The 113,345-nt window shown below is 45.4% G+C and overlaps 4 protein-coding genes, 1 long non-coding RNA gene, 6 other non-coding genes and 1 pseudogene across 13 annotated transcripts; 5 read left to right on the forward strand and 7 right to left on the reverse strand.

Annotated features, from left to right (window-relative positions):
* The first annotated feature begins 2,687 nt into the window (after window positions 1-2,687).
* LOC101603861 (tRNA selenocysteine 1 associated protein 1) lies at window positions 2,688-25,436 on the forward strand. Of its 2 annotated transcripts, XM_004671253.3 has the most exons (9): window positions 2,688-2,777; window positions 4,955-5,052; window positions 11,425-11,524; window positions 12,246-12,298; window positions 16,279-16,410; window positions 19,296-19,415; window positions 23,663-23,825; window positions 24,011-24,044; window positions 25,195-25,436. In XM_004671253.3, the coding sequence occupies exons 1-9, from the start codon at window positions 2,751-2,753 to the stop codon at window positions 25,329-25,331; spliced, it is 864 nt and encodes a 287-aa protein (XP_004671310.1). In that variant the 5' UTR covers window positions 2,688-2,750; the 3' UTR covers window positions 25,332-25,436. The 2 variants fall into 2 exon arrangements, with proteins under 2 accessions (XP_004671310.1, XP_045005591.1); XM_045149656.1 differs by lacking the exon at window positions 19,296-19,415.
* On the forward strand, window positions 13,437-13,540 carry LOC123461174. The gene has a single exon (XR_006637488.1). It is a non-coding gene; the product is annotated as a U6 spliceosomal RNA (small nuclear RNA).
* Window positions 17,359-17,459, forward strand: LOC123461179 (annotated as a pseudogene).
* Window positions 25,437-26,979: 1,543 nt separating the features above from the next.
* LOC123460749 lies at window positions 26,980-30,547 on the reverse strand. Its single transcript, XR_006637174.1, has 5 exons — window positions 30,222-30,547; window positions 28,181-28,254; window positions 27,817-27,867; window positions 27,489-27,542; window positions 26,980-27,101 (listed from the first exon to the last, which is right to left on the reverse strand). It is a non-coding gene; the product is annotated as an uncharacterized LOC123460749 (long non-coding RNA).
* Window positions 27,167-27,238, reverse strand: LOC123461369. The gene has a single exon (XR_006637651.1). It is a non-coding gene; the product is annotated as a small nucleolar RNA SNORD99 (small nucleolar RNA).
* Window positions 27,662-27,793, reverse strand: LOC123461314. The gene has a single exon (XR_006637603.1). It is a non-coding gene; the product is annotated as a small nucleolar RNA SNORA61 (small nucleolar RNA).
* On the reverse strand, window positions 27,999-28,129 carry LOC123461305. The gene has a single exon (XR_006637594.1). It is a non-coding gene; the product is annotated as a small nucleolar RNA SNORA44 (small nucleolar RNA).
* Window positions 28,641-28,774, reverse strand: LOC123461283. Its single transcript, XR_006637570.1, has one exon. It is a non-coding gene; the product is annotated as a small nucleolar RNA SNORA16B/SNORA16A family (small nucleolar RNA).
* A 13,470-nt stretch (window positions 30,548-44,017) lies between the features above and the next one.
* Window positions 44,018-47,072, reverse strand: LOC101609831 (2-oxoglutarate dehydrogenase-like, mitochondrial). Its single transcript, XM_045148614.1, is given in 3 exon segments — window positions 44,018-44,497; window positions 44,500-46,860; window positions 46,863-47,072. Coding segments are annotated over 3 exon segments (3,051 nt in total).
* Window positions 47,073-49,602: 2,530 nt separating this feature from the next.
* On the forward strand, window positions 49,603-51,095 carry Rab42 (RAB42, member RAS oncogene family). The gene is made up of 2 exons (XM_004671254.2): window positions 49,603-49,841; window positions 50,590-51,095. The coding sequence occupies exons 1-2, from the start codon at window positions 49,603-49,605 to the stop codon at window positions 51,011-51,013; spliced, it is 663 nt and encodes a 220-aa protein (XP_004671311.2). The 3' UTR covers window positions 51,014-51,095.
* A 5,994-nt stretch (window positions 51,096-57,089) lies between these two features.
* Window positions 57,090-84,496, reverse strand: Taf12 (TATA-box binding protein associated factor 12). Of its 2 annotated transcripts, none has more exons than XM_004671255.3 (6): window positions 84,394-84,496; window positions 70,729-70,971; window positions 66,836-66,913; window positions 63,372-63,486; window positions 58,494-58,582; window positions 57,090-57,562 (listed from the first exon to the last, which is right to left on the reverse strand). In XM_004671255.3, exons 2-6 carry the CDS (start codon window positions 70,894-70,896, stop codon window positions 57,527-57,529), a joined length of 486 nt encoding a protein of 161 aa, XP_004671312.1. In that variant the 5' UTR covers window positions 70,897-70,971; window positions 84,394-84,496; the 3' UTR covers window positions 57,090-57,526. The 2 variants fall into 2 exon arrangements, with proteins under 2 accessions (XP_004671312.1, XP_045004550.1); XM_045148615.1 differs by having other exon boundaries at window positions 84,323-84,459.
* A 2,938-nt stretch (window positions 84,497-87,434) lies between these two features.
* Window positions 87,435-87,568, forward strand: LOC123461349. Its single transcript, XR_006637635.1, has one exon. It is a non-coding gene; the product is annotated as a U11 spliceosomal RNA (small nuclear RNA).
* The last annotated feature ends 25,777 nt before the right edge of the window (window positions 87,569-113,345 follow it).

Below are 113,345 nucleotides of genomic sequence, written 5' to 3' on the forward strand. Positions count from 1 at the left end.
AGGGCCTAGTGGCATGAGCCTGTGGTCCCAGCACTGTGGAGGCAGATGCTTGGTAGATCCTGAGTTCCAGAATAGCCTGTCATCAAAAACTGACTCCAGGGGGGCTGGAGAGATGGTTTAGTGGTTAAGCACTTGCCTGTGAAGCCTAAGGACCCCAGTTCAAAGCTCGATTCCCCAGGACTCATGTAAGCCAGATGCACAAGGGGGCACATGCATCTGGAGTTCATTTGCAGTGGCTGGAGGCCCTGGCACGCCCATTCTCGCTCTTTCTTTCTGCCTCTGTCTCTCTGTAGCTCTCAAATAAATTTAAAAAAAAAAAATTTTTAATTTAAAAAGTAGGCTCCAGGGCTGGACAGATGGCTTAGTGGTTAAGGTGCTTGCCTGCAAAGCTAAAGGACCCCGATTCAATTCCCCAGGACCCATGTAAGCCAGATGCATGGGCACATGTATCTGGAATTTGTTTGTTGTGGCTAGAGGCCCCTGACATACCCTTTCTCTCCCCCAACCCAAATAAATAAAAACTGACTCCAGGGGCCTGGAGAGATGACTCAGCAGTTAAGTTGCTTGCCTGCAATGTCTAAAGATCTGGGTTCAATTCTCCAATACCCATGTAAAGTCAGATGCACAAAAAAGAGACAGGCATCACAAGTTCATTTGCAGTGGCCAGAGGCCCTGGTACGCCCATTCTCTCTGTTTTATCTCTCTGCTTGCAAATAAATAAAATATATTTAAAATTTTTTAAATCTGTCTTCAAAAGAAAACCCTCATAGTGACACAGGCCTATCTATAATCCCAGCCCTTGGAAATAAAGCCACGAGGATAAGGTGTTCGAGGCCACTACAAGCAAACTCCAGATGCACTTGCTACCTTGTGCATCTGGTTTATGTGTGTACTGGGGAATTGAACCTGGGTCCTTAGGCTTCACAGGCAAGTGACATGAGTTTTTAATCCCAGCAACACTTGGGAGGCAGAGGCAGGAGTATCATAGTGAGTTCAAGCCAGCCTGAGACTACATAGTGAATTCCCCATCAACGTGGGCTAGAGATAGACCCTACCTTGAAAAACCAAAATGAAAAATAAAAAAAAATAGACTAATTCAAACTAAATTCACTGAGGGCCTTTTCCTGCTGTGATACAGGGTAGTGCCCTGGGTTGTGGAGAAATGGGACTACAGAAAGTACAAGGAGCTGGGAGTGGTGGCTCACAACCATAATCCTAGACAAAAGGATTGCCATGAGTTCCAGCTCAACCTAGAGTGTGTTCCAGGCCAGCCTGAGCTATGCAATTAAAAAAGGACGCCAAGTGTGGTGGTGCATGCCTTTAATCCCAGCACTTGGAGGCAGAGGTAGAAGGATCACTGTGAGTTTGAGGCCACCTTGAGACTACAGAGTGAATTCCAGGTAAGCCTGGGCTAGAGCATGACACTATCATGAAGAAAAAAAAAAAAAAAAGGGTAGGACATGAAGACTGATGGATTGTGGAGAGAACAGTATTATTCTGGTTTACTAATTTTTTGTTTGTTGGTTGGTTTGTTTATTCCGAGGTTGGGATCTCACTCTAGCCTAGGCTGACCTCTGGAATTCACTATGGAGTCTCAGGGTGGCCTTGAACTCACAGTGATCCTCCTACCTCTGCCTCCTGAGTGTTGGGATTAAATGCGTGCGCCACCACGCCCAGCTGGTTTACTGATTTTTTTTTTATTTTTAGCAAAATACTTTAGTCTTCCTGCTTTCTTTATTTGAAGCTTCTATTTTCCTCCCTCCCTCCCTCCCTCCCTCCCTCCTTCTCTCTCCTTCCTTCCTTCCTTCCTTCCTTCCTTCCTTCCTTCCTTCCTCCCTCCCTCCTTCTCTCTCCTTCCTTCCTTCCTTCCTTCCTCCCTCCCTCCCTCCCTCCCTCCCTCCCTCCCTCCCTCCCTCCTTTCTTTCTTTCTTTCTTTCTTTCTTTCTTCAAGCAGAGAGAAAGGAGAGAGAATGGGTGGACCAGCGCCTCCAGCCACTGCAAACGAACTACACAGATGCATGCGCCCCTTGTGCAGCTGGCTTCCCTGGGTCCTGGGGAATCCAATCCGGGTCTTTGGTTTCGCAGGCAAACACCTTAACCGCTAAGCCATCTCTCCAGCCCTGGTTTACTGACTTAAATTTTCTCTCCACGACAGAGTTAGAAAATAAAGAATCTCATTACATCCTCAACAACAAAAAGCTCACATTTGGGGGGGCCTGGAGAGATGGACAAACAGTTAAAGGCATTTGCTTGAGATATGTTTGTGTGTGTGTGTATCGGTTTTGCTGAAGGTAGTGGCAAAAAAAAAAAAAAATCTCTTTTCGAGGCAGGGTCTCGCTCTAGCTCAGGCTGACCTGGAATTCACTGTGTAGTGAGGACAATCCTACCTCTGCGAACTAGAGTGCTGGGATTACAGGCGTGCGCCACCACGCCTGTCTTAAAAAAAAAAAAGAAGAAAGGAAAACTCACATTTTGGGACGTGGGGAAGGCGCGGCGAGGGTTTGGCGTGCTCAGAAGGGCAGGCGCGGCGGGGACCCAGTTACAACCTCGCGCGGGGGCAGCGCGCGGACCCCGCCGCGCAGGCGCGGGCTCCGGCAGGTTCCCGGGAAAACCCGGAGCGGAGCGCGGAGCGGTCGGGGCCGCCGCGCTCGGCGCGTGCGCAGGAGGCCTCGCGGGCGCAGGCTCTGCCGCCTCCACCGCGCGGACGGGCGCTTCGCGGGCCCGCCAGGTCCCCGCGCGGCGCACCCGCGATGGCAGCCAGCCTGTGGATGGGAGACGTGAGTGAGGGCGCGGCCCCCGGGCGCGGAGGAGGCGGAGGAGGAGGAGGAGGGGGAGGAGGGACCTCGGTGCCGCGAGCGAGGACGGGTGTGAGCGGGAGCGGACCGCAGCGCTGACGGGTGGGGGCGAATGGGAGGAGTCTCGTGGTGACTTTGGCGTGGCGAGGCCGGGCGGCGTGGCGCACGTCGGTCTCTCGGGTTCCGCGGAGGTCCGGGCGGAGGGGCTCGGCCGCCACCGGGTGGTGCGGCTACGCGGCCAGCCTCTGGCCCGAGCCCCAGGCCCCCGTACGGAAGAGGCCGCCTCCCAGCCCGTGAGGGGCCCCGGGACCCGGCCTGCGTGCGTGGATGGCGTGGCCGGGCTGGTTCCTGGGCCCACGGGGAGACCACGGGGCACGTTCGAAGTGAAGGAGTTGGGGCCCCTGCCCTCCGCCCTCTAGCCCAGCGGAACCACCCGGACCGAGTGCGGAGGGGACTCCGCCCAGGGCGAGGCCACTCGCGGGCCTGAGCCGCCTCGCTCTTGTCTTGGTTTGGTGGTGCTGAGAATTATTGAGCCCCTCGGGCATGCTGGAAAGCACTCTGCACCGAGCTACGCGTCCATCGCCTCTGCCCTTTTTTTAAAAAAAAAACTTATTTATTTGACAGAGAAAGACGGAGGGAAAAGAAAATGGGCGTGCCAGGGCCTCCAGCCACTGTAAACAAACTCCAGATGCCTGCGCCTCCTTGTGCATCTGGCTTAACGTGGGTCCTGGGGAATCGAACCTGGGTCCTTTGGCTTTGCAGGCAAACACCTTAACAGCTAAGCCATCCCTCCAGCCCTCTTTTCAAACTTAATTTTATTTTTTTTAAAATATTTATTTATTTATTTATTTGAGAGCGACAGACACAGAGAGAAAGACAGATAGAGGGAGAGAGAGAGAATGGGCGCGCCAGGTCTTCCAGCCTCTGCAAACGAACTCCAGACGCGTGCGCCCCCTTTTGCATCTGGCTAACGTGGGACCTGGGGAACCGAGCCTCGAACCGGGGTCCTTAGGCTTCACAGGCAAGCGCTTAACCGCTAAGACATCTCTCCAGCCCTCAAACTTAATTTTATTATATATTTATTTGAGAAAGGGAGAGAATGGGCCCCAAAGGGCCTCTGGCCACTGCAAAGGAATCTCACCTTAACCACTAAGCCATCTCTCCAGCCTGCTCATTTAAATTTTTTTTATTTTTCAAATTTTTTTATTTTTATTCATTTGAGAGAGAGAAAGAGAGAGAGAATGGGTGCTGCAGGGCCTCTAGCCACTGCAAATGAACTCCAGACGCTTGCAACACTATGTGCATCTGGCATATGTGGGTACTGCACAATCGAACCTGGGTCCTCAGGCTTCACCGGCCAGCACCTTAAAGGCTAAGCTATCTCTCTAGCCCCCTGCTCATTTTTTTTAAATTCTGTTTTTGTTTGCTTGCTTGTTTTGTTTTTCGAGGTAGGGTCTCGCTCTAGTCCAGGCTGACCTGGAATGCACTGTGTAGTCTCAAGGTGGCCTCCAACTGATGGCGATCCTCCTACCTCTGCCTCCCAAGTGCTGGGATTAAAGGCGTGCGCCACCACGCCTAGCATATTCTTTTTCTTTTTAATAAAAATATAGCCAGGTGGTGGTGAAGACCCTACCTTGAAAAAAAACAATATACATACATACATACATATTTCCTGATACTTTTTATTAACAAGAATTCTGATGTATTTTGTTTTATTTGCTTGAGAGAGAAAGAGCACGCCTGAGAGAGAATGGGTGTGTCAAGGCCTCCAGCCACTGCAAAAAACTTCAGATGAGTGGGTCATCTTGTTCATCTGGCTTACATGGGTCCTGGGGAATCAAACCTGGGTCCATAAGCTTTGCAGGCAATCACCTTCACTGCTAAGCCAGCCATTATTTATTTATCCAGCCTTTATTTATTTTGCTTTATATTTATTTGATTTTTTTTTTAATTTATCTGTTTGAAAGAGAAAGAGGTAGATAGAGAATGGGCAATGTCAGGGCCTCTAGTTGCTGCAAATGAACTCCACATGCATGTGCTTCCTTGTGCATCTGGCTTACATCGGTATTGGGGAATTGAACCTGGGTCCTTTGGTTTTGCAGGCAAGCGCCTTAACTGTTAAGCCATCTCTCCAGCCCCTGCTCTTGTTTTTAACACAGCTGGAACCTTACATGGATGAGAACTTCATCTCCAGAGCCTTTGCCACCATGGGGGAGACCGTGATGAGTGTCAAAATTATCCGAAATCGCCTCACCGGGTACATACCACGTTTTGTCTTTCCAGTTCTGGCTTAATAGATCATGCTGCAGCTGTCATTCAAAAGAATGTAAACATCATATGGACTCACTGCTCACTATCTCTAATAATAGCAATTACATGTTGTAAAAAGTAGCTTCTCGGGCATGGTGGCATGCACCTAATCCCAGCACTTGGGAGGCAGAGGTAGGATTGCTGTGAGTTTGAGGCCACGCTGAGACTACATAGTGAATTCAAGTTAGCCTGGACCAAAGTGAGACCATACCTTGAAAAACCAAACAAAAAAGGTAGCTTCTGCAGTCTGAGTTATAGCATATTGTTAAGGACAGGATGCTAGAGCCAGACCCAGTTTGGGAACTGTATTTGTGTGATTGGCGGTCTCACTTTTTTTTTTTTTTTTTTTTGAGGTAGCGTTTCACTTTAGTTCAGGCTGAGACTATGTAGTCTCAGGGTAGCCTTGAACTCACAGTGATCCTCCTACCTCTGCCTCTTGAGTGCTGGGATTAAAGGCATGCGCCACCTCACCTGGCTTCATTCACCACCCCCCCCCTTTAAAAAAATGTATTGATTCATTTATTAGAGCGAGAATGGGCATGCCAGGGCCTCTAGCCACTGCATATAGATTCCAGGCGCATGTGCCATCTTGTGCATCTTGCTTATGTAGATTCTGGGGCATTGAACCTGAGTACTTAGGCTTCACAGGTAAGCGTCTTAACCCCTCAAACTGCTTACTTAATTTTCATTTACGTATTTGTAAGCAGGAAGAGATAGAATTGAGAAAGAAAAAGAGAAAATGGACATTCGAGGACCTCCAGCTGCTGCAAATGAACTCCAGATGCATTCACTGCCTTGTGCATCCAGCTTTACATGGGTACTGGGGAATCAAACCCAAGTCTTAGGCTTTGTAGGCAAGCACCTTAACCACTGAGTCATCTTCCCAGCTACATTTTTTTTTTAAACTTTTTATCAACAACTTTCATACATATAGAAAATATAATCCGATGATAATATCCTCCCACCACCCTCCCGTTCCTTTTATCCCCCTTCCAAATCTTCCCTCCACTAAATCCCTTCCTTCCAACTGATCTCTCACTATGATGTCATCATTTTGCCCCTTCTATTATGCAGCCTCTGTGAGGTCATGAATATGACCACAGCCTCTTTGGTCTGGAAAACAGCTTTGCAAAACACTTCTCCCCTTCTTTCAGCTCTTACATTCTTTCCACTACCTCTTCTGCAATGGTCCGTGAGCCTTGGAGGGTGTGATGGAGATGTCTCACTTAGCGCCGAGCACTCCTCTGTCATTTCCTCTCTCCACTTTGGTGAGTTTGGAGTCTCCCTAGAGGTACTGCCAACTAAAAAGAGAAGTTTCTCTAGCCACAAATGAGAGTAGCATTAACATATGGACATAAACATAAATGTTTAGAGGGCAGTTTGGTGGACATATCCATTTAGGAGCCGGGTGGTGGTGGTGTACTCTTTAATCCCAGCACTCAGGAGGGGAGGCAGAGGTAGGAGGATTGCCATGAATTCAAGGCCACCCTGAGACTACATAGTGAATTCCAGGTCAGCCTGGCCTACAGTGAGACCTAACTCCAAAAAAAAAAAAAACAGGAAAAAAAAAATCTATTTAGGCCCAGGTGTGGTGTCCCCTGCCTTTAATCTTAACAGAGGGTAGAGGGTTGCTGTGATTTCAAGGCCAGGCTGGGACTACAATGTGAGTGGCCTACCTCAAAAGAAAAAAAAAAAAAACTATTTAGCCAGACTATAGTAGTAGTTTACCTACCCAGCCATACGCTTTTTAAAAAAATTTTTTAAAAATATTTTATTTATTTATTTGAGAGAGATACAGAAATAGGCAGAGAGAGAGAGAATGGGCCCACTAGGGCCTCTAGCCACTGCAAACGAACTCCAGATATGTGCGTCCCCTTGTGCTTCTGGTTTGCATGGGTCCTGGGGAATCGAACCTGGATCCTTTGACTTTTCAAGCAAGTGCCTTAACTGCTAAACCATCCCTCTCCAGCCCCATCCATAGGCTTTTGATTAAGATTTTAGTAACAGGGCTATACCTCCCGTGAAGCAGGTCTCAAGTTCAATCAGAGAGCAATTGGTTTCTCCCATAATAAACATGCTAGCATTGCACCAATTGGTATAGTTGGCCTGGCTTTCCAGCCATAAAGCTTGTAGAGAGCCAGGCATAGTGGCACACTCCTTCAATCCCAGCACTTGGGAGGCAGAGGTAGGAGGATCACTGTGAGTTCAAGGCCACCCTGAGACTACATAGTAAATTCCAGGTCAGCCTGGGCTAGAGTAAGACCACCTCTAAAAACAAAAACAAAACTTGTAGGATCCACTGCTGGGTAACACCACTGATGACTTTTCTCACAAACAAGGTATATAGCATTTCCAGCACCATGACAGCTAGTCAACTGAGAGGAGGCTTCCAGGTTAGCTCAAGCTTAATGTCTTAGTAAACTACAACCCAAGCATGTGACGTCTTCAGCAATGGGATCGTACTATCTAGTTCTGATTAGCAACCAAAAGCCTTGGCAATAGCCTATAATGATTTGAAGGTATCAGGGTCCTCCCTGACCAACAACTCACTGGAAGGTATACCATCCCTGGCTCTAAAATTTTCTCATAACAACCTAGGCACAGCATTATCCACCCCCACACGGTACTTCAGACTTTTTTAAAAATATATTTTATTTTTATTTATTTGACAGAGAAAGAGGGACAGGGAAAGAGAATAGGCATGACAGGGCCTCCTGCCACTGCAAACGAACTCCAGACATGTGTGCCCCTTGTGCATCTGGCTAATGTGGGTCCTGGGGAATTGAACCTGGGTCCTTTGGCTTTGCAGATAAGTGCCCTAACTGCTATGCCATCCCTCCAGCCCCAGACTTTTTTAAAAAATTATTTATTTATTATTTGAAAGCGACAGACACAGAGAGAAAGACAGAGGGAGAGAGAGAGAATGGGCGCGACAGGGCTTCCAGCCTCTGCAAACGAACTCCAGACACGTGCGCCCCCTTATGCATCTGGCTAACATGGGACCTGGGGAACCGAGCCTCGAACCGGAGTCCTTAGGCTTCACAGGCAAGCGTTTAACCACTAAGCCATCGCTCCAGCCCCAGACCTTTTTTTTTTTTTTTAACATATAATTGGCCAGCAAAGATGTAGGTTTCCAAGCTGGAGTGATGGCTTAGCGGTTGAGGTGTTTGCCTACAAAACCAAACGACCTCAGTTCTTTTCCCCAGGACCCATGTAAACCAGGTGCACACATGCATCTGGAGTTTTAGTGTTTAGTTTTCCTGTTTTTAGTGGCTGGAGGCCCTGGCATGCCTTTCTCTTTCTCTCTCCCTACCCTCTTTTTCTCTCACCTTTTCAAATAAATAATATTTTAAGAAAAGATGTGGGTTTCCATAGTTAACATCGTTAATTTTGATTAACCCTCTGCCCTCCCCCTCCTCTCCTCTGTTCCCTCCCTTGACCCCACTTAGACCATTTCACCCCCAGTATTCTGTCCTACTTACATAGCTACTCTGTCCTCCCCTGAAGCCCTCCCCTCTCCTTCCTCCTTTCCTCATGGGCTCTTTCTAGCTTGCTGGACTCTTACTGACTTTTTTAAAAAAAATATTTTAATTAATTAATTAATTTTGTTTTGTTTAGGTTTTTTGAGGGAGGGTCTCACTCTAGCTCAGGCTAACCTGGAATTCACTACGTAGTCTCAGGGGTAGTCTCAGGGTGGCCTTGAACTCAAGGCGATCCTCCTACCTCTGCCTCCCAAGTGCTGCAATTAAAGGCATGTGCCACCACACCCAGCTAATTAACTTATTTATTTGACAGAGAAAGAGGTAGAGAGAGAGAGAGAGAGAGAGAATGGGCACACCAGGGCCTCCAGCTACTGCAAATGAACTCCAGACATGTGCTAGGATTAAAAGTGTGCACCTTCTCTCTCCTGTCTCTAATAAGTAAATAAAAATAAAAGAACTGTGGAGCTGGTCGTGGTAGTACACGCCTTTAATTCCAGCACTCAAGAGGCAGAGGTAGAAGGATCACCATGAGTTTTGAGGCCACCTGAGACTACATAGTGAGTATCAGGTTAGCCTGGGCCAGAGTGAGACCCTTCCTTGAAAAACCAAAAAAATAAAACAAGGACTGGAGTGATGGCTTAGTGGTTAAGGCACTTGCCTCCGATGCCTAAGGACCCAGATTCGATTGTCCAGATTCCATATAAGCCAGATGCACATGATGGCGCATGCATCTAGAATTCATTTGCAGTGGTCAGAGGCCCTGGCACAACCATTCTCTCTCTCTCTCTCCTTCTCTCTCTAATAAGTAAATTAAATTAAATTAATTTTTTTTTAAAAAGTTGTGCACCAACACACCTGGCACCTTCTATTATGATGTTGTGTAGGTAGTGTCAGGTACTGCAAGGTCATGGCTAGTCAGGCCATTTTGTGTCTGGAAGAGTGCATTATAAGGAGTCCTACCCTTTTTTTTTTTGGCTAGACCAGGAGGTGTTACACCCCTAAGGCTCATGACCTTCCCTACCATAGGTTTATAGTACCAAGCATGTATTCCCTCCTGTGGAGTAGGCCTCCAGTCCAATTAGAGTGGTTGCTTTCCCCCATAACAGACATGCCACTATTCCACCCACTGACTCATTTGGCCAGGCTAGTCAAATTTAAGGCTTGCAATGTCCACTGTTATTTCTGTCCTCTCTCCTCCATGGAGCTGCAGTGTTGTTTTTTCCAGCTTTCTGTCAGGTGGTCTATAGGGAGGAGGTTTTCAGCTCAGCTCCAGCAGGATTTTTCAGTGACCTGCAGCCCAAGCATGTGGAGTCTGCAGCAATAGGGTCTTACCATCTTTTCCTGGTGGGAAACCAAGAGCCTCAGCAATGGTCTGTAATGTTTGGGGGGGCATCAGAGAACTCCCTGGCCAACAGCTCACTGGAAGGCATCCCATTCCTGACACTGAAAATTTTCTAGTAACACTATGGCTTCTGGGTGCACCATTGTCCAAAAAATCATTTCCCATAGGACCCCACATTTTTTTTTCAGTTTTTTTTCTTTTTTTAATTTCTTTAATTTTTATTAACATTTTCCATGATTATAAAAAAAATCCCATGGTAATACCCTCCCTCCCCCCACATCAATTTTTTTGTTTTATGTTTATTTATTTGAAAGTGACAGACTGACTGGAGCCTCGTTTGCAGAGGCTGGAAGCCCTGGCACGCCCATTCTCTCTCTCTCCCTCTATCTGTCTTTCTCTCTGTGTCTGTCGCTCTCAAATAAATAAATAAATAAATAAATAAATAAATAAATAAATAAATAAATAAATAAAAATGAAAGTGACAGACTGAGAAAGAGGCAGAGAGAGAGAGAGAATGGGCACCCCAGGGCCTCCAGCCACTGCAAATGAACTCCAGACACGTGTGCCTCCTTGTGTATATGGCTAACGTGGGTAGTGGGGAATCAAGCCTCAAACCGGGGTCCTTTAGGCTTCACAGGCAAGCGCTTAACCGCTAAGCCATCTCTCCAGCCCTAATTTTTTTTTTTTTTTTTTAAGGTAGGGTCTTGCTTTAGTCCAGGCTGACCTGTGCTTCTGGAGTACAGGAATAAAAGGCATGCACCAAGACTTTTTTTTTTAAGTTTTGGGTTTTTTTTAATTTTTGTTTGTTTGTTTGATTTTATTTATTTATTTGAGAGTGATAGACAGAAAGAGAGAAGGAGGTAGAGAGAGAGACAGACAGACAGACAGACAGAATGGGCATGCCAGGGCTTCCAGCCACTGCAAACGAACTCCAGATGCATGCGCCCCCTTGTGCATCTGGCTAACATGGGTCCTAGGGAATCGAGCCTCGAACCAGGGTCTTTAGGCTTCACAGGCAAGCACTTAACCACTAAGCCATCTCTCCAGCCCTTAAGTTTTATTTTTATCTGAGAGAGAGACAGAAGGAGAATGGGTGCGCCAGGGCACTCAGCCACTGCAAACGAACTCCAGACGCATATGTCACTTTATGCATCTGGCTTGCATGGATCTTGGGAAATCAAACCTGGGTTTATTGGCTTTGCAGCCAAGTGCCTTAACTGCTAAGCCATCTCTCCATCCCTATGCACCAAGAGGTCTTTTTTTAATATTTTAATTTTTATTTGACAGAGAGAGAGAATGGGCTCACCAGGGCCTCCAGCCACTGCGAACGAACTCCAGATGCTTGTGCCCCCTTGTACAGCTAACTAATGTGGGTCTTGGGAAATCGAACCTTGGTCCTTTGGCTTTGCATACAAACGCCTTAACCGCTAAGCCATCCCTCCAGCCCATGCCAAGAGTTTTTAACCATTTGTTTCTCTGTTTGCTTTCTTTCCAGAATTCCAGCTGGCTACTGTTTTGTAGAATTTGCAGATCTGGCCACAGCTGAGAAGTGTTTGCATAAAATTAATGGAAAACCCCTTCCAGGAGCCACACCTGTAAGGACATTTAGATACTGATAACCCCATCTTTATTGTCATTAATTACTACCTATCATCTACTGAAGTCCTCATAGACACTTATTATATCATTTTATTTAACCCTTAGCAACCTATACTGTAGGTAATGTTGTCTTTGACAGACCAGGAGACTGAAGGGAAGGAAAATAACTTGTTCTAGGCATTCCAGGTAGTAACTGGCAGAGCCAAGATTCATACAGAATAGCAGTTGCTTCCAGTACTCATGCCCTTTCCACTCCATGTCATTGCCTTCTATGACAGAAGACTTCAGACTCAGGCTGAGGATGTAGTTCAGTGGTAGGATTAGTGCATAGCATGCTCAAGGTCCTGGGTTCAGTCCCCAGCACCAAAAAGAAAAAAGGGAGAAATTTAAGTCTAGGTTTTTACCTGAATGAGAAACTAGAACAGGCTGGCAGCTGTGAGAACACATTTCAAGAGAGTTACATTCTGCTCTTCCCACAGTTACTTAGCTTACAGCTCTACCAGCTGGCACAACTGGGCTCATAGAACCATGGAGCTGGCAGTGCCCCTAACGGTCAACGGTGTAACCCCTTCATTTTATACAGGAGAAAAAGCTGAGGCTTAGAGAGGGGGAGATGTTTTGGCCAAGGTAATTTATTTCAGTTTTTTTTCAAATATTGTTTGAATCTTGAAACACCTTTCTTTGTCTTAATTTATTCATATGTTTGTAAATTTCCAGGCAAAACGTTTTAAACTGAATTATGCTACTTACGGGAAACAACCAGATAATAGGTAAGTGTGAGCAGCCCCAAAGTAGCTTCTAGCCCTGTAACGTGTGTAAACAGAGGCAAGAAATGTCGCTGTGCCGGTTACTGTTGAAAGGAAAATAGGGAAGCCAGGCATGGTGGCAGACGCCTTTAATCCTAGCACTCAGGAGGCAGGGGTAGGAGGAGCACCATGAATTCAAAGCCACCCTGAGACTACATAGTGAATTCCAGGTCAGCCTGGGCTAGAGACCCTACCTCAAAAAAAAAAAAAAAAAAAAGAGAGAAGAAGAAAGGAAGTTGAGTTTGTCCTGTCTGAAGGAAGATGCCCTCTCACTTCCTCATTGGTGGACCGACCTTCCTGGTTTACCTGTTGTAATGGACATTTTTTTTTACTATATTTGCTCCTTCCTTCAAATCATTCTCTTACTCTACGGGAATTATAAAGTTTTATTCTATGATATTCCTCCCAACTGGGGGCTGGAAAGATGGCTTGGTGGATAAAGGTGCTTGCTTGCAAAGCCTGATGGCCTGGGTTCTAATCCCCAGTGCCTACATAAAGCTATGTGCACAAAGTGGTGCATGCATCTGGAGTCTGTTTGCAGTGATGAGAGGCCCTGGCATGACCAAACTTACTTTCTGTCTGCTGCTTTCTGTCAGTCTCTCTTAAATACATAATTTTTTTTTTTTTTTAATTTTTCAAGGTAGGGTGTCACTCTAGTTCAGGCTGACCTGGAGCTCACAACTTAATATGTAGTCTCAAACTCACAGTGATTCTCCTACCTCTGCCTCCCGAGTGGGATTAAAGGCATGCACCACCATGCCTGGCTCTAGCCATAATTTTCTTAAAAAAGAATGCATCCGCTGGGCATGGTGGCCCATGCCTTTAATTCAGATTCAGCATTGAGCCAGGGTGGGAACAGAGATAAGAAGATCACTATGAATTCCAGGCCAGCCTGAGACTACGTAGTGAATTCCAGGTCAGCTTGGGCTAGAGACCCTACCTCAGAAAACAAAACAAAGAAAAGCTTGGTAACCACTGACCCTGTAATTCTACTTTTCAAAATTTATTCCTGCAAAGCGTAGCCTGACAAATGCTTATTGAAGTAATGTATACAATAGAAGCTTAGGAATTCCAAATAACCTAATAATAAAGACACAGTTGAGTGCTCATTTTCACAGCACGTGTACAAAAATTGGAATGATACAGAGATTAGCATTGTCCCTGCACAAGGATGACAACCAAATTCATGATGCAGTCCACATTAAAAAAAAAAAAAAAGAATGGGCGTGGTGGTGCATGCCTTTAATCCTAGCACTCTGGAGACTGAGGTAGGATGGCTGTGAGTTTGAGGCCACCCTGAGACTACATAGTGAATTCCAGGTCACCCTGCAATTTACTATGCGACCATGCCCGGCTTTGATATTTTTATTAATTGGAATGCTAAATATCTATTAGTAAGTCATGTTGGGGAGACTATAAAAGATGGCTCAGTGGTTAAGGGGCTTTGCTTTCAAAGCCTGCCAGCCTGTGTTCAATTCCCAAGCCACCAACATAATCTGGAGGCAAGAAGTAACATACACATGTAAATAAATAATAGTTGAAAAACAAGTCATGCTGCAGAATCCTGACATGTCAAGATACTGGCACTGTGGCTGTGTTATTCAGGCTAACCTTGAACCCTGCGCTCAAGCACTTCTCCAGCTTGAAGCCTCCTGCATGGTAGCTTGTTCTGGTGTGAGCACCGCACCCAGCTATTGGCAGTATATGAAAACTAGACACTGTAGCAACGACATATAGTGGGTCCTACCAAGTTTTGGTAAATTCAAAAATGACAGGGACTAGGAAAACAGTTCAATGGGTCAGAGCATTTGCCACCCAAGCATGATGGCTTGAGAGGGTCTGAGGCCTTCTGGTTCCAATCCCCTGACACATGTAAAAACTGAGTGTGCACCTTTAATCCCAGCACTCAGGAGGCAGAGGTAGGAAGATTGCTGTGAGTTTGAAGCCAGCCTGAGACTACATAGTGAATTCTAGGTCAGCCTGGGCTATAGCAAGTCCCTACATTGAAAAATTTAATTAATTAAAAAATTAGGTGTGGTCATACATGCCTGAACTCTAGTCCTGTGGAGAACAGAGACTGGAGTATCTCTGGGGCTTGCTGGCCAGCCAGTCTGAAAAGAAAAGGAGCCAGGTATGGTGGTGCTCACCTTTAATCCCAGCACTCAGGAGGCAGAGGTAGGAGGATCACCATAAGTTTCAGGCCACCCTGAGACTACATAGTGAATTCCAGGTCAGCCTGGGCTAGAGTGAGACCCTACCTTGAAAAGAGAGACGAGAGAGAGGGAGGAAGGAAGGAAGGGAAAAGAGAAGAAGGAAGGAAGGAAGAGGACAGCCCCCAGATAGAAAGAAAGAAGGAAAGGAAAAAAGAAGGAAAGACGACAACCCCCAGGTTCAGTGAGAGACTGTCTCAAGGGACACAAAAGCAGAAAAGTGACAGAGGGCATTCTCCTCTGCCCTTCACATAGTGCACCAGGTGTGCGCATCGGCACAGGCCCACATGCATACACTGCACAGGAAAAAAGAAAGACCTCATTAGCCTAGAGCTCACCACTTATTCAGACTGGATGCCCAGGGATTCTTCTTTCTCCCCCTACCAACTGCTGAGATTACAAGTTTGTGCTACCATGTCTAGCATTTGTACATTAGTTCTAAGCATTAAGTTGGGTCCTCATGTTTGCAAGATGTGTATTTTACTGACAAGTTATCTCCCTAACTCCTCTATATTTATTATTTGTTTATTTGCATATAAGTGTGTATATATGTATGTACGGTTGCTCCGGGGTCTCTTGCCACTGCAAATGAATGCCCATTCGGCTTTTTATATGGGTGGGAAATTGAACACAGGATGGCAAGCTTTTCAAGCCACTGCCTTTAACCACTGAGGCCTGTCCCCAAACCCTCTTGTGCTTTTTTTTTTTTTTTTTTTTTTTTTTTTAAGATTTTAGTTTTTGGAGGTAGGGTGATGCTGACCCAGGCTAACCTGGAATTCACTATGTAGTCTCAGGCTGGCAATCTTCCTACTGCTGCCTCCTGAGTGCTGGGATTAAAGGTGCATGCCACCATGCCCATACCTTTAATCCCAAAAGGAGGGATCACAAATTCTAGGTGAGAGCAGAAAAACAGGAGCTGGAGAGATGGCTGAGTGGTTAAGGCACTTGTCTGCAAAGCCTCAGCACCCAGGTTCAGTTCCCCAGGACCCACATATGCCAGATCCATAAGGTAGCACGTGTCTGGAGTTTGATTGCAGTGGCTAGAGATTTTGGTATATCCATTCTTTCATTCTTTCTCTCTCTCTCTTTCTCTCTCTGCCTTTCTCTCACAAATAAATAAATAACTAAAAAGAAAGAGGAAGAGAATAAAACTTGCCCCTCCCCCCTTCAAGGATGGATGGATGGATGGATGGACGGACGGACGGACGGACGGACGGACGGACAGACAGACAGACAGACAGACAGACAGACAGACAGACAGACAGACAGATAGATAGATAGATAGATAGATACTTAGTAAATATTTAGTTTTGTTTTCCAGGTAGGGTCTTGCCCTAGCACAGGCTGACCTGGAATTCACTATGTAGTCTCAGGCTGCCCTGGAACTCACATCAGTCCTCCTACCACTGCCTCCTGAGTGCTTGGGTTAAAGGCATGTGCCAACACACCTGGCTGAATAAGTATATATACATATTTTTTTTTAATCAGACTGGAACGGGGTGTGGTAATGCACACCTTTAATCCCAGCACTTGGGAGGCAAGGGGTAAGAGGATTGCCATGAGTTTGAGGCTACATAGTGAATTCCAGGTCAGCGTGGGCTAGAGCAAGACTCTAGTTCAAAAAATACAAAAACAAAAACAGAAAATCCTAAAAGATAAATGTGTCAGAAATGCTCGACACAGCAAATTTTGGGTGTTTGTTGCTTGTTGCTGACTCTTGTTTTCTCCTCTCAGCCCTGAGTACTCCCTCTTTGTGGGTGACCTGACCCCAGATGTGGATGATGGCATGCTGTATGAGTTCTTTGTCAAAGTCTACCCCTCCTGCCGGGGAGGCAAGGTGGTTTTGGACCAGACAGGCGTGTCTAAGTAAGGCCTCACCTTTTACTGATTTTACTCTTAACTTTGGCATTCTCCTCCCTCTGGGAGAAGTATGACAGAGATGCCAGGGAGGGTGGTGGCTCTAGATCCAAGCCACCAGGTTTGAGTCCCAGCTCCAGTACTAACAAGGCAGAATGCAACAGACAAGTTATGGAGCCTCCCTGGCTATGCATCTGGCAAACTAATTGTATCTTACATAGACTTGACATAACAAAAATAGCCCAGGTGTGGTGGTGCAGGCCTTTAATCCCAGCACTCAGAAGGCAGAGGTAGGAGGATTGCTGTGAGTTTGAGGCCAACCTGGAACTACAGAATTCCAAGTCAGCCTGGGACCAAAAAAATGAAAAGAAAAATAGGATATGTAAGTCACATAGAAAATGCTTTATAAGTGTTCACTGGTTTTTGTTGTCTTGTTACTGAGTCTTGCAGTATATTTGAAACTTTACCAACTAATCCTGGAGTGATGGCTTCAACTGTATTCCTAGCATTAGGAGGTGGAGACAGGATCAGAAGTTCAAGGTCATCCTCGGCTACCTAATGAACTCAAGGCCACTCTGGGCTAAATGAGACCCTGTCTCAACAAAAAGTTTTCCAGTTAAAATTCTCAAACTAGCATTTGGGAGGTAGAGGCCAATAATCTTGAGCCTTTAGCTCAAAGGCTAGCCTGTGCTTCATAAGACACTGTCTAAAGGCAAGCTGGGCATGGTGATGTGCCTTTAATCAGTTATTTGGCTGAGGCAGGAAGATTGCAAGTCCAGCATCTGCTTGCATAACATAGTGAGTTCAAGACCAACCTGGGCAATTTAAGGAGAGCCAGCTCAAAAAATAATAAAGTGATTAGGACGTAGCTCAGCAGTAGAGTGCTTATGTAGCAGGCCCAAGGCCTTGAGGTCAATAGTTCTATCTTTGACATAATTGCTAAAAAAAAGTTTTAGAGTGCTTACTGTGGCAGCACATGTACTAAAACTGGAACTGTACAGAGCAGATTAGCATGGCCCCTGGATGATATGCAAATTCATAAGGCACTCCATATTTTTTGTTTTTTATTTTATTTTTATTTTTACTTATTTATTAGAGACAGAGAGGTAGGAAAGAGAATGGGCCTCTAGCCATTGCAAACCAACTCAAGATGCATGTGCCACAATGTACATCTGGCTTACGTGGGATCTAGAGAATTTAATCTGGGTCCTTAGGCTTTGCAGGACAGCACCTTAACCACTAAGCCATCCCTCCTCTTTTTTTCTAAGGTAGGGTTTCACTCTAGCTCAGGCTGACCTGGAATTCACTATGTAGTCTCAGGGTAGCCTTGAACTCACAGCAGTCATCCTACCTCTGCCTCCTGAGTGCTGAGATTAAAAGGCATGCACTACCACACCCTGCCCTCCATTTTTTTATTTTAATTGTTTTAGAAAAAGGAAATGCTAGGGCTAGGGAGTTGGTTGAGCAGTAATAGTACTTGCTACTTGCTGTTTGAACATGAGGGCCTGAACTCAAACCCAGCATCCACCTTTTCGCCATTTGTTTGTTTGTTTTGGTGTGGTACTAGGGATTGAAGCCAGCAACCTAAACATGCTAAGCAAGCACCTCTAAGATAGCTATGTCCACCCCACCCCCGCTTCATTTTATTTTGTTTGTGAGATAAACTCACTGTGTAACCAAGGCTGGCCACACGCTTGAAATCCTCCTATCCCAGCCTCTCCTTCCTAGTGCTAGGATTATAAATTTGTGCCACCATTCCCAGCAAAAGGCTCATTCTGGTCAGCACAAATAATTGCAACCTTAAGCTTTGGGAGCCTGACAAATTGTAGAAGACAGCTTCAGGTTCACTGAGATGAACTTCCAGACCAGGCACCATTATGGAGAAAGGGATTTATTGAAGCTTACAGATCCAGGGGACATTCCATAATGGCAGAAGAAGCTGGTCTGCCTTCACAGGACCAAGCAGAAAGAGAGAGAGACAGAGAAGCACAGACCACAAGCCATATAGCACAAGTCCGGAACTCCAGGTAGGCACACTTTGCATATCTTTAGATTGAAATGACAAACCCACCACCACACCTTAAGATCTGCCCAGTGACACCACCTCCAGCCAGGGGGCTGCAGATACAAACAAACTAATAAAACACTAATAAAATATTGTGGGCCATCTATTCAAACTACCACACAAGTAGATTTTTGTTTGTTTGTTTGTTTTTCAAGGTAGGGTTCACTCTAGTTCAGGCTAACCTGGAATATACTATTTAGTCTCAAGCTGGCTTTGAACTCACAGTGATCCTCCTACCTCTGCCTCCCAAGTGCTGAGATTAAAGGCATGTGCCACCATGCCTGGCTTGACAAATATATTTTAATCCCTCTTCTACTGTGTGATAACTTTAGGTAAATTAGCAAACCTCTCTAAACCTTGGTTAACTCTTCTATTCAATGTGGATACTATCCTGATTTAACTATTGGATAGTGTGGTGTGACAACCCTGAGAAAATTTCAACATGGGGCCCAGAAAATATGTACTCAGAAAACTAGGAACTTGTGCTATTTTGACCAACAATTCATTACATGCCTATCACAGACATACAGGACAGACTCTGAAAATAATTATGGCTATATGAAGTAGTAATACCACTGTTCAGGAATGAGCTCCATCAGTGAAGCTATTGAGGAGACTTGTGAACTGAATGAGGGATTTGTCCCGTCATGGCTTTGAGGACACCTCCATTGATAGGACTCTCTTTCCATCCCATAGTTTAATGGCCTCACACTCCGTTTCCTTTGTGCATTTCTGTTCGCTTTCTCACCCTTCCCTTTTTCAGGCCTCCATTACTAGACTTTATCACACTTACAACCTAAATAGTGTGTTGGGTTTTTTTTTCCTGCAGGGGTTATGGTTTTGTGAAATTCACAGATGAATTGGAACAGAAGCGAGCCCTGACGGAGTGCCAGGGAGCAGTAGGACTGGGGTCTAAACCTGTGCGGCTGAGTGTGGCCATCCCTAAAGCGTGAGTCCTACAGAGAGGGTGGAGGCCCTGGGCCCTCCTTAATTGTTCACTGAGAATCAGGACATTCACATGCTGGATGCAAAGCTTCAGGGTGGTGGAGTTCAAGTTCACAAATGTGCCAGTTGCTGGGTGTGACTGATGAACTAGAGAAAACTCATTGCTGACAGCTTGTAGTTGGGAGACAGCCAGGATTAGAGGAGTCAGATGTTACTAATAGCAACACTGGAAAAGCTGTTTGGCTGTATATACCTAATGTTCCTACTCTTGTCCCCACCTTGTACATCTGGCTTACATGAGTCCTAAGGAATTGAACCTGTGTCCTTTGGTTTTGCAGACAAGCACCTTAACAGCCAAGCCATCTCTCTAGCCCCACACTCATTTCTTCTTTTTTCATCTTTATTTATTTGACAGAGAACAGGGGATGGGGGGGAGAATGGGCACACCAGGGACTCCAGCCACTGCAAACAAACTCCAGATGCATGTGCCCCCCTTTGCATCTGGCTAACATGGGTCCTGAGGAATCAAACCTTGGATCCTTTGGCTTTGCAGGCAAATGCCTTAACCACTAAGCCATCCCTTCAGCCCCTCACTCATCTCTTAATTGCATAAATAACTTTTTCTTCTGTTTACTCAGTAAACACTTCCACACAGTTGTACAATCAAACGTAATTCTTTTGGTGGGGGGGCATGTTGGGGATGAACCTCATAATTGCTAAGCATATACTCTAGTACTGAGCATACTCTGATCAGTGATTTTTTCTTTACAATAGAATATTATTTTTATTTTGTGTGTGTGTGTGCATTAGTGCATGCATGCTAGGGTCTCTTGCCACTGCAAACAACTGCCTGTCTAGCTTTACATGGGTAGTTGAGGAATTGAATCCAGGCCAGCAGGCTTTGCAAGCAAGCACCTTTAGCTGCTGAACCATCTCCCTAGTCCCTCTTTTATTTATTGATGTATTTATGGGAGAAAGAGGCAGATAGGAAGAGAGAGAGAATGGGCATGCCAGCACTTTTATCCACTGCAAAGGAACTCCAGATGCATGCACCATCTTGTGCATCTGACCTATATGGGTACTGAGAAATCAAACTCGGTCTTTAGTATTTGCAGGCAAGCACCTTAACTGCTAAGTATCTCTCCAGCCCAGTCCCCTATGTTTTAAATTTTTTTTTTTTTAATTTATTTGAGAGTGATAGAGAGAGAAAGAGGCAGAGAGAGAATGGGCATGCCAGGGCCTCCAGCCACTGCAAATGAACTCCAAACACATTCACCCTCTTGTGCATCTGGCTTGCGAGGGTCCTGGGGAATGGAGCCTCGAACCGGGTTTTTTGTTTGTTTGTTTTGAGAAAGAGGCAGAGTGAAAGGCAGAGAGGGAATGGGCATGCTAGGGCTTCCAGAAACTGCAAACGAACTCCAGATGCATGAGCCACCTTGTGCATCTGGCTTATTTGGGTACTGGGGAATCATACCGAGGTCCTTTGGCTTTGCAGGCAAGTGCCTTAACTGCTAGGCCATCTCTCGAGCCCTAGGATATTCTTTTATATATGTTCTGTCCAACAATTCCTGTTTTTATTCTTTTTGAGCTTCTTAGGCATTACTATCCTTGAAACTTTACAGATCCCTCCAGCTGTCCTCCTAGACTTTTATTTTATTTTTTATTTTTTTTATTTTTTTTATTTGAGAGCGACAGACAGAGAGAGAAAGACACACAGAGGGAGAGAGAGAGAATGGGCGCGCCAGGGCTTCCAGCCTCTGCAAACGAACTCCAGACGCGTGCGCCCCCTTGTGCATCTGGCTAACGTGGGTCCTGGGGAACCGAACCTCGAACCGGGGTCCTTAGGCTTCACAGGCAAGCGCTTAACCACTAAGCCATCTCTCCAGCCCCCTCCTAGACTTTTTTTTTTTAATTTTTTTAATTTATTTATTTGAGAGCGACAGACACAGAGAGAGACAGATAGAGGGAGAGGAGAGAATGGGCACGCCAGGGCTTCCAGCCTCTGCAAACGAACTCCAGACGCGTGCACCCCCTTGTGCATCTGGCTAACGTGGGGCCTGGGGAACCGAGCCTCGAACCGGGGTCCTTAGGCTTCACAGGCAAGCGCTTAACCGCTAAGCCATCTCTCCAGCCCCCTCCTAGACTTTTTGACACTGTATCTGTAAATGAGAAATAAAGGCACTTCTGCAAGGTTATAATCTGTTACTCTATTCCACATTAAATCTTGTCAGTAATGAGTGCCTGCCTCAGGGGAGGTGTCCTTAAGCCCAGGAGTGAGGAGAATTGCAGCAGCCCTGAGAACTGTCTGTTAACAGCTGTGTATGGAGAAACAATAAAAATGTGCATAGAGGGCTGGAGAGATTGCTTAGCAGTTAAGCGCTTGCCTGTGAAGCTGTGAAGAACCCTGGTTCGAGGCTCAATTCCTCAGGACCCACGTTAGTCAGATGCACAAGGGGCACACGCATCTGGAGTTCGTTTGCAGTGGTTGGAAGCCCCGGCACACCCATTCTGTCTATCTGCCTCTTTCTCTGTCACTCTCAACTAAATAAATAAGAAAATGAACAAAAAAAAAAAAATTTTTTTTTAATGTGCCTAGATGCCTGAAGGAAACAAAAATAGGTTCAAGCCAGAGAGACTATACTTCAGATACTGAATATGTTGAGGATGGGATATCCTTGGACTCATGAAAAGGAAGTCAGGAGCTGGGCGTGGTGGCGTATGCCTTTAATCCCAGCATTTAGGAGGCAGAGTTAGGAGGATTGCTGTGAGACTACATAGTAAATTTCAGGTCAGCCTGTGCTAGAGCAGACCCTACCTCAAAAGCAAAAAAAAAAAAAAAAGTGGAAGTCAGATGAACAGCCACTAGGCAGAAAGGAATCTGTCTGAACCAACCCGTTCTTGACAGCTGCAATCAAACGTTGAGTCCACCTAACCACTTCTTGCTTCCAAGCAGACATTGAACTCCAAAAGATTTTCAGAAGAGCTCACTCAGGTGTGGAACATTGGCAGTTTCTGGAATAGGAATTTATGTGTGGCTTTCATCTCCTGCTTTTGGCTTGGTTTCTGGCCTAACTTGAATGTACAGATCCAGTGCATTGGTCATGAGGGACAGAAATGTGCTATTCACTAGGACAATTATGGCCCTCTTAAGGCTTTGCCCACTTCTCTTACCTGTGTTCAGTGTCACAAGACACTCTTGAACTACTCAGAGGAGTGACCAGACATCACTGTGTCAGTTTGAGTTGGTGTTTTGTTTTTAATAAACAGGTTTTATTTATTTGAGAGCGAGAGAGAAAGAGGCAGGCAGAGAGAGAATGGGCACTCCAGGGCCTCCAGCCACTGCAAATGAACTCCAGACGCATGCGCCTCCTGTGCACCTGCCTAACGTGGGTCCTGGGGAATCAAGCCTCCAGAGGTCCTTAGGCTTCCAGGCAACTGCTTAACCACTAAGCCATCTCTCCAGCCCTTGTTTTTTGATGTACAGCCTTGTAGCCCAGGCTAACCTGGAATTCACTAGTCTCAAATTGGTCTGGAACTCCCAGTGATCCTCCTACCTCTGCCTGACAGGGATTGCTGTCGAATTCAGAACATTAAGGTAAATCACTGCACCCTTTAAGAGAAGTTTCTTCATTTGTATAATGATCATAACCACAGTATTGTAGACTTAAAAATAGGTGATGAAGCCAGGCACGGTGGCGCATGCCTTTAATCCCAGCAGCAGGCAGAGATAAGAGGATCACTGTGAGTTCAAGGCCACCCTGAAACTCCATGGTGAATTCCAGGCCAGCCTGGGCTAGAGTGAGACCCTATCTCAAACCCCCCCCCCCCAAAAAAAAAGGTGATGAAAAATGGCTCAGGGTTGGGAATGAAACTTAGTGGTGAAGCACTTGCCCAATGTGCACAAAGCCCTGGGTTGGATCTCCAGCACCACAAAACCAGTAAAATAGCACAAATCTAAATAGCTTCTCAAATAAAGGATAGCTATGGATAAAAGACCATAGCTCAGTGTTAGAGATTGTGTTTGTCATGTGCAAGGCCCTGGGTTCTGTCTCTACCAACAAATAAAATAACATCACTACAGCAACGTCAGTCTACTACAGTCTTTATTATTTAGTTTGCTTGAAAGAATGGGCATGCCAGGGCATCCACTCAGAAAAATTCCAGACACATGCCATCTTATACATCTGGCTTATGTGGGTCCTGGGGAATCAAACCTGGAATGTCTAATTTTTGTTTCTTTCTTTGTATAAGGAGCCGGGTCAAGCCAGTAGAATACAGTCAGATGTACAATTACAGCTATAACCAGTATTACCAGCAGTACCAAAACTATTATGCCCAGTGGGGCTATGACCAGAACACAGGCAGCTACAGCTACAGTTACCCCCAGTATGGCTATACCCAGAGCACCATGCAGGTAACTGATTTGGTAACTGTGTTCTCCTGGGTTGTGCTTCTCCCGTTGGGAGTCATTTTTTAACAATGGAATTGGCAACGGGTTTGGGCTTCAATAAGGGGGAGAAAGCTAGCAATCCAGTTTTCTGTCAAAAATAATCCAGGATTTGATCAGCCTCCTCACTTACCTCTCTGGTCTCTTGACAGACATATGAAGAAGTTGGGGATGATGCATTGGAAGGTAAGAGTTCATTCATTCCTTCCTGTCAGCTGTCCCCAACTGATGGTTTATGAGCCTTCAGCCAGATACTGAGAGTTGCAAAGGAAGTAAATTGTGCTTTGTAAGAAATTAGATGGGTTTTTTTGTTCTAGTTTTTCAATGTAGGGTCTTGCTCTAGCCCAGGCTGAAATTCACTCTGTAGTCTCAGGGTGGCCTCCAACTCATGGTGATCCTCCTACCTTGGCCTCCCAAGTGATAGGATTAAAAGTGTGCACCACCATGCCCAGTCAAAATTATCTTCAATTTTAAAGGGGTTTTTAGTTTTTTTTAGTGCTGGGGAATGGAACCCAGGGCCTCCTCACTTGTCATGTTTTGCTTTTATAATTATTTTTGGAGAGTACAGGCATTCCAAGGTCTCCTGCTGCTTCAATCAAACTCCAAATAAACGTGTTACTTTGTGCAGCTGGTTTAAGTACTGGGGAATCAAACTTAGGCCTGCAGGCTTTGCAAGCAAGTGCTTAACTGTTGAGCCATGTCTCTTGCCTTTTCATGGTCTCTGAAGAACTATTTCTAAATCAAAAAGTTAGCTCCCTGGCTGGAGGGATGGCTTAATGGTTAGGATGCTTACCTGCAAAGCCTAAGACCTAGGTTCTATTTTCCAGATCCCACATAAGCCAGATGCACATGATGGCATATGCATGCAAAATGCATTTGCAGTGGCTACAGGCCTTGGGCATGCCTATTTTCTCTGCTGTCTCTAATAAAAAACATAGCACTAAAAAACAAATTTAGGTCCCAGCATGGTGGCACATGCCTTTAATGGCAGCACTCAGGAGGTAAGATCACCATGAGTTCAAGGACACCCTGAAACACAAAGTGAATTCCAGGTCAGCCTGTGTTGATGCTAGAATTACAATGAGACCCTACCTTGGGGAGGAGGGCATGTTAAGAAGACAGGACTGGGGGCATCCATTACTTGTATTTGACAATGGTCCTTTTTGAAAAAAAAGCATACAATGAGTAAACAAAGGTGTGGATTTAAATAAATGGGGAAGGAGCATCAGCTGTAACATCCTGTTTCCATCCTCAAGTACTCTATTCTAGAAGCCTGAGAGGGGGAAACAATTTCTACTCATGTGGCTTTTTTTTACTCATGTGTTTTTTTCCTCAGATCCAACACCACAGCTGGATGTGACTGAGGCCAACAAAGAATTCATGGAGCAGAGCGAAGAACTATATGATGCGCTCATGGACTGTCACTGGCAGCCCTTGGACACAGTATCTTCAGAGATCCCTGCCATGCTGTAGCCAAGGACAACCAGGATGGACTATGCCAGAGAAATGAGACTCTTTCACTACTGTAAAGCTTTTATCTTTTTGGAAGTGATTTATAAATTTTATTGACTTCTGCAACACTGATGCCTTCCTTTGCTGATGAGGTTGTGAAAGAATCACATAGGTGTTTTTTTCCAGGTAGGGTTTCATTCTAGCCCAGGTTGGATTGAAATTCACTCCATTCTCAAGAGTGACCTTGAACTCATGGACACCCTCCTATCTTGGCCTCCCAAGTGCTGGGGTACACCTAGCTTTCTTTTCTGTATTTAATTTTTGAGAGAGAATGGGTACACCAGGGCCTCCTGCTGCTGCAAAGGAACTCCAGATGCACACACCCCCTCATGTGTATCTATCTGACTCCCTTGCTCCTTTGGCTTTGCATGCAAATGCCTTAACCATTAAGCCATTTCTCCAGCCCATGATTGTTTTTCTAGGTAGTTGCTCTAGCCCACATTGACCTCAAGCTCAATCATCCTGCCTCCTGTGTTGGGTTTAAATGGCATGTGCCACTAAAGGCACAGATAGAATGGGCACATCAGAGTCTTTCAGCCACTGAATTAAACTCCATCCACATGCTTGTGCACATGTGCAACATTCCACACGTGACACTTTTGCAATTATTATGGTTACTATGTGGGACCTAGAGATTTGATTTTTAGGCTTCCCAGGCAAATTTTTGAGTGTGAGAAATCTGAGTATTTTGGCTTTACAGACAAGCACCTTAACCACCTCTGCAGCCTGAAAAAAATTATGGGTACATTATGCAGGACTCCGGCCTCCTTGTGCATCTGGCTTTTCTCAGGTACCCTGGAAACTCAAGCCTCAATATTTTTCAGCCACATTCTCAAGCATGGTAATGCAAACCTGTATGTAATCCCAGAGGTGGAGACAGACTCAGTTCAAATGTGCAGCTCACATTGGCTGTCTGGGCAATATGGCTTGAGCCCCCTTCTGGAGCATGGTGGTTTTACCTGGGGTTACTCTGGGCATTACCAACTGTCTCCACATCCAACAGCTCAGTGCAAATGAACAGGCAGCTGGACCTAGAAAGGCTTAAGGAAGCCACCTGGGTGTGGTGGCACATGCCTTTTAAACACTGGGGGAGCCAATTCCAGGTCAGCCTGCAGAGAGACCCCTATCTCCAAGAAAAAAAAGCCTCAAGAAAAATAGCTGGCATGAGAATAGTGAATCCCAGGTCAGACTGGGCTACAGACCCAACAGTTAGAAAACAGAGGCAAAAAGGTGACTTAGTTGAGTCCAGTCTGAAACTACAAGGAAATGCACGTCAGGCTGAGACCCTAACTTGATTAAAAAAAAAATGTACTGGTGTATCATACAACAGACTGTTGCCGCTGCAAAGTAGCCAGATTTACGTGGGAGGCTAGGGCCACTAGCCCTTGCAAACAAGCAAATCCATCTAGGCAAAAAAATACTGTTGCAGTTATGAAGTCCATCTGTATGTGTGTACATATATTTGAGGTGGTACACACGTGGCAGTCAAGACAAATTTAAGGTGACCCTCACCTGTCCACCTCATTTGAGAAAATGTTTTGGCTCCAGTTCTGCTGTTCTTTGCTGGAATTGCAGAAATCCACCCTTTATAATGAAGAATGGCCAGTAATTTGAGAAAGATGTTGCCAATGCCTTTATTGATCCACCAACAGGTATAAATCAAATATACTGTTAGCTGAACATACATTTCTGCTGACAGCTGTCCTTTTGTGCTTTCTCTGAAGTTTCTTCCTGAAAAGTATAAACCTGCATGTCAGTTCTGCCCTCACTGATCCCCACCCTGACATTTCCCTAAAAACTGGTCTCAGTCCCATATCCGCAATTCTCATCCACTGATGTCCACAGATTAGGTTTCATCCTGGACCAGTAAGCCTAAACTATCTGCTTCTCTATCCCAGCTCATCCCCCCCTCTAGATGAGGTCCTCACTTTTATGAGCACCAGCCATGCCAGCATTTGCAGCTGCTGGAGATGCAGATCTGATATTACATCTCTGCAACAGTATGGCCATTAGGACGGGCAAGACATGCTATCAGCACCTGTCCATAAATTACTGAAGTGCTAATTCTTCCCCACCTTTTCTACTCTCAAGGGCAGGATTAATAGGGGTCAAACTTACCAAACTGTATGCTAATGATCAGATGAGGGCCACCACTTTACTGATTATACAGCTCTAAAAAAAAAAAAAAGAGACCCTCCTCTCAAAAACAATACCAACTGCTCAAGCCTGCACATTCCCTCTACAGACCCTCAGATTGCCCCATTTTTCAAGGGAGAAAAAACAGAATTTAGCCCTGTTTGAACCTAGCCCACATGCTATCTGCCACACTACATAGCTGTGAGGCCAGCTTCAGTGTCACTCTTCCTCCTTTACGACCACCAAGACCAGTGTCAAGGATCCGATGGGAAAGGGAACAGGAGGGCCAGGCTATCTTCACCAAATTTACCTTGGTCTAAAATCCGGGCTCTTCAGACTTGCCAAGAAACTTGCAGATAACCTGCAGAACAAAGCTTCTTAGTGTGAAAGCTCTTTAAACAAGGGTGGAATCCTGTATGCCCACCCCCTCCATTGTGGAAGCAACTGCTGTTTGCCTGCCTCAGGAGGCAGACTTCCAAACAAGTCCTGATGCTTTATAGGAAAGGCGAGTGGCAGCTGCAGGTACTGTGTTGACCTGAGCTGTCAAAGTCTCTCCAGGTTGCTCTAGCATGCAGTTGGAGATCCCATGGCCACAAACAGCCACAGCCCTTGGGAACATGCTGTTTATTTCCCCACCAGGTAGTTTCCCAAGCAGCTCTTCAGAAGACACTTACCAGGTCCTATTTTATCACTGTAATGTCCCGTCTCATTCACCGTACATTATCTTCAGAGTCTCCATTGGGCCCAGCTAAGATGAATTACAACACAATTATCCCTGGCCACATGGAGGTTTTTCCTGCTCTCCTAACACAAGGCAGTGACCCAAAGCATTGCCATGTGCCAACAGATGTTCACAGAATTTATAGATTATACATGTCCATGCTGGCTTTTGGGCTCGAAAGGTACTTTCAAATGCAGGCATGGGTAGGAGGATCACCATGACTTCAAGGCCACCCTGAGATTACATAGAGAATTTCAGATAAGCCTGAGCTAGATTAAGACCCTACCTCGAGAAAAAAAAAAAGCCTTGCCTGGTCACTTCTTATATGATGCCAATCATTTCTGTTGGCTTGTAGATCATGAGAATTTTAATGAAGACCTCTGGCTATACCTGAGAAATAGCAGGCATAGTGGAACTGTCTTTTCCCAAAATGTTGCAGAACGGTTACAGCAAACAGGACCGCGACCGTCAAGGAACAACTTACTTTGGGCTCCTTTTTGACCACAGCAGCTATGTGGAAGCCGCTATAGCTTCGATAGGAGCCATGGGCAGTAGATTTTTCACTCAGCTGCTCAGCTACCTCACTTCTTGCCCCATCATGCACGATTAATGATGCTGCTCTTTTGTGTGCATTACCTCAGACTACTAGAACCATCTTTAAAAGGTTTGAGGATTGGACAGATGGTTAGTGGTGTGGACAGGGTTAAGGCACTTGCTTTACAAAGGCCCTAGTTCAGTTCCCCAGTATACGTGTAAGATCAGATGCATAAAGTGGCAGGTGCATCTGAAGTTTCTTTGCAGTGTCCATACTGTCCCTCTTCTCTCTGCTTGCAAATAAGTAAAAAAAAAAACTTTAAAAACATTGGAGGTTCAACTATGGCTCCGTATTAGCCTGCTGAGCATGCTCAAGGCAGAGGGTTAACCTCACTCCAGCAATTAGCAAGATTCAACTCTTGCCTGGGAATAGGGCTGAGTTTTAGAGCATGAGGGCCCTGAGTTTCATCCGCTAAACACAAGGAGGTTCAGATCAGAAAAGAGCTGTAGCTCTGTAGTGTTTAACTAGAATGCATCACAACCTGGGCACGACCTCCCAAACTGCACTTCATAGGTTAAATTCAAGGTTATCTTTGGAATACAACAGTTCCAGAGGGGAAAAATAAAAAAAAAAACTATAGGCATGGTGGTGCAGGCCTTTAGTCCCAGCACTCGGGAAGCAGGGGTTAAGAGGATCGTTGAGAGTTCCAGGCCAGCCTGAGGCTGCATAAATTCCACAACAGCTTGGGCTAGCATTAGACCTTCCAACTTGGGGTGAGTGAAGACGGGTGTGTTGCCGCATGCCGTTAATCCCAACAGGTGGGAGGCTGAGGAACATAAACACAAGGTCACCCTGAGACTATCATTAATTCCAGGTCAGTCTGGGTTCGGGTGAGGCCCTAACTCGCAAAAAATAAAAATAAAAAAGCCAGGTGTGGTGGTACAGGCCTTTAACCCCACCACTCGGGAGGCAGTGGAAGGAGGATCGCCTGAGTTCAAGGCCACCCTGAGAGACTCCACAACACCAGGCAATCCGGCCTCAATTTCCAATGTACTAGGACTGCACAAGTGATCCAAATAACCAGCTCTTTAGGAAACAAAAAGAGTCGGACTACCATGAGAGTTCCGGGTCAGACTGTGCCAGATTTGAGAGCCTACCTCAAAAAAAAAAAAAAAAAGCTGGAACCCCAACGTGGCGGCGCATTTGGGTGGGAGGAAGAGGTAGGAATGGGAGGCCGAGGTAGGATTGCCGTGAGTTCAGGCCACCTTGAGACTGCATGCTGAATTCCAAGTCAGCCTGGGCCAGAGGGAGACCCTACGTCGGAAAACAAAAACAAAAAAATCACCACACTGAGACTACATAGTGAATTCCGACACCGTACCGGCGAAGAACCAAGAAAAGAAGTGGGAATATAGCCGCAAGCGTTAATATAGACCAGGGTGACCTTGTACCAACTTACCGAAGATCACTCAGCAGTAACACACAACCAAGAGAGGTCGTTTCTGGACAGAACACAACGTCCTACCGAGCCGCCGGCCCGCGTCACCTACCCGCCACAGGGTGCGGGCCCGCGGGCGTCTCCCTGCGCACGAGGCCTTCGTGGCCTTGGGAGCTCGGTCATGGTGGTGCGCTTGGCTCCTCCAGGCCGCGCTCCACATCCCGCAGCCTACGGACACAGCCAGTCGGTGCGAACCCTCCGCAGAGAACTAAATCGGGGGGAGGGGAAATGAGTGGAGAACACGCAGCACCGCACCATCGCAGCAGGAAGAAGAAAGGGTAGTTGAACCTCCGCCGCGGGCTTATATACGGCCGTCCCTGCAGCCGCGCCTGCGCACACTGCCCACCGCAAGGTGCTTCTGGGAGATGTAGTCCCCGCTCCCTCAGGTGGCGCGCACCGTCCCTGCAGGGAGCCAGACCGGTTGGCCTGAATATCCCTGTCTTACGTGATTTCTGCTGGGTGCGAAGAGGATCCTTCACCTAGGCCTAGCAAGTTCGGCTCATGCCTGAGGAGAAAAGGCCTTGGGAGGGCTTCTTAGGCGTTAGAGGGGGACATTGAAGACTGCTCCAGGCTTCAAAGAGAGAATTAGAGAGCCAGGGTCTCCAGCCCTAAAAACACACTCCAGACGTATGCACGCGCCGCCTTGTGCATCTGGTTGTACACGGGTACTGAGGACTTGAACCTGTGTCCTTTGGCTTCGCAGGCAAACGCCTTAACCGTTGAGCAATCTCTTCAGCCCTTCTTTTTCTCTTTTTTATTATTCTTTAGTTTTTCGTTTTGGTTTTTTATTTCTTTGTTTGTTTGTTTTTGTTTTTCGAGGTAGATTCTTACTCTAGCCCATGCTCACCTGGAATTTACTATGCAGTCTCAGGGTGGCCTTCTACTCAGTGACCCTCCTACCTCTGCCTCCCTGGTGCTGGGATTAAAGGCATGAGCCACCATGCCGGGATCAGTTTTGTTTTTTTTTCTCTTTTTTTTTTTTTTTGTACTGTTGGAAATGGAAACAGCGCCTTAGATAAAGCCTTCCTCACCCATAAACACTTTATTATTTTGTTTACTTATTTATTTTGAGAAAGGAGGGGCAGAGAGAAAGAGAATGGGTACTCCAGGGCCATCTCTCCAGCTCATAAACACTAAAAAGTAGGTAGGCCGGGTGTGGTGACACACGCCTTTAATCCCAGCACAGGGGAGGCAGAGGTAGGAGGATTGTCGAGAGTTTGAGGCCACCCTGAGACTATGTAGTGAATCCTAGGTCAGCCTGAGCTACAGCAAGACCCTACCTCAAAAAAAAAAAAAAAATTAAAAAAGTAGGATGCCAGGTGTGGTGGCACACGCCTTTAATTCCAGTACTTGCAAGCAGTGGTAGGAAGATTGCTCTGAGTTTGAGGCCATCCTGAGACTGACTACATAGTGAATTCCAGGTCAACCTGGTCTAGAGCAAAAAAAAAAAAAAAAAACCCTCTTCTTAAAACCAAAAAAATAAAAAAGCAGGTAGGAGCCATGTGTGAGTGATGACACACATTTAATCCCAACACTTAGGAGGCAGAGGTAGGAGGATCACTGTGACTGCAAGGCCAGCCTGGGACTACAGAGTGAGTATCAGGTCAGCCTGGACCAGTGCTAAAACCTACCTTGAAAAATAAAATAAAATTTAAAAAAAAAAACAAGCCAGGCGTGGTGGCGCACGTCTTTAATCTCAGCACTCGGGAGGCAGAGGTAGGAGGATCATGGTGAGTTTGAAGCCACCCTGAGACTCCATAGTGAATTGCAGGAGAGCCTGAGCTAGAGTGAAACCCTACCTCAAAAAAACAAAAAACAAAAGAAGTAGGTAGGTTTTGCTTAAGAGGGGAAATCATAAGATTCAGGAGGGCTGGAGAGATGGCTTAGCGGTTAAGCGCTTGCCTATGAAGCCTAAGCACCCCCAGGACCCACATTAGCCAGATGCACAAGGGGGTGCACGCATCTGGGGTTCGTTTGCAATGGCTGGAGGCCCTGGTGGGCCCATTCTCTCTCACTTTGTGCCTCTTTCTCTCTGTCTGTCGCTCTTAAATAAATATTAAAAAAAAAAAAAAAAAGATTCAGGAGATCAAGATCATCCTTAGTTACACAGTAAATTCAAGGCCAACATGGCTATATGAAACTGTAGAACCTGAGGACCCAGGTTGATTCCCCAGTACCCACTTAAAGCCAGATGCACAGAATGGCACATGCATCTGGAGTATGTCTGCATCAGCTTGAGGCCCTGGCATGCCCATTCTCTCGTTCTGTCTTCTACTCTCATTGGAAAAATAAATAAATAATAATTTTTAAATCTGGGCAGGGCTGGAGTTAAGGTGCATGCCTATGAAGCCTAAGGACACAGGTTTGATTCTCCAGGTCCCACATAAGCACATACATGTGGACCTCCCATGGGCTGTAATTTTTTTTGTCCCACAGTCTTGGCCCTTGGTACCTTTTGGGGAGAGGAGGCAGGGCCTATGTGATCATAATAGGTGTGGTACCAACCTCCATGCAAGTCAGGTTTTTCTCTCAGGGAATTCAGAAACGGTCAGAAATGGACCTTTCCTTGCAGTGCTTTGCCCAGCACCTATGTTGGTGCCCATATGGTACTCACTTTATTGTGAGACGATATGCATAGGTCTGAATCCTATGCAGCTCCTAAAGGAGGGGAGTCAAGGACATATTCTATAGTGCATAGCTTGGAACTCTGCATGAACATTCACAATAGATTTCATTAGACACTTGAAGAAAATAGGCAATAGGCATAAGAGAAGCAGAAGGCAAACTCCCACAGCTGCAAAGCTGCCTATCCAGGAACTTAGAGAGACCCAACCAGGCAATACAAACTTAATTGCAGCAAGTAAGTCATTAGCAGGCTTAGTGGCATCAAAATCAAGATGACTGTTTTGTATAGCTAAAAATTTTTTTTAATTTATTTATTTATTTATTTGAGAGCGACAGACACAGAGAGAAAGACAGATAGAGGGAGAGAGAGAGAGAATGGGCGCGCCAGGGCTTCCAGCCTCTACAAACGAACTCCAGACGCGTGCGCCCCCTTGTGCATCTGGCTAACATGGGACCTGGGGAACCGAGCCTCAAACCGGGGTCCTTAGGCTTCACAGGCAAGCACTTAACCGCTAAGCCATCTCTCCAGCCCAAGCTAAAATTTTTTAATGTAAATAAACCAAATCTAATGAAATGTTATCTTGGTGCCAAATTCTTTCCAACTGCATTTTGACCTTTACCCAATCTTCATAACTAGCATTGTAAGTTTTAGAGGTGTTATAGGTCCATTGATAATCTGCATGGCATTTCAACCAAGCTCTAATCTTCATTTCTTGAATTTGCTTTCCTAAATAGGTCACTACATCAAATAAAGCATCTACTTTTTCTTTTACCTTCTTGTCTATAGTAACTTGAGTTCCCAAAGCAACAGAAACATTTTTAAGTAGATTACTGACAAAGTGTGCAGTATGAACTTCTTGTGTAAGAGCAACAGCAGCAGTAGTAATAGAAGCTAATAATGTAATGAATGCAACAATCCCAATAATAACTAAACCTACAATTCTCTTTTGTCTACTTAAACAATTTTTAACCTCCTCTAGAATTTGAATACCCTTGTCAGAATACCAAGGCTTTGTAAGATTAACAGGAATCGTAACAAATGCAGGTGGTTTGAAAATCATTACAGCTCCAGAATCATGAGAAATACAATTGGACAGACTACAATTATCACAGGTAACATTAAACATGTCCTCAACCTGTGATACCAAGTAATATTTGCATTCCCTAACATCAGGGCATAAGGTGGTATAACACAGGCCAAAACAGTTCCCTTTGGAAGGCTATTTGAATCATTGCTGTCAGATGTAACCTTGATACCTCCCATAGCAGCAGCAATTTTCCACACATAAGTTTGCTGATGGCCATTGTCTGACCACCACAATCCTGAGGACAGTCCAGTAGCCCAGTAATTAACCCATTCAGTTTTACTCTCTATAGAACCTGCTGATCCTGACCAGTCCTTAACATATCTAGTAGATCCAGAAACATTATACCTGTTAAATTTTTTCCCTACACACTTGCTCCAATGTATAGATTTATTGAACCAAGGTATATTTCCTTCACAGGCAATAAAGTCCTCTGGTGGACTATCCCCTGTAACTTGATTTCCATAGGGAAGCCAAATAGAAATTCTGCTTGTTTGAACCTGCTTTATCTTTTTCATACCTTGTACATGCTTTACAGTAATGTTTCTTTCCTTTATTTCAAAACATCCCACTATGCTGGTCTTAGAAAAGCATAGTGGAACACCTAGACCATGCCCTGAATATGAACTCATAATTATTTGATGTAATTTTATATTTTTACTAGATGGCGTGCTTAGAAACCTAGTGTTATTGACTAGAACTATGATTTCTTTTTTCTCCCAAGTCACTGGATGTAATATAAGAGGATCAGGAACATAGGTCCAGTAAAGTTCACTGTAAGCAAGGTGTAGATGACTCCATATTATCATGATCAGCAGTGTCCTCTTGTTTGATCTCATGGCCTGCATGCCGCACCAAACGTTCTGGCAACCATCTGGCTCCATTTTCTTTCTGTGAAAAAATACAAACAGATCCTCGTCCCCATATTAATACAGGGTCGGGTCCTCTCCATTTGTTAGTCAATGGATCTTTCCACATTACTTTAAAATAATTAGTCTTGGTTTGTGCATGCCAAAAATGGTCAGCAGTAGAAGACCCTTTTGCATACAAAAGTAAAAAAATTTAAAATAAACAAACTATGATTTAACCATCTTGTTACTGATTCCTGTATCATTTTCCCTTTTTTGTTTTTTGTAATCATATTTCTGTCTTTTTCTTTCCAGCTAATAAAATATCATCCATATAATGAATAATATATAACTGAGGAAATTTGCTTCTTCTAGAAGCTAAAGCTTTAGCCACAAATTTCTGACATAAAGTTGGACTATTAGCCATACCTTGAGGGAGAACTTTCCAGGCACAGAGAGGATGGGAGTGGCCACTCAGCCTTAAGGGCTGTGCATTCTCTGGAAAAATGACCTGGTTGTTTGCGATTAAAACAAGTTTTGAGCTTGTCCCCCTGGTTAAAATCTTTAAGGGCCGCTCCTATGGCTAATCCAATGCTGCGGGATGCAGGGTCTACATCAGCACAGAATTTGATAAAGTCAGAAATATTTTTGCCACAGCGATGAGGGTGTATAGCTGCTTGGCAGGCTGAGTTAGCATTCTCAAAGGCAAGATGTCTAACAAATTCATTGTCTGTTTTCTCCTTTCCCATGAGGCATTCTGCAGCCTCTGTAAGGTGGCCAATAAAATCACTATAAGGCTCTTGTGGACCCTGTCTGAGTTTAGCAAGACAGGTGACAGCTGACCCTTTAGAGGGAAGGCTCTTCCAGGCTTTGAGAGCTGCATGTTGAATTTGTGTAAGTAATACTGGAGGAAATTTGGTTTGTTTTTCATTTGTATCATAGGGACAGTTACCAGAAGTTTATCTAGCATCCAGGATTTGGAGGAACCACCAGCAGCCAATTTACGGTGGGCAACATCCTGGCACCTCTCAGTGTAATCAGCTTTCCACAGAAGAAAGTCACCCCCAGTTAAAGTAGCTTTAGTTAACATCACCCAATCATGACAGTAAGTAAGTCTTCACTTAGAGATTCTAACAGCGAGATAGTGAAAGGAGCAATAGGACCATACAAAGTAACTGCATTTTTTAACTCTTTTATATGTTTAAATTGAAGGCAGTGATATCGCTGGCCTTTAATGAGTAAAGTTTTATCCCCTTCTTCATTCTCAGTGTTTTTTGACCCAGCAGTTTCCTTTGTTTCAGATTCTCCCTCCCCCTCTTCTGGGCTATCTGGATCCTGTGGCTCAGCCTCATTAGATTTTCCTTCAATAGGTTTAACTTGGGAGCGAGTTACAGGAAAGGCTTGGAGAGTTATACTTTTGATTTTAGTTTTCTGAACAGGGCGAGTGGAGGGGGAGCGTATTTCTAAATCAAGGTGGCATAATTGCTTGAGCAGGTGTGACTTTTCCTTTTTGGCTCAGAGGAGAGTCTTAAGAGCTTGTGCCTCCTGGGAAAGTTTAGTAATGGCTTGTCTAGTTATTTCTTCTAGATCAGTGGGATCGTCAAGCACCAGGGCAGAAGAAGGGGGTGCTATGTTATAGGGTGGTGGCCATCTACCCAAAAGTGCCTGGGGGGGGCCAATCAGGGTAATGATATTTAGTAGCTTCCTCCTGCAATTTAGCCTCTTCCTCAGGGGAAAACGAGTCATCATCAGGATTGGTGGTTTTTACGACAGACAGAACTGGATAGGTAGATTGCAGGAGAGGGTTACTAGGCAGGGGTGGGTTATTAGGTGGCAGATCATAAGCATTTTCTGGAATAGGAATGACAATAGAAGGATAATTAGAGCAGGTTGTTGGCCCGCAGCACTGCGCGGAGCAAGAGCCGGTGTGGGTGGGGTAGGGATTTTGTGGGACTTCATTCTTATGGAGGGAGGTCTGACTACCAGTGAATTTATTTTTAAGGAAATTCTCACTATCTGTAACTACTTTTGAAACATCAGGGTGATAGTGGCAGACCTATAATACATCATTTATGAGATTCCAATAAGAAAATGCCTGCACTGGAACCTTTTCAGGACCATAAGAGCGGTAGTAGTCATTTAGACAGTCACCAACACGGCGCCACCGCTTCTCATCTATAGTTCCTTCCTGGGGGAACCAGGGACAGACATCTGCTAAAAAGACAAAAGAATTTCACTAAATCCTTTTACTTAACCCATGTCCCTCATGTCTTGAGAGAAGTTTTAAGCCCTTCAACAAACAATTTGTGCTTACTTAATGCTTGTTCCATAATTGCGTTGCTTTTCTTACCTCTCCAGATCTGTATCACAGGCGGGCACTCCTGCATTGATCTGCGTGCGGATCTTCACTCACCAATGAAGTGGTGATGCAATGGGGGGACAGCTGTTCACTCGAGCGACATCCAGGTCACACTTTGTACCTCGAGCCCCACATTGGGCGCCACTTGCCCCAGCCAGCGGGGAGTTAAACAAGGACCCAAAGGGAAATTAACCTGGATGGGAGACAAGAGACACAAAGAAGGAGACCAAGTCTATGTTCTGATCAAGGTCTCAGATTTATTCAGGCAAGCACACACTTATATACAGAAATAAAACTTTCTAGACAGTGCCTACGTGCCAAAAGTCTGTTGCACAAATGCCTCTGTGTCTGAAGACTGTTTGCCAAGGCCATATGATAAGGCCTCTGTGCCCAGAGATCCAAAAACAGCTGCAGTTCTCATGGTCAAAGAGCAGCTACAGCTCCCAACAAAATATGAGGCTTACAGCGTCCACTGTTGAGTATCTTCACTGGTGATTTCTCTTTCTCCCATTGAATTGCATGCAGCATGGCTTCTTCCAGCTTTCTGTCAGCTGGTCTACATGGAGGAGGTTATCAGCTCAGTTTCAGCAGGATTTCTCAGTGGCCTTGCAGCCCACATATGTGGAATCTTCAGCAATAGGGTCTTACCATCTATTCCTGGTGGGAAACCAAGGGCCTCGGCAATGGCCTATAATGTTTTGGGGACATTGGACCTCCCTGGCCAACAACTCACTGGAAATTATTCCATCCTTGGCATTGAATATTTTGTAGCAACAATCTATGGCTCCTGAGTGTTCCATTGTCCAAAAAAGTAGGTTTCCATATGATTTATTTATATCTTCTTAGATTTTGATTAGCCCTCTCTCCACCTTTTCTTTACTCAGTCTCTTCCCCTGATCTCACTTGGGCCTTTTCACCCCCATTAATCTATTCTTCTTCTTACATATGTACAATACCATCCTATTAAGTAGCCCCCTTCCCTTCCTTTCTCTTCCCTTTATATCTCTTTTCTAGCTTACTGGCCTCTGCTACTGAGTTTTCTTCTTACACAGAATTTTTTAGGCTTTTCAAGATACGGTCTCACTCTAATCCACTACCACATTGGGCTCCTATTTTTTTTATTTAATTTTTTAGAAAAATATTTTAGCCAGGCCAGGCATGGTGGTGCACACCTTTAATCCCAGCACTTGGCAGGCAGAGGTAGGAGGATCGCCATTAGTTTGAGTCTACCCTAAGACTACATAAGGAAATCCAGGTTAGCCTGGGCTACAGAGACCCTACCTCAGAAAAAATAGTAATAATAATAATAAGGGGCTGGAGGGATAGCTTAGTAGTTAAGGGACTTGATTGCAGAGCCTAAGGAACCAGGCTGGATTCCCTAGTATAAGGTTCAGGAGTGATTAAGACCATGGAGACCACTCTGAGGCAAGGATGAAAGCTTTTATTAAAGGGGAAAAACATGAGCTGCTGGAACTAACTCTCAAGAGCAGAGCACAGTCACCTTTGAGATTACGGATAGTGGGCTATATAGAGCTCTTCAGCTGGGGGAAGGTGAGGAAGGGAAATAGCTAGGGTATGAGACCAGAACAGTGACCAGGTGGGAGATAAAGAGGCAGGAAACCTACACCTAACCATTGTTAGGCAAGGAAGGGATAATGGCTGGGTGGGTTATTTTTTTTTTTCTTTTTTAAATTTTTTTCTTTTCTTTTTTTTTTTTTTTTTTGAGGTAGGGTTTCGATATAGCCTCTCTTTTTTTTTTTTTAAAATTTTTTATTTATTTATTTGAAAGCAACAGACACAGAGAGAAAGACAGATAGAGGGAGAGAGAGAGAATGGGCGCGCCAGGGCTTCCAGCCTCTGCAAACGAACTCCAGACGCGTGCGCCCCCTTGTGCATCTGGCTAACGTGGGACCTGGGGAACCGAGCCTCGAACCGGGGTCCTGAGGCTTCACAGGCAAGCGCTTAACCGCTAAGCCATCTCTCCAGCCCAGCCTCTCTTTTTTTTTTATTAACAATTTCCATGATTATAAAAAAAATACCCCATGGTAATACCCTTCCTCCCCCCACTTGGGTGGGTTCTTGAGGAATGTGGATGACCACTTCCTTATCTCTCTGTGGCCTTCCTGCTGTAACTCCATTTTGTCCTGACCTAACACCTAGAAACCTTGGAAGCCAGATGCACAAGGTGGCACATGCACCTGGAGTTTGTTTGCAATGGCTAGAGGCCTTGGCATGCCCATTCTGTCTCTCTCTCTCTCTCTTTCTATTTTGTCATAAATAAATAAAAAAATAAGAACCTGGGCTGGGGAAATGGCTTAGCTGTTAAGGTGTTTGTCTGTTTGCCTAAGGACCATGGTTCAATTCCCCAGGACCCACATAAGCCAGATGCATAAGGTGATGCATACATTTGGAGTTTGTTTACAGTGGCTGGAGGCCCTGGCACACCCACTCTATCTCTCTCCTCTCTCTGTCTCTCTCTCGTCTTCTTTCTCTCTCTCAAATAAATAATACATTTATTAAAAAAAAATAATAATCTGGTATGGTGATGCATGCCTTTAATCCTGGCACTTGGGAGCAGAGGTAGAGGACCTCCAAGAGTTCCGAGGCCACCCTGAGACTACATAGTGAATTACAGGACAGCCTGAGCTAGGGTGAGACCCTACCTTGAAAAACAAAAACAAAACAACAACAAAAAGATTTAGAGGAATTGCTTAGTGGTTAAGGCACTTACCTACAAAGACAAAGGACTCAGGTTCAATTCCCCAGGACCCACATCAGCCAGATGCACAAGGTGGTGCATGTGTTTGGAGCTCATTTGCAGTGGCTAGAGGCCCTGGTGCACCCACTCTCTCTGCTTCTTTATCTCTGAACAATAAAATAAAATGAAAAAGCGTACGTGGTGGCACACACCTTTAATTCCAGCACTTGGGAAGCAGAGGTAGGAGAATCACCATAAGTTCAAGGCCACCCTGAGACTACATAGTGAATTCTAGGTCATCCTGGGTTAGAGCGAGACCCTACCTCAAAAAACTAACTAGCTGGGTGTGGTGGCACACGCCTTTAATCCCAGCACTTGGGAGGTAGTGGTAGGAGGATTGCCATGAGTTTGAGGCCACCCTGGGACTCCATAGTGAATTCTAGGTAAGCCTGGGCTAGAGTGAGACCCTACCTCGAAAAACAAAAACAAAACAAAACAAAAAAACTAACTAACTGAACTAAATGATAATAATAATAAATAAAAGAAAAAAAGAAGGATTAAAAAAACAAATATATTTTTTAATTTATTTGCAAGCAGATAGATGAGAGAGACAGACACAGAGGGAAAGGTTGCACCAGGGCCTTCATCTATTGCGAACTCCAGATGCATGACGCATGAGCCATTTTGTGCACCTGGTTTACATGAATACTGGGGAAACAACCAGGGTCCTTAGACTTTATATGCAAGCACCTTAACTACTGGGCCATCTCTTCAGCCCCATACTTTTTTTTTTCGAGGTAGGGTCTCACTCTAGCTCAGGCTGACCTGCAATTCACTATGTAGTCTCAGGGTGGCTTCGAACTCTTGGCGATCCTCCTACCTCTACCTCCCAAGTGCTGGGATTAAAGGCGTGGGCCAACACACCCAGCTTTTTTTTTTTTTTTATGGTTTTTCAAAGTAGCGTCTCACTCAGTCCCAGGCTGACCTGAAATTCACTAGGTTGTCTCAGGGTGCCCTTGAACTCACTCACCTCCTACCTCTGCCTGTTGAGTGCTGGGATTAAAGGCGTTTGCCACCACGCCTGGCTCCCCATAATTTTAATTTTTTGTTTGTTCTTTTGTTGTTGTTGTTCTTGTTTGTTTTAAGGTAGGTCTTGCTCTAGCCCAGGCTGACCTGGAATTCACTATGTAGTCTCAGGGTGACCTCGAACTCACAGTGATCCTCCTACCTCTGACTCTCAAGCGCTGGGATTAAAGGCGTGCACCACTGTGCCTGGCTTTTTCATTTAATTTTTTTGTTTTGAGAGAAAGAAGTAGAGAGAGAGAGAGTGGGTGCACCAGGGCCATTGTAAATGAACTCCAGACATATGTGCCACCTTGTGCATCTGGCTTATGTGGCTCCTGGGGAATCAAACCTGGGTCCTTAGGCTTCACAGGCAAGTGCCTTAACCACTAAACCATCTCTTCATCTCTACTTTTTTTTTTTCTTGGTTTTGCAACATAGGGTTTCACTCTAGTTGAGGCTGACCTGGAATTCATTATGTATTCTCATGGTGATATTCCTACCTCTGCCTCTGGAGTGTTGGGATGACCCTACTTCAAGAAAAAAAAAAAAAAAAAAAAAGGGGAAAAGATTTTGGGTCTTAGCCCAGCATGGTGGTGCATGCCTATAATCCCAACACTTCAGATGGAGAGGTAGGAAGATCACTGTGAGTTGGAAGTCATCCTGAGACTGCATAGTGAATTCCAGGTCAGCCTGGGCTAGAGTGAATCTTCACCTCGGGTATGGGGCGGGGAAGGTACAAGGAAGCAAAATAGCTTGCCCCTTGGGTCACCCACTGAATTTATGACAGAGGTCAGCTGACAGCTAGATTCTGGTGCCAGGTGCTATTGTAGAAATTCTCTGGAAAGATCATTCCAACACCAGTATGAATGAAAGTATAGTTTTTTTTTTTTACCCGGTGGCCAAAGAGCCTGTGGTAGCCCTCTAAAGAAGCTCTGACCCCAGCTGAGATTTAATTTCCATTTTATAGTTTTCATAGCCAAGGGGAGGCGTAAGTGAACAGACAAGATATGGCAATTGTATATCAATCATTTCTGTAGTCAGGCCACCCTAACAATGAACTCTAGTTTACTTTGTTTCAGCCTAAGTTATCTTTCCTTGTTATCATCCCTTTGGGCCTTTTCTGGACAGTTCCTTCTTAGGGATTTTCCCATCTGCTGACAAAGACAAGTTTTAGTTCCTCAACAATTAACTCTTATAGTAACCCAGTGAATCAGTTCAACTTTTAGCTTCTTTTCCACCACACTATCAGAGGCAGACACATGACTCCAGCCTCAGCAGAGGCATCAGACAGGAGCAAGTTCAAGAACCCAGTGCTGACACTACACTTTCTGTCCCTGGCTAACAAGAAAGACATCTGGGAGGCTTGAGTTTGAGTCAGGCTGTATCACCTTGCTGGCTGTTTCTCTGATAGGCTGCCCTAGCCAGCATTCCTTGGATATCGGATAAAATGGCTTTTGGCTGATTTGTGTGGAATCAATTAGAAGAAACCTGGGTGGCCCCAGATCTCTCACCTGTCCAGTGAGAAACAAAAATAGTAAACAAGAGCTGAGGATATGGCTCAGTAGTTAAAAGTGCTTGCCTGGGAAGTCTGGTGCCCGGGTTCAGTTCCCCAGTACACAAGTAAAGTCATATGCACAAAATGATGTATGTATCTGGGGTTCGTTTGCAGTGGCGGGAGGACCTGGTGTCTCTGTCTCGTTCTCCCCTTGCAAATAACTAAAATATTGTTATTTTTTTAATAAAAATAAAAAAAATGGTAAGCCGGGCGTGGTGGCGCATGCCTTTAATCCCAGCACTCGGGAGGCAGAGGTAGGAGGATTGCTGTGAATTCTAGGCCACCCTGAGACTCCATAGTGAATTCCAGGTCGGCCTGGGCTAGAGTGAGACCCTACCTCGAAAAATCAAAAAGAAAAAAAAAAAAAATGGTAAAGGAGTTGGGCATAGTGGCACATGCTTTTAATTCCAGCACTTGGAGGCAGAGGTAGGAGGATCACCATGAATTTGAAGCCACCCTAGTGAATTCCAGGTCAAGCTAGAGTGAAACCCTACCATAAAAAGCTAAAAAAAAACAAAGGTAAAGGAGGCAGACACAGTGGCACACGCCTTTAACCCCAGCACTTGGGAGACAGAGGTAGGAGGAATGCTGTGAGTTCGAGGCCACCCTGAGAGTACATAGTGAATTCTAGGTAAGCCTGGGCTAGAGGGAGACCCTACCCCCCCAAAAAAAAAAATGACTGTTTTTTTTTTTTATTGCTGTTGTTTTGTTTGTTTATCCAGGTGTAGTCTCAGGAGCTCACAGAGATCCCCCTACCTCTGCCTCCTGTTTTGAGACTAGTCAGAACTCTAGCCTTGGTACCCTGGGCCTTAACCATGCCATTAACACAAGTGGACCGGAGGACATGTGTCCCTATGAATCACCTGTGGCCCGACCAAGCCTTATCACATATCACATGACTTGACTTATGGCCTTTTTTTTTTTTTTCTTTGAAGCATGATTTTTATTTCTCTGGTATTTTGTGTCCTACTTTGGTTCACATGAGATTGCTGAATGTCCCCCAGAAGATGACATGGCTCAGAGGGCCCACCCTCTAAAACTGTGCATGCAAATCACCTGGAATGGATTTGCTTCACTGGCCTGTTATTGCTGAAATCTCCATTTCTAAGCACACACAAGAGGACATCGTTTAGAGTCTATAAATGAACAGGGATGGGGTGAGAGGCAGCTAGGTGTGCTGGAATGGGAGTGATGAGTGACATGGGGCTCCAGTGCCTGTCTAGAGACAAGACCAGCGCAGATGGAGGAGCCACACAAAAATTCCCCCAAAAAATGTTATATAGCACAGCGGGCAGAACTCTGCAGCCTAAGCCCCTTCCATCAGACTCCTCGGATACTTGGTGCTGACATATTCTGAAATAAGACACAGGCCAAACAAAGCTGCATAACAGGCAAGCAGGACGACTCTGGTCCCCACTGCTACGTGAGTGTGGCTCATCCTGGGCCCTTAGTAACCTCTCTCATATCCTCCCCAATCCTCAGTTAACCCTCTCGGCAAGACCTGAGCAGGCCCAAACCCACTCTAAAATGTTTTTCCTTCAAAGGCTTGGAGATGGAAGGCAGTATCCAGGAACTTCCTAAGAGTCACCAGATGAGTGTTCCTGTTTCCAGTGGCTGGTGCGGCTGCTGGGTCCCGGCCAATATACCAGATGGGCTGGGTATGGCCAAGGAGGGTCATGAAGTGTGGGCTGATGTAGTCATAGTAGCCCATATTTTTGTGTTCTTTCTGACACCACCCCAGTTCTGCGCCCGAGTACTTCTCTGCTTCCTGCTTGATCAAGTCGAAGGGGAATGGAGAGATCTGCTCCAAGCGTGTGATGGCCACCTGCTTCTCCAGGCCCTGGCTGCTGCACTCCTTCACCAGGTCGTAGTACACCTTTCCTGTGCAGAAGATGAGCCGCTGCACCTGCTCAGGAGACTGCGTTGCAGCCCCGTCTTCTGGAATCATCCGCTGGAAGCTGGTTCCAGACACCATCTGGTCAAAGCTGGACTTGGCATCTGGACTTGCCGCAGCAGAGATTTGGGTGTGAAGACAATCAGTGGCTTGCGGAAGGACAGCAGGATCGGCCGGCGCAGCATGTGGAAACAGCTGGCTGGGGTGGAGCAGTTCACCACGATCCAGTTGCAGTTGTAGAGCTGGCTCACCTCGAAGTCCTCGGTGAACACCGGGTAGGCGTCTGAGTCATCATTGCTCATATGCAGGAAACTCTCGGGCAGTGCTGAGGAGTGCTCTGGACCCATGCCTTCATGCCATGGGGCGGGGGGGGGGGGGTGCAGCAGGAGCACAATGCCGTTGTGCCGCACCCACTTGGCCCGGCCAGTGCTGATGAACTGGTCGATGATGCACTGGGCTGTGTTGTGGAAGTCAACAAACTGAGCCTCCCAGAGGACCAGGGCATTGGGGCTGGCCATGGCATAGCCCACCTCAAAGCCTAAGACTCCGTGTTCTGAAAGGGAGCTGTTGCACACGGTGTAGGAGGCTTGGTCGGGCTACAGGTGATTCATAGGGACACATGTCCTCCGGTCAACTTCTTGGTCATGGAGAACGTGGTGCTGGTGGCTGAAAGTGCCTCTCTCCACATCCTGGCCACTGAGCCGCACATGGATGCCCTCCTTCAGCAGTGAGCTAAAGGCCATGTAGTTGGCCAATGCCCAGTCCACCGTGCGGTTCTTAGTCATGTCTGCATGGCCACGCAGGATACGAGACAGGCCTGTGTGGTTCTTAAAGTCCTCCAGGGGCACAGAGCTGGCCACGTTGCCAATGTGGGTCAACATGTCCTCAGAGATGCCAGTGGCAGGGCACGTCATGCTCTTGGGCTCCCCGTCCACAGTGAAGAAGCCAGGCCAGGGGGAGTCCTGCCAGTGCTTGATATGCAGACTCTTCTTATCCTTGGACCTGCCATATGCCTCCTCACAGATCTGGTCATATTTGACAACTTCTTCCTCGAACTCCTGAAGGGTGACTGTGCCCTCGGCAATGAGCTTGTCCATGTACTTCTTCAGTACGGGCACTTGCTTGGGTATCTGCTTGTACATGAGAGGCTGTGTGAACAAAGGCTCATCCACCTCATTGTGGCTGCGTGGGCGGTAGCAGACCAGATCCACAACAACATCTTTGTTGAAGGTATTCCTCCACTCGGCCGCCACGCTACATACGTAGATCATGGCTTCTGGGTCATCTGCATTGACGTGGAAGATGGGTGTGTTGACTACACGGGCCACGTCAGTGGGGTAGGGTGAGGAGCGGGCCATCCGCCGGTCTGTGGTGAAGCCAATCTGGTTATTGACCACAACATGCACAGTCCCATTGGTGGCATAACAGGGTAGGTCACTCAGGTGGAAGATCTCATAGACCACACCTTGGCCAGCAAAGGCAGCATCCCCATGGACCAGGATTGACATGACCTTCTTGCCCTGGGCATCCCCACAGTGGAACTCCTCTGCCTTTGTCTTCCCCTGCACCACAGGATCCACTGCTTCCAGATGGGAGGGGTTAGCCACTAGTGACAGTGTGATACTCCTGTTGGTGACGTGGTTGATCCTCTCATGGTACATGTCCAGGTGGTATTTGACATCCCCAGAGCCCTTGTCCGCCGCCTCCAGCTTAGGGTCAAACTGGCAGAAGATCTGTTCCAGGTCCTTGCAGATCACATTGGCCAACACATTCAACCTGCCCCTGTGTGGCATCCCCATGATGACATTCTCAATCCCCATCTCACTGGACTTGTCAATGATGGTCTTGAGAGCAAGAATCATGACCTCAGAGCCCTCCAGGCCAAACCGTTTCTCTGAAGACCACTTCCGGGCCAGGAAGTCTTCAAACCTCATGGAGCGCACCAGCTGGGCCAGCAATGTCCGTTTCTCCTCGCTGGGGAATTGCATCACACCAGGTGTCTCAAATTTCTGCCGGATCCACTGGCACTGCTCCACGTCATTAATGAACACGAACTCCAGGCCAATGTGCTGGCAGTAGGTGTTCTCCAGGCGCCAAATGATCTCCCGCAGAGACAGTGTGCTTTCTGAGTCCCCAATGAATGCGGTGGTGGGCAGCTGGAACTCTGTATCCAGGTCAGCCTCCTGCAGGTCAGAGAATGCCAGCTTATCGATGATGGTGATGATCAAGTCCGAGGGCCCGAAAGAGTCCAAGTCTGCATCCAGGCTGCCCAAGGGGTCCCGCTGGGCCACGTGGTAGCCTCGGATCTGGTAGGCTTGGATCAAGGACTGCACAGCCAGGTGGTCCTCTACCAGCTTGTTGGTCTTGGTGCTACCTTGGACTGCTGACCTGCTTTCCTGGATGGCAGACAGGGGCTGTGGCTGAGCAAGGCCTACAGAAGCCTCCTTGCTTGCTTTCCGGAAGAAGCTGTCCCCCAGGACTTGTGAACACTTTGTGGGTTTTCCAACCAGGCGAAGTACATCTCTTCCATGTAACTGGTGCTGCTTCAGCCTTTACTGCTTGGGAAGGTGGTTGGGGGTACAGAGGTTCCACTGCGCTGGCTGAACACCTAGATGTCCTGTGTGGCCAGGAGTCTCATGGCCTGTGCCCCCAGCCTGGATGGCAGCAGCCTGAGCTGACTCATTCTGGACATGGGCAATGAGGGAGAGGCATAAATCACAGGACCCAGACAAGAGGATGTCCTGACAGATGAGCAGACTCTTCTTTCTTATGGCCTTTTTTGTGGCAATGGCTCAAGGCAGTCATGAAAGTTGAAGCCCTGACACAGTTTCCCTGTGTAACCCACTATGGTGGTTTGATTCAGGTGTCCCCCATAAACTTAGGTATTCTGAATGCTGGGTTCTCAGCTGATGGAAATTTGGGAATTAACGCCTCCTTGAGGCAGTGTATTGTTGGGGGCGGGTTTATGGGTGTTATAGCCATTGTCCCCTTGCCAGTGTTTGGCACATTCTCCTGTTGCTATTGTCCACCTTATGTTGGCCAGGGCGTGATTTCCACCCTTTGCTCATGCCATCGTTTTCCCCTGCCATCGTGGAGCTTCCTCTAGAGCCTGTAGGCCAAAAATAAACCTCTTTTCCCCACAAGCTGCTCTTGGCTGGGTGATTTCTCCAAGCAATGCAAACCTGACTGCAACACCCAAGAAGCACTTTTTGCCAGGTGTGGTGGTGCACACCTTTAATCCCAGCACTTGGGAGACAGAGGTAGGAGGAGCACTGTGAGTTCCAGGCCACCCTGAGACTACGTAGTGAGTGAATTCCAGGTCAGCCTGGGCTAGAGTGAAACCCTACCTCAAAACAAACAAACAAACAAACCAAGAAGCACTTTATGACCCAAGACCAGCCTTGGTGCTGAGGCCTGGATTTCTCAGCCCTATCAAAGTGTTACTGCATACAAAGCACAAAAAACTTGTCATCTGACCTCATTAATGTCATTGTCAAGTCCACAGGCCACCTGCACTCTTTAGGCTTGCACTTGGTATCTTGCCTCCTCTATCAAGAGTGTGTCCAAATACCTCCTGAGGCCCTGCTGTTGAGCACAGACATGTGGGAGCAGAGGGGCTGTTGAACATTGAACTTGAACCTTGAGCCAGAGGCTCCAGGCAGGACTAATGGCTGCCTAGTGAGGGTCCAGGTAAGAGACACCTGGGAGGAGATGATGCATTTGCAGAGGCCACAGCAGGGCTGCCTGGTTATTCCAGCACTTGGTCTCTTAGGCCAATGAGGCTATGTTAAGCCTCTGCCATCCCCTGTCCCCACCTTGTCTAGTTTTTTACTTTTTTTTGTTGTTGTTGTTTCTTTCTTTCTTTCTTTTGAGGTAGGGTTTCACTCTAGCCCAGGCTGACCTGGAATTCACTATGTAGTCTCAGGGTGGCCTGGACTCAGAGCAATTCTACCTCTGCCTCCCAAGTGCTGGGATTAAAGGTATGTGCCACTACGCCCAGCAAGAATTTACATTTGTGTGTGTGTGTGTGTGTGTGTGTGTGTGCACCTTGTCTAGTTTTTTTTTGTTTTTGTTTTTGTTTGGGGAGGGGCTCGAGGTAGGGTCTCACTCTAACCCAGGCTGACCTGGAATTCACTCTAGTCTCAGGCTAGCCTTGAACTCACCGCAATCCTACCTCTGCCTCCCAAGTGCTGGGATTAAAGGTGTGTGCCACCACACTGGGCATTTTTGTTTGTTTGTTTTTTCGAGGTAGGGTCTTACTCTAGCCCAGGCTGACCTGGAATTCACTATGTAGTCTCAGGATGGCCTCGAAGTCTCGGTGATCCTCCTATCTTTGCCTCCCAAGTGCTGGGATTAAAGGCATGTGCCACCATGCCCCGTTACAACACTGGGCATTTTTTATTTATATTTATTTCTTAGAAAAAAAAAAAAAGGTCTTGGCAGTTGTGGTAGTGCATGCCTTTGATCCCAGCACTCAGGAGGCAGATGTAGGAGGATTACCTTGAGTTCAAGGCCACTCTAAGAGTACATAGTGAATTCCAAGTCAGCCCGGACTAGGGAAAGCCCACCTTGAAAAAACAAAACAATAAAACAAACAAACAAAAAGTGGCCTCCGTATTTATCTGAGAGAGAGAGAGAGAGGCAGATAGAGAATGGGCACCCCGGACCACTGCAAAGGAACTCCAGACGCATGAGCCCCCTTATGCATCTGGTTTATGTGGGTCCTGGGAAATTGAACCTGGGTACCTGGGTACTTAGGCTTTGCACGCAAACACCTTATCCACTAAGCCATCTCTCCAGGTCCTATTTTGCGGTTTGTTTGTTTGCTTTTTACGCTAGTGTCTTGCTCTAGTCCAGGCTAACCTGGAATTCACTGTGTAGTCTAAGGCTGGCCTTGAACTCCTAGCGATCCTCCTACCTCTGCCTCCCTAGTGGGGAGTGCTGGGATTAAAGACGCGCGCCACCACACCCGGCTCAAGGACAACTTTAGTCTTTTATCCCTTTAACTTGTGAAGTAGAGGTTGTTTTGTCCCCATTTTAAAAAAGCTTTCCAACTCCCTCAGGGCCTGTCTCCCCCACCCCCTTTCCTGAACGGGTCCCAGGCTCTCCGGCCTGCTGACGGCGACTTTTTCGGTCCCTTCCAGGAACGGGGAGGGCCGGGGGCGGGGCCGCTCCCTCGGTGCGGGGACCGCGGGCCGGGCCAGGCGCCGGCCATGGAGCTCGGGGGCTGCTGCTACCAGTTCCGGATCGCGCTGCTGGGGGACTCGACGGTGGGCAAGACGTCGCTGCTGCGGCGCTACGTGTCCGGCGCCCCGGGCGCCGCGGAGGCCGAGCCCGGGCTCGAACCCGAGGCCACGGTGGGCGTGGAGTTCTACAGCCGCGCGCTGCAGCCGCCCGCCGGGCCCCGCGTCAAGCTGCAGCTCTGGGACACCGCGGGCCACGAGCGCTTCAGGTGCGGCAGCGGGGCCCTCTGCTCGGCGGGGGGGCTTCTCAGGTCCCCGCAGGCCAGCGCCCCCCTGCCGCCACTCACCCTACTCCTGGGTGGGTGGGCGTAGCCCCTTGGTTTACACTGCTGTGGAGCCTCCCACAGCCCTGCAGGAACAGCCCTGGGGGGAGCGAATTTCCACGGAGGCTTTGAGATTTGGAGGGATGAGTGACCTGGGTGCGAGACAGCCCACAGAATTCAGGAGACACCCCAAGAGGATGTGAAGCGAGGGAGATTTCATGGTTATCTTTAAGGATGGGTGGGAGTTCACCAAGCAGGGATTGGTGCCACAGAGCACTTACCAGTGTGTTGGATGGGTGGGTGGGTGGGGGGCAAGTTTGCAATTACTTGGGAGGTAGAGGCAGGAGGATCAAGGCTGTCAGCCACTTGAGATTGTTGCTCAAAGCGTAGTGGGGCACACCTTTAAGCCCAGCACTAGGTGGCAGAGGTAGGAGGATCTTAAAAAGGCCTTCATTCAGGGGATATGAGAAGGCCCTCAGAACTAAAGGGATGGTCCAAAGCTTGCATCTCACAGTAACTTTCTAGTTAGGTCACACCCTGAATCCATGTCTGGGGAGGGTCACAGATAGGGGCTGAAGCCAAGTAACAGACGGCTGTGTGAGATGAGCTGGAATGGGCTCTGTGGGTCTGGGAGTGGGTTGGCCTCTGTAGTGTCTTGAAGGCATAATCCTTTTCTAATTTACTCCTCCCTAAGGTGCATCACCAGGTCCTTCTACAGGAATGTAGTGGGTGTCATGTTGGTGTTTGATGTGACGAACAGGGCATCCTTTGAGCACATCCGAGACTGGCATCAGGAGGTCGTGTCCACTCAGGGCCCTGACAAGGTGATCTTCTTACTAGTTGGCCACAAGTGTGACCTGCAGAGTGCTCGCTGTGTCTCTACCCAGGAAGCAGAGGAGCTGGCCATGTCACTGGGCATGGCTTTCATGGAAACCTCAGTCAAGAGCAAGTGCAATGTGGACCAGGCCTTTGACACCATCACCAGTGCCATCCAGCAGGCCCTGAAGCAAGGGGACATCAAACTAGAAGAGGACTGGGGGGGTATCCGGTGCCTCTACAGGGCACCAAACCCCAGGTCCTCCGGCAGGAAGCAGGGCCCAGGCCCATGCCAATGTTGACTCTGGGACAGAAAGAGTTAAAAGCAGTTCCATGAGACGGCATGTATTACTGGAAAGTGAATGGCAGAGGGCTCATATCAGTAGTCTCATGTCTCCTAGGTTTTTTTTTTTTTTTTGACAAATTACAAACCTCTTTATTTTATTAGTATTTTTTTTTAAGTTTTAAATTTTTATTAACGTTTTCCATGATTATAAAAAAATATCCCATGGTAATTCCCTCTCTCCTAGGTTTTGTGGTGTTATTTTTCTGGGAGCTGGGAATTCATGCTAACCAAATCCTCTACCACTGAGCTACAGCCCTTTTTTGTAATTTCTTTATTTTTTTCGAGATAGGGGTCTCACTCTGGCCCAGGCGGAACTGGAATTCACTTGAGTTCAAGGCCAGTCTGAAACAACACAGTGCATTTGAGGTCAGACAGAGTGAGACCCTCCCTTGAAAAACAAAAAAATAAAACAAGCCAGGCATAGTGGCAAATGCCTTTATGCAGCACTCGGGAGGCAGAGGTAGGCAGATCACCATGAGTTTGAGGCCACCCTGAGACTACATAGTAATTCCAGGTCAGCTTGAGTTAGAGTGAGACTTTACCTGAAAAATCAAAATAATAAATAAATAAAAATGAAATATATAAAACAGACTGGAGAGATGGCTTATCAGTTAAGACATTTACCTACAAAGCCTAAGGACCCTAGTTCTATTCCCCAGTACCAACATAAAGTCAGATGCACAAGGTGGCTCATGTGTCTGAATTCTTTGGTAGTGGCTAAAAGCCCCAGCTGGCCCATTCTCTCCCTCTCTCAAATAAATAAATAAAATATTTGAGATAAAAAATCCAACTGCATAGGAGGTTGTGGCCCTGAGTGAGATCATGGACAGAATTTCTAGCTCAGAGTCTACAACACCAACAACCAATAAGAAAAGTTGTCCTTGAGCCGGGTGTGGTGGTGCAGCCTTTATAACCAGCACTTGGGAGGCAGAGGTAGGAGGATTGCTGTGAGTTCAAGGCCACCCTGATACTCCATAGTGAATTCCAGGTCAGCCTGGGCTAGAGTGAGACCCTATCTCGAAAAACAACAACAACAAAAAAGTTGTCCTATCTCCCGCTTTCTTTCTTGGCTGCGAAGTGACCATTTCTGGCAGCATTCCTGGTTCGGATGCTGAGCTTCTCAGCGTCTGGCCGCTGCTACTCTGGCAAGGACGAGTGGGGAATTCCAGCGTGAGCCTGCCTAGGAGCATCCCTAGGTCCTCAGGGGCCGCTGCTCAGGGTCCTCACCACATGCTGTGCTTAGCAGCTGGAGTTGGATTTGGGAGGCAGGGGAAACAGGAATGAACCACAAACATGTTGGGCACAGTGGACAACATGGTGAGCCACCAGGGACTGGCTGCTGGGAGTCCTGCTCTGAGATGGACCTGTGCTTGTAGCGTGCCCTGCAACTGGGCCACCTTCAGAATTCTCTTGGGGGCAGTGTTAAAGAACTTGCTCTCAGCCCTGCTCTGTACAACTCTGAAAGTCAAACCCAGCTTCATTGTTCTCCATAAGCTTCATGGAAGACATTACTGGGATAATGCCACAGACAAGCTCTTCCTGCCTTCTGCTATTTCCTAAACCAAGTCTAGATCTTAAGGCTGCCTTGGAGAACCTGACTTAGCAATGGGACTGCTAGAACAGGATGACTCTGGTGGCTATTGTGGGAGGCTTCCTGGCAGAGATGGTATCTGTGTTGGGCAGGATCTGTCATTTGTAGGGATATAACTGTGCCCGTGGATATGAGCTGGGCATGGGCAACTGCCAGAGCAAAAAAAAAAAAAGGCCCCATTTAACTCACATTGTGACATTGGACAAGTTATTCTCCCATGTTTTTCTTTCCTTCTTACTTTTTTTTTTTTTCAAGGTAGGGTTTTGCTCTAGCTAGGCTGACCTGGAATTTAACTCTATAGCCTCAGGTTCCAGAGTGCTGGGATGGGATTAAAGGCGTGCACTCCCAACCCAGCAGCCTCTTCAAATATTACCAAGCATTTGCCAACTAACTCTGTAACTCTATATTCCATTTTTTTTCAAGGTAGGGTCCTCACTCTAGCCCAGGCTGACCTGGAATTCACTGTGTAGTCTCAGGGTAGCCTCAAACTCATGCGATCCTCCTACTTCTGCCTCCTGAGTGCTGGGATTAAAGGCATGTGCCACCATGCTTGGCCCTTTTTTGGGGGGAGGGGTTTCGAGGTAGGGTCTTGCCAACTAACTATAACTCTATATTCCATTTTTAAAATTTTATTATTTATTTATTTGAGAGCGACAGACAGAGAGAAAGAGGCGGAGAGAGAGAGAGAATGGGCGTGCTAGGGCCGCCAGCCACTGCAAGTGAACTCCAGAGTGCGTCCCCTTGTACATCTGGCTAACGTGGGTCCTGGGAATCGAGCCTCGAACTGGGGTCCTTAGGCTACACAGGCAAGTGCTTAACCACTAAGCCATCTTTCCAGTCCTCTTTTTTTTTTTTTTTTTACGAAGTAGGGTCTCACTCTAGCCCAGGCTGACCTGGAATTCACTATGTAGTCTCAGGGTGGCTTTGAACTCACAATGATCCTCAATCTGCCTCCCAAGTGCTGAGAATAAGGTCATTCAGCAATGTGCCTAGCAAAAATACAAAAAAGAAACAAACAAAAAACAACAACAGCAAAAAAACCCCAACTTTTTAAAAAAAGAACTGGAGTTTTTTGACTACATTTCTCTCCATTATTTCCCCAATTCCCTAATTGCCATCTGTCCTCTGTGCAGGACTCTAGACTCTAGATTACTTTTGGACTTCTTAGCTAAGGTCAGTGGTCTGCTCCTAATATCAAAAATAAGTAGGGGCTGGAGCGATGGCTCAATGGTTAGGGCACTTTCCTTCAAAGCCAAAGGACCCACGTAAGCCAGATGCACAAGGTGGTACATGCGTCTGGGACTTGTTTGCTGCCGCTGAAGGCCCTGGTCTACCCATTCTATCTTCTCTCCCTCTTTCTATCTGTCTCAAATAAGTAAATGAATTTAAGCCAGGCTTGGTGGCACACGCCTTTAATCCCAGCACTCGGGAGGCAGAGGTAGGAGGATCGCTGTGAGTTTGAGGCTACCCTGAGACTCCATAGTGAATTCCAGGTAGTCCTGGGCTAGAGTGAAACCCTAACTCAAAAACATAAATAAATAAATAAGTAAATTTAAAGAAAAAGTAAGCTGGCACCTCTTGGTGTTTGTTACCACCAACAGAAAACCTTTGAGAGCATCTCCCAGCAGCAGCAGACTGACAAGAGAGCCAAAACCCTTAACTGTTGGGCATGGTGGTACACACCTTTAATCCCAGCACTTGGAGGCAGAGGTAGGAGGATGGTGGTGAATTCCAGGTCAGCCTGGGCTACACTGAGACCCTAACTCAAAAAATCAAAACAAAACAAAAAAGCCCTTCAACTTCCTCATGCTGGTGGCAGGCCACAAGACCTGGTGCCTGAGCATCAGGTAACATGGGGAAGCTGGCTGCCTCCTAGGTTGATACCTCAGCCAAGAGCAACAGTGACATGGGCATGGCCTTTGAACAGCTCACCCAGGAAACATTTGAGTGGTACCCATACTGGGCCAGGTCTTGGGAGGCAGGACAAAGACCAAAAGCAGATGTGCCTGTGCTGTGGTCCCGGGGGGTGGGGGGGAGGAGAGCAGCCACCTTCCTTGATGTCCATGGAACCCTTGCAATACAAAGACTATGCCAGGCATGGATGGGTCACAGGATGATGCTTTGGAAGGACATTCTGAGGTCTGAACAGGGCCTGGTTTCCTTTCCATCACAGCAAAATTCACAGGACCAACAACAGGCCTTTTTCCAAAGCTATTCCTATCCTTACTCAAGGCCAAGCATGAACACGACTTTCTACTGGAATTCCAAAAATGAATTCAGAATGGGCTCTTAAAAGCTGGTGTGTTGCCAGGCGTGGTGGCATATGCCTTTAATCTCAGCACTTGGGAGGCAGAGGTAGGAGGATAGCAATGAGTTCAAGGCCACCCTGAGACTACATAGTGAGTTTGAATTCCAGGTCAGCCTGAACTACAGTGAAACCCTACCTCAAAAAAACCCAAAAAATAAAATAAAATAAAAAAAAGCTGGTGTGTGGGCTGGAGGGGTGGCTTAGCAGTTAAGGTGTTTGCCTGCAAAGCCAAAGGACCCAGGTTCAATTCCCCAGGACCCACGTTAGCCAGATGCACGAGGGGGTGCATGTCTCTGGAGTTTGTCTGCAGTGGCTGGAGGCCCTGGTGCGCCCATTCTGTGTCAAATAAATAAATACAAGAAGTTATATATATTTTAAAAAGCTGGTGTGTCATGGGATACTTTCCAGTGAGTTGTTGGCCAGGGAGGTCCCTGATGCCCCCAAAACATTACAGGCCATTGCCAAGGCCCTTGGTTTCCCACCAGGAATAGAAGCTAAGACCCTATTGCTGAAGACTCCACATACTTGGGCTGTAAGGCCACTGAGAAATCCTGCTAGAACTGAGTTGATAACCTCCTCCATGTAGACCAGCTGACAGAAAGCTGGAAGAAGCCATGTTGCATGCAATTCAATGGGAGAAAGAGAAATCACTAGTGAAGATACTCAACAGTGGACACTGCAAATATTATTTGGCTAGCCAGGCCAAATGAGCCAACAAGTGCAATAGTGGCACATGTGTCATGGTGGAAACCAACTGCCATCTAATTGGACTGGAGGCCCACTCCAAGGGAGGGAATACATCTCTGATACTGAAAACTTAAAACAGGGGTAGTCATGAGCCTTACAGGTGTAACATCTGCTGCTGTCTGGCTAAATGTATATATTATGTTTATCAAACTGCCCAGTAAGTACTTCTCTTAATGTTCATACCCTTATATTAATACTACTCTCACTTTTGGTAGAGAATCTTCTCTTTTCACATGGCAGTGACCTTGGTATGACTCAGAAGGCATCATGGTGCTGGAAAGAAGTGACAGGAGTGCTCAGCACTGCAGTATCTCTATCACACCTTCCAAGGCTCAGGGTCTAATGCGGAAGGGGTGGCGGAAAGAATGTAAGAGCCAAAGGAAGGGTAGGACTCCTTACAATGTGCTCCCTCCAGACAAAAAATGGCCTCGATATCCATGACCTCATAGTGCCTGACACTACCTACACAAGACCATTATAAGAGGATGGAAAGATCATGACATCAAAATAAAAGACTTATTGAGATGGGGAGTGGATATGATGGAGAATGGAATTTCAAAGGGGAAAAGGGGGTAGGGAGGGTATTACCATGGGATATTTTTTAAAAATCATGGAAAATGTTTAAGAAAATTGAGAGAGGGCTGGAGAGATGGCTTAGCGGTTAAGCGCTTGCCTGTGAAGCCTAAGGACCCTGGTTCAAGGCTCGGTTCCCCAGGTCCCATGTTAGCCAGATGCACAAGGGGGCGCATGCGTCTGGAGTTCGTTTGCAGAGGCTGGAAGCCCTGGCGCGCCCATTCTCTCTCTCCCTCTATCTGTCTTTCTCTCTGTGTCTGTCGCTCTCAAATAAATAAATAAATAAAATTAAAAAAAAAAAAAAGAAAATTGAGAGAAAGAAAAGCTGGTGTGTGATGGCACATGCTTATCATCCCAACACTTGGAGATGGAGAAGGAGCTCAAGCCTAGCCTCAGCTACATAGTGATCTTAGGCAAAACCAGATGTCTATTCATTTCATGACTTAGAAAGCTTACCTTGTGTGATGGCAGCTTCAGCTCTTATTGCTGGATACCTTCTTTGAAGTAAAGTAATGGAAAATTTCTGAGTATTTCTCAAATGTAGAAATCAATGCCAGTGCTGCCACCTGCTGGCTAGAAAACTTAGTCCAAGTGGAGCACAGTGGCACATACCTTTAATTCCGGCACTTTGGTAGGCTGAGGGAGGGAGATCACTGTGAATTTGAGGCTAGCCTGGTGCTACAGAGTGAGTTCCAGGTGAGCCTGGGTACAGTGTGAGACTTAAGTGGGAAGGAAAACAAAACAAAACAGCCTTGTTTGTCTGCATGACTCCCTCTGACATTTAAAAGGCTGTAAGCCATAAACCCTGTGTCATTCGATTAATAATTTCTTTATTCTGGAAAAGCAAATCAAATTCATATTCATATAAACACTGACATTACAAAGTACAGGGAAAAGAGAAGGAAGGAGGAAACAAACCCTCTACAAATCCTGCTAATACTGTCTCACCCAACACGAGCATAATGCTTTGTCCTACATTCAATCACTTATATAATAAACCACAAATACAGTCTTCTCTGGAAGATGCACTGTTCCTCTTTGAGATGGCGGGGAAACGGGACCAGAGGTGAGGGTAGGAGGCTTTATTCTTTTGGCAGATCTCAGTCATTATAGATATTGCTGCACTGTTAATAAAAAATATATGCTTCTCTGTAAAGCATTTAAAAAAAAATTCCAAGGATGAGATGGCTGAGGTCTCAGCTCAAGTATCTCCAAATGCATTGTTGTCCATTCCCTGATCTTTCCCAGTGTTATTTCTTTGTTGTTTTCCGGATCAATGCCATTCTCTGAAAGGAGAAAGACATAGGCAGTTAGTATCGGTTTGAGTCAGGAATTTTCTAGAACATCCAGATACAGCTTGCAGGTAGCTTGGGGACCTGCCGTTGCAGGGCCACTCAGCAGGCTTTTTCTCACGTTTAAAGAAGCCAGTGTGTCCAGATCATGGAGCAGAAGAATTATTGTGCCTGTTGTGCTTGGAAACAGCTCACTTTTTCAAATCACAGTAGCCAGTTAACTTACAACAGAGAGGACAGCAGCCCTGTCAAAGGGAGGTCGATAGTACTGCTGGATTGGCCGAGCAAAGGGACAGCTTGCTCCACAGGAGAAGCGGTGTTCTTACACTGACCCTAGGTTTCCTGTCAAAATGGTAGCAGACAAAGACTAAACTGGGACACAGGCCAGAATTCCTGACAGAAGAGCCTGGGTACTATCTCTCTGTCTCTGACCTGCCCTGTATTCACAGGGCCAAATATGGCATTCACACTCGCAACAATAAGTAAGAAAGATTTCATTGAGGAGGTATGGAGCAGGTGAGTATCACCCACACTGGAAGAGCAAGAGTCAAGAAATATAAAGCTGGTCGTGGTTGTACACTCCTTTAATCCCACTGTGGAGGGTGAGGTAGGAGAACTACTGTGAGTTTAAGGCCAGCCTGGGTAGAGTGAATTCCGTAATAGCCTGGACTATAGTGAGACCTTGCCTCAGAAAAAAAAACAAGCAATCAAGAGCTTTAAAGTGATAACCATCAGTGCTGAGAGGAACTGCGAACCCACATGAGATGAGAGGACCAAGGGAAATTGACTTGCTGCTGCCTCTAACCCAATCTGGCCTCTGCTGCAGAGTGGAGCTGTAGGGGAGTGAGAGCCCGGGAAAGCAGCTACATGTACCTGCTCAGAGATGAAGTTCAGGGGGTCATCCCTGGCTGTCCCCAGGACTCACCTGTTTATGAGCTTCTGTCGTGCAAGCTTTTTTATAGGGTCGGATTTCTTCAGAGCCAAATCCTGGGATCCACATGTTCCACTGGCGCTCTGCAAGGAAGAAGCAAGCAGACAGAGAGGTACTGGAAAGCAGTGTTAGGAGGACGTGATACCCACAGACAAGCCCCAAGGAGGACAAATCTAGGCCCTGACTATACTGATTCTACTGAGCGATTCTGTGGAGTACAAATGAGGAAATGGCATGAAGTCTCCAAGATTTGTTACTGTGGTTCTGGGGACTGGACTCAGAGCTTTGCACAAGTGCTATGTCACTGAGATTCTGAGATATAGCCCCACTCCTTTTATTTTTTTTCTTTTCCTTTTCCTCTTTTTTTTTTAAATTTTTATTAACATTTTCCATGATTACAAAATATATCCCATGGTAATTCCCTCCCTTCCCACTCCCACACTTTCCCATTTGAAATTCCATTCTCCATCATATTACCTCCCCATTACAATCATTGTAATTACATATATACAATATCAACCTATTAAGTATCCTCCTCCCTTCCTTTCTCTACCCTTTATGTCCTCTTTTTTTTTAAAAAAATGATTTATTTATAGGGAGATAGAAGCAGATATATAGAGAGACAGAATGGGCACACTGCAAACAAACTCCAGGTGCATGTGCCACATTGTATACCAGCTTACGTGAGTCCTAGGGAATCAAACCTGGGTCCTTTGGCTTTATAGGCAAGTGCCTTAACCACTAAGCCATCTCTCCAGCTCACCCCCCCTTTTATAGTGAAAAAAAGTATATTTAGCACTAACTAGCTGAATTCAATTTATTATTTATTTTTTTAAAAGAATATGTATTTATTTATTTGAGAATGACAGAGAGAAAGAGGCAGATAGAGAGAGAGAATGGGCGTGCCAGGGCCTCTAGCCACTGCAAACGAACTTCAGATGCGTGCACTCCCTTATGCATTTGGCTAACGTGGGTCCTGGGGAATCAAGCCTTGAACCAGGGTCTTTAGGCTTCATAGGCAAGCTCTTAACCACTAAGCCATCTCTCCAGCCCAGCTGAATTCAATTTAGATGGTCCTAATTTTGTTGGTAACATGCAAAGCATTATAATCGGGAAGCAGCTGTAAAACATTTGCTGTCAGGCCTGATCAGGGTAGTGACTTTGGCCTCATCAATGTCATAAACTTTCCTCACAGCTTATTTGGAGCTGATGCTTCTTAGCCTTGATGTCCACAGTGAACACAAGTGTGTTGTTGTCTTCTACTTTATGGCTGACTCTGTGGTCAGGAGGAACTTGGTGATGGCTTAGTGATCCAGCTTGTTTTTCCTGGGGGCGCTCCTCCCAGGGAATGTAGGCTGCCTCCAGAGGCCAGGCTGAGGGGCACTGTCTTGGGCGGCTGGAAGGGCTTGTTGCTTCGGACGCCTCTCAGCACAGCCTTCTTGGCTTTCAAAGCTTTGCTTTGGGTCAGTTTTGGGAGGGGCAGGAGCTTTCTTCTTCACTTTCAGTGCCATCTTGGTGGAAAGTTTTTTTATTTTTCCAGGTAGGGTCTCATTGTAGTTTAGGCTGACCTGGAATTCACTCATGGCTATCCTCCTACCTCTGCCTCCCAAGTGCTGGGATTAAAGGCATGTGCAACCATACCCAGTTTTTATTTTTATTTTTATTTGTTTTTTGAGGTAGGGTTTTACTCTAGCTCAGGATCACCTGGAATTTACTATGTAGTCTCAAGGTGGCCTTGAATTCATGGCAATCCTCCTATCTCTGCCTCTGAAGTGCTGGGATTAAAGGTGTGTGCTACCACGCCCGGATTTTTTTTTCTTTTTTGGCAGCAAGGCCTTACTCTAACCTAGGCTGATCCGAAAAGTCTTTGTAGTCCAGCCTCCCAAGTACTGAAATTAAAGTAGTGCACTACCACACCAAGCTACTTTTTAAAATAGTTATTATTTATTTATTTGAGAGAAAGAGGTAGAAACAGAGAGAGAGAGAGAATGGACACACCAGGGCCTTCAGCTGCTGCAAATGTACTCTAGATGTGTGCAGCACCTTGTGCATATGGATTACATGGGTCCTGGGGAATTGAACCTGGGCCCTATGGTTTTACAGGCGAGCACCTTAAACGCTAACCCTGCTTTTTAAAGAAAGGGTTTCATGTATCCCATGATAACCTTGAACTTGGAATGTAGATAAGGTTGACTTTGAACTCCTGATCTTCCTGCCTTTACTTCCCAAATTCTGGGATTAGAATTGTGTACTATTATGTGCAGAACTCTGAGAGAAGATACATACATACATACATATATATATATTTTTTTTTGAGGTAGGGTCTCACCCTAGTCCAGGCTGACCCGGAATTTACTATATAGTCTCAGGACGGCCTTGAACTCACTGCGACCCTCCTACCTCTGCCTCCTGAGTGCTGGGATTAAAAGGCATGTGCCACCATGCCTGGTTTGAGAGAAATTTTAAAAATTTATTTATTTATTTATTTATTGGTAAGCAAACACACACTCTGGGTGCATCAGGGCTTCTAGCTACTGCAAATAAATTCCACATGAATGAGCCACTCTGTACATCCGGCTTTATATTGGATACTGGGGAACTGAACCCTGGTTGCTAGGCTTTGCAGGTAAGCACCTTAACTATTGAGCTATCTTTCCAGCCTGGCACCATTTTGTTATTGTTTTAAGCCACCTAGTTTGTGGATCTTTGTCACAGTAGCCCAAAGAAACAAAAATACCTTCCTTTAAAAAATTGGGGCTGGAGAGATGGCTTAGTGGTTAAGCGCTTGCCTGTGAAGCCTAAGGACCCCGGTTCAAGGCTCGATTCCGCAGGACCCATGTTAGCCAGATGCACAAGGGGGCGCACGCATCTGGAGTTCATTTGAACTGGCTGGAGGCCCTGGCGTGCCTGTTCTCTCTCTCTCTGTGCCTCTTTCTCTCTGTGTCTGTCGCTCTCAAATAAATAAATAAAATTAAACCAAAAAATTTTTTTAAATAAAATAATCATCTCAGGGGGCTGGAGGGATGGCTTAGTGGTTAAGGCGTTTGCCTACAAAGCTAAAAGACCGAGGCTTGATTCCCCAGGAACCATGTTAGCCAGATGCACAAGGGGGTACGTCTGGAGTTTGTTTGCAGTGGCTGAAGGCCCTGGAGTGCCCAATCTCTCTCTCTTCCTCTTTCTCTGTCAAATAAATAAATAAAATATTTTTTTAAATAAAATATTTTTAAAACATTAATCTCAGAGGCCAGGAGTGGTGGTGCACACCTTTAATCCCAGCACTGCAGAGGCAGAGGTAGGAGGATCGCCATGAGTTTGAGGCTACCCTGAGAATACAGAGTGAATTCCAGGTTAGCCTGAGCTAGAATGAGACCCTACTTCGAAAAACAACAACAACAACAACAAAAAAACACCCAAAACAAAACAAACAAACAAAAACACCCATGCTATCTTGCTACCTCAAGGTTCATAGAACATTGCAGAAGAGGGAGGCAGAAAGCCACAAGATGGGAAGGTGATTTCTGATGTACTGTCCCTACCCACAGAGACCAGCTGGAACATTCATGACCCCACAATGAGTACAGACAAATGCAATGTGGAAATGAGGAGGGTCCTCAATGGAACAGGGGTGAAGGAGAGGGAATATAAAAACATAGTCTGAGGGCTAGAAAGATGGCTTAGAGGTCAAGGAGTTTGCCTGCAAAGCCGAAAGATCCTTGTTTGACTCTCCAAAACCCATGTAAGCCAGATACACAAAGGGGTGCATGCATCTGGGGTTCATCTGCAGTGGCTGGAGGCCCTGGCATGCCCATTCTTTCCCTCTCTGTCTCAAATAAATCAATAAAATATATTTTTAAAAAAACACAGTCTGAGCTGGGCATGGTGATGCACATCTTTAACCCCAGTACTTGGCAGGCAGAGGTAGAAGGATTGCTGTGAGCATAAGACAACCCTAAGAGAACACACTGAATTCTAGGTCAGCTTGGGCTAGTGTGAGATACTACCTCAAAAAAAAAAAAAAAAAAAAAAAAAAAGTATAAACTGATGAGAACATGATCATTATGGAATATGTCCATAGAATAAACTAATAAGCCTGGTGTGGTGGCATACTCTCTCCTTGCAAATAAATAAATAAAAGATAATTGGGCTAGAGAGATGGTTCAGTGGTTAAGACACTTGCCTGTAAAGCCTAATGACTCAATAACCTGGGGTTGATTCCCTAGTACCCACATAAAGCCAGATACACAAGGTGGCTTGAGTCTGGAGTTCCTATGCAGTGGCTAGAGGCCCTGAGATGCCCATTCTTTTTCTCTATCCACCTCTCTTTCTCTCAAATAAATAAACAAAAAACCAAAGCAAAACAAACAAACAAACAAAAGCAAGCAAAATCAGCCAGATGTGGTGGCGCATGACTTTAATCCCAACATTGGGGGGGGGGGTAGGCAGTGGTAGGAGGATCACTGTGAGTTCAAGGACCCTGAGACGACATAGTGAATTTCAGGTCAGCCTGGACTAAAGAGAAACCCTCCTCAAAAAAACAAAACAAAAACAAAAAGCAAAACCTCTTAACAATAAATGATAAAATAAAGCAGGTAAAAAAGATCCCAGCCCTCAAGAGGCAGAGGTAGGAGGATCACCATGAGTTCGAGGCCACCCTGAGACTATATAGTGAATTCCAGGTCAGCCTGAGCTACAGTGAAACCCTACCTTGAAAAAACAAAACAAAACATCTTTAATCCCAGCACTGGGAGGAGGATCCCTGTGAGTTCAAGGCCACCTTTAGACTACATAGTGAATTCCAGGTTAGCCTGGGCTAGAGTGAGACCCTACATTGAAATGACAACAACAAAAAACCCCAAGCAAACAAACACATACCTAGATGTAACTGGACATCTTTCACCTCTAAGGTGCTGGACTTGCGATGTCGTGCAAGTTGGCAGGCAGCTGTCACCACACTCTCAATAAAGTCATCAGCAATCTGTAGCAGCATCTGGAGAAGCACAGTGAGGGAAATAACCATCACACTGGCAGGGTAGGCTCCTGTTGCCAGGACAACTGTTTTCTGTCCGCATCACATTATTCAGTCAGGCTTTCTATTAGGAGACTCGGACTCAGCGTTTGGGCCAATGTGGGGATGAGTAATGAGGAGGACAATAGAAACATGACTCAAGTGAAGTGCAACTCATGCCTTCTTGAAGATGTACTTTCTGTTCTTCCTGCTCATTAGATATCAACACAATCCCTACATTCTTCTGAATTAGGTGCAAAAACAAAAGGAGTCATCACAATTCCTCCCCCACAGCCACTTAAAACACTTGCATTGCCACACTTACTTAGTCCTTATAATACTTTTGTGAACAAAGTGGAACGGGAATTTTATCTTTTTATTTTTTAGGTAAGGTCTCATATAGCCCAGACTAGCTTCAAACTCCTGATCTTCCTGCCTCCATTTCTCAAGTGAGCCACTTCACCTGGTTTATCCTCAGGCTTTAGAGTACGATGCCAAGACTCATACCAATTTGCTCATGATCTATAACTAGAAAGCAGTGGAAACAGGATTCAGCCTTAAGGGTAAGTCCACATCCTAAGGTTTTTATTTATTTATTTTTTATTTTATTTGTGTGTGTATGTTTCAGGCAGGGTTTTAATCTAGCACAAGCTGACTTGGACCATGCTTTGTAGCCCAGGCTTGCCTTACACTCACGTCAATTCTCCTACCTCAGCTTCCCAAGTGCCACCATGCCTGGATTTTTTTGGGGGGAGGGGATATGATATGTGTGTTCATTTGTGTGTGAGCAAGTGTGTACCAAGAAGTGTATAGAGTGTAGACATGAGGGCTGGAGAGATGGCGTAGCGGTTAAGGCATTTGCCTACCAAGCCAAAGGATCCTGGTCCAACTCTCCAGGACTTACGTAAGCCAGATGCACAAGGGGATGCAAGCATCTGGAGTTTGTTTGCAGTAACTGGAGGCCCTGGCCATTTTTTCTGCCCCCCATACCTTTTCTATCTGAAATAAACAAGTAAGAGTCTCTTACTGTTTGTCAATCTACTTGCCAAGCTAGCTGGCCTGAGAGATTCTGACCAAGTCTCCTGTCCCTGACTGACTTCTTGCCACAGGCCCACTGATGCCTACCAGAGCAGAGTTTTTAGGTGGGTTCTAGGAATCCACTTGCACAGCAAGCACTTTATCCACTGAGCCATCTCCACAGCCCGATTTGATTGTTTGTTTTTTTTTTTCCCCCTGAGGTAGGGTTAGCCCAGGCCGGCCTGGAATTAACTAGGTAGTCTCAGGGTAGTATTGAACTCATGGTGATCCTCCTACCTCTGCTGGAATTAAAGGTGTGTGTCACCATGCCTAGCCTTTTGTTAATTTTTTTTTTGAAATAGTCTTACTCTATAGTCTAGGCTAACCTGGACCTCAAGGCAATCCTCCACTTCAACCTCCCCAGTGCTAGGATGTTTAAGCATGCATTAACAGGCATGGTTGTTTATCTGGACAGAAACTGATCCTAGATCTCATGTATCCTTAGCAGTGCTTTACACAGAGCTATATTCACAGCCTTTGTAGCTACTTATTTATGATTGCTGAGCTTTCTTTAATCTGTTCTCCCTACCTCATTCCCCAATTAAGTGCAATTTCTCTATTTTTTTTTCCTTTTGAAACACTATCTGGAGAATACCAGGCATGACTTTCTGAAGTGGCCTCATTATTTTCCAGTGGGAGGTGCCATGTGGAAAGGCAGAAGGTCTCATGGCTAAGGCTGGCCATATCTGTCCCTGGGCTTGTGTATGAATGCACATTCTAAGGGCAATGAAGAACTGGAGCAAGGGACGCTTATCCGCACTCCGTAACTTGAGACGTGAGCCAACACGCTGTGGGTGTGAAGCTGACATGCGTACAGTGAGATCATATCACCATGGTGTAATTCTTTTTTTTGTTTGTTTGTTTTTTTGCGAGGTAGGGTCTCATTGTAGCCCAGGCTGACCTGGAATTCACTATGTAGTCTCAGGGTGGCCTCGAACTCACAGTGATCCTCCTACCTCAGCCTCCCAAGTGCTGGGATTAAAGACATGCGCCACCACGCCCACTGTACTAATTCTTGAAATAAACTTGCATAATTTTTTTTTTTTTTTTTTTGAGTTAGGGTCTTTTTTCCAGCCTCAAAAACCTGATCTTGGGCTGGAGAGATGGCTTAGCAGGTAAGGCACTTGCACTTAAAGCCAAAGACCCAGATTTGATTCCCCAGGCTCCATGTAAGCCAGATGCACAAGGTGGCACATGCATCTGGAGTTTGTCTGCAGTGACTGAAGGCCCTGGCACACCCATTCTCTCTATCTATCTCTTGAACTGCTTCTTTCTCTCTCCCTCTCTCAAATTTAAAATATACATATAAATAAATAAACCTGATTCTTAGGGCTGGGCATGTTGGTGCACACCTTTAATCAGGAAGCCAAGATAGGAGGATTGCCATGAATTCAAGGGCAGCCTGAGAGTACAGAGTGAGTGCCAGGTCAGCCTGGGCTAAGGTAAGAACCTATCTCAAAACAAACAAACAAAAACAACAACAACAACAAAACAATGTGACAGCCCAGTATGGTGGTGTACACTGTTAGTCCCAGCACTTGGGAGGCTGAGATAGGAGAATCGTTATGTGTTTGATACCAGCTACAAAGTGAATTCTAAGTCAGCTTCAGTTAGAGTAAAACCCTGCCTCGAAAAGCAAATGAACAAAAAAGCAACATGAGGGCCAGAGAGATGGCCTAATGGCTAAAAGCACTACTGCACAAGCATGAAGGCTGAAGGAGGACTGAGGTGACTGAGTTTGATTCAGAACCCATGTAAATAGCTGGGCATGGACGCATACTCTGCAACCCTAGTCCTACCAGAAGCAGAGATGGGAGCATTGCTGGGGATCCTAAAACTGCCAATGTTCTGGACAGTGAAGAGAGTTCATCAGGAAATGAACTAATGTGCACTGGAGGGGTCATCAGATATTCTTCTGTGGCCTCTGTGTAGGGTGTCACATCTACAAACACACAGGCATACCCTACCCTACACATACCATACCACATCTACTCACACGTGCATGGGGAAAAAATCCTAGGAGAGGGCTGGGCAAATGGCTCAGTGGGTAAAACACTTGCTGTGCAAGTGTGAGGGCTGGAGTTTGGATCCTGACCCTCATGTAAATGCTGGGTGGGCATGGCACCTTCTAATCCCAGCACTCTAGAGATGGAGACATGATCCTTAGGACAAGCTGTATAGCCAGACTAGCCAAACTGGCAATGTCTGAGTTCAAGTGAAAGATCCTGCTTCTGTAGGACTCAAACCATCTTACCTCCTCTACATCTTCATCCAACTGCTCATTAGGATCCACTTCTCTTACTAAGTCCTGTAATTTCTTCTTGGTTAATACCTAAAGTGATTGGGGGAAAATGTTTCAGTGAGTATTAAGCAAGTAAAACAATTCATTAACCCACACTGAAAAAAGGCCGTCAAATGGTGAATTTTACTTCAAGTTTCCAGAGTTCACAGACAGCCTTCCCTGGAGGTACTGCTACAAAACTATTTTCAGGACAGAAGTAACTTAGCCTGCAAAGTTTAAGAACCCAGGTTCAATTCCCCAAAACCATGTAAAGTTAGATGTGCAAGGTGGCATATGCGTCTGGAGTTCATTTGCAGTGTCTAGAGGCACTGACACACTCATTCTCTCTCTTCCAAATAAATAAACACAATAAAAGCCAGGTGTGCTAGTGCACACCATTAATCCTAACACTAGGGAGGCAGAGGTAGGAGGACAGCCATGAGTTCGAGGCCACCTTGAGACTACATATGAGAATTCCAGATCAGCCCGAGCTAGAGTGAGATCCTATCTCAAAAAAACCAAACAAATAAATAAACAAAACATTTTTAAGGAGTAGAGAGATGGCTTAGCAATTAAGGCACTTGCTTGCAAAACCTAAGGATTGGACTACATTTCCCCAATACCCATGTAAAGCCAGATGCACCAAGTGGCACATGTATCTGGGTTTCATTTGCAATGGCTGAGGCCCTCCCTGGTGTGTCCATTCTCTCTGTGCATCTCCTATCTCTCTCTTTCTGCTTGCAACTAAATAAATAATTTTTTTGTTTTGGTTTTTGGTTTTTCGAGATAGGGTCTCACTCTAGCCCAGGCTGACTTGGAATTCACTCTGTAGTCTCAGGGTGGCCTTGAACTCTCAGTGGTCCTCCTACCTCTGCTTCCTGAGTGCTGGGATTAAAGGCATGTGCCACCACGCCCAGCTACAAATAAATAAATAATTAAAAAAAAATTTAAATAGCCAGAGCCGGACATGGCAGTGCACACCTTTAATGTACTTGGGAGGCAAAGGCAGGTAGATTACCATGAGTTCAAAGCCAGCCTGAGAGTATATACTGAATTCCAGGTCAGCCTAGGCAAGAGTAAGACCTTACCTCAAAACCTAAAAAAAAAGTAACCAAGGAAAAAACAGAAAGAATGGTTTAGAAGAGAGGTCAGTAGTCAGTATTCAAATGTAAACTTCATCTCTCTCCCTTTTTAGTATTTTATTTTATTTTATTTTATTTTATTTTATTTTATTTTACTTTACTTTACTTTACTTTACTTTACTTTACTTTACTTTACTTTACTTTACTTTACTTTACTTTATTTTATTTTATTTTATTTTATTTTATTTTATTTTATTTTATTTTATTTTATTTTTTTGAGAGAGAGAGAATAGGTACACCAGGGCCTCCAGCAACTGCAAACGAACTCGACACATGCACCTCCTTGAGCATCTGGCTTACATAGGTCCTAGGGAATTGAACCAGGGTGCACTAAGCAATCTCGCTCTCTCTTTTAAGCTGGGTATGGTGTGTACACCTTTTTATTTTTTATTTTTTTGAGAGAGCGAGAGAGAGAAAGAAGCAGAGAGAGATATAGAGAGAATAGGTGTACCAGGGCCTCCAGCCCCTGCAAATGAACTCCAGATGCATGTGCCCCCTTGTGCATCTGGCTTATGTGGGTCCTGGGGAATCAAACCGAGGACCTTTGGCTTTGCAGGCAAATGCTTTAACCACTAAGCCATCTCTCCAGCAGCCTCCCCCCCCCCCCCCTTTTTTAAAGATTTTATTTTTAGCTGGTCATGGTAGCACATACCTTTAATCCCAGCACACTCTGGAGCAGAGGTAGGAGGATCATCATTGGTTCCAGGCCACCCTGAGACTACATAGTAAATTTCAGGTCAGCCTGGACTAGAGTGAAACCCAACCTTGAATGGGCATGCCAGGGCCTACAGCCACTGCAAACAAACTCCAGACACATGTGCCCCCTTGTGCACCTGACTTACCTGAGTCCTGAGGAATCAAACTGGGGTCCTTAGGCTTCATAGGCAAATGACTTAATCGCTAAGCCATGTCCCCAGCCCTCAACTCTTTTTCTTATTGTGCCTCTTTGTTCTCTACAGAAAGCAATTCCCAATTCTTCAATTACCATAAACTACATTCTGGCTCACGTGGGACCTGGAGAATTGAACTTGGGTCCTTATGCTTCAAAGGCAAGTGCCTTAACCACTAAGCCATCTCTCCAGCCATATACTGTTTTTAAAATTCATTTATTTGGAAGCAGAGTGAGAGAATGGGCACACCAGGGCCTTCTGCCACTGGAAACAAAATCCACATGCATGAGCTACTTTGTTTGTGCATCTGGCTTTAAGTGGGAACTAGGGAATTGAACCTTGATTGTTAGGCTTTGCAAACAAGCACATTTAACAGCTGACCAATCTTCCCCAGCCCTAAACTATATCCTTCATTATCTGTGTTGCCTTCAGAAATACTCATCCTCACATCTTCCTTCATGCTCAGCTCACAAGGCTCCTTTCTGATGCCTTTCCAGTAAGTGTGGCTGTCATCCTTTTTTTTCTGAGGTAGGGTCTCACTCTAGCCCAGGCTGACCTGGAATTCACTATGGAGTCTCATGGTGATCCTCCTACCTTTGCCTCCCAAGTGCTGGGATTAAAGGCGTGTGCCACCACGCCCGGCTTGTCCTTGCTTTTTAGGTTGGTTGGGTCTCATTCTTGCCAGGCTGGCCTGAAACTCAGTAATCCTCCTACCTCAGCCTCTCCTGCTGGTATTATGGGTGTGAACTACCACACCCAACATCATCTTTCTTTTGTTAAGTATAACTGTTTTTTTTTTTTCTTTTCAAGGTAGGGTCTCACTCTAGCCAAGGCTGACATGGAATTCATTATGTAGATACAGGGTGGCCTTGAACTCATGGCGATCCACCTCTGCCTCCTGAGTGCTGGGATTAAATGCGTGCACCACCACACCTGGCTATAATAAGTGTTTTAATGTTAAACAGTACAAAATGATCAACGAGGGGCTGGGGAGGTGGCTCAGTGGGTTAAGGAGCTTGCCTGCAAAGATTAATGACCTAGGTTCAACTCGCCAGTACCCTACTTCGAAAAACCAAAAATAAATAAATAAATAATGTAAAAGGAGGATTGACCATAAATTTGAGGCTAGCTATGACTACATAATGAGTTCTAGGTCAGTGTGGGCAATACAGTGAGGTCCTGTCCACCAAAAGAAACAAACAACCATCTGTCATATGCAAGGGTTTGTGCTAGTATATGTGTCTATATGGGTACATACACATATGTATATGCATAAATATTGTACATGGTAATTCAAAAACAAATAATTTTTTTCAAGGCAGGGTCTCACTCTAGCATAGACTGACCTGGAATTCCCTATGTAGTCTCAGGGTGGCTTTGAACTTAGTATGATCCTCCTACCTCTGCCTCCTGATTCTGGGATTAAAGGCATGTGGCACCACACCCAGCTGATAATTCTTTTATTTATTTATTTTTTGTTTTGTTTTTTTGAGGTAGGGTCTTACTCTAGCTCAGGCTGACCTAGAATTCACTATGTAGTCTCAGGGTGGCCTTGAACTCAGGGCAATCCTCCTACCTCTGCTGTGCTGGCGTGCACCACCACTCCCAGCCTGATAATTCAATTTTTAAAATGTTAGAATCTCAGAGGGAAAAGACTTTTCTGTTTCAAAGGAGAGAAAGAGGGCACACCTGAGATAGCTATGTCTCACACCATTACAGGTCCAAATGACAGGAAGAGGTGCCCATGAGAAGGAAAGAAAAGGGAAGGGAAAGGAAGGGGAGGGGAGGGGAGGGAAGAGAAGGGAAGGGAAAGGGAGGGAAGGGAAGCCAATACCTGATTGTTTTCAGGGCTAAGACGACCTCCTGTCCCAGGAGTGCCTGGAATCTTTACCACAGTAGTGCTATTGGCCATGGAGCCTTGTGGAGGGGTGCTGGCTGGTTCCGGTTTTATGGATGAGAAATTGGAGAGGTTGATTAGAGCTGAGGGGCCAAACTGGTTCATAATCTGCCGAGCTTTGGACTTCAACTCATAGAGCTTATCTTTCTTTTTGGAGCTGTGAGGACCAAGGCCAATTAGCTGCAGAAGGAAAATAGAAGTGAGAATTAACTATAGAAACACTTGGAATAAACGATGTTTCGGAAGTAATGTATGAGATTTGTTAGACTTTGAGAGTCTGCAGTACATCTGATGGAGACCATTTGATACCTACACATTAAAATGTAGGGAATGAAGACTGTTCATTGATCTTACCTGGTTTTTATAAACCATCTCATCTCCACAAAAGCTAAGTTAAATGGTCCACAAAATTGAAATAAGGAACAAAGCATATGAAATGAGGAATTTTATTTACAAAAATAAACTAGAATAAGCAAGACATTTTTGAGGACTTTCATAGAAATGGGATACCAGGTTAAATACGACATGCATTACTTTTTATGTATCAAATAATGTTAAACTCAAATATGGCAAAAACAATCACATACTTAAAACTCAGTCACAAAACTCAGGAAAACAGGTTAGTTTATTTTCAAAATATGTTAAAGCATTCTAAAACATGCTCAAGTCTATGTCAGGGATCTGTTTGATAAAACACAATTTTTAGCCACTGTTAAAAGCTGCTCTGTATTATACATCCATGTTTTCCTCTGGGTTTTAGCAATCTTTAAGTACATGCAGAGACCCTAGCCTACAGCAGCCAAGATTCCTTAATCTTAGACCAACAAGGTTGACCCTGTGGGCATCAGCTTTGGTGTCACCAAGACCAGAAGCACATTCACCAAATCCTGCCCACAGTGGCCTCAAAGAGCTTACTTACAGCTATCTGAGTGTCTAGATCTTTAATTACGTCGGCAACAGCTGTGAGCCCGGTGAAGTGAGAGGCGGCCATTTTCAAAGGCTACCTGTAAATGAGCGACTTGAATCAAGTACTACCTCTGCCACAGAAGCATTCCAGGCTTATGACCTCTTGGCACGTCTTCACCAACCAGATTCCAGGAGAACTGGGTTCAGGGAAACTTGTCTCCTTGTTTCTACTGGATGCCAAGAAAATTACCCTTTGAGATAAGGACTCATATATACATCCCAGGCTGGTCACAAACTCACTTATGTACTTGAGAATCAATATGAATTTCTGATCCTCCAGCATCTTCCCCCTGAGCACTGGAATTATAGGAAAGTGCCACTTCACTTGGTTTATCTGGTGCTGGGGACTAAACAAAGGGCTTCATGCATACTAAGCAAGTGCACTATATTGAGCACTCCACTTTTATTTTATTTTATTTTATTTTTTGGTTTTTCAAAGTAGAGTCTTGCTCTAGCCCAGGCAGACCTGGTATTAGTATCAGGCTGTCTTTGAACTCACGGCGATCCTCCTACCTCTGCCTCCCAAGTGCTGGGATTAAAGATGTGTGCCACCATGCTTGGCCTCTGACTTTTCTGACTCAGGGTTTCATGTAGCCTAGGAAGCTATGTAACTGAAGGTAACTTTGAGCTCCTCTTCTGTCTTTACTTTTGAAGTGCTTGCAGACATGCCCCACCATGCCTGGTTTTCTTTTGATACGTGGTCTCATGACGTTGCCCAGGGTGGTCACATGAGCTTCCTGCCTGTCTCCTGAGTAGCTGTGACTATAGGCATGCTCCACCACACTCAGCTACCTATTCTACTGTTGCCCTGTTGTTGAGTTCTTTCTCAACACACTGATTACCTTTTCTTCTCTTTCTCTTTCTGTGTTATTTTGAGAGAGGGTCTCATGTATTCCAGGCTGGCCTTGAACTAGTTATACAGCTGAGAATGACCTTGGACTCCTGATCCTCCTGCCTCTACCTCCTGAGTGCTAGGATTGTAGGCATGTGCCACCTTGTCCAGCTTGGTAATAATTTCTCTAATGTCATAAAAGCAAGGCATTTTTCCAGAGTCACGTCTATACAAAAGCCCCATTAAAGTTTATTCAAGTTCCTTAGCTGCTGACAAGGTGCCCAGTTCTTCTGAGGAAGTTAAAGTTGCATTAGGATAAAGTTCTCGCTTTACCTGGAAAGTAGCAGCTTGAGCCCACACCTCAGCCTCAATCTCTAGCTCTACTCTGCCCTCATTCTACAAGATGAGGTCCTTCCTTCGAGGGTGGTGTAAATAGTGTACCTTTTTGGCCTGCTTATTTGCAAAGGCCCTAGGCAACATCAACACTAGGAGTCTGCAAAGTCGGGGCTGATGATCCTATTCCTGTAGTTGGGGCCTCAGCAGCAGGAGGTCCTGCCCCTCTCTGTTGCTCACCTAAGAAATGTAAGTAAAGAAAGAATCTAAGGAATATGAGATAAAGTGCCTTTCAGTGTTTTGGATTAACTTCTCTCTAACATGTTCAAATGAAAAACTGAGGCTGGGCGTGGTGGTGCACACCTTTGATCCCAGCACTCAGGAGGCAGAGGTAGGAGGATCACCGTGAATGTAAGGTCATCCTGAGACTACATAGTTAATTCTAGGTCAGCCTGGACCAGAGTGAGACCCTACCTTGAAAGAAAAGAAATAAAAACAAAAAAACCTGAATGTAGGGGCTGGAGAGAGGTAGGAGGACTGCTGTGAGTTTGAGGCCACCCTGAGACTACATAGTGAATTCCAGGTCAGCCTGGGCAGCAGCGAAACCCTACATGGGGGGTGGGGGACGACACTGAATGTGGGCTGGAGAGATGGCCTAGCAGTTAAGGTGCATGCATGTAAAGCCTAAAGAGCCAGGTTCTACTCTCCAGATCACAAGTTAGCCAGACGCGCTATTTTCATTCATTTATTTATTTGAGAGAGAGAGATACAGAAATAGGGAGTGAGAGAGAGAATGGGAGCATCAGGGCCACCGGCCACTGCAAATGAACTCCAGATGTGTGAACACCCTTGTGCATCTGGCCTACGTGGGTCCTGGGTAGTCGAACCTGGGTCCTTTGGCTTTGCAGGCAAGTGACTTAACTGCTCAGCTATTTCTTCAGCCCAAGTAAAAATATTTTTAAAAAGAAATTATCAAGTCATCTTTATTACTCTACTCTCACAGTTAACATATTATACCTCTCAACTGACATTTCCATAACCTAGTCAGGTATGGTGGTGCATACCTGCAATACTAGTACTTGAGAGGTGGAAGTAGGAATGTCCGAAGTTCAAGGTCATCCACAGTTACACAGTAAATTTCAGGGTGATCTGGGATACATGAAAATAGCTCGAAGTTTTAGGGGATTGGAGAGATGTCTCAGTGGTTATAAGCATTTGCTTACAATGCCTGACAACCAAGTTCCATACCCCAGTACCCACATAAAGTCAGATGCACATAGTGGTACATGCTTGCTTCTGGCAATTGGAGGCATTGGCACATCCATTATCTCTTTCTCCCTGTCTTAAATAAATACATAAATTTTTCAAAAAATTTTTAAAATGTCTTAATAAACTTAAACTACCATATCAGGCAAATATATATATATATATATATATATATATCGAACTCACGGCGATCCTTCTACCTCTGCCTCCCGAGTGCTGGGATTAAAGATGTGCACCACCACGCTGGGCTAACAATATACATTTTAATCTTTTTTAAAAATTATTTTTATTTATTTATTTGAGAGCGACAGAGAGAAAGAAGCAGAGAAAGACAGAGAGAGAGAGAGAGAGAGAGAATGGGCGCACCAGGGCCACCAGCCACTGCAAACAAACTCCAGACGCATGAGCCCCCTTGTGCATCTGGCTAACGTGGGTCCTGGGGAAATCGAGCCTTGAACTGGGGTTCTTAGGCTTCACAGGCAAGCGCTTAACCACTAAGCCACTTCTCCAGCCCAATAATATATATTTTAAAAGTAAGGAAAAAGGGCTGGAGGGTGGCTTAGTGGTTAAGGTGTTTGTCTGCAAAGCCAAAGGACTCAGGTTCGATTCCCCAGGATCCATGTTAGCCAGATGCACAAGGGGGCACACGCATTTGGAGTTCCTTCGCAGTGGCTGGAGGCCCTGGTGTACCCATTCTCTCTCTCTTTTCTGTCAAATAAATAAAAATAAAATATATTTTTTTAAACAGGTAAACAGCCAAGCTTAGTAGTGCACGCCTTTAATCTTAGTACTCAAAAGGAAGAGGTAGCTTGGTGTTGCACCAGGAATAGATGGTAAGCCACTATTGCTGAAGACTCCACATACTTGGGCTGCAAGGTTACTGAGAAATCCTGCTGGAACTGAGCTGATAACCTCCTCAATGTAGACCAGCTGACAGAAAGCTGGAAGAAGCCATTCTGCATGCAGTTCAATGGGAGAAAGAGAAATCACCAGTGAAAATACTCAACAGTGGACACTGCAAGCCTTATATTTGGCCAACCAGGCCAAATGAGCCAACAAGTGCAATAGTGGCACATCTGTCATAGCGGAAACCAACTTCCATCTAATTGGACTGGAGGCCCGTTCCATTGGAGGGAATAAATCCCTGATACTGAAAAGTTAAAACAGGGGTAGTCATGAGCCCTAGGGGTGTAATATCTGCTGCTGTCTGGCTAACTGTATATACTATGCTTATCAAACTGCCCAGTAAGCACTTCTCTTAATGTTCATATCCTTTATTAATGCTACTCTCACTTTTGGTAGAGAATCTTCTCTTTTCACGTGGCAGTGACCTTGGGATGACTCAGAAGGCATCATGGCACTGGAAAGAAGTAACAGGAGTGCTCAATAGAGCAATATCGCTATCACACCTTCCAAAGCTCAGGGTCCATTGCAGAAGAGGTGGCAGAAAGAATGTAAGAGCCAAAGGAAGGGCAGGACTCCTTACAATGTGCTCCCCCCAGACACAAAATGGCCTGGATATCCATGACCTCACAGTGCCTGACTCTACCTACACAAGACCATCATAATAGGAGGAAAAGATCATGGCATCAAAATAATAGAGAGATTGACTGAGATGGGGAGGTGATATGAAGGAGAATAGAGTTTCAAAGGGAAAAGTGGGGGAAGGGAGGGTATTACCATGGGATATTTTTGTAATCATGGAAGTTGTTAATAAAAATTTGAAAATAAAAATAAACAAATAAAGTGTGTTTTAAAAAAAAGGCAGAAGTAGGAGGACTGCTGTAACTTCAAGGCCACCCTGAGACTACATAGTGAATTCCACGTCAGCCTGAGCTAGAGTGAGACCCTACCTCGAAAAACAAAAACAAACAAGCAAACAAAGTAAAAGAAAACATTATAGCCTGATCAGAATGGTCAATGATTCCATGTCCAAATGACCTGTTCACTGACAACTTCCACCAAATACAACTGTGGATGACGCTGACCATGCTCAGTGGAATGAAGCGACTGTGAATAACTTGAATTCCGTTATGCCATATATTGTAGCTGCCTTTGGGCTACTTAATTTCTAACTCTCACTTCCCCAGGAAGCCAAGAAATAGGCATAACTGTGGGATGTTACCAAAAGTAAATCTAAAAAATATTTAATGGCATTTATTGTATGTGCTACAAGATTCATAGTACCTCTGGAAAATCTATGCCTCAGAGAGTTAAGTGAAAGTACTTAGGGTTGGGAATGTAGCTCAATAATAGAGAGTTTGCTTAGTGTATGTAAGGCCCTGGGTTTATATCTTCAGACCTTTAAAATAAGAAATTATTTCATCAAAACAAAATACTAAGGTCTGATCCACACCTGTAATGCTAGCACTTTAAACACTGAGGCAGGATGATCCTGTTGACCTCAAAACCAGCCTTGGGTACAGCATCAAGAGCTGTCTTCAGAAAAAAATAAATAAAATAAAATAAAAAATAATAATAATAAAAGGAGCTGTCTTCAGGGCTGGAGGGATGGCTTAGCGGTTAAGCATTTGCCTGCAAAGACAAAAGATCCCAGGTCGATTCTCCAGGATCCACATAAGCCAAATGCATGCATCTGGAGTTCATTTGCAGTGGCTGGAGGCCCTGGCATGCCCATTCTCTCCCTTTCCTGCTCTGGGAAAAAAATAAAATAAATAAATAAGTAAATAAATAAAATACATTAAGAGAAAAAAAAAAGCTATTTTCAGCCTAAGACTACTCCAGGTTAGCTTGGGCTAGAGAGACATTCTACCTTGAAAAAAATCCTAAAATAAATAAATAAAACCAGATGGGAATATTGGCTTATATCTATAATCCCAGCACTCAGGAGGGGATTAAAGGCATGCACCACTATGCCCAGTTTATTTCTACTTTTTTTTTTTCAAGGTAGGGCCTCATTCTAGTTCAGGCTGACCTGGAATTCACTATATAGTCTTGGGGTGGCAGAGGCAGAAGGCTCAGAGTTTGTAGCCTTTATTCCCAGCACCTGGGAGACTAAAGTAGGAGGCTAACCTTGAGGTCAAGGCCACCCTAAGACTATTCAAGATCAGCCTGGGCTAGAATGAGACCCTACCTCAAACGAAAGAAAGAAAGAGAGAGAGAGAGAGAGAGAGAAAGATAGAAAGAAAGAAGGAAGAACTAAACGAACAGATAAATAAATGGAATAGAGGACTGGAAATGGTAACAGCAAGGTTGGGGAGATGACTCAGATAAAGCACTTGCTGTGCAACTTTGAGTATTTGAGTTTAGATCCCCAGGAAAAGCCAGAAGCTATGGCATGCTCGTGGAATCCCAAATTATCTATACTAAGAAGAGAGGCTAAGTCAGGACAGCTACTCAGAAGCTCCTAGAACAGTGCACAAGAGACTCTGCCTCAAACAACCTTGAAGGCCAACCTGAAAGTTGTTCTCTGATCTGCATAGATATGCTTGAACTCAAATACACACATACACCAAATAAATAAATGTTAAAAAGAAGTGGTAGCTGGGTGTGGTGGCAAATACCCTTGACCCCAGCACTCGGGAGGCTGAGATAGGATTGCTGTGAGTTCAAGTCAGTCTGGGCTAGAGTGAGACCCTACCTTGAAAAAAAAAAAAGTAACAGGGCTGGAGAGATGGCTTAGCTGTTAAGTGCTTGCCTGTGAAGCCTAAGACCCTGATTTGAGGCTCGATTCCCCAGGACCCACGTTAGCCAGATGCACAAGGGAGCTCAGGCATCTGTAGTTCATTGCAGTGGCTGACGGCCCTGGCGCACCCATTCTCTCTTTCTCTATTTGCCTCTTTCTCTCTCTGTCGCTCTCAAATAAATAAAAAAAAAAAAAGTAACAAAGAAAGTTTTTTAAGAAAAAAAAGTAACAGTGGCCAGGCGTGGTGGTGCATACCTTTAATCCCAGCACTTGGGAGGCAGAAGTAGGAGGATGACTGTGAGTTCAAGACTACCTTGATACTACATAGTGAATTCCAGGTGAGTCTGGACTAGAGTGAGACCTTTGAAAAACAACAACAACAAAAGTAACTAGTGGGTCTGGAGAGATGGTTCAGTGGTTAAGGTGCGGGTGCATGCATCTGGAGTTTGTTTGCAGTGGTTGGAGGCCCTGGTGCACCCTCTCTATCTCTCTGCCTCTTTCTCTCTCTCTCAAATAAAAACATAATTTTAAAGTAAGCTGGGCATGGTGGCGTACACCTTTAATCCCAGCCCTTGGGAGGCAGAGGTAGGAGGATCACCTTGAGTTTGAGGCCTCCCTGAGACTACATAGAGAATTCCAGGTCAGTCTGGACCAGAGTGAGACTCTACCTCAAAAAACCAAAAAAAAAAAAAAAAAAAAGAGTAAAAGCAAGCGGTCTACAGGAGTTTGATGAGGTACTGTAGACCTTTGACAAGTTGGCTAGGGAACCTCTTTGACTAGAATTTCTAAATCTATTTTAGTGCCTGGACCAGACAAGTTCTAATGTCCCTTCCAGCTCTCACAATCACTATAAATTTTAGGTCCATATGTGAAGATTTCAAAGTTTGTACCAGGCGTGGTGGTGCACGCATTTAATGCCAGCACTTAAGAGGCAGAGATAGGAGGATCACTGTCAGTTTGAGGCTGTCCTGACACTACATGGTGAATTCCAGGTCAGCCTAGGCTAGAGTGAGACTCTTACCTCAAAAAAAGAAAAAACAAAACAAATGGTGAAGCTGAGTATATTTTGCAAGTGCAGATAAAGATGCTAACAGGAACAAATTATTAATTAAACTATCAAGCTGGGCACTGTAGTGCATGCCTGTAATAGCAGCACTTTAAGAGCTAAGGCAGGAATATCGACATGAGTTTGAGGCCAGCCTACCCAATATGGTGAAACCCTATCTCAAAAAGACCAAAACAGAGCTGAAGAGATGGCTCAGCATTTAAAGGTGCTTTCTGGGGCTGGAGAGATAGCTTATCAGTTAAGGCACTTGCCTACAAAGCCAAAGGACTCAGGTTCGATTCCCCAGGACAGACATAAACCAGATGCACAAGGTGGCACATGCTTCTGGAGTTCATTTGCAGCTGATGGAGGCCCTAGCATACCCATTCTCTCTCTTTCTCTCTCAAATAAATAAATAAAAATATTTTTTTTTCTGAAAATAGGGGAGGGGGAAAATTAATTTTAAAGGTGCTTTCTTGCAAAGCCTGACAGCCTAGGTTCAATTTTCCACTACCCATGTAAAGCCCCATGCACAAAATGGCACATGCATCTGCAGTTCTTTTGCAGGAGGGCCTAGCATGCCCTTTCTCTTTCTCCCTCTCAAAATAAGTAAATATTCTTTAAAAATCAGACCAAAATGCCGGGCGTGGTGGCGCATGCCTTTAATCCCAGCACTTGAGAGGCAGAGGTAGGAGGATTGCCATGAGTTCGAGGCCACCCTGAGACTCCAAAGTGAATTTCAGGTCAGCCTGGGCCAGAGTGAGACCCTATCTTAGGAGGAAAAAAAAAAAAAAAAAAGACCAAACTTTTTTTTTTTCAAGGTAGGGTCTCACTCTGGTCCAGGGTGACCTGGAATTCACTATGAAGTCTCAGGGTAGCCTCGAATTCACAGGGATTCTCTTACCTCTGTCTCCTCAGTGCTGGGATTAAAGGCATGTGCAACCATGCCTGGCTAAGACCAAACATTTTTAATTAAACTACCTATGAAATGGTGACATGGGCATGCTTTCTTTTATAATTTGGTATAAATATATTAAAAAAATTTCTTGGCTTATTTTTATTTATTTGAGAGCAACAGTCAGAGAGAGAAAGAGGCAGAGAGAGAGAGAAAATGGGCGTGCCAGGGCCTCTAGCCACTGCAAACGAACTCCAGATGCATGTGCCCCCTTGTGTATCTGGCTTACGTGGGTCCTGGGGAATCAAGCCTTGAACCGGGGTCCTTAAGCTTCACAGGCAAGCGCTTAACAGCTAAGTCATCTCTTCAGCCCCCCCCTTTTTTTTTTGAGGTAGGGTCTCACTCTAGCCTGGGTTGTCTGGAACTCACTATATAGCCCTTAAGCTGGCCTTGAACTCATAATGATCCTCCAACCTCAGCCTCCCAAGTGCTGAGACTAAAGATGTGCACCACCACGCCTGGTGTAAATAAGTTTTAATCAGTTGTACAGGGTCTTGAAAACAGTACAGGCCAAGACCTCAGAAAATCAAAACAAAACAAATTAACAGTAGTTTGGGGCTGAAGTGATGGCTTAGTGGTTAAGGCACTTGCCTGTGAAGCGTGAGTACCTAGGTTCGATTCTACAGTACCCATGTAGGCCAGATGCACAAGGTAGCACATGTGTCCGGAGTTCGCTTGAAGTGGCTAAAGGCTCTGGAGCACACATTCTTTCTCCCTCCCTTCCTCTCATTTTTTTTCTCTGCTTGAAAATACACACACACACACACACACACACACACACACACACACACAACAGTAGTTCAACTAACTTCACTATATAGTCTCAGGGTGGCCTTAAACTCAGGGTGATGCTCCTACCTCTGCCTCCCAAGTGGTAGAACTAAAGGTGTGCAGGGCCCAGCTTTCTCTCTCTCTCTCTTTTTTAAAGACTTTTATGTAGCCCAGGCTGGCACTGAACTCACTAGAAAGCCTTGAATGACCTCAATCTGAACCTCCAGCTTCCACCTCTAAAGTGCTGGGTTGATAGGAATGCTCCACTATGCCTGGCTAAATCAGCTCAGTTGTCTGCAACCCCTACTTCAAGATAAGAATTAACTGGAACATTAATCCAGTTTAAGCCCTAGTTCAAGTTGCTCTTTCTTGGTCTCCTAAATTTTAAATATATCTTAATCTACTGCAAGGAAAAGCTTTACACATGTTCCCTTTTTTCTATCTTGAATGTCTATGCTTCTGTGAAAACACAGAAATTTAGTTCTCAAACACTACACTACAACTACATAAGTACTCTAAAAAGAAACAGTCCTTGAATTAAAAGGCTTTAAGAAAGGGGGCTAGAGAGATGGTTCAGAGGTTAAGGTGTTTGCCTGCAAAGCCTAATGACCTGTGCTCGATTACCCAGTACCCATGTAAAGCCAGATGCACAAAGTTGAACATGCATCTGTATTTCCTTTGCAGTGGCTACTAGCCCTGGCATGCCCATTCTCATTCTCTCTGTGCCTGCAAATAAATAAAATGCTATTTAAAAAAAGTGGAGGCTAGAGAGATGGCTTACCAGTTAAGGCACTTGGCAGCAAAACCAAAGGACACAGGTTCGATTCCCCAGTACCCATGTAAAACCAGATGTACAAGGCAGTGCATGTGTTGGAGTTTGTTTCCAGTGGCTAGTGGTCCTGGCGTGCTCATTCTGTATCTCTCAAATAAATAAATAGTAAATAAACTAGTTTTTTTTTTTAAATTTTTTATTTATTTATTTATCTATTTATTTGAGAGTGACAGACACAGAGAGAAAGACAGAGAGGGAGAGAGAATGGGCGCGCCAGGGCTTCCAGCCTCTGCAAACGAACTCCAGACGCGTGCGCCCCCTTGTGCATCTGGCTAACGTGGGACCTGGGGAACTGAGCCTCGAACCGGGGTCCTTAGGCTTCACAGGCAAGCGCTTAACCGCCAAGCCATCTCTCCAGCCCTAAGTAAACTAGTTTTTAAAGGAGTGGATTGGTGCTTTCATTCAGGGACAAGTTTTGCATAATTATTATTTCTGTTTTGTTGATGGGAAAACAGATATGGAGCCAGGTGTGGTGGCACACGCTTTAATCCCAGCCCTTGGGAGGCAGAGGTAGGAGGATTGCTGAGAGTTTGAGGCCACAAAACCAAAAAAAAAAAAAAAAAAAAAGGAGAGGGATCCACTAAGAAAAATTTTTCTCTCTCTCTTTTGCTTTGGTTTTTCAAGGTATCTCTGCCTCAGGCTGACCTGGAATTCACTATGTAGTCTCAGGGTGTACTTGAACTCATGGCAATCCTCCTACCTCTTTGAGTGCTGGGATTAAATGTGTGTGCCACCATGCCCGGTTTTTGGTTTTTCTGTGTTTTTTGTTTGTTTTTATTTTGAGACACATGTTAAATAGGCCTGAATCACTCAGTACTACAGAATTTCAGACAAAGTACTAAATCTCTGAGCTTATTTTTCTGTATAATGGGATTTACAGTATCTATTTTGGGGCTGTGATAGAGGTGATACAACGCTTGAAAATGCTTAAACTGTGCCTTGTCTTGAGTAGGTTTTACTAAAAGAAATTATTATTGCCTGGTGTGGTGGTGCATGCCTTTAATCTCAGCACTCAGGAGGCAGAGAAGGATCACCTAGAGTTTGAGGGCACCCTGAGACTACATAGTGAATTCCAGGTCAGCCTGGGCTACAGCGAGACCCTACATCAAAAAAAAAAAAAAAAAAGGAAATTATTTTTTGAAGTAGGGTTTCACTCTAGCCCAGTCTGACCTGAAAGTCTCAGGGTAGCCTCAGACTTTCTGCACTCCTCCTACCTCTGCCTCTCAAATGCTGGGTGTGTGCCACTACACCAGGCAAAAGATTATTATTGATGGAGGGAAGTGACTGATCCAATTCATTTATCATCCAAAAGCAGTAAATGTTCCTGCTAAAAAATAAGCCACGACTTACTTGGGACTTTTTCAATAGCTTATTAAAAATAGTATTAGCCGGGAGTGGATGTACACGCCTTTAATCCCAGCACTCAGGAGGCAGAGGTAGGAGGATCGCTATGAGTTCAAGGCCACCCTGAGATTACATAGAGAATTCCAGGTTAGCCTGGACTAGAGTGAGAACCTACCTTGAAAAAAAAAATATTAAAGCTAGGTGTGGTGGCACACGCTTTTAATCCCAGCACTCTGGAGGCAGAGTTAGGAAGGATCGCTACAAGTTCTGAAGTCAGCCTGGGACCACAATATGAGTTTCTGGTCAGTCTGAGCTAGAGTGAAGACCCTACTTTGAAAAACCCTAACGCTAAAACTAAACAGGTTTCTTCACTGATGACGTTCACTGTAGCTATGTCAATGCTTATAACAGGACTCAAAAAGTATTAGACTCTGTAGAAATGTCCCACTTGAGTATGAAGGTGGAGGAGATTCTGGAAACATTTATTCAAGTAATTTTAACCAAACATCTCTTACTTGTTACACACAGCAGAGCAATGTAACAAACTTATGGCTTAACTCTTGTCAGTTGTGATCATAAACCTTCTTTGGACCTTACATGTAAAACCAGTTTAATATGATCTTTTCCCGTCCTTCCATCTTTGACATTCTATTTGAGATGCAGGTATCTGTGCTCAGTGGGATTGACTGGAAAGGGATTCAAACCATTGGCCAAGTAAATAACTGAGTTCAGACTGCTTCCAAAACTCCACATCCGATTTAGAATCATGAAGCATAAAAAAAAAAAAAAAAAAAAAAAAAACGAAGATTTTTTCGTGCGGGCTTTCTAGATTATGTGACAAGAAAGGCCAAGTAGGAAGCGAGGAGTCTCTTTCCCCTGAATACATCTTTTATCACTCTAGGTCCAGAGACACGAGATGAAGTGGGGGGAAAAATTGTTAAATCTTTTCCAAACCCCTCTTTTCACCGGAGGCTTGCTCTCCCCACGACCCCTTGGATGCACGGCTTCTAGAAGCTCGTGTGCCCGCAGCCCCGGTCCCCTCTGGAACTCCGAGTCTCAACGCCCCGATCTGGTCCTCCACCCGCTCTCCTGTGCCCGCCGCTAAGTCAAGTTTTCTCATTGCCTCTTCGCTGCCCCGTTTCTGAATCTCTGCGAGCCTGGCTCTCCGCTTGTCCCGCAAGGAGCCCCCAAGTCCCGGCGGCTCCACTTTTACCTCTCGGGAGACCGTGTCTCCAACGCCCCGTTTCTTTCCAAGCCTTCTCCCCCCCCCCCCCAAAAAAAAAGTATCGATCCTCGCCATCCTGTCCCTCTCAAGACCGCTCTCCCTCGGGTGGGTGCTGAACTCAGCGCCGTCCCCGCTCCCCTAAAGTCTCGCTGGGAGCCCAGGTCCCCCCGACAATCCGCTCTGCTTCTCGTCCGAGTCCCGAACCGTGCTCACCCCCCCCCCCAAGCCCCGCCATCAAGTCCCCGTCCCAAGAGCCTGATGATTCCTCACTGCCCTCCCCCGTCTCCTCCAACCTCCTAGTTGTGCCAACACTGACCCAACTGTGGTTCTGGGTCCTGACTCCCTCCTCCCGCTGCTCGTCCTCAACTGCCAGGGCCCAAGACTCACAGGCAGCAGCGTCTATCTCCCCATGATATGCGGAGACTGCCCCAGTGAAGCTTTCCTCTCAGCAGCCGGTCCGACTGCGCGGCCCTGCCCGAGTACTTCCGGCACCGCTCCCCCCCCCCGCGCCTCCCCCTCCCACCCCGCCTCCAACCCGGAAACGCCCGGCTCTTCCGGCCGGCGGGCGCGCGCCTGGTGGGAGCATGCGCACACGGCGGTCTCACACGTGGTCGTCGTGTTGTGTGTGTCGCTCGTGCCCGGGCCGTGACTGGTCGCGATTTTCCTCTCCCGTTTGTGGCTGGCTGATGGCGTGGGCGAGCTCGGGCGCCTTCTAAACCCTACTCTGGCTGTCTCCGACTCATCTTGTATCTTTTTTTTTTTCACGAGCGTGACCAGTAAGCGACGCCCTTGGAAGGCTTCCGAGCCGCCATGTTTGGTTGGTGCCTTGGCCGCGGTCTGCGGGTCGGGATGTTACCCGGGTGATAGACGACCCTGCTTGACTCCTAGAGGGGAGTTTGCGGGCACGAGAACCTGGGGACCTGACAGGCCGCCTGTGCCTGTGAATTTGCAATTTAGTAACAATGGATCGCGCAGTAGATCTGTCGGAAACTAGGTGGAAGCCTTTCATTTTGCAATATGTCGTGTAATCATTTGGAGTATGCCTATGAGAAATGTACCGAGGACCTGGCGTGGTGGCACACGCCTTTAATCCCAGTACTCGCGAGGCAGAGGTTGGGGTGATCGGTGTGAGTTCGAGGCCACCTTGAGACTACAGAGTGAATTCCAGGTCAGCCTGGGGTAAAGTGAGACACTACCTCGAAACCTCCCTTTTTGCCCCCCCACAGAAAAAAATGAAAACAAATTTACCAAGGTGCTAGCTGATAAGTGCAAGGCATCAACTTGAACTGACAATTGTGAGCCTGCCCTGAAACTATCAAGTTCTGCTCTGTGAAGTTTGTGTGTGTGTGTGGATTTTTTTCTTTTTTTTGTGTGTTTTTCGAGGTAGGGTCTCATTGTAGCCCAGGCTGACCTGGAATTTACTATGGAGTCTCAGGGTGGCCTCGAACTTACAGTGATCCTCCTACCTCTGCCTCCCAAGTGCTGGCATTACAGACATGGGCCACCACGCCCAGAGAGTTTTGTTTTGTTTTCTTTTGTTCATCCATCAAATATTTGATAATAACTGCTGTGTATATATGTATATATATTTACATACATACATACATACATACATACATACATACATATATATATATTTTTTTCAAGGTAGGGTCTCACTTTAATCCAGGCTGACCTGGAATTCACTATGTAGTCTCTATCCATCTGCCTCTTTTCTCTGTCTGTTGCTCTCAAGTAAAAAATAAATGGGTGCACCAGGGCTTCCGGCCAGTGCAAACAAACTCCAGATGCGTGTGCTACCTTGTGCATCTGACTTATGTGGGTACTGGGGAATCCAACCTGAGTCTTTAGGCTTTGTAGGCAAGTGCCTTACAGTCTAAACCATCTCTGCAGCCTCTGCAAGCAAGCACCTTTAGCCACTGAGTAATCTCACCACCCAGATAATTTTTTAATTTATTTGAGAGAGAGAGAGAGAAAGGGGACATCAGGGTCTCCAGCCACTACAAACGACCCATGCTTCACCTTGTGCATCTGGCCTTCGTAGGTACTGGGGAATCAAACCTGGGTCCCTAAGCTTTTGCTGCTGTGTGTATGTGTATGTGTATGTATGTATGTATGTATGTATGTATGTGTATGTATATATATATATATATATATATATATATATATATAATTATATATCGTTTTTCGGAGGGGGAAAGGGAGAGAATGGGCGCCCAGATGCATGAGCTGATAATTTTGTTAAGATAACACTGGTGGGAATTTTCACCACTTTTCTCCGGGCTTTTCACCAGTTTCAGCTACATATCTTCCTATTGCAGTGTAAGAACTGTTCATATATCTCTCCTTCCTCTACTGATTTTTTTGGCGGGGATTGAGGTCGGATCTCACTAGCAGGTACCTGGAATTCACTGCTAGGCTGGCCTCGAACTCAGCAATCCTACTACGTCTTTCTCCCGAGTACTGGGATTAAAGGTGTTTGTAACACCGCGCTCGGTCGATTTTTTTTTTTTTCGAGGTAGGGTCTCACTCTGGTCCAGGCTGACCTGGAATTAACTATGTAGTCTCTGGGTGTCCTCGAATTCCTACCTCTGCCTCCAGAGTTCTGGGATTAAAGACCTACGCCACCAGATCTCATGTAGCCCCAGCCTGACCTAGAACTTGCTATGATCCTCCTGCCTCAGCTTCTTAAATATTGGGTTTCCAGGCTTTAATGTACGCCCTCCTTGGGCTCAAGGTTTTATTTAACGCCAGGCTAGAACGTGGTGGGGCCAGAGCAAGGGGGAAGGGAATTCCGAACCTTTGTGTATACAATTCGCTCCATCAAAGTGCAGCACGCTGCAACCCACCCTATGGGCACTATCGCACGCTGTGCTTATCCCTTCGAATCATGTAGGCGGTCGGTTCGTTTCGTTTCCGAGCCTTCCCGACTTGTCGGTCCAGGGTGCACGGCTACGAGAGGCACAAATTCATTCACACATTGTCCGTTTGGACAGGCGGGGTAACACTTCCCCCAGCTAGATACCCACAACCAACCAGAACCGCGCTCCCGTGGCTGGTATTCCCACAGCGTGGTGGGCGGAGCAGTTAACCGCACGGGCCCGCCCAACGCGCGCCGCAGCCCGCGGCGGCTTCCCGGGAGAGTCCCCGCGGCCGCTCCAGCTTGGCCTCTCCTGGCCGCCAGCCAGCGCCTTCCCAGCAAGCTCTGCGCGGATTTGCATATTGACTCGCATCCTTGTCGGTGCTTCTGCACAAAAATCCAAGCAATGATTCCTATCAGTGAATGCATTCCTCTCAGAGTAGGCAGAATCGGGTATTTAGTCTTAACTTCAGGAGTAAGATAATGGGAATTGCTTGGTCTTCCATTTCACCCTTACCACAAGATGGTTTGAGTTGTCCTGCCTCGTTGTTTCTGGGCAAGCTCGGGCAAAAAGGGCTTCTGTCGTGAGTGGCACACGTAGGGCAATTCAGTTGCTCTGCGTGCGGAATCGACATCAAGAGATTTCGGAAGCATAATTTTTTGGCACGTGGGCAGCTGGTGATCGTTGGTCCTGGCGCCCCTGCTACGTTGGTTTAATGTAGAAGCGTTGGTCAGGCGTGTTCACGTTGCAGGTCAGTTATCTTTTAGAGAGGAAAATGACTGTTGAGTTAGTTGTCACCAGTGAGACGTAACCTGGTGTGGTGGCGCATGCCTTTAGACAGAGGTGAGAGAGAGGATCAGTGTCAGTTCAGGCCACCTGTGTGTATACGTAGATAGTGAATTCCTGGTCATCCTGGGCTGCAAGGAGATTTCAACTAGGAAAGACCGAAATAAATGTCAGGGTGGTGATGCAGTTCGCTTGGTAGAGTGCTTGCCTGGCATGCACCAAAGCCTTTGTTTGATCCCTATCCCCAAATAAATTTATCCTGTGTTGCAGTCAGGTTCGCATTGCTGCTAGTAGTCATCCAACCAAGAGTAGCTTCTGGGAAAATAGGTTTATTTTGGCTTACAGGCTCGAGGGGAGGCTCCACGATGACAGGGGTAAACGATGGCATGAGCAGAGGGTGGACAATAACAACAGGAGAGTGTGCCAAACACTGGCAAGGGGACACTGGCAGTAACACTCATAAGCCTGCTCCCAACAATACTCTCCCTCTAGGAGTTGTTAATTCCCAAATCTCCATCAACTGGGAACCTAGCATTCAGAACACCTGAGTTTATGGGGGACAAACTACCACATTCTGCCCCTGCCCCCCATAAACTGATATCCATACATGATCTAAAATACAATTCATTCAGAGCTGGGTGTAGTGGTGCACGCCTTTAATCCCAGCACTTGGGAGGCAGAGGTAGGAAAATCACCGTGAGTTCAAGGCCACCCTGAGACTACAAAATGAATTCCAAGTCAGCCTGGGCTACAGTGAGACCCTACCTCGAAAAAAATAAAAAATAAAATAAAATAAAATAAAATACAATGGGTATTATAGAGCTGGAAAGAAGTGACTGGAGTACTAAGTAGCATCTTGATCACACCTTCCAAGGTTCAGGGTCTAATGCGGAAGAGGTGGCGGAAAGAATGTAACAGCCAAAGGAAGGGTAGGACTCCTTACAACGTGCTCCCTCCAGACATAAAATGGCCTGGATATCCAGGACCTCATAGTGCCTGACACTACCTACACAAGACCATCATAAGAGGAGGAAAAGATCATGACATCAAAATAAAAGAGAGACTGATTGAGCCGGGCGTGGTGGCGCACGCCTTTAATCCCAGCATTTGGGAGGCAGAGGTAGGAGGATTGCCGTGAGTTTGAGGCCACCCTGAGACTACATAGTGAATTCCAGGTCAGCCTGGGCTAGAGTGAGACCCTACCTCAAAAAAAAAAAAAAAAAAAAAAGAGACTGATTGAGATGGGGAGGGGATATGATGGAGAATGGAATTTCAAAGGGGAAAGTGGGGGGAGGTATTACCATGGGATACTTTTTATAATCATGGAAAATGTTAATAAAAATTGAGAAAAAAATACAATGCATTCAGTACAACTTTGAGTCCCCATAGTTTTTACCAATTCCAATGATGTTTATACATCCCCATAGTCCAAGATCTTCGGAGTCATAATACCAAAATATCCCCCCAAAACCCATAATGGCACAGAATATGCATTCACAGTGTAAAAGATGGCATTGGGCATAGCAAATAAATACGCAAACAATACATGATTTAAACAGGGCAAACACCAAATTCTGTAGCTTCAAGTCCAACAACTCTAGTTAGTGACAAATCTTCCAGTCCAATAACTCTAAACAGCAACAAGTCTCTGGCATTCCAATTCCAACCCTCCAGCTAGGCTACTCACACTCCTGGAAAACTTCATCAGGGCCAGCAACTCCTTAGCAGCCATCTTGTGGTCCCGGCATCTCCACTGGGTCTCCACTGCAATCCATGGTTCATCCTCATGGCTCCATCGGGTCCCCATGCAGGCATCCAGAAGACCTGCTTCACACTGCCCATGGCCACTTCCAAAACACAAGACAGTGTTGCAAACCCAAGGACCCTCTCTTTCATGTATTTCTTTTTCTTTTTTTTCTTGTATTTTTTATCCTCCACAATACCAGGTAGGGTGCCAATTTGTTACTCCAGAGGGCAATAAAGCAGACTTGGAAGAACAGGACACTCCTTGAGTACTCAGCTCCCTTCAAAAGAGTCTACATTCTTCCTGTTGCCCCACTGCAGTTCAGCTGGTCCAATCTCAATGGTTGTAATCTCTCAAACAATTTGCAGGTGAATGGGCAGTAGTTTAGGCCCAAAGATTTCATTTTTTCTGTGCCAAATCCCTCTGCTCACACCAGTTCATTTCTATGCAAAGCAACCCTGCACAACTTCTCAGGACCCAGGCATAACAGCAAGCTTCCCACACAAACTGCTAGCCCAGTCCAGGCAAAAGCTCTTTCTCACCCTCATAAGCCAAACCTCACAGTCCATAGTTCTTACTGCATTCAGGCATTTCAACTCTGACCAGAATAGTCCATCAAGCTGTACTTACAGCACTGCAAGGTGTCTCTTAAGCCAAGGTTTCCAATCCTCCCACATTCCTCTTGAAAATCAGCTCCAAAAGGTCAAAGCCACACAGTCAGGTGTCTAGCAGCAACCCCACTCTCAGTACCACTTTACTGTTGCAGTCAGGTTCGCATTGCTGGTAGAAATCACCCAACCAAGACCAGCTTCTGGGAAAAAGAGGTTTATTTTGCCTTACATGCTTGAGGGGAAGCTCCATGCTGGAAGGGGAAAACAATGGCATGAGCAGAGGGTAGACATCATTCCCTGGCCAACATAAGGTGGATAATAGCAACAGGAGAATGTACCTAACACTGGCAAGGGGACAGTGGCTATAACACCCATAAGCCTGCCCCCAACAATATACTCCCTCCAGGAGGTGTTAATTCCCAAATCTCCATCAACTGGGAAATTAGCATTCAGAACACCTAAGTTTATGGGGGACACCTAAATCAAACTACCACACCCTGGTAACTCACACTTGTAATCTAGGCGTTAGGGAGGTAAAAGCAGGAGGATCAGAAATTCATGATCAGAGGTTGGAGAGACGGCTCAGTGGCTGGAGCTTGATTCACTAGTAAAGCAGATAAAGAGAAACATGTATCTGGAGTTCGTTTGCAGTAGCAGGAAGCCCTGGTGCACCCATACTCACTCTATCTTTCTCAAATAAGAAAAAATGTTTGTTTTGTTTTTTTTTTTAAATTCAGCTGGGCTTGGTGCATGACTAAAAAATGTCTTTAGTCCCAGCATTTGGGAGGCTGAAGTGGGAGTTTGAGCTACAGAATCAGTTCCAGGTCAGTCATGGCTAAAAGTGAGACCCTGCCTCAAAAAGAAAGGAAGGAAGGGAGGGAGAGAGGGAGGGAGAAATGCTTTAGCTGGGTCTCGTGGTGCATGCCTTTAATCCCAGTACTCAGGAGGCTAAGGTAGGAGGATCGCCTCCTTGAGACTACATAGTGAATTCCAGGTCAGCCTGAGCTAGAGTGAGACACTCCCTTGAAAAAGAAAAAGAAAAAGAAAAAGAAAACAAACAAACAACAGAAAAAAGAAGTCTGGCATAGTGGTTCACACCTTTAATCTCAGCATTCCTTATGAGGCTGAGGTAGGAAGATCACTGTGAGTTCGAGGCCACCCTGAAAAAGAAGGGGGCTGGAGAGATGGTTAAGGCGCTGCCTATGAAGCCTGAGGACCCAAATTCAATTCCCCAGAACGTATGTAAGCACAAGGTGGCACATGCATTTGAAGTTTGCTTTTGCAGTGGCTGGAGGCCCTGGCATGCCTATTCTCTCTCTTGAATTTACGGAGATCCTGCTACCTCTGCCTCCTGGGTGCTGGGATTAAAGATATGCCACCATTCCTGGCTAGTGGTGTAGTTTTGGTTTGTATATCTTTAATAATTAATGGTGTTAAGCTTGTTTTCATGTAGTGACAGAGGTAGGAGGATATATATATATATATATATATATATATATACATGTATTTTTCCCCCAAGGCTGGAGAGATGGCTGTGGTTAAGTTGCTTGGCTGTGAGGCCTAAGAACTCATGTTCGGATCTCCAGGTTCCATGTAAGCCAGCCGCACAGTGACACACACATGCACAAAAAGGGCTTACACATCTGGAGTTCTTTCACAGCAGCTGAAGGCCTTGGTGTGCCCATTTTTCTCTCTCCCTGCCTCTTTTTCTCTCTCTCTTTCAAAATAAATAAAAGAAAAAATACTTTTATTCATTTACTTGTGAGATACAGAGAAAGAAAAGGCATGGGTGTGCAGGGGCCTTTTGCTGCTGCAAATGTACCACTTTGTACATCTGGCTTTAGGTTGGTACTTGGAAACCGAACCTAGATCAGCATTCTTTGTAAGTAAGCACCCTTAAACTGTTGAACCATCTCCTCAGCGGAACCATCTCCTCATCTCAAAAAGAAAGGCTGCAGCTCAATTCACAATAACTGGGAAATGGAATCAGCCTGGATGTCCTTCAACTGATGAGAGGACAATGAAGATATGGCACATTTACACAATGGAGTTCTACTCAGCGGTAAAGAAAAATGAAGTTATGAAATTTGCAGGAAAATGGATGGATCTGGAATTGGACTCGAATTGGACTGGAGGCCTGCTCCATGGGAGGGAATACATCCCTGATACTGCAAACTAAAACAGGAGTAGTCATGAGCCCTAGGGGTGTAATGTCTGCTGATTTACTAAGTGAGGTAATCCAGGCCCAGAAAGCCAAGTGTCACATGTTCTCCCTCATATGTGGATCCTGGCTACAGATGATTGGGCTTCTGTGTGAGAAGGAAAAAACTCAGTAGCAGAGGTCAGTAAGCTAGAAAAGAGATATAAAGGGGACAGAAAGGAAGGGAAGGGGGTACTTAATAGTATGGCATTGTATATATGTAAGTAGTAGATTAATGGGGGTGAAAAGGCCCAAAATGAGGTCGGGGAAGAGATTGAGTAAAGGAAAGGTGGAGGGAGGGCTAATGAAAATCTAAGAGGATATAAATAAATCATATGGAATCCTACTTTTTTGGACAATGGAACACTCAGGAGCCATAAATTGTTGCTAGAAAATTTTCAGTGCCAGGGATGGGACACCTTCCAGTGAGTTTTGGCCAGGGAGGTCCCGGATGCCCCCAAAACATTATAGGCTATTGCCGAGGCCCTTGGTTTTCCACCAGGAATAGAAGGTAAGACTCTATTGTGGAAGATTCCACATACTTGGGCTGCAAGGCCACTGAGATATTCTGTTGGAACTGAGCTGAAAACCTCCTCCATGTAGACCAGCTAACAGGAAGCCGGAAGAAGCCATGCTACATGCAGTTCAATGGGAGAAAGAGAAATCACCAGTGAAGCTACTCAACAGTGGACACTGCAAGCCTTATATTTGGCCAGCCAGGCAAAATGAGCCAAAGGGTGCAATAGTGGTACATCTAGCATGATGGAAACCAACTGCCCTTGAATTGGACTGGAGGCCGGCTCCATGGGAGGGAATACATCCCTGATACTGAAAACTTAAAACAGGGGTAGTCATGAGCCCTAGGGGTGTAATGTCTGCTGATGTCTGGCTAAATGTATATACTATGCTTATCAAACTGCCCAGTAAGCACTTCTCTCACTTTTGGTAGAGAATCTTTTCAGATGGCAGTGACCTTGGGATGACTCAGAAGGCATCATGGTGCTGGAAAGTGATGGGAGTGCTCAGCACTGAAATATCTCTATCACACCTTCCAAGGCTCAGGATCTAATGTGGAAGAGGTGGTACAACGAATGTAAGAGCCAAAGGAAGGGTAGGATTCCTTACAACGTGCTCCCCCCAGACACAAAATGGCCTGGATATCCATGACATCACAGTGCCTGACACTACCTGCACAAGACCATCATAAAAGGAGGAAAAGATCATGACATCAAAATTAAAAGAGAGAGTGATTGAGATGGGGAGGGGATATGATGGAGAATGGAGTCTCAAAGGAGTAAGTGGGGGGAGGGATGGTATTACCATGGGGTATTTTTTATAATCATGGAAGTTGTTAATAAAAATTTGGAAAAACAAAAGAAGGGTTGCAGAGATGGCTTATCAGTTAAGGCACTTACCTGCAAAGCCTAAGGACCCAGGTTCAATCCCCCAGTACCCACATAAGCCAGATGACACAAGGTAGCTCATGCTTCTGGAGTTTGTTTGTGGGGGCTGGAGGCCATGATGTGTTCATTCTCTCTATCTGCCTTTTTTTTTCTCCCTCTCTCTCAAACTATATAAATAAATAACAATATTTTAAAAAATATCTTTTTTTTCGAGGTAGGGTCTCACTCTAGTCCAGGCTGACCTGGAACTCACTATATAGTCTCAGGGTAGCCTTGAACTCATGGGAATCCACCTACTTCTGCCTCCCAAGCGCTGGGATTAAAGGCGTGTGGCGTGGTGGTCTTTAATCCCAGTGCTGGGGAGGCAGAAAGGCAGTGGTATGAGGATCACTGTGAGTTTGAGGAGTCAGTTTCAGGTCAGCCTGGGCTACAGTGAGACCATGTCTCAAAGAGAACCCTCTCCCGGCAAAAAAAAAAAAAAAAGATACTAAAACAGGCAGTCTCATTTAAGGACACAGCCACAGGGACTTCAGTCTTATTCTGATTCCTAAACCAAACCAGAATCCAGCCTTTTGCTTTGGTTCTGGTGCTGGACTGTAGGGGAGGTTGGGGCTGGGATGGGGAGGAAGTGACTGACTCACCTGTCTCCATCTGGAACCATCTCAGATTTTTTTTTTTTTTTTTTCACCAACTGGCACTGAACTTCCTCCCTTTTTCTCTCAGCCTCCTTTTGTGATTCACTCCCCATCTGTTAGTGGTTTCTGGTTTTTGAAGATGTGGGTAATTCAGAAGGGATGCAAGCTGTGGGGGTGGGGAGGTAAAAACAAAAGTGCAGGCAGTTCTTAAAACAGAAATCAATTGGAATATTCTCTCTTCATGTATCAGGCAGTATTCCAGGCCAGCTCTGGGTGTCCTGTGTCTAATACAGACCTTGTCCTACCTGTCATGGAGATTTCATTGCAGGTTATACGTTGTGGAGGGGACTGGTACAGAAAGGAGGGAGATGTGTCAGGTGGGGGTAAGGACATTAAAGCAGATATAGGTGGGGCAGAGTGTCCAGGGGGAGAAAGCAATTTGAGACAGAACTGGAAAGGCCTAGGGCATGGGCAGGAGGCAGCTGAAGACCTGGAGGAAGAGTGTGCTGGGCATGGGAAAACTTCGTGTGAAGATCATGGGATCTATGTAGATTGGAAGAATATGGACAAGGCCAGTGTAGGTCTGGGAAAATGACTGAGTGATGGAGGGTTTGCCTAGCATGTACAAGGCTCTGAGTTTGATCTTCAACATTGGAAAGAAAGAAAAGAAGAAAGAAAAGAACAAAGAAGAGCCGGGAGGCTGGAGAGTTTGCTCACTGGTTAAGGCACTTTCCTGCAAAGCGTAAAGAACTGGGTTCCATTCCCCAGTACCCACTTAAACCATATACAGAAAGTGGCACATGCATCAGAAGTTTGTTTGCAGTGGCTAGACGCCCTGAGACAACCATATATATATATTTTTCTCTCTCTCCCTCTCTTTCTCTCTCTTCTCTCTGTTCAAAAATAAAACAATATTTTAAAAAGAAAGAAAGAGCTGGGTGTGGTGGAGCACACCTTTAATCCCAGCACTCGGGAGGCAGAGGTAGGAAGATTGCCATGAGTTCAAGGCCACCCTGAGACTACATAGTGTATTGAAACCACCCCCCCCAAAAAAAGAAAAGAAAGAAAGAAAGAAGAGAAAGGCCAGGCATGGTGGTGCACACCTTTAATCCCAGCACCCAGGAGGCTACCACACCTGGCCAGAAAATGTTTTTATTTATTTATTTATGAGGGAGAGAAAGAGGAGAGACAGAGAGAAAAAGAGAGAGAGAGAGACAGAATGGGCATGCCAGGACCCCAGCCACTGCAAGCAAATTCCAGATGCATGTACCACCTTGTGCATCTGGCTTTATTTTTATTAACAATTTCCATAATTATAAAAAATATGCCATGGTAATACCCTCCCTCCTTTGAAAATTCCATTCCCCTTTGAAATTCCATTCTCTATCATATCCCCTCCCCATCTCAATCAGTCTCTTATTTTGATGTCATGATCTTTTCCTCCTCTTATGATGGTCTTGTGTAGGTAGTGTCAGGCACTATGAGGTCATGGATATCCAGGCCATTTTATGTCTGGAGGGAGCACGTTGTAAGGAGTCCTACCCTTCCTTTGGCTGTTATATTCTTTCCGCCACCTCTTCCGCAATAGACCATGAGCCGTGGAAGGTGTGATTGAGATGTTATTCAGTACTCCAGTCACTTCTTTCCAGCACTATGATACCTTCTGAGTCGTCCCAAGGTAACTGCCATCTGAAAAGAGAAGATTCTCTACCCAAAGTGAAAGTAGCATTATTATAAGGGTATGAATATTAAGAGAAGTGCTTACTGGGCAGTCTGATAAGCATAGTACATACATTTTTCCAGACATCAGCAGATGTTACACCCCTAGGGCTCATGACTACCCCTATTTTAAGTTTTCAGTATCAGGGATGTATTCCCTCCCATGGAGCGGGCCTCCAGTCCAATTGGAGGGCAGTTGGTTTCCACCATGACAGATGTGCCATGATTGCACCCGTTGGCTCATTTGGCCTGGCTGGCCAATTATAAGGCTTGCAGTGTCCACTGTTGAGTATCTTCACTGGTGGTATCTCTTTCTCCCATTGAACTACATGTAGAATGGCTTCTTCCAGCTTTCTGTCAGCTGCATCTGGCTTAATGTGGGTACTGGGGAGTCGAATCTGGGTCCCTTGGCTTTGCCAGCGAGTACGTTAACCCTAAACCATATCTCCAGCCCCCAAATGTTTATATTTCGAGACAGACTCTTACATTGTATCCCAGGCTAGTATGGAATTGATTGCATAACTTGGGCTGGCTTCAAAATCACAGTAATGGCTCTCTGTCTCTTCCTCTCTCTCAACTAACTAAATAAAAATAGCAAAATATATTTTTATTTATTTATTTATTTGAGAGAGACAGAGAAAAAATGGGCACACCAGAGCCTGTAGCCGCTGCAAATGAACTCCAGATGCATGTGCCCCTTGTGCATCTGGCTTACATGGGTCCTGGTAAATCGAACTGGGATCCTTTGGCTTTGCAGGCAAATGCCTTAACCGCTAAGCCATCTTTCCAGCCCTAAAAATATATTTTTTTAAAAGGCTGGAGAGATGGACTAGCAGTTAAAGCACTTGCCTGCAAAGCCTAAAAACAAAAACAAAAAAAAAAAAAACAAAAAAAAACAAGGTGTTTATCACCATCTCCAGACTTTTTCTTTTTTATTTTATTTTCTTTTTTTTTTCAAGGTAGGGCCTCACTCTAGCTCAGGCTGACCTGGCATTCACTATGGAGTCTCAGGGTGGCCTTGAACTCATGGTGATCCTCCTACCTCTGCCTCCTGAGTGCTGGGATTAAAGTCATGTGCCACCATGCCTGGCCTTCTCTCTCTCTTTTTTTTTTTTTCAGGAAAGCACCTGTATTAATTTATTTTATTTTTTATATATTATTTTTATTGAAAATTTCCATAATTATAAACAATATTCCATGGTAATTCCCTCCCTCCCCACCACCACTTTCCCCTTTGAAACTCCACTCTCAATCAGTCTCTCTTATTTTGATGTCATGGTCTTTTCTTACTATTATGATGGTCTTATGTAGGTAGTGTCAGGCACTGTGAGGTCATGGATATCCAGGTCATTTTGTGTCTGGAGGAGCATGTTGTAAGGAGTCCTATCTTTCTTTTGGCTCTGACATTCTTTCTGCCACCTCTTCCACAATGGACCCTGAACCATAGAAGGTGTGATTGAGATATTTCAGTGCTGAGCACTCCTCTGTCACTTCTTCTCAGCACCATGGTCCCTTCTGAGTCATCCCAAGGTCTCTGCCATCTGAAAAGAGCAGTTAGCCAAAAGTGAGAGTCGCATTAACATATGGGTATGAACTTTAAGAGAGGTACTTACTGGGCAATTTGGTGAGCATAGTATATACATTTAGCCAGCCAGCAGCAGATGTTACACCCCTAGGGCTCATGACTACCCCTGTTTTAAGTTTTCAGTATCAGAGATGTATTCCCTCCCATGGAGCGGGCCTCCAGTCAAATTAGAGGGCAGCTGGTTTCCCCCATAACAGACATACCACTATTGCACCCGTTGGCTCATTTGGCCTGGCTGGCCAAATATAAGGCTTGCAGTGTCCACTGTTGGGTATATTCACTGGTTATTTCTCTCTCTCCCATTGAACTGCATGCAGCATGGCTTTTGCCAGCTTTCTGTCAGCTGGTCTACATGGAGGAGGTTTTTTTAGCTCAGCTCCAGCAGGATTTCTCAGTGACCTTGCTGCCCAAGTATGTGGAGTCTTCAGCAATAGTGTCTTACCATCAATTCCTGGTGGGAAACCAAGGGCCTTGGCAATGGCCTGTAATGTTTTGGGGGCATCAGGGCCCTCCCTGGCCAACAACTCACTGGTGGGTATCCTATTCCTGGCACTGAAAAATTTCTAGTAACAACCTATGTTTCCTGTGTGTTCCATTATCAAAAAAAAAAAAAAAAAAAAAAAAAAAGGTTTCCATATGACTTATTTATATTCTCTTAGACTTTGATTACCCCTCCCTCCACCTTTCCTTTACTCAATCTCTTCCCCTGACCTCACTTAGGCCTTTTCACCCCCATTAATCTGTTCTTCTACTTACATATATACAATACCATCTTATTAAGTCCTTCCACCCTCTCTTTCTATTTCCTTTATATCTCCTTTCTATCTTACTGGCCTCTGCAACCTAGTTTTCTTCCTCCTTACATAGAAGTCCAATCATTTGTAGCTGGGATCCATATATGAGAGAGAACATGCGATGTTTGGCTTTCTGGGCCTGTTCTTTTAATTTAATTTAATTTAATTTAATTTATTTGAGAGCAACAGAGAGAAACAGGCAGAGAGAGAGATAGAAAGAATGAGCATGCCAGGGCCTCTAGCCACTGCAAACGAACTCCAGATGCATGCACCCCTTGTGCATCTGGCTAACGTGGGTCCTGGGGAATCAAGTGTTGAACCGGGGTCCTTAGGCTTCATAGGTGAGCGCTTAACTGCTAAACTATCTCTCCAGCCCCTCCCCCATTTTTAAATAACAGTAATCCTTCTTCTTCAACTTTTCAAGTGCTGGGATTATAGGAATGAGCCTTCATGCCTGGCTAAGAAGTCGTATTATAGGACTTTTTGGAGGTTACTGAGAGATGGAGGTGTTATTCCTCCAGAGGAGGACTGTAGGGAAAAAACCAAGACATCTAGGGAGGGGTATGGAGAGAAAGGTCGAATTCACCTATGGACATGTTGAGACTGGAGAATTAGTTTCTGGTTGGACAGCTGGAGACGGTCATGGACTAAAGATACCAAGGAAGAGTGCCCAGAGATTGCAACCTTGATCACATCTCTTTATAGGTGGATTAGGGAAAATTAGATGATGCTTGAAATTTTGGGGGGTAGGGTCTTGCTCTAGTCCGGGCTACCTGGAATTCACTAAGTAGTCTCAGGGTGGCGTTGAACTCACAACAATCCTCCTACCTCAGCCTCCCAAGTGCTGGGATTAATAGTGTGCACCACCACACCAGAAAGACCTTTTGTTCTCAGGAGTTTGAAATAATCCTGGGCATGGCAGCAAGAGACATCCTCAAAACAAAATAGTCATATCTGAATTCTGCTTTCAAAAATTCTATCTGAGGTCTTCGGAGAGATGGCTTAGTGGTTCAGGCACTTGCCTGCAAAGCCAAAGGACCTATGTAAGCCAGATGCACAAGGTGGCACATGCATTTGGAGTTCATTTGCAGTGGTTGGAGGTACTGGTCCATCTATTCATTCTCTCTCTAATAAATAATAAAAATTTTTAAAAATGGCTGGGCATGATGGTGCACACCTTTAATTCCAGCACTTGGGAGGTAGAGGTAGGAGGATTGCCATGAGTTCAAGGCTACCCTGAGACTACATAGTGAATTTCAGGTCAGTCTTGGTCATAGTGAGACCCTACCTCAAAATAAAAACATGTGTTGCAGTCCAATTCGCACTGCTGGTAGAAATCACCCAAAAAAGAGCAGCTTCAGGGAAAAAGAGATTTATTTTGGCTTACAGGCTCAAGGGGATGCTCCACGATGGCAGAGGAAAACGATGGCATGAGCAGAGGGTGGACATCACCCCCTGGCCAACATAAGGTGGACCACAGCAACAGGAGGGTGTGCCAAACACTGGCATGGGGAAACTGGCTATAGTACCCATAAGCCCGCCCCCAACAATACACTCCTCCAGGAGGCGTTAATTCCCAAATCTCCATCAGCTGGGAACCTAGCATTCAGAACACCTAAGTTAATGGGGGACACCTGAATCAAACCACCACAGTAAGAAAGCTCACAGCAGATCTAGGCAGGCCCTGCCCAGTTCAGTCTCCTTACTGTTGACAAGTTGGCTTGTAGCCATAGAGAACCTGTGTCTATACAAACTACCCAATGGGGGCTTGCATGTCTTGACTATTTCACAGGGAGACCTCCCAACTTTAGTGGCTGACTCCTAAAAAGACTTTTTTTTTTTTGTCTCTTTGTTTGGGGGGGATGTTGGTTTTTTGAGGTAGGGTTTCTCTGTAGCCCAGGCTGACCTGGAATTCACTATTGTAGTCTCATGGTGGCTTACAACTCATGGCAGTCCTCCTACCTCTGCCTTCCCAGTACTGGGATTAAAGGTGTATGCCACTATGCTTGGCTGTTTTGCTTTTTTTTTTTTCACTCAGAGAAAGAAAGAGAACTGGCATGCCAGGGCCTCTAGCCACTGCAGTCAAACTCTAGATGTGTGTACCACCTTGTGTGCATGCGTAGCCTTATGTGGGTTGTGGGGTTTCAAAACTGGGTCCTTAGGCTTTGCAGGCAAGTGCCTTAACCGCTAAGCCATCCCTCCAGCCCTCCGTCTCTGTCTGCTGAAGCAAAGTCTCAGTTTAGCTCAGACTAACCTGGAACTCCCTCTGTAGCCCAGGCTGGCCTTGACCTCTTAGTATCCTCAGCCTCCTGAAAACAGGGATGAAAGGAGTGTACCACCACATCTGTCTGGCAACTCTGACCCTCCCTTTTTTTATTTTTCCTGGTAGGGTTTCATTCTAGCTCAGCCTGACTTGGAATTCACTATGTAGTATCTGGGTAGCCTTGAACTCACAGCAATCCTCTTACCTCTGTCTCCCAAGTGCTGTAATTAAAAGTGTGTGCCTCTATGCCCAGTTCCTATTCTCTTTCTCTCTCTGTCTCTTCTCCTTTTCTCTTTCTGCTTGCAAATAAATAAACAAATATATATATGTGTGTGTGTATATATATATATGAATGAATGAGAGAGACTCAGAGCTGGGTATGGTACTATTTCAGGAGTTCATTTGCAGTGGCTAGAGGCCCTGGTGTGCCCATTCTCTCTCTCTCTCTCTCTCAAATAAATAAATAAAATATATTAAAAGTTTGAGTCTGGCCTCAAGAAAGGGCCAGAGTAGGGGGTGATAGAGCTGACTGGATCAGACACTAAATCCCAGTTCTGCTGCAGCAGACCCATGGTGTGACATCTTTTTAGACCCCTTGTTCAGGCCCTCCCCTAACTGATTACCTAATGATAGAGCTATCTGACTAGTTCCCTCTCATTAACACAAGCTGTCAGGAGGCCAGTGCAGAGGAAGAAGTTGTGTCTTCCTGCAGAAGGGAGAGCCTCTACCCAAATCATAAGAATTTCTCAGTGACTTCGTGTCCAGAGCCATTACAAGAACTGTTGGGTTGCATTTGGCTGGGTGAAGCAGTTACTGCCCCTCAAGAAATCAAAGGACTTTTTATAAATATCTTCCAAAAAAAAGCAAATTCTATAATCCTATTCAAATGCATATGTACATTGTCACAGAGCAAAGTAAACTGAAATTGACTGCTATATTCTATATAATCATTTCTGCAAAAGTCCATTTTTGGATACTAATATTTGACATGGGTAATTCTTATTAATTTGTTGGAATTGTTTATTAATAAAACAAATAGATTTTAATTATCCACAAGTAACACTTCACTATTAATGGCTTGAAATGGGTGATAAGCAAACCAATTTGAAATAAAATATGAACATGTGCCATAGTATTATACACTTTCTTGACAGTTAAATTTTAAAGAAATGTTTTGTTGTTTTTTTTGTTTTTTTTTTTGTAGCACGGATTGTATGCTTATAGTATATGTAGAAATAAAAGTATGGCCAAAAACAAAACAACAATAACAACAACAAAAAGTTTGAGCTGGGTGTGGTGGCACATGCCTTTAATCCCAGCACTTGGGAGGCAGAGGTAGGAGGATTGCTGTGAGTTCAAGGCCAACCTGAAACTACATAGTGAATTCCAGGTCAGCCTGGGCTAGAGTGAAACCCTACCTCAAATAAACAAAAAAAACAAAACAAAAAATAAATATAGCCAGGCAGGTTGGCACTCACCTTTAATCCCAGGACTCAGGAGTAAGAAGTGCACCGCTGTGCCTGGACTTGTTTGCAATTTTCTTTTCTTTCTTTCTTTTTTTTTTTGTTTGTTTGTTTTTCGAGGCAGATTTTCACTCTAGCCCAGGCTGCAATTCACTATGTAATCTCAGGGTGGCCTCAAAGTTGATGTGATCCTCCTACCTCTGCCTCCTAAATGTTGGGATTGAAGGCTTGCGCCACCATGCCCAGCTTCTTTTTTACAATTTTCAATAGTGAACATTTTAACAGGAAGAACAATTAAGTGAAAAACATATGAAAGAAAACTTTCACTTCCCTTTCCTTGTAAAACTAAAGCAATCATTGCCTTATGCCTTATTGTTCCCTCCTGACCAACAAAAACCTTTAGAGCTAGGCATGGAGATGGCTTAATGGTTAAAGGCACTTGCTTGCAAAGCCTGCAGGCTGGAGTTCAATCCCCCAGCAACCATCCAAATAAAGCCAAACAGTCATCTGATGCAGAGACAAGAGACCCTAATGTGCACACACACACACACAAGCAAATAATAATTAAATAATAAATACGTTTAGAGTTGTGTCTATTCAGTGTGTTCTGCTCATCCTCCATTTACTACTTGACCCTCTCCCATCTGGCCTTCTCCATAGCCTCAGAAGGACCCTACATCAGCAGGATCAGCAATGACTTCTCAGTTGCCAAACCTAGTGGCTTCTTCTGTTTCCTTCTAGAATTTTCTCTGCTATCTGATATGGTTGGAATCCTCTCCTGGAAATTTTCTGCCTGCTCTATAGACTTCTTTCTCCCCTCTGTCCAGGGGTCCAAACTTTCCAACCACTTCTGTGCTTTGTTTAGGTTTCTCAAGTCTGGGTGCTTCCTAACTTAGGACCTCTTGTCCTCACCTTCTCTGCATTCTCCCTGGATGATCCCTGAATGGCCCCTACTTTCCTTCCTTCCCTCCTTCCTTCCTTCTTCTCTTTTTTTAAATGTATTTTATTTATTTGTTTGTTTGAGAGAGACAGAGAGAGAGAAAGAGAGAGGGAGAGAATGGGCACACCAGGGCCTCCAGCCACTGTAAACGAACCCCAGATGCCTGAGCCCCCCTTGTGCATCTGGCTTACATGGGTCCTGGGGAATCAAACCAAGGTCCTCTGGCTTTTCAGGCAAATGCCTTAACCGCTAAGCTATCTCTCCAGCCCTTCTTTTCTTTTCTTTAAAATATTTTATTTATTTGAAAGAGAGAGAGAGTAAGTGTAAGAGAGAGGGAGGGAGGGAGACTGGGTGCACGAGGGCCTCAAACTGTTACAACAAACTCCAGATGCATGCTGCACCTTGTGTACCTGGCTTACATGGCACCTGGGTACTGGGTAATAGAACCTGGGTCCTTTGGCTTTCCAGGCAACTGCCAAAACTGCTGAGCCATATCTCTAGCCCCTCTTTTCTTTTCTTTTTTTTTTTAATGTTTATTTTTATTTACTTATTTGAGAGAGGCAGAAAAAGGCAAAGAGAGAGAAAGAGAGAATGGGTGCACCAGGGTCTCCAGCCACTGCAAATGAGCTCCAGATGCATGCACACCACCTTGTGAATAATCTGGCTTATGTGGGTACTGGGGTATCAAGCCTGGAATTGGGGTCCTTAGGCTTCACAGGCAAACACTTAACCGCTAAGCCATCTCTCCAATCCTCTTTCCACCTCCTCCTTCTTCTTCCTCCTTCTCTTTCTCTTTCTCCTCCTCCTCCTTCTTTTTTGGTTTTGTTTTGTTTTGTTTTTTCAAGGTAGGGTTTCACTATAGTCCAGGCTGACCTGGAATTCACTATGTATTCTCAGGGTGGTTTAGGACTCACAACGATCCTCCTACCTCTGCCTCCTGAGTGCTGGGATTAAAGGCGAGCGCCACCATGCGCAGCTGCTGTTGCTGCTGCTTCTTGTAGCTGAAATAAATATGGTCTGGTTTATTTATCAATGAAAACAAATTGACAATGAATAGTATTTTAGGAGTTGGAAAGAAGCAAAACAATTCTAAGTATACAACCTTCATTTTGAAAGTCAGAGTTTCTGTGATTTAATCATATAAAGAGGAATAAAGTTTTACAACGTAAATATATTTACTTATTAAAACTATACTGGGGGGCTGGGGAGATGGCTTAGCGGTTAAGCGCTTGCCTATGAAGCCTAAGGACCCTGGTTCAAGGCTCGGTTCCCCAGGTCCCATGTTAGCCAGATGCACAAGGGGGCACACGTGTCTGGAGTTCGTTTGCAGAGGCTGGAAGCCCTGGTGCGCCCATTCTCTCTCCCTCTATCTGTCTTTCTCTCTGTGTCTGTCGCTCTCAAATAAATAAATAAAAATTTTTTAAAAATTTTGTTAAAAAAAAAAAACTATACTGGGGCTGGAGAGATGGCTTATAGTGGTTAAGATGCTTGCCTGCAAAGCCAAAGGACCTCAGTTCAATTCCCCAGTTTCCGTGTAAGACAGATGCACAAAGTGGCACATGCATCTGGAGTTCCTTTGCAGTGGCTGGAAGTCCTGGCATGCCCATTCTCTCTCTCTCTCTCTCTCTCTCTCTCTCTCTCAGCCTCTTTCCCTCTCTCAAATAAATAAACAAAAATAAATTATAAAAAAACTATATTAAGCCAGGTGTGGTGGTGCACGCCTTTAATCTCAGCACTCGGGAGGCAGAGGTAGGAAGATCACCAAGAGTTTGAGACCCTACTTCAAAAATAAAAAAAGCGGGCTGGAGAGATGGGTTAGCGGTTAAGCGCTTGCCTGTGAAGCCTAAGGATCCCGGTTCGAGGCTCGATTCCCCAGGTCCCACGTTAGCCAGATGCACAAGAGGGTGCAAGCGTCTGGAATTCATCTGCAGTGGCTGGAAGCCCTGGCGTGCCCATTCTCTCTCTTCTCTCCCTATCTGCCTCTTTCTCTCTCTGTCACTATCAAATAAATAAAAATAAACAAAAAAATTAAAAAAAAATTAAAAAACTATAGTAGTACTTTAGTAAACTATATAAAACAGGTATTGAGACAAACTTGCATTTATAGAACTGCATGTCACTCAGGTCAGATCCCAGCAGAGGGAATGCCCAGCACGACCTCATTTCGTCTGTGAGGACATAGAGCAGTCCTTATGCAGACATATACCTTCATCTTGCCCAGCATGTTCTGCTCATCACTTCTTTTTTTAAAATTTATTTTGTTTTATTCTATTTATTTTGAGAGAGAGAGAGAAAAAAAAAAAAGGCATGCCAGAGTCTGAAAACACTGTAAAAAAAACTCCAGATACGTGCACCCCCTTGTGCATCTGGCTTAAATGGGTATTGGGGAATCGAACCTGGGTCCTTAGGCCTCACAGGCAAGTGTCATCCACCAGGCCATCTCTCCAGCCCTGCTTATCACTTCTTGATGGTTTCCTTCTATGAATGTACATGTCTCTTTGTCTGCTTCTTAGAGAAAACATTTATCTCCTCATCTACCAACCATTGGAAGAGAACTAAAGCCATGATATTGATTGATTCAACCCATTCTTTGGGAAGCATTACCTGGGCACACTCTACCATCATCATATCTGGAATCAGATGAGCTTCTGTAGCCTCTTCCTTTTTTCACATCTTGCTGAAGCAGGGTTTTGAAAAACAAAACTACAAACTCTGCTCTCCCCCAGAAGAAATCTGTTATCAACGACAGTCTCCATGGGGAACGACTCTGGCTGTCCAGCACTTGTCCATTCAAGATGTAAATCATCTTTCTTCCAGTTTGCTACTTATGAATGCCTGGGAAGGCAGGCCCTCTTTGGCTTCCTGTCCCCTCCTCATCCTTTCTTGGCTTTTGTGGTTTCATCTACATAAGACCCGAACCTGAGATCTGGCCTCTTGTTTATGACCAGTCCATACAATTTTCCTGGGACTTTTTTTTTTGTATGAGAGAGAGAGGGAGAATTGGTGTGTGCCAGGGCCTCCAGCCACTGGAATGGGACTCCAGCTCTGTGTGTCATCTTGTGCACGTGTTTAACCTGTGCAGCTGCCATGTGGGATCTGGAGAGTTGTACATAGGTCCTTAGGCTTCACAGGCAAGCACCTTAATGGTTAAGCTATCCCTCCAGCCCTTTTTTCCTTTTCTTTTTATTGTTATTATTTTATTTATTTATTTATTTATTTATTTATTTGAGAGAGAGAGACAGACAATGGCATACTAGGGCCACTAGTCACTCCAAATGAACTCCAGATGCATGTACCACCTTGTACATCTGGCTTTACCTTGGTACTGTGGAATGAAACCCAGGTCTTTAGGCTTTGCAAGCAAGTGTGTTACCATGAGTTTGAGGCCACCCTGAGACTACAGAGTGAATTCAAAGTCAGCCTTGGCTAGAGTGAAACCCTACCTCAAAAACAAACAAGAAGAAGGAGGGGGGAGGGCTGGAGAGATGGCTTAGCGGTTAAGTGCTTGCCTGTGAAGCCTAAGGACCCCGGTTCGAGGCTCAGTTCCCCAGATGCACAAGGGGGCGCACGCGTCTGGAGTTTGTTTGCAGAGGCTGGAAGCCCTGGCGCGCCCATTCTCTCTCTCCCCCTCTATCTGTCTTTCTCTCTATGTCTGTCCCTCTCAAATAAATAAAAAATGAACAAAAAAATTAAAAAAAAGGAATTTATAAAAAAAAAAAAAAAGAAGGAGGGGGGAGGAGGAGAACGAGGAAAAAGAAAAGAAAAGATGGTGGCCAACAGACAAATTTTTCTTTGTTTTTTCAAGGCTGGGTCCCTCTCTAGCCCAGGCTAACCTGGACTCACTCTGTAATGGCAGGCTGGCTTTGAACTCCATGGCAATCCTACTACTTCTGCCTCCTGAGAATAAGGATTAAAGGCTTGTTCCACAATGCCTAGACTTTTTTGTTTGTTTGTTTGTTTTTGAGAACAAATTGTTTTCCTAGCTTGCTCCTCCTGTGCATTATACCTATCTTCTCCTCTGAAATGAGAGACTTGAAGAAGTGTGAAGGAGGGGCTGGAGAGATGGCTTACCAGTTAAGGCACCTGTATGAAAAGCCAAAGGACCAATGTTTGATTCCCCAGGGCCCACATAAAGCCAGATGCATAAGGTGGCACATGTATCTGGAGTTCATTTGCAGTGACTGGACTCCCTGGTGCACCCATTCTCTTTTCTCTCTGCCTCTTTCTCTCTGTGTCTCTGAAATATCTCTGTCAAATAAGTAAATCAAAATAAAACATTTTTTTAAAAGTGAAGGAGTTGGGGTGAATCAACTTGAAATCTAGGCGTGGCTTTATAAGTTCTGGGATCATAGCCAAGTTACACCTCCCTTAAGCCTGATTTCTTTACTTATAAAATAGATCTGGGGGTGGTGCAGTCAGGTTCACATTGCTGGCAGAAATCACCTGACCAAGACCAGCTTTTTTGTGGGGGAGGAGGAGAAAGGTTTATTTTGGTTTACAGGCTTGAGAGGAAGCTCCATGATGACAGGGAAAACAATGACATGAGCAGAAGGTGGACATCATCCCCTGGCCAACATAAGGTGGACAATAGCAACAGGAGAGTGTGCCAAGCACTGGCAAGGGGACACTGGCTATAACACCCACTAGCCCGCCCCCAGGAGTACACTTCTTCCAGGAGGCATTATTCCCAAATCTCTATTAGCTGGGAATGCAGCATACAGCACACCTAAGTTTATGGGGGGACACCTGAATCAAACCACCACGGGAGGGGGGGACTGGGAAGATCGCTCACTTATTAAAGGCACTTGCTTGCAAAGTCTGCCAGCCCAAGTTCAATTCCCAAGCCACCTACATAAGCCAAATACCAAAAATATTGCACAAGTATCTGGAGTTCATTTGCAGTGGCAAGAAGCCCTGTTGTGTGCACACACATGCTCACATCAACACCTACAAACACACGCAAATAAAAAGATAAAAATTTAAAAAATCAAAGACTGGCCAGGTGTGGTGGTGCATGCCTTTAATCCCAGAACTCAAGAGGCAGAGGCAGGAATATTGCCATAAGTTTGAGGCCACCCTGAGACTGCATAGTGAATTCCAGGTCAGCCTGGGCTAGAGCAAGATCCTGCCTCTAAAAACCAAATTAAAAAAGAAAAAAAGCCAGGTGTGGTGGCACATGCCTTTAATCCCAACCCTGGGAAAGCAGTGGTAGGAGGATCGCTGTGAGAGGTAGGGTCTCTCTTAAATAAATAAATAAATAAATAAATAAATAAATAAATAAATAAAATATTTTATTTTGGGACTGGAAGGATGGCTTAGCGGTTAAGGCATTTGCCTGTGAAGCCAAAGGACCCAGGTTCAATTCCCCAGGACCCACGTTAGCCAGCTGCACAAGGGGGCGCACTTCTGCATCTGGTGTTCATCTGCAGTGGCTGGAGGCCCTGGTGCACCCATTCTCTCTCTCTCTCTCTCTCTCTCTCTCTCAAATAAATGAATAACTAAAAACAAAATATTTTTTTTTAAAAAGGATGAGGAACCAACCTGACTCCATTTTAACAGCAAGAGCCATTTTGGTATAATGACTAAGTTAAGTTTCTGTTTCTTTCAGTTTCTATGTCTGAGCTGGGGCCACAAATTGTTCCCTGGTTACTGTTCCCAGGATTGTGTATTCATAACGTTCTGGGAAGTAGTTTAACTGTAAGGCTGGTCGGCGTCTGTCACCACACTTGCTTGCCTCTGAAAACCCGCCACCCTGTGATTTCTATGGTTTCGCCCTATAAAAAGAGCCCAAGAAGCTGACTTAGGCTGCTCTCTACTCCCGCCGTAGGGAGGCAGCTGCCTGATGGGCTCTATTGTGCACAATTAAAAGCTTGCTTCAATTTGGCCATAATTTGTATTTGGTAGTCTTTATTTTTGTGAGTTCTAGGTTAACAAAGGACTCAGGTTCTAATCTCTAGAACCTACATAAGCCAGATGCATAATGTGTCACATGTGTCTGGAGTTTGTAGTGACTAGAGGTCCTGGCGCACCCCTTCTCTCTGTCTCTCTCTCAAGTAAATAAGTAAGTGGGCTGGAGAGATGGCTTAGTGGTTAAGGCGTTTGCCTGCAAAACCAAGGAATCCGGGTTTGGTAAGCCATATGCACAAGGGGGCACATGTATCTGGAGTGTATTTGCAATGGCTGGAAGCCCTGGTGCGCCCATTCTCTCTCTCTCAAATAAATAAAATATACTTTTTAAAAGGTCTGTCTAAATAAATAAATAAGTAAAATATTTTACTTTTATTTATGAGAGAGAAAGAGAATGAATTGGCATACCAGGGCCACTAGTCACTGTAAAAGAACTCCAGACACATGTGCCACCATGTGCATCTGGCTTATGTGGATTCTGGGGAATCCATCCTGGGTCCTTAGGGTTATCAGGCAAGTGCCTTAACCACAAAGCCACCTCTCCAGCCCTATTTTTCATTTTGACACAGGATCTCCTATAGACTAGGTTACTGTCCTTAAACTTTATTTTCACTTTCTTTTTTTTTTTTTGAGGTAAGCTTCTCACTCTAGCCCAGGATGGCCTGAAATTCACTCTGTTATCCCAGACTGGCCTTGAATTCACAGCAGTCCTACCTCTGCCTCCTGACTGCTGGGGTTAAAGGTGTGTACCACCACCCCCAGTTCCTTAAACTCTTAATTCTCCTGCTTTCACCTCCCATGTGTTGAGAGTGTAGGCTCCAACACAGCCCACTCTCATAAATTAATAACAATAGCCACTACTTTGTGGTTATAACCATGGATCAGAGAAAGAAGTGCCTCAGTTTATTTTTTATTTTATTTTATTTTATTTATTTATTTATTTTTTGAGGTAGGGTCTCACTCTAGCCCAGGCTGACCTGAAATTCACTATGTAGTCTCAGGGTGGCCTCAAACTGACATTGATCCTCCTACCTCTGTCTCCCAAATGCTGGGATTAAATGCATGTGCCACCATGCCTGGCTCTCCAGCCATATATATATATATATGTGTGTGTGTGTATGTGTATATGTGTATATGTATATATGTACATATGCATGTATATATATATACATATACAGGGTTTCATACTAGCCCAGGCTTACCTGGAACTCAAACTCACTGTATAATCTCAGCATGGCCTCGAACTTATGGCAATCCTCCTACCTCTGCTTCCCTAGTGCCATATGTGTATGCCACGACGCCCAGCTCTGGTCCTATATATTTTATTTTTTTAAAATTATTTATTTATTTATTTGAGAGCAACAGACACAGAGAGAAAGACAGATAGAGGGAGAGAGAGAGAATGGGCGCGCCAGGGCTTCCAGCCTCTGCAAACGAACTCCAGACGCGTGCGCCCCCTTGTGCATCTGGCTAACATGGGACCTGGGGAACCGAGCCTCGAACCGGGGTCCTTAGGCTTCACAGGCAAGTGCTTAACCGCTAAGCCATCTCTCCAGCCCTATTTTAAATTTTTTTATTTATCTATTTGAGAAAGACAGAGGAAGAAGCAAATAGAAGGGCCACACCAGGGCCTCCAGCTGCTGCAAATAAACTCCAGACACATGGACCACCTTGTGCATCTGCCTTATGTGGTTCCTGGGGAATTGAACCTGGATCTTTTGGCTTTGTATGCAAGTACTTTAACTGCTAAGCCATTTCTCCAGCCCATAAGATGTACCTCAGTTTAAATCCTGGCTATATATATGTATAGATTATATGATTTTAAGGGATCTGTTAGCTTCTCTTGGCTGCCTGATTTTTTCATTTTCTCTTTCATTTATTTATTTATTTTTCGAGGTAGGGTCTCACTCTAGCCCAGGCTGACCTGGAATTCACTATGGAGTCTCAGGATGGCCTAGAACTCATGGCAATCCTTCTACCTCGGCCTCCCGAGTGCTGGGATTAAAGGCATGCACCACCATGCCCAGCTGTTTTCTGTTTTTTGAGTTAGAGTCTAACTCCAGTCCAGGCTTACCTGGAATTCACTCTGTAGTCCCAGGCTGGCTTCAAACTCTCAATGATCCTCTTACCATGGCCTCTCCAGTGCTGGGATTAACAGTGTGTGCCACCATGCTAGGATGTCCAACCCTACCCCCCCTTTTTTTTTTATAATCAGGGTCTCAATGCCCAGGCTGGTCTCAAATTCACTATTCTCCTGCCTCAGTCTCCTGAGTGGTGAGATTACCATTGTTCTACACTAAATATAGCTTTTTATTTTAATTTGCAAAATGGGTGTAGAAAGAACTGGTTTAGGATTGTTATGAGGATTATATAAAATAAAAGCATTTTGCCAGGCATGGTGGCGCACACCTTTTAATCCCAGCACTCAGGAGGCAGAGGTAGGAGAATTGCCGTGAGTTTGAGGCCACCCTAAGACTCCATAGTGAATTCCAGGTCAGCCTGGGCTAGCTAGAGTGAGACCCTACCTCAAACCGCCCCCCCCAAAAAAATCTTTCCCAAGGCCTGACCACAGAAAGGCTTAGTACTTGTCAGTTGGTATTGATCTAAGAATTTTGGGGTCCCTTGCCAATGCACCAATGAACACCAACATACTGATACAATTTGGGTTGTTCCTAAGATTCTTGTCATGAATTCGATGAATATAATCCACAGATCAGAGGATAAGGTTTGGAAAGTATTTTAGCTTAGAATTTTAGGAGGGAAAGCTTTTTATTTATTTATTTATTTTTGGTATTCTGAGGTAGGGCCTCACTCTAGCTCAGGCTGACTTGGAATTCACTATGTAGTCTCAGGTTGGCCTCGAACTCCTACTTCTTGGTGATCCTCCTACTTCTGCTTCCTGAGTGCTGGGAGTAAAGGGGTACACCACCAGGCCTGGTAGGAAGGAAAGCATTAATAGAAGGGAAGCTTAAGGGCAGGGAGGAAGGCATAGCCCTTGCCCAACTTGTTAAACTTAAGAGAAGACAGCAAGGCAGAGCTCTTGTACAACAAGGCAAGAGAGGATTTGAATACCCCCCCCCCCCGCCCCGATCAGCTTTTTTTTTTTTTTTTCTAGGTAGGGTCTCATTCTAGCTCATTCTGACCTGGAATTCACTATGTAGTCTCAGGGTTGTCTTGAACTCAAGGAGATCCTTCTACCTCTGCCTCCAAAGTACTGGGATTTGAGGCATGCACCACCATGCCTGGCTATTTATTTTTTAAATGAGCCCCATGGATGGGCAGCTGTTTTAGCCAGTCTTGCCTGCCTTATGGTGTCCACAGTCAAGACCTCTGGAAAAGGGCAATCTTCCTAGAAATCTTAATTCTCTAGGAGTGACCTTCTCAGAAGGGAGTGGTAAGGTCTCCTTGGGGCGGGGGTGGATAAGAAAATGTCAGAGCCTTCTGACTTTGTGGCAAGGTGGAATGACTTAGATTTCCCCCTAAAGGCCCAAGAACAATTCCCATGTTTAGGGAAGAGATAGCTATCCCCTTTATGGTCCTGTCATCCTAAGCTGCCTAGCCAATTTCTATCTCCTACAATATTACTGGGCCCAGGAGCTCTCTTTCTCTTCTTTTATACTTTATTTATTTGAGAGAGACTGAGAGAGCCAAAGAGGCCAGGGGTGGGGAGTGGAGGGATGGGTTGGAGGGAGTGAGGATGAGACAGAATGGGCACACCAGGGCCTCTAGCCACTGTAAATGAATGAATTCCAGAGCCATGCGCTCCCTTGTGCATCTGGCTTTATGTGGTTACTGGAGAATCGAACCTGGCTAGTTAGGCTTTGCAGGCAAGCGTTTAATGGCTGAACCATCTCTCCAGCCCCACCCCTCAGGACCTTTAAAAAATATTTATTTGCAAGCAGAGAGCTAGAATACAGACAGAATGGGCGCACCATGGCCTCTTACCGCTGTAAACAAACTCCAAACGCATGTGCCACCTTGTGCATCTGGCTTTATGTGGGCACTGGGGAATTTAAGTCTGGCTTTTAGGCTTTTCAGGCAAGGGCCTTAACCACTAATCCATACACCCGCAAGGAGCTCTCTTTCTTCCTTCCTTCCTCCCTTCCTCCCTTCCCTTCCCTCCCCTCCCCTCCCCTCCCCTCCCCTCCCCTCCCTTCCCTTTCCTTCCTTCCTTCCTTCTTTCTTTCTTTCATTTATTTATTTGAGAGTGATAAAGAGGCAGAGAGAGATAAATAGAGAGAGCGAGAGAATGGGCACACCACGGCCTCCAGCCACTGCAAACGAACTCCAGATGCACGCGCCACCTCGAGCATTTTGGCTTACGCGGGTCCTGGGGAATTAAAGCCTTGAACCAGGGACTTTAGGCTTCACAGGCAAGCGCTTAACCACTAAGCCATCTCTGCAGCGCTTTCTTAAGTAAGCTTCATC

The sequence above is a fragment of the Jaculus jaculus genome, chromosome 5, assembly GCF_020740685.1.
Source record: "Jaculus jaculus isolate mJacJac1 chromosome 5, mJacJac1.mat.Y.cur, whole genome shotgun sequence".
Lineage (NCBI taxonomy): Eukaryota > Metazoa > Chordata > Mammalia > Rodentia > Dipodidae > Jaculus > Jaculus jaculus.

What these genes read in the sequence shown, in the direction of transcription:
- LOC101603861 (XM_004671253.3), top strand. Translation starts at nt 2,751, where the DNA reads ATGGCAGCCAGCCTGTGGATGGGAGAC. An exon ending in GACCAGACAGGCGTGTCTAA is followed by an intron (nt 16,411 to 19,295) that starts GTAAGGCCTCAC and finishes TTTTTCCTGCAG; the next exon opens with GGGTTATGGTTTTGTGAAAT. An exon ending in AGTGTGGCCATCCCTAAAGC is followed by an intron (nt 19,416 to 23,662) that starts GTGAGTCCTACA and finishes TCTTTGTATAAG; the next exon opens with GAGCCGGGTCAAGCCAGTAG.
- Taf12 (XM_004671255.3), bottom strand. Translation starts at nt 70,896, where the DNA reads ATGAACCAGTTTGGCCCCTCAGCTCTAATCAACCTCTCCAATTTCTCA. An exon ending in AGATGTCCAGTTACATCTAG is followed by an intron (nt 58,583 to 63,371) that starts GTATGTGTTTGT and finishes TCTTCCTTGCAG; the next exon opens with AGCGCCAGTGGAACATGTGG. An exon ending in CGACAGAAGCTCATAAACAG is followed by an intron (nt 57,563 to 58,493) that starts GTGAGTCCTGGG and finishes TTCTCCTTTCAG; the next exon opens with AGAATGGCATTGATCCGGAA.
- Rab42 (XM_004671254.2), top strand. Translation starts at nt 49,603, where the DNA reads ATGGAGCTCGGGGGCTGCTGCTACCAGTTCCGGATCGCGCTGCTGGGG. An exon ending in GCGGGCCACGAGCGCTTCAG is followed by an intron (nt 49,842 to 50,589) that starts GTGCGGCAGCGG and finishes CTCCTCCCTAAG; the next exon opens with GTGCATCACCAGGTCCTTCT.